The sequence below is a fragment of the Nothoprocta perdicaria genome, unplaced genomic scaffold (genome assembly GCF_003342845.1).
Source record: "Nothoprocta perdicaria isolate Ctin4 unplaced genomic scaffold, notPer1 scaffold_38, whole genome shotgun sequence".
Classification (NCBI taxonomy): domain Eukaryota; kingdom Metazoa; phylum Chordata; class Aves; order Tinamiformes; family Tinamidae; genus Nothoprocta; species Nothoprocta perdicaria.
The window spans coordinates 5,063,382-5,178,134 of NW_020455621.1; the positions used below are offsets into that span (position 1 = coordinate 5,063,382).

The following is a 114,753-nucleotide window of genomic DNA, read 5'->3' on the forward strand; positions in this document are numbered from 1 at the left end:
TCCATGGTCCATTTCCATTGCTCATAATATGTGTAAGTATCTTTAGTTACATTATTTTGATAATGCTGTTATTGTACTGATGTGGCAAAATGCCTGGTCTCCCACCTCTCCTCCCCATATTATATGTAAACTTTACATTAATGTAGCCTGAACGAATGATTTTACATTAGGTTGGTACTTCTGGGAGGGAGTATGACTCAGTCATACTGAAATAGTTGTACTAGGCACAAGGACTGCTTCTAGTCTCTCTTGTCTGGATAGCACTGGCCTGTTTAAGTGCTAAAGCTTCTCTAGTTATTTGTACAGGCGAAGGACTTTGCCTGATCCTAACTGTGCTTTGCCTCAAGGCAGCCACCATCACTGCCTCCTAGTATTCAGAGGTTTAAGGAAAAAGGGTTTTCAGTTAGATTGCCTGTGAAGCTGGATTTTTTCCCCCTTTGATTATCGTTTTTTAAGCACAATTAGATTAAGAGCTACTGAGCTAGCTTTGGTGAGAGTTAGATGGTTGTCATTATGCTGAATAAAGGCTGAAGGTGTGGAATAAGATTGCTGTAGGGATTAACATCCCCTCCTAGGAAGAAGGGGAAAGAAAGGAGAGGAGGGGGAAAAAAAAGTCTCCCTCTTTATCGTTTTGTTTGTTGGCTTTGTTTGAAATATTAGTCACATTTTTAAATATTAATCTACCAATCTTACTGCAAACTTTACATTAGGGTTTTCACTGCATCTCAAAGTCAGGATGTTTTTCATTTCAATATAGGCAGATTTTCCTCTTGTGAATCACCAATGTAAATTTACGAAAAGGCAACTATTGCACTGCTTGATTCTGTGAGCTGCTTTTGTTTTTTCTCTCAACTCTGTTCCCGCAATATTTCAGTTGAGCGAATCAAAGCATAAGCCCCAGGACATGAAAAAGCTTTGTCTTAAAGTTAAATATAGGCTTCTGAGTGGTTCCGTAAAACTGTATAGTACATTTAAATTGTGCTTGGACACCTGCTGAATATTTTACCAGTGTCTGACTGCCTGTCCCCAAATGAGCTGTGGGTTGAAGAATAAGGGAGTATATTGTAACCTTTTGATCAAAAGGTGTTCCAGTAGAGAGAATATAATGATAAAACAGTAAGTAACTGAGTTTGTCCCTTCCTAGGGCAACTGCAATACTAGAAAAGTCATGTCCCGCTAAGATCAAATGAGACTCAGCATCATTAGAATTTTTTTAAAGGCCAGAAGGTTCTGTGCTTGGGAGGTGACTGCTAACTGTTACCTATCTGTTCACAATTCTCTCCCGGTATCTTGTCTTCTTCCATCCGTTTACCCAAGATACTCACTCTTTTCCCTCTCTGCTCCCTTAATCTCACCCTGTGATTTGACAGCAATGCAGCTCCCAGTAAGCAGTTTCAGTCACTCTGTGGAAGGATGGTTTTGGTTGAGCTCAGTGCTGTCCTGTGAGTAACCGCAGCAGCCATAGGCTGCTTCTCCCACCTCCACTACACACTTCATGTCCTCCTTTTTCTCAGGCATTGTCAACACTTGGGTCTTTAATATCTCTGCTCAAACCTCCTCCTTTTCTGATAACCTTTTACTATCTGCTGTTTCTGAAGTTTGCCAAGACTGTCTTCCACCATTCAATTTTCCACTGATCTGTACCTTCCTTATTCTCTACACTTAGTCAATAAGTAGAAGAGAGCAGTGGAATTTGGAGCACCCTCTTTTTCAAATCTACTAAATGAATTAACTTCAGAAACTATATCTTCTTTAATAGAAGAAATGCAAAAAAAAAAAAAAATCAAAAAAAAAAAAAAAAAAAACCCAAAGCATTCTTCATTCTCCTTGTCTCCAATCTAATTTTGTAGCAACTTCATAACTTCATGATTGAGGTCAACAGCATCTGTTCTTACAAAAGCTGCTATGGTCTTTTTTTTTTTCCTTTCTCTCCATGGAAAGCTTCCCATAATCATAGAATCCCTGAGATTGGAAGTGACCTCTAGAGACTGCTCAGTCCAATTCCTTCCTGTCAGCACAGGTTGCTCAGAGCCATGTCCAGCAGGGTCTGCAAGGATGGGCTGTGGCAACTACACAATCTCTGTGGTCTCCCTCAGAGTTTATTTATATATAAATAAAAAAGACCTGCATGGCTGCTAAAGCATTTGGCTTTGAGTTCACCTCTGACTGCCATTATTCATCTGCATGTCCTGATGAGTATTTGATAGAATAATTGTCTGGAGGGAGACTAGCTGCTCAGTTTGACAGTGAACAAACAAACCTGAAATGGTTACAGGGTCTCCCAGTGAGAAGTGTCCCAAGGTGCCTCATTTAAAATCGATGCTGTGGGACGTTGTGCTGAAGGAAATGTGAAGATACTAATGAATTTTCCACTTTCAAATTTGAAAACATATCTGGCCTTCTGTCATCTGTGATATAAATCAAGATCTGATATTTGTCTACAATAAGCCTCTAGATACTGCAGCTGTGCATATTTTTCGTTTTATCTTTTTGATCTGCTCATGATGTGACTTGACAAATTTTCATTGATATTCATATTCTTGATAGACTTGGTCTTATTTGAGTGGAGTGAGCAGGCCTGCTTGATTCTACCAGGAATCCTTCATTGTGTACTACAGACTGAGAAACAATAAATATGTTGAGTAATTTAGAAAACAGAAATTGGGGCAGTATAAGTGAGAAGTCCACTCAAAGTTTGGTATCTGCAGAGTCCTCAAGTTAGCTGTATGTATATGTAAAGATTAAATCACTCTGGAATTTATATTCACTTCAGTAATTGTAGCTTTCGTTATCAAGAGTTACTCCCTTTACTTTGTTTTTATTTCCAAGCAAGTGTTCACACATTTCATCCCTAGAACCTCCCCAAACTCGAGGGCTAATGGGCTTTTGCTTGCTTTTAACTTAGTTTTAAATATAGTAGCATCGAGTAAAGTATGCCACCATCTCAAATGGGTCCTTTTTGCTCTTGCTTTTCACTTGTTCAACAGCGGCCGAGTGCTGCAGTTAGCACAGCTGTGACGTGTCAGTTCTTTTACAGTAGCTTCTTTGAGTATTTTGAATGCTCTGTCTTTAGAAGATCCCGGAACCTACCCACGAGACTCGGGAAACGGTGTTTCCCGCCTTCCCCGTCCCGTCCCGCCGCGCTCGGGCGGTGCCTCGCGGGCCGCGGGCGGCGCCGCCGCCATCGCCGCCCCAGGTCGCCCGGCAACGCGGGGACGCGGCGCGCGCCCCGCCGCAGCCATGGCCTCCAAGGCGAGCAAGAGGAAGGAGCTGCTGAGCCGCAGCAGCTCCGGCTTCCTGGGCGCGCCCAGCAGAGAGTAAGGGCCGCGGCGGGGAGCCGGGCGCGAAGCGCTGCTTCGGCGGGCGGGAGGCACCCGCGCTGCGCCGGCGGCGGGTGGGCTCGCGCACCGGCTGTGCCGGCGGCGCCGGCGCTGCCGCTGCCGCCCGGGCTCGGGCGCGGCCTCTAACGCCCCCGCGCGGCCGTTACGGGGCGGCCGTTACGGGGGCCGCTCTGCGGCAGGGGCCGCTTGCTCAAGCGCCCAGTTAAAAGTGATCACCAGGGGCACGGGTGTCTCTCTTTCACTCTTTCTTTTGTTTCTTTTGTTCGGCTCGCCTTTACGTGGAAGCTAGGCTTCCTTCCTCCCGAGTCTCCTCTGCTCCTCTTCCTCCTGTGGGAGAACTGTCACGAGTGTTGGGGGGCACCGAAACTGCCAGGTCCCCCCACCACAAGAGTTTTGCACAGTGAGATGTGTGTCTTGCACTGTTCCTTGAAATGCAGAGGTGTCCTTGGCCAGAATACTAGGGAGGATAAGACTGGCTGTGCTATAGTCTGCTCAGTTTCTGGACTTGAGGAAACAGACAGGATGACCAGAGAGCTTAGTTCCCTACCCTGAAAACTGAATGCATTGGATTTAATTCCTTGCTTTTTGTTCTGTCTCCCTATAGGAATTGAGGGTTTGTATTTCTAGGATGAGAGGCAACGGGCACAAACTGAAACAGGAAATTCCTTGTAAACATAAGGGAAAAATGAAAGTCCTGAGAGGGTCACAGAGCCCTGCCACACGCTGCCCAGGGAAGTTGTCGAGTCTCCTTCTCTGGAGATCTTCAAAACCCTTCTGGATGTGATCCTAGGCAATGTGTTCCAGGGAAGACTGCTTGAGCAGAAGGGTTGGGCTAGATGATCTCCAGAGGCCCCTTCCAACCTCAGTCCACTCAGCGCTGAGCTCAGCGTGCGTGTGGTAGGTTGCTTTGTGGTGGGGCCGCATCTCTGCAGTATGGTGGCCCCGGGTGTTAGTATGGAACATAAGACTTACGGTCAGGAGCACACAGAAGTAAATTTACTGGTTTGTTTCTTTTTTCTTTTTTCTTTTTTTTTTTTTTTTCCTTCTCTGCCTTAGAAGTTAGAAATTTTTATTTTGAACTTAGAAGTTTTTATTTTGAGCAACGTCCTCATCCTAAGTTATTTAAACCTGCAGTCCTTGCACTGGCAGGATTCAAGATTAAAAAGTCTATAGTGGCACTGACAGACATGCTCATGCCTTTTTCTTCTTCCTGCCATAAATAAGTGTCACTTGTATCATTTAGTTTCAAACTCCTCTTTGATGGTGTTTCATATCCAGTTACCCAGCCTCTGCCACACAATATTTTATTATGTTGCTTTTAGAGATTGGTTGATTTTTATTAACTTCTTTTGGTTATTGTGACCTAGTATTTCTAATTCCTGTCTTCTCCTCTCTGCATCCCTTTTCTCAATAACTTTTTACTCTTCCTTTTAGCCACATACTTCCTTTTAGTCCCCTATTTACCACTTCAAGCAGTATAGTGATTTTTTTTTTTTTTTTTTAGAACTGGATATGAGCTGGTTGTGGATGTTTTTATTTTCTAGCATAATTGGAGGAAAATAGGTAGTTTCTTACTTTCCAGTATATGGAAAACTGAATGCACTGTCATACATTAGATTTTGTCTGCTGTTTGATTTGATCCATTTCAGATTCACATTTCATCCCTTTTCAGACATTCTCATAATGTGAGATTTTTGAGTTACTCCATTATATTGTGATACATTTTTTAAAAAGATTCTAAAATTATCATTTTCTATAATAAAATCATTGATTCCTGTATTATACAACTTATTAATTTGTATAAAATGAGTTATTTGTATCAAAATATCTAAAATAATGTCTTTTGAGTACATTATTGCTGATTTAAGCATTTTTAAGTGAGATCACTGTTGACATATTAGATTATAGAATTATTTTCCCAGCATCAAGTTAAGACACATAAATGTTAATTCCAAGCTGTTTGATGCTGAGTTCTATGGAAACCTCCCTGAAATGCAAGCAGGAGAGATGCTCACGTTGTTTTCGAAGCTTCATAGTGCACCTACAGGCCCTGAGACGTGATGCATCTCTCATGCAGCATTACCAGCTAATTGTAATGGAACTGACGTCTAGCATGTGCCAGTGTTAATTCACTGTTAGCTGGGTGAGAGCACGGGAACTTAAGACTTGTTTCACGAGGTTATTTTACAGACTGAAGGTGTAGTTTGGGGATGGTAGCATAGTAAGTCATGTTACTAGGCCACACAAGAAGCTGCTGCGATAATGCAGAACCTCCACGACACAGAGTGTACAATTTGTGCTAATTTTTGCATAAAGTCCATATCTTCTCTATAAACTGTAGCACATCTCTGGGGCTCACCTGCTCTGCCGCTGTGGTACAGAGGGGCCTTGTCCTAATGTATAAGTCTTAGTGGTAAGTGTCTGAATGGTCCTGTATGTGTGCTTTATTTCCACATGATAGAAATGTGATGTGTTCAGACGTATGAAGGAACTTTTTCTTTAAATCTAATTTGTGGGTCAGTTTTTAGAATATCATTGGTATTAGTACATGTTACCAGGAATCTTAGTAGTGTAAAAGGGGAAATTGGGAATCTGTGACACAAACAATCTAAAATCATAGCAACTCTCATACTAATTCCCTGACAAACTTATGTTGTCTGTAAATATGACTGAGGCCCTTTGAACTTGTGGATGAAAAAGAGACAATGTGGCCCGTGCCTACTTGAACAAGCCACCTGATTAGCCTTCTATTTCCGAGTCAACAGGAAAGATTTACTTTAGCATTTCCCGAGCTGTGAATAATGGACCTAAATCAAAGAAAGGTAATGATAGGTTATCTAAAACTTTAGGTAAATACATTTTTATCTTGAAATGAACATTTTATAGGAAAAGCAGTTCCCTTTTCTTGTGAAACAGCATAGTACTTCAAAATATATGAAAACCAAAGATAAATGCAGCACTTTCCATGTTCCAGTCAAGTTGTTTTGCATGTTCTGTAAGCAGTATGTACTTTCTGAGTTGACAGCTGTTTCTAGTGTTTATTCTCAGTAAGATCTTCATGCTGGTGACAACCTACATGCATCTTGGTGTTGTCTAGTTAGAGATCAGGGTGGAAGTCTGGTTCTCCTGAAATCACCACAAGATGTTGATAATTGGGAGCTGAATACAGTGGAGCTTAAACTTTAAAAGTTCACCCGAGAGTTGCAAGATTTTTGACACCTTTCGATCTGCTTGATAAGTAAGATTGAGTAGAGTAAACCAGAATTCTTGTTTCTCAAATGATTTGAGCCACAAATTCCTATCTCAATATCAAAAAGATATTTTGGCATTATAGTCACTTTGAAAATATCGAAGTGTTAAAATATATTTCTTTAGCTATGCATAAGCCATGAGGCTTTAAACTTGCAAACAAACAGATTCAGGTTTTGAACTATAGTCTGTGAAAATCTGTGCAGAGCTTTCTATTTGTGTCAGGCTCGTGGTCAAAAGTTGGTTATTCCTAGCAGATGGACAGATCCATGCTATTTATTTAGAGGTTAAAAAATAAATCCTTATAGTAAGGAATGTGTCTGTACCAGAAAAGATACTCCATGTTTGCAGATCCGAGAGTGGATGCACAAATACCGTTTGCTTACTAAGCTGTAATTACAGCCCCAAATGCAGAGAATGTTCCATTTTCTGTGGTGGTTTAAGGCTAGATCGATATAATCTTTGCACTCTCTGAGAAAAAAATACTGACCATTGTGATAAAAACAACTTTACTGTGTAGCCTTCTGATCCTGAGTACTGGAGAGATTGCTCAATTTCCTCAATGAATGAAAATCTCATAATAATAGGCTAATATTTCTGGTGAATTTTTGGGTTGAGTATCAAAGGCAGTTTACCATTTCTTCTTCTAGTAGATTATGGAGAGTACAGCAAAAGCTGTGAGATTGGAGTTGTGCACATTGGATATATGGCACTTAATTATTATGTATTTTCCTGACATCCATTTATCCTTATTCTGTTGGTGTCCTTCTTTAACCTATTTGTGAGATAGAGAACTTTATGGCATTCTGGTGTACAAATTTTGTGTAAGGTTACCTGTGAGAGTTTACAGTGTGTTATTGTTGCTGTCGCAGAGAAGGGATTGGATATTTGCAAGCTAAGAAAGCCAAGAAAACCCAACCCAAGAAAATATTGCCTCGTAAGTTTAGTATTTAATAATTGCAAGGTAGATTTTCCCTTAGGATCTCACTTTCATTTTTAAACACAGACTGCAGTTTTGGGGATAAAAATGTCAAAAATATTTTCTCTTTTATCTTTTTTTTCTGTTAGCACATGGTATTTATCATATGTTTGCAATGACTGAATACTGAATAGAGTTATCACCACTATATAAAAAAAAGACAGACTAGTACTTTTTAAGATCATTTATAAGAATCATAACTCTCAAGGTTTCTTATTTACTACAAAGAATTACAGCATTTTGATTTTCTCTCATACGAATACCATTTATGCAGCAATACTTCGAAACCAACATGTACAACCATCTGGAATATATATATTCTGATCACCTTTAAATTACTATGCTAGTTTTATAGTGAGATTAGACTCTCCCACAGCAATCACTTCCAGCAGTCAGCATAGTACAGGTGAGCCATGGAAGATCAGCTGTGATTTTTGGTGGGATTTTGCAGTGTTGGATTGTGATCTCAGAGCCATGAACAAAAGGCAAGGGAATTCCTTCAGACTTGCCAACACAGGCTTTATGGAAGTGTCTCTATAGGATGCTCCGTGTGCCCTCTCTTCATTACTGCCTTCTAATTAGGCAACGATTCCCCCCAAGAGCTGAGGGCTTGCTGCAGAGCAGTTAGGCTGAGCAGCTCAAGGCTACTTCTGTCCTTACAGCTTTTTTTTTTCATTGCACCATTAGAGGATACCAAGAGTCTGATCCTTCCCAGGTTTCGGCAGCTAAAGTGAATCACTGGAATTGATGTCTTTGTCAGCACTGAAAGAGAATTGGGCTAGTAACAGTGGTAATGAGTTAAAATGCTTTTAAAATGAGTTTGATGAAAGTCTATGCCATCAGCCCTAATCCTTTGAATTAAACTTCAGCTGTCGGCATCTGCCAGCACAAAGATAAAACTGAATTAAGATTTGGGTTATTAGGGAATAAAGACTTTGGTTTATTGCTTATTCCCGCCAGGCTGATAGTGAGGAGTTAATGATCAATGCCATGAGGCAAGTGGTCCAAGGATAATTGTGGCACAGGCAGGGGTCATCAGCACACGGGGCAAGATCGGAGTGGTGGCAGAGCTGTTATCGGAGAGAGCAGGAGTGAAGAGCAATATTTACCTCTGATGGACCCTCCAGGACCTGCAGAGGCAACTTAAAGCTTGGACTGTTCAGCAGAAGTGATTCGTGCTCAGCCTTGTGCCTGACTGCAATCAATAGCAGGTTGCTGTTCTGCTGCTGCATATTTGAGGGCTGCATCAAAGCCTGAGATTACCTAGTCTTTGTTATTAAAATTAAAGGTTGGAACAGTAAGAGCAGGAAAAAAAAGAAAAGAGGAGCCCTGCTACTCATTCACCCTTGAGTTCCTGTAGGCCTAGTGTAAAGAATCAGCAAAGCTTAAAATTGTGGTTTTATCTGTTGCTGCTATCTTTTTTCTGAAACAAGAATTCTTAAAGCTTAGGCTGCACTGCTGGTTTAGAGAACACAGACTGGACAGATTCACCTTTTGGGGGATCCTTTGAGGCCAAATAGCTTCGCTGAGCTTTGAGAATGTAAGTAGAATGAGTAAGCCTAGTTTCACACCAGTAGCTGCCTTATGGTTGAACTTGGAGCTGTAATTCACCTTTGCTCTGATCACTGCTCCCATTCTTATGCTTGTTGTCCAAGAGAGTAGCTTTGTGATATGGATAAACCTGAGGAATAGGCATTTTCATATGAGTGTTTCATGAACTATGTTGTTAATTACAGAAACCACTCTTAAGACGAACAGAATTCATTTATATTTTAAATGATTGTCCAAAGCCTTTGGAAAGGATGCATTGACTGCAATATCAATATTCCAAGCCTATTCCTGTTCTCTCAGATAATTCAGAAGCAACATAAGTCTGTAATGTCCCTGGATTCCAGGACTTCTAACTGCAGAACCAGAGGGAGAGAAGTATCTGTAAATTTAAGTTTAGTTATCAGAAACACTGGGTACAAAATACCATCGTGGATTTCCTTAATTTTCCCCAAGTTAACGTTGATGACTATTTAAAACATGTATAGGGAACCATACTGAGATGGGATGAAGTGTCAGCCTGTTGCACGCTGCCTGTACAAGTCAGAAATGCTGCCATGTCAGTTCTGTAGCAACAAATGCCACGCCATGGAGATAAACAGGTAATTATCAGAATGAATCAAATGACCACAAATTAAACTCTCCAATCTCCCCAAAACTCGCTTTCTGCAGAATGCCTAATCCTGCCACACTGCCACTTACGTATCATACCACAAGTATTTGTTTAAACAGTTGCTGTTACAAGCGTCAATGCTATTTTTTTCATTCTCTAAAATATACTTTAAGGAAACATGTATTTTATTCCACACTTGAAGTTAGCGAAGATTAGATCTGTAGTCAGTAACTATATCTCAACTGCTGAGCAGTATCTCACAAAGCCCATGAAAACTTTGATTTCCAATGTGCATCTCAGTCCTGATTAGAAATCACAGCACTATGTCCTAAGAATGTGATGACAGCATTAAAATCTTTCTACAATTTTCTTGTGATTATCGATAAAGTGGATCTTAACAAATCTAGAAGCGTAAGAAGGCTTAATAGAATAAAGCAGTGAAGGCTTAGGGAAAGTAAACGCTAAGCAGACTTGGACAGAAAGAGTTGCAAAAGTGAATCATCTTTGCAACCTGTGTCACAGTTAATGACAGAGATTTCAGAAAGGAAAAAGATAGGTATGTCCAAATGCAAATAAATAATCAGAAAGGCTGAAGGAAAGTTATGGTTATTGTGGAATCCCTGGGGAATTCATCTGTTTCAAATACTCTGCCTCAAAATTACTAGGAGAACAAGTTCAAGATTTGCTCATCTCAATAAAAGTCAAAGGATTTGGGAGGTTTTAGGGAGCTGACTGTGCAAAAATGATAGGCAAAATTTTAGGTAACCTTTGCATTCCTTTTTTTCCCAGGGAATTCAGCAGTTTCTCTAGCAAATCCAAGATGTCTCAAAAGGTGAAGTTCTAGGTTGTACCAAATTTTTGCCTATTGTGTTGGTCTGTCCTTTCTGTCCTTATTTTCCCTCCTGGCACTATATGAGGAACTGTGGAGGACAATATACCTGGCTCTGTGAAGGACAATATACCAGCCCCCGTAGAGAATCTACTCAGGGATGAATTGGTGCCAACTTCATAGTCTTCCTCCCATTTGGCAACTCACTCTGCTTTCTCCTTTGTGATTTAGCATAGGATTGAGAAGAAGTTTGCTTATAAATTGGTGTTTGTTTATAAATTATGTTTGCTGATAAATTGTTGCATAATGAAGTCCTCTGGCTGGCGCATAAAGTACCAAGAACCATTTGTCTTGTCATGTTTCAATTTTCATTGAATTGCATTATTTGATTCTTGTGATAAAGAAAATCAAATCAAATAAAAAAAATCAAATGCAGTGTTTAAATTATGTTATCCTTAATCACTTGTTTATATTTGAAATCTAGTTAATTTACACATTTTTTTAAAAAAAGCATGAAACCTTTTTGAATCGTTCTTGTTGAGAACCAAGATTATTGGGCTCTCACAGCTTAGTGCAGACATTTCAGTTGCTGGTGGGATTGTATCCGTCTCTTCCACACTGCTGTCAATGTTGAGGGTGTTCTGTAACATCCCTGGGTACTGGAATATATATTTTTTATACTAGTATGACTTGCTAGGTAAGTCCTTCCTTGACTTATTGTATAAAAAGAGTGAAATGAAAATAAATAAATATGCAAGTGTGCATTTTTATTATTCTTTATTTTCCCAAAGCAGATGAATTTGCATTAGGAAATGATGCTTCTCAGGTTTAAACCGGACTATTTCATGGAATTTATGTCATTTTTTTTTTTATGTAGCAAAAGATTTATAGGAGTATTAAATACAAACTAAAAATGGAATAACACAGGACTTGAATTTTATTGTTGGAGGTTATTGGTTAAAATTCTTTCCTTCCATCACAGTGTGACTGTGTGTTTTATTTAATACCCTTTAATGATAGACTCTGAATTTTGCATTTATTTTCAGTTGTCTTCTGGAATGGTTTCTGAACTTTATTATTATTATTGAATGAATCTTCCATGCTTCTCCATAAATACTTAAAAGACCAAATGTATCTACTTAGAAAGAGGGGGGGGGGGAAAAGACAAAAAAAAATAGAAGCAGTCCTTGAATATTTATTTAAAATTGCTTCATATTTCATCTGAAATGGCCTAATTGAGGAAAAAGTAAGAATTTATCCTTTTTATTAATCTTAAGTACATATAAGTGGTTTCCAGAAGTTGTCTTTTAATCAACGTTCAAAAAGACAAAGTTTCAAAATGTCTCGGGTAATGAAATCCTTGGTACAGCTCATGTTCAGTCCTTCGTTACTCTTCATACATGCAGTTAACGTGGACACAGCAGATTCTTTGAAATAACTGTCACTGTTGTAGACCTACGTAGTAATCCAAACAAATTCCAATGAACGCTTTTGGATATTCACTTGCTTGTTGAGTGTTGTTGAAAATATTTAAAAACTCTCCAAGAAAATGTTTTAGAAGAAATCTTCAGATTAATGAAAGATCAGTCATTGCAGAGAGGTACAGGAGGTTGATTACACTTGACTGAGTGGACGGAGATGGTGAAGAAAAGGAAAATGTCACTCCAGAGAGTACATCCTTCTACTTTTTTAGAATGGAAGAAGCTCTACTTTATTTACCCTGCAGAAGGCACAGATGGCATTGAATTTTCACAGCTTTCTTACAGTAAGAGTTATTGGTAGTGTGGATGAATGTAGTTATCGACTAAACCGTAAGGAATCTTTTTTTGTCCATCTGTTTGTCCTTAGCAGCGCTAGTTGCACGGTATTAATGAATCTCAGAACCATTTTAATACAAGCAGCCCTTGGAAGGTCGTCTAGTCCAACCATTTTGCCTGAAACAGGATTACATAGATAAATAAGATTACATAGGGCCTTCTAAGTTTGTTCTTTCTCCACAGCCCTTTTCAGAAAACTGTTTCAGTGCTTGCCACCATCACCGTGAGCATTTCTTTTCCTTATGTACAATCTGTCAGTGTTTCCTATATTCCAGTTTGTGTCTGTTGCCACTTGTCCTGCCGCTGTCCACTCCTGGCATTATGTTCCCCATAGTGATAGCTGAAGCCAGCAACCATTTTCTACCTTCACAATTGTTACGACTGGACAAATTCCACTGTCTAAAGCCTCTCCTGATACCTCATGTGCTCCAGCCTCCAGTATCTTCTTCCTCTCCTCTAGTCTTGCTCTGATATTTCTGTGTTGTACCAGGGACCTCCAGACTGGACACGGTGCTCCAAATGTGGTTTTGCAAGTGCTGAATAGAAATAATGATGTGTTTTATGCAGTCACTAAAATCTCAGGGAGAAGCTGAATTTATGGAAGATGAATGTGATCATGCCCTTATATATTGTCATTGGTGCGCTTTTTATACAGAATAAATATCCATATGCAACAATATGAGGTATATGGGCAGGCATTATCAAATATCAAAAATAGGAATCTGTCCTTTGAAATTGCCCTCCTGAAATTGTCAGTTAATGAAGAAACTAATCTTTTCGCTTTAAGAAGGATTGTTATAGCTTTGGGCATGTGGTTGCAAAAATAGCTTTATAATCATAGCCCAATGCCCTGTTATCTTCCAGATCTCAGAGAAATCTTTTTAGGAATTCTGCTGCTGCTCATTAAAAAAATATGGAAAAGGTGTCATATATAAGAAAAGGAAAGAGAGAGTTAAAATATCCTTAGCTTTGTATATAATAAAATAGAAATACTATGTAAATTATATTAAGGTTCCAGTTTCTATCTGATATCACATTTGTGTTGCCATACATATGGATTTTAGGACACTAATGAGTATCCAAGAGGGAATTCTAATCTCAGTCCTTTTTTTCTGGCTAGCTGAAGTTGATATATATTTTTTTTTAATTTTATTTCTTCTGCAGTAAGATTTATTTAAACCCTTTTGCTCAGTTTTGGGTGCCAGGCTGCTTTTCAGATCTGCTCCCAGACTGCATTGTTAAAGGGATGGAGCTGCTGTAGTCCCACCCTAGCTGATACCTTATGATGCTATCAAACGATTCTATAGTCTGGCTTATTCTAGCATTAAAAAGTTGTTGTAGTTATTAACACAAAAATTGTTGTTAAGTTACATTAGAAACATGAATAGTTAATGAACTAGAAGTCTTTCTATTTCCCTTGCCTACCTAGTGTTCATTTTTATTCATGCCTCTGGTTGTCCAGGAGGAATATGTCTTTCCAAACAGGTACAAGCAGTGAGTCAAAGAAAGGAAAAGTTCCCATTTGGCCAGAATGGAATGAAGCAGAAATCAACGCAGAAAAATGGGATGCAGGAAAACCTGGAAAAGATAAAGAAAAATCTCGAAGAAGTCCTATTTTAGTAAGTTGTGTGTGACACAGATTTATTAGTTTTACTTAATTTTGGAGCCTGTCTTTAATATGATAACTTTATAACAACTTCAAAATAATTTGTTGCTGATTAACAATAATTTTCAATTATATTTTCATGTATTTTCATATATATTCACATATTTTCAATAAGTACTACCCCGGGTTAATTAACTAAAAATATTTGTGCGTTGTTTATTAGTTAGTTGCTTCTTAAATAAACACTTCAATATATGTGTGCTATTAAAGCATTAATAGTTAAAAAGATGGAAGGCCCTAACCTATTTCATATCATAAATAAAACTGGGGATGTTGAAACAAAATGTATTGTTGCAGTTCAATTCAGCATTCCTTTCTTTGGGCACTATAATTTCTGTGGACTTAAAGGGCTCAAGGCATCTGTCTTTGCAATTTTATTTATTTATTTATCTATTTATTTTTTTTTTTTTTTTGTAGAAAGCAAGTTGAAGTCTTTTTTTTCCCCACAACTCAGTTTAGGGGCACATGAAATGCAGGCTAAAGTTCTACTGCAGAGAGTGAGTTGAGGGGATACGATTGTTTTGCAAAGCACAATTGTCTAGCAGATGCAGAGGAATTCATAAGTGAGCACATATTTAAATATGTAGATCTTTTTCTTATCTTACAGCTTGTAGTCTGTTTGGGCCAAAGAATTCCTTTGACTGAATTACAGCTTCGTGACTGAATGTTGCATTAGCTTGCTGGAAAAATAATTCCCCCCCCCTCTGATCCATTACTACACTTGGTATCTTTGGCTGTATTCTAAACATTAATAAAATGCTAATTTGTTAGGTCTCCCAGACATTGTCATAACAGATAAAATGTAAAAATATTTAGCGTGAGAACATTATGACTTGTTTATCAGACCATTCAGTTCTTCAGCTACCATGCTATATGACACAATGCTCTCTACATATTTAAAGGAATTGTTAAAAGTATTGATCTTACCAAATGTGACTAGGGATCTAAACAATTTTTTAAATCAATCTTGATCCAAGCAGCAAGCCAGAATTCACTGTTTAATTGAGAGAGTTACAGATTTGTTAGTACATTTTGTGCTATTTTTATTCCTCTTAAGTGAATTATCAGGTGAGCAATGAAGCATTTTAAATCTTGCAGAAGATCCAATAATGTAACTAATTTTAAAAAGTTCATTTTTTGTATATGCATATTTTCTGTAGCCTATCTTTGAGGATCCTGAAGGGAAAATAGAATTGCCTTTATCCTTAAAAGTGAATTCATGGAAACGTCCAAGTGAATTTTTAACAAATAAGGTAAGAAACAAGCAAGGTCAAAATGAAAAGATGCTATTTGCCTAGCTATGTCACAAGTAGGAGAGCCTTATTTCCATAGGCAAATCCATTTGTATGTTTTTAAGTCTACATGCATATGGTAGTATAATCTTTTAGCTCTGTTCAGCTTTTTTTTTTCCAGTTGAATTTAGAAGTCACCTGCACAGAGAGATGTCCTCCTGTTTTCCTTTGTGTTTGTTTTCTCTGTTTTCTTACTAAAATCAGTTTTATGGCAAAACAAATTTACGTGACAGAGCCTGAAACAGATTTGTTTATTCCAATTGAGGCATCCTTTCAGCAGATCTCTAAAGTAAATGTCTGTCCTGAAACTATGAATTGGCTTTACCAAAAGGACAATACTTTTTTACCCCTCGCACTTCGAGGTTTTTTTTTTTTTTTGCATGCATGCAGAACACATCCACATCTTTGACAGTTCTTGTCTGGAACATTTTATATTGGTACATTTCTTAACATTTTATAATTTTACAAAGCTCTATTCAGTTGCTTTGTAACATAAACTACATAGAATATAATCTGCCTGACATATGAAAGCTTGGAGTGCTCTCCATCTTTGCTGCTAATCTGGAGTTTTAAAGCATTTTTGCTTCAGATAAAATGCCAAAGTTTTAAAGCACCTTGACCACCCTTCCAAATTTACCAGTCCTGTCAGTTTTACTTTTGTCAGCCTGTCGGTTTCATTTTTTATTAAATATACGCTAAGCGGCTCCAAGTTTAATTTTTAATGGGGGAAAGAGAATCAGGAGACTATTTGACAAGACTGAAAGATTGGATGTGAAATGCTGCCAAAATATGTAGACTGAATAGAGATGCCAGAAAGATGAGGGCAAAAGATATGGCAGCCCAGAAAGCCATGGAAACATATGTACCTATGTTAAAAACAGATTATAAAATATATCTTTGGCATCTTGTCAAGAAAGCATTTAGTTTCTTTAAGAGTTGGTCAAAACTTTCATGCTTGTTTTTGATGCCAGTGTATTTTGGGATCAAGCAGCTATGGATACTAGAAGTATAAGTTATTATAAAATCATTGTAAATCTCAAATGATGAAAGATTGCTTAATGATACACATTGCTGCCTAATTTACTAGCAACTACAAAAGAAAAAAAGCTATTTACTGTGATAAGCAAAGCATCAAACAGATGATTACCAATAAGATTACAGATGTTTAGTTCAATAAGCTGTAATGCTATGAATTGCTTGCAATTAGAAAATAGCGTCTATTCAGTAATAGCAGTTACGAAAACATTTTAATGAAGTTAAAGGTTTCTTAAAGACATTGTTCATATCTACTAGTACAATCAAACTTGAATTCATATATGACTGTAGCTACTTAAAAATATCCAAAATTCTGTTTTGACACCTGAGAAACATGCTATCTGAGAAACATGGTTTTCTGTTTGGAGAAAAGACATAAAAAACTAAGTTTTATTTGAACGTCCTTGAATGTCCTGTGTTTAATTATACCGAGTTGGTAGTTTTAATAGTGTCAATTAGAAATAAAGAGTTAAGATTTTCTTTTAAAAAAAATGTTTGGATTTCATTATATGGTTTAATTTGACACAGGACATGAACTTTATTTTTTAAACGTGAAAAATGAGAAGAGGAAAAACCTTGCCCCTTATGTTACTCAAGAGTTTGATATTATGTGAAGAGTTCATTTTTTTATGTCTTCAGGGGCATGTCAAGGGCTCCTTTTTTTTTTTTTTTTTTTTTTTGTCTTCAGTCATTCCATTTGTTTCTCTCCTACCCCATCCCACTCTAGATTGGTTGAGAGAGATGGATAATGATTTTGCTGACAGCCAGCATTTAATCCTGAGGTATCTGTCATAATCTTAAGACTGATTTTTTACAGTTTAACAAGTTTTCAATGATGAACAGATTTTTGTCAAAAAATACCCAAAGTTAATCTAGTTTCACTTTTAAGATTTCAAGATTTTGCATCAGAGAAGAGACATTATTTACATAAAATATATATCTTTAAGTTATTTTACAGAATTTTGAGTAGCAGAAGAGATAAAGTATAAGCATAGCGTGTTTGGCTCTTTTTAGGAAATTTGAAGTGTTTACACTAAAGATAGAACATGAAAGGCCAATATTTAAAAAGAAGGGAACACATTAGATATTGTGTCTGTTGAAAATATTCATTAGACATCACAAGATATCTAAGCCCACCTAACAAGTTTCTGCCACGCAAAGGTGTTGAAATTGCTCTGCTCACCATCGTGTGGATTCCAGCCCCACACTCCAGCTCTGACAAGCCAGTTGGCTTGCTAAACTTGCCAGAAAGCTGGCAGCAAAAAAGAAAACGTGAATGAAACTCTTCTGTTTTAGAAATCTGAGACAACTAGATGGGGTCAGCCAGATTCCAGCACTGAATAAGAAAAAGGGTGAGACCACGAATTAAAACCTGGGCCAGCCTGCTCCTTTCAAAAATAGCAAATCATAAATCAGCCAAACTGCCCTGTGATTCCTAACCCTAACTATGTGCCAGTTCTTCTTACACACTGGCTTTAGTTAAATTATTCCGAGAACAACTTTTTAATCATCTAATAAAAATAAAGATTCTTTTGCTTTCGGAATAGTGTTTGAAGGGAATTTATTTAGAAATAACAAAGCAGATAAAAGACTTGCAAAATTACAATCTTTTAATTGACATCTGATATGTCTAACATTTTTATGTAGCTACTGTTAAACATTACTGTTCATTAATTATTTTGTGGATAATGGGCTTTCAACTATTTTTTTTTCTCTCAGGTTCCTACCGTAGTCAAAAATGAAACCACATTTGACCTTTTTTCAGCAAATGAGCATATATTTTGTAGCGAGGTGAGTAAACATGTATAAATGCACTTTTTTATATTTCTTCTTTTTTAAGGGTATTTTTCACTCCAAATTTATGCTATGAATAAACAAGTTGTGTCAAGTTAATTAAATGAAAACAAAAGAATGAGAGGGAAACAGTGATAAAAAAAAAAACACCTAGATTTGTAAAATTCCGTTTGCATTTTTTAGTAATTGTAAAAATAAAAAAGTGATGGTTTTCCAAGTATGATTTCTTAAGAAAATATAGAGGCTGTAGAGACTGTTACTGGAGTGATGTTCTCTAAAGATAATATAAAATAAAAGCAACATTAGAGAGAATTTCTGCTTTTTATTCTAGCTTCCTAAATTCATATTTGTAGTAAGCCTGATTTTTATGAATGTCTTTGCCAACCAAGCAGCCTTTTTCTTCTCCACATATTAGAATGGATGTATCAAAGACACACAATTTGTACAAATTAGAGGGGAAAAAAATGAAGCAGTTAGAACCAAGGCATCTAAGTGAGTGCCTTACTGGGTATATGCTTCTTCATAAATTCAACTTAATTCAGTGCTTCAATGAAAATTTAAAATTAAGAAACTGTATGGGAAGCAGTAACATAAAGGGAATGCTGTAAACTTACCTAAGCACAGAACCACTGCTTGTTTTTAGGGCAAATACCCTGTAATAAAAGTTTATTCTCATTCTTGTTTTTATAAATCACAGTCTAGTAGTGCTATTGAAATCATAGCTTACATTGTAAATCTATATATTAGAAAGACACATACTTGAAAGAGCATTATTTGTTAAAACTATTTTAAATAAAAAAATACTAAATACTAAAAATAGTTTAATATATTTTTACCGAGTTTTGAAGCTGATACTGATTTTTACTGATTTTTAACAGCTGTATCTAGTATAATATAATTTACTTTGAAATGTCCTCATTATTTTTGGTGGATGGACAACCTAATTTGTTCTGTCTAATCTCACTTGGATAGGATTGTGTTGTTACAGAAACTGTGAAAAAGAAAGAAAAAGGTGTACCAGTGAAAAGTAAATGATGAATAAATCTGTAACTGTTTTTATGTAGCTTCTTCGTATTATACTTGGGTCTCTATGCCCATTGATCATTATAGAATAATTTGATATTATTTTTCTAAAAGTTTGAGTAGAAATATCTTTTCATATTTCTGTGGCATTTTTTTTTCAGCTGATGAGGTGGATTATAAGTGAAATTTGTTTAGTTTGGAGGATATGTAATGAAAAGTTTACAACTGGTGAAGCATCCACACTTTTTTGGAAACCATGGGAACATATTTATGCCTTATGTAAAGCTACTAGCGAACACATGCCACTGTACAATAGCTATGGAAAATATATAGTGAAACTTTATTGGATGGTGAGTAGTTGCTTCTAGTATTATAAAACATTATTTCTATGTACAATTTCTACAGCCAACAAGCCTAATTTTTAATGATTAAGATAAGTGTTTATGATAAGAAAACATGTCTGTAGAAATAAGTGTTAATGAACTGTTGCTGAATGAAATACAAATTGCATCAAACAATTTTTAATATTACTCCATAGCACAAAAAAAATTCCAAAAGAAAAATGAAAAATTTTTGATCATTCATTCTGTATTATGAAATAAGTAGCTAAATACAAATGATCTTTCTGCTAAAAACAAGATTAATTTATCTGAGCCACAGTAGAATTGTGATTTTTGTCAGATCCCAGGACTAACCTACTAGAAAGCACCTATGAGAGATGACCCTGGGGGTCCTTGTGGACAACAGGTTGACTGTGAGCCAAAAATGCACCCTTGTGGCAAGGGCCTCTAGTGGAGTGATGGGGTCAGGGCTAGCCTCTCCAGTACGAGACATGGAGCTACTGCAGGGAGTCCAGCAAACGGCTGCTGTGATGGTTAAGGGACTCACGTGTCCTTCATAGGAGAAGATGAGAGAGCTGGGTCTGTTCAGGAGCTGGGCAAGAGGGCACTGAGAAGGAAATCTTATAAATGTCTCTCAATATCTGGAGGGAGGATGCAAAGAACACATTGTAAGGATAGAAAGTAATGTTGAAGAGGCATTTGCAAAAGCAGTATCTAGTTAAGCCTTTTATATTATTATTGTTAGACATTTGACATGACACCTGAAGGAACAGTTTAATGTTAGGAAACATGTGAATGTGTGACAAGCACACAGTAGACCACATGTAAAAGAATAAATATGTCTCAAAATAGTTGCACTCAGATGGCTCTATGAAATCGATCAGTAATGAAATACTAGAGATACTGTTTCTGTGTTTCTCAGATATTACATGAGAACTTCTCTAACATAAATAAATACGGAATTGAATTCTTCAGAAAGAGTATGAGTTCTCCTCATGGAAGTTCTTTTTCCAGCCCACAAATTCAATGTTCTTTTCTTTTTTTTTTTTTTTTTTTTTTTTTTTTTTTTTTTTTGACTCCTGGCATAGGGATGCTGGAGAAAGATCACTGTGGATGACACTATGCCTTTCAATGAAGATGATAATTTGTTACTACCAGCTACAACCTGTGAAACTGAACTTTGGCCAATGCTGCTGTCCAAAGCTATCATTAAGCTTGCAAATACAGAGTATGTTTAGTTGGCTCATTTGCAGTTTGTTTAGTGAAATTGTGTGGAATTTACAAAAAAAAAAAAAAGTGATTTTAATGTGCATGAGAAAAAAATATTTTGCTACAAATACTGTAATGACACATATGCACTTTCCTGGAAGTTGGCACAATAAATTAGTAAATCCTGTTCCTCAGTGATTATTGAAGATACAGTAATTCCTTTTTATATGTTTGTTTGTGTATATCCATACAAATTTTCACAAAGGAACTTGAGTTTCTTCCTTTTCATATCTGCCTCATCTATCTGCAGTTTTTCCAGAAAACTCATGTGTTGATTTTGGCCAAACAAAAATATCCAAGCAGTTTTGGGCATTAAAACTTACTGCAGTTTTAATTGAGAGGCTTAGCCAGTCTGTAAGGAATGGAAATCTTTGTGTGAGCAAATAAAAGAAATATAGACACAGTATCATTATGTCATATTGCAATTCCTCTTTTCAGAATTTTTAATTTTCCTTTTGATTGTTCTGATGCTAAATGTTATAACCTATAGAGGTGGTGCTGTGTTAAGTAATGTCTTGAAAATTATAAGGCTAGTTATATATAAATATATATAATATATAGTACATGTACATACATGTAGCATATAGTATATATGATATATGTAGCATATAATACACATTTAATAAATTAATATAATACAGTATATAAATATATAGTTATATAAATATAAATACAATATATATTATATTATATATTATATATTATATATTATATATTATATAATATATAATATATATTATATATTATATAAATTAATAAATTAATATGATATATTGCATATGTTATATATGAAATATGTAATAAAATATATGAATATATATGAAGTATATGAAATAAGTTAGAAACCACTGAAAAAATGTTTTAATACATCAGATACTAGTTATTGTAGATTTAAAATTTAAAATAAATAGCTAGGAATAGGCTTTACAAGTTGGAAGGGAACATGATATAATGGAGTTCAAGTAAACAGGACTGATGGAGGAAATCTGCAGTGTCCTTCATGTTTGTCCTATTTGGACTCTCGCTTACATCCTAGGTAAAAATATGGAAAGGCTGCAGAGATAGAGTGCTTGATCTCTTTGGCAGAGAGAAGGGGTTCCTGATTGTAAAGACAGGAAGGAACAGCTGAAGAGGATGCAATAGGATGCATTCTGATGGGACTTCTGTCTGTTCCAGCTCACTTCTAAAGGAGAATAGACTTACGATGCAAATAGAATATGTCAGAGACAAGCGAAAGGAAGCCTTCAAGGCTGTTGAGGAAAAATACACTTTGGTGGGAAAAAAAAAAAAGGAAATGGTTTAAAAGTATTTTGTCTAATTTGAAGTTCTGAAGGAGATGCTAATTTTTAATTGAAAGTAATCCTAGCTTCCATTTCTTGTCACATCAAAAAGTAAATTTGTCAGAAGAGCAATCTAAAGGACTTCCACACAAGACAGAGAATCTGCTCGAGCTGTCTCAAGTCTTGAGTCACAGGGGCTTGAGCCATGTCTTGAGTCAGGACTTTTAAGCTAGGTCCTCTTGGGATGAACAGATAGAAAATTCTTCATAACACAGGAGTCGTTTTCTCTTCGAAAGTGTCAGATACAGTACCCTGGAAATGCAACCAACTTTACCATAATAATTTGGGAGTTAGAGGATCTGCTCAGGAGGTTCTAGGTTCATTTCTGTCTTACAGCATGAGAGATTTCCAACCTGTGCAAAAAAAGCCTGCAGTGTGAGAATATAATGTACTTGCTAACATTTATGCTGCAACTACTGACATAGTACATTAAGAACACATTAATGAACCTGTGACCAAGGGCTTGTTCTTTTGCAGTTTGTTTATCTCTGTCTGTACACTGTGACTCTACAGTATTGACTGTAGAGTTGACCATGAGTTGATATATTACCACAGAATGGTTGACGTTGGAAGGGACCTATGGAGATTATTTAGTCCAAATTTTATTATATCTATATCATTTTTAATTATCTATTTTTATTAAATAAATACCATAATTACGTAATTCCATATTTCATCTGCTTTTTTGTTGTAGTGTACGTGAAAGTGGAAAAAGAGAGCTAGAGGAATTTACAGTTTTACATGCACTGACTGGATGGATACCAGAACTTATTCCTATCCAGTAAGTTCTTCTAATAAAAAGTCACTTTTTATTAGAAACTAAATGTCATTTAGTTTTATAAGCTATTAAGGAAAAATAAAGCTGAATCTAAAAATTAATCAGCATGAATTTGGAGAAATGTAAGTCTTTTTGTTCTAGCACTAGAAAAACGTGCCTTCAAGGAATCTAATTTTACTGTGTTTTTCTTTGCAAGTCAGATATTTCTCATGTTAAGCTGATAATTATTGTAATTTATATTTTAATTGATATCAAACCTTGTAGGGAAAACAGGGCTAAGGGTTAAGTTTGTATCACATATGCTATAAGTGGTCTGTCAGGATCAGAAATATTTTAATACCGGAATGTACTATAGAAAGTATACTATATGATGTGATTTTGGAAGTAAATAAATTTGGCTAGTGTGATGTTTTCACTTTTTAAACTGAAGCAGCTGGTATTCTTTTATTTCAAATAAAAATATTTCTAACTTCTAATAATATTTTTACTTATTTTCTATGTTTTTAAGTTCATTTCATGTTTCTGATTTTCCATCATGACATCCTTTATTTAATAAATGATTGGGATCTGTACCTCAAATAGAAGCTTTTTTTATTAATTGTACTTTTTCACCTTCGTTTGAAATGAATAAGTTGTTTAGGTATAGTTGTTTTGATTTAGGTAAATTTGTTTACATGTTATTGTTTAGGTGTAATTGTACTTCAGTATAAAAAAGAATCAGTCATCACCTATTTTGTTCTTCATTTCAGCAGTCTTTTTTTTGTCCCTTTTATAGCAGTTTATTTTTTTTTTTGAGATATCTCTGTCCTGCAATGTGCCTGTAGCCCATGGGTTTAGATATATAAATGACCTGAATTTGGTTCTTTATGCAGTTCATTCTTACAACAACAAAAATATATTCATGAATATGGCATTTATTACAAGTGTATTAACTTTTGTAGAGGGAAAATGTGAATACCACAAAATTATTGTTGTAATAGTATGAAGATAGCTTCTGCTTGCTTTACAACCAATTATGTGCATAAGCATGCAGTTAGATTGCATGAAACTTATTTATGGTCCTGAATTATTCATTCACTTTCAGTTTATTTCTGGAATCACTGATTTTCTGTGAAGAAACAGCATGACATCTACCATCATATCAAAATGCTGTTTTAGGTCATGGAATCAGTGGAAGATTTATGGAACTGCATGTGCTGAAACAAAATAGGAAAACAGAGTCTGAAAGTACCATTGAGAAAAGCTTTTAATATGTAGGATCAAGTTATTAAATGATACAGTTGCAAAGTGGTGTATAAATTTTCTGCAGTCATTGCACAGTACCAATATTGGGCCGTATTTTTTTCTGCTGAAAGGCTTGAGGAAAGAATATTTTTACTAGCTTTCCTAACCAACATCTCTTTCTTTTGAACACCTTTTTTAACACACATGTTACATTCTGCAGGTATTTTTAAGAGCTGGACTGTCAGTGGTGGTGATAATGTTCTCTAAGTGAAGATCCTACATGCTTATCTTATTGCAAATACAAGTATCATTACTGATTACATGCATTTGTTCTTTTAAGGTCTAGTAACATGGATAAAGTTTGGGACTTTTTGAAAGAGATTGTGCCAGAATTCAAGCTGCCAAATGGGGAATCTCCAGAACTTGAAACATCTGAGCCACAAATAAAACCTAAAGAGACCAAAACTTTTGAGTTAAAAAATGAAATTTCACCTGGGAATAAGCAGTCAGAGAAACCTGAGAAAGCAGAGAAGGCTGATAAAACGGGCAAAGGTCTGTGTTATCTTTGTAAACCAAGTATAAGTAAAGTGAGCATCACTGAGAAGAAGTTCTAACTATAGATCTCATTAGAAGCAGTAACAGACTCCCTACTTTTTTGTTCCCAGCATTCCTGACAGAATCCTATTCTATGGCGTTCAGTACTTCCCATGTAAGACTCTATTTTCTGACCCATAAAACATTGCTAACTTTCCTCCTTCAGTTTGATAGTCAGTCCAGAACAATTGAATAACTTCTGAGAAAAAAATGGAAATTACTGATGCATGGGATTAGGGACTTGAAGAAATAATTTGATGTTTCACATACTGCAAACTTTATAGAAGGTAAATGGGAATTGAGCAGTAACTGAGAGGTAGGACTAGAATGTCCCTAACCCTCTCTCACTAAATCTATATTTAAATCTTAAGAAAATCCCACTTTTAAATGAATTACATGACTAACTGGACATTAGCTTCTTACTGGAATAATGATTTTTTAAATAAATTTATCTAAAATGTCAGTATACTATTTATGGACTAGTAGACCCTATGACTGATAGTTTTTATCTGAAAAGCAAAAATATTTCATCATTTTTTTTTAACGAAAAAAGCAGAGCAGAAAGAAATTGGAAAGAAGAGAAGCAGAGATGGAGAAAAAGAAAAACACAAGTCATCACTTCAGTCCTCACGAGTCTCATCAGATGCCCAAAGCTCCCTCCAAACCTTGACTGAGGGTAAGTGCTGTGCCTTCAAAGTTAGAAATATAAGCAAGGAGATGCATATAAAGAAATGGATTTTGTTTTTAATTTATGTTTTTCTAATCTAAATTATAGGAGGTATTAAATACACTTATTTAAATCAATTTCCTGTATCTTCATGCAAATCCTGATTAAAATTTGTCATTTAAATCATTCAAATTATAGCAACCCAATATTGCTGTTTGCTGACAACAAATATTGCAAGAGTTATTCATTTGACTTCCTGTGTTTTAAACTGCTAACGGAGTTAAATTTTCAAATGTACTAATGGAACACAGTTGTTTCAATGGTAGTAGTTGTGGAATACAAAATGAGATATTTCACCTGAATATGAAGGGAGCACGACCAAACACTCCAGTATATTATGAGAAAAAGAAAGAAAGGAGGAGCAGAAGGATTCTAGTTAAGTGGTGAGTTCTAAAAATTTTACTAAATCAGTGAAAGGACATTAAGATTATCAGTGTGGAAACGTGATGTTTTGGTCTTTATTCTGCCATATAAAAATGTTTATTTACCAAAGAATATAATGGTCAGCCAAGAGGTTATGCAGAAGGACAGGGTTTAGGTCTGATGATCTGGTAACTCTTGTCCTGGATCTGTTTCATCAACTGAAGATGAACAGAAAACAGAGAAACAGAAAACCTTTCTGTCTCCCCCCATTTACTCACCTAGAGTAATTATTTCCCAGGAACTTCTGAGCTGCTGCAAAGAGAATACAATTCTAGTGAAGAGGGCGTTAGCTAGGAATTGGGAGCCTCTTCTTCAGACCAGATATTTGTTTTTGGCACACTCTGTGTGCCTTGATGTCATTTTCACAGTTAGGAATAGTAATAACTTCGATGTCACTTTTCAATGTCAGCATAGTGTTTGAAGAATATATTAAAAATTTGTAAGTCATACAAGTAGATCTATAATTTTAACTGTCAGAATAAATTACATGTGTAATACTTATGAAAATATCCATAAGTTCTTTCCAGTTTCCTTTTGCCTGTTCTAAAGAGAGTTATTTACAAATAGAGAGAGGAGTTGAATATTTTGATCTGTTCATTCAAATGCATATTTTCATTCAGCAATATATATGTAAATTCTGATAAGCATACGGGTCATTTTTCTGCACGCGCGCATGCGCGCACACTCACACACTCGCGCACACTCGCACACACTCGCGCACACTCGCACACACACACTCACCCTCACACACACACTCACACTCACACTCACACACAAGTTCTGTTAGCCCAAGGTAATCCGTACCTAGCACCCCTGAGAAGAAGGGTATTATAGGCCACCTGAAAAGTTTGGTAAAGTGTTATAACTCAACATCAGCTCTTGTTTGTCAATAAAAATATTTAAGAGAAGTGTCACGTTAAAATGGGAAAATGTGTTGCAAGTCTTCCTTTTTTTTTTTTTTCCTTTTAAATTTATGTCATAAAGATTTTTTTCAAAACCTATCAGTTCCCATCCTTGGCCTTTCCTTTCAATTGATTGCCTACTGTTATACAGTTTATGCATTTTGCCTATGTAAATTCCACTGGTACTTTCTCAGCTCCTTGGAGACTGAATTGTTTGCTGAGCTTGTGTAGCATTCACTCAATCTGTAAATGAATTTGCAGAACAGTAACTGTGAAACTTAGCTACAAAGATCCAAAAATCTTCAACAACCCCCTGCAGAATTCTTAAGTCCTCACTGATGGATATAAATAATAGGCTTTGCTGAATATGTTTTTTTGCAATATGTCATAACATATTTCACTTAATAATACAATTTTATGAAGGCTATCAGTTTTAACTAGATTCCCTAGGCACTGAGTTCACACTAATCAAGAGTACACTTGGTGATAATTTGCATACACTCTCCTCAGGTTTGATCAAGTAATGTTTTATTTTTAAAAGGCGCTGGCATACAGCATCAAATCTTTTTACTATTCTAATAGTATTATTGAAGAGAATATCATGTGCTTGGTAGGTCTAATAATTTTTTCAGTGCCCTGCAGACATTTTATTTCACAACCCATCTGGGCTGAATATGACAGCTTTAGATTCCACCTGGCGTTTGTTGAAATACTTGTATTTGAGAAATACATCTCACATGAGAATGGTGTGGCTTGTACCGCTCTGTAACATGTTGTACATCATAGCTAGTGCTGTATTTATAGTAGATCAGATGTGTCAGCGGAGAAGTGAGATCAAACCTAAATTATATTTTTGCTTTTGAGTAAGTTGAAACAGATAGTTAATACAAGAGCTTTGATTGACATGGAAATCACAAGCACGGAGCAGGAGATATTAAGGATCTACTGAGAAGTAATTGTAGCTTACAATCAACTTACAGTTGATTAAGAAACAGAATTTTTGGAAAAATGTTTAATATGCAGAGATATAGTAATTCTTGGAGAAAAATATACTGCTTACTTTCTAAATTATGGATTTTTAACATATTTCATAAATTGTATTTTTGAGGCACTTGCCTATTTTTTTCCTTTTCTTTATCTTTCCTATTCCTTTATTTTTTTTTATGCAAGCAACACTGATTCTGTTCCACAACTGCAATGCAGCTACCTATTCTTAGAGCATGTGCAGCTGAATACTCACTAAACATGTGAAATCTAAGAGATAATGATCCTGCATTTGCAGTGCAGCTGAAAGGAGCAACAACAGAACGTTCTGATGAAAGAAGGTGTCACAATCTGTGTCCTGAAATCCTGTCTCACGTGCTTTCTCAGATGGCTGAGTAAAAGTATAGAGAAATAGATAACTTCCTATTTGAGCTGCTTTTTAGGTCAGACCACAGACCTATGTTTCAAATGTGGTATCTATTAAACTTTTAGCTTTCCTGAAGCATGAATGAACTGATCGTCAGCCAAAAAGCCCCCTTTCCCTTTCCCTTTCCCTTTCCCTTTCCCTTTCCCTTTCCCTTTCCCTTTCCCTTTCCCTTTCCCTTTCCCTCAGGGGTTAATGTGAGGTAGGCATGAGTGGATTGAATGGATTGTAAGGACAGCCAAGTGAACATGGTCATGTTGTTCTACCTTACCAGTGACAGAAGCTTGGGAAAACAGGGTCAGCTGAAGGGTGTGGAAGAAAAGCCAGGGGATCACATCCTCACACTTTCTGAAGCAATTTTGTTTTCACTGCTGAGGGGCTTTTAGCTACTACTGGCCGATCAGTATATTTTCACTTCACGCTATATTGATAATGTGTACTGTGTTACTTACTTTGGGACCTAGTATTTTTAATATAAGAAGAAAAATAAAATAGCAATGATCAAAGCTACCTATGACCTCATGTATTTCTAAGCAGTACCTTCTCTTTTTCATCTGTGTTAGAGAAGTAAAATATTTAAGTGTGTCTGATGCTCTAAATAGACAAGGATTAAAACAGTATATATTTTTTTTCCAGCCATGGCTTCTCTTCTATGTACTTTATAATAAGCTCCGGTTCTGAATAAAATGAGCTAGTCAGAGAAAGAGGGGATCTATAAGAAAGCAGAATAATTTAAGATGAGTTACCACAGCATTTATCTAATGTTTGTCCTGTTTTAAGAGATATTAATGTTTTTTCTCTAGATTCCTTAGTGTCAACCCAGCCACAAATGATCGTGTATGCTAGCTGTATACCACTAAATGTGTTTGAAGAGAAGATTTTTACATTAGGCCAGATGGTAAGATACTGTACTCTACAGACCAGAAAATGTTATGTATTTTACTATTAAGAAGTTTATTTTTGTAGCAGTTAAATTGTAAAAAAGTGTAGCACAGTAAAACACTCCCCATGAAATGACTGTCAGTGAAATTTATATTTTAGTTCTTCCAAATACTGATCATACATTTTCCAACTGTAACCCTGATCATCCTTCAGTGTTACTTCCCCTTCCTCTGGAGCCCCCAAGTCTCTGATTAAGGAGAAAACAGATCATCATGAGATATTTGTGAATGGAAAAAAAATAGCTGGACTAATTATTGCAAGTGGTGCTACTTGAAAACATTAATTATAAAGTTTTTTTAGAATACAATTCAGGCCTTCTCTAATATATACTTTCAGATTGATTGCTCTATAAGAAATAGCATGTTTTTGTACATTTATGTCATTAGTATTGCAACTGATGAAAGTAGCTGGAGAATACTGAGCATATATCTATATAAAAAACAATACTTAAAGCACTTAGCCACTCACTCTCCACAGAAAACTATTTATAAATACCAGAGCAAGCTTTCTTGATTAAATTCTTAATTAGATTTGATTTCTGTATATTTTAATCATATGTCACATAATTAGAACATTAAAATTTAATCTACCTTTTCAGGAAACTGATAGGCTTCATTAGAATAAAGAAAGGATACTTCCAAAAATGTTTTGTAGGTCTTACAGTTAACTGCATTTAATTCTTGCACTGTTTTCTTCCTTAAAGTTGTGTATTTTATGTTATTTTAAAGATTAGCTTTATCTTTGTGATTTTATCCTATATGATTTAAGGTCTTAGACAAGGTAGGCATTTTGCTAGTGATGGTCAACGAGAAGCATTTTCCAAGCAGCAACATAAGGTTTATGTGTTTGTAGACATGTAAGTCTTGAGTGTGAATCTCAAACTTGGCCTCAGTCCATTAGTGTATAGAGATTATTGAGAAAGAGGCATGACAGGCTAGATGGGATAAGGCAGATGAATCTGTATGTCTAAAACAGTGTTTTGGTAAAAAAAAAAAAAAAAAAAAAAAAAGGTTATTTAAATGTGTTTAGTCACTACTTCTGTGACCTATCCATAGATATTCCAAGATGAAATGAGTCTTATAAAGCACTTTTGAATCCTAATATGATTAATTTGATCTTCTCCTTTTAAGGCACTCCAATAATTACAACTACAGTCCTACTGCAGAATTTATAGCTGTAGTCTAAGGAAACTTTTCCAGTGAGCAGGAAGGATCAGAGACTTGTTGATAAGCACGTTAAAGAAATAAGCAATGGGTGACTTATTTAACAAGCAACAGGAAATGTATTTTTAAATAAAAACTAAGGATATACAAATCTTGAAAAAGAACATTAACAGTGAAGAAATAAAATAGCTAAGTATCGGACCATATCTTAATGGGAAGAGCACCACTCAGTGTCCACGCTTATAATTGCTTCTAAGCCTACTGTTCAACTAGGCTCTGTTATTACGAGTTTGTAATGCATTTTCTAAACTAGCCATAAAAAGTTTATTTTTAATGACATTGGTTCAAAGTGATACTATGGTATCTTATAGTATCTTACGAAGATTTCACAAGCTAGCAAAAAGACCAGTTGCTGTTAGTATTCTGCCACTTTTTATAAAAGCGTTTACACACCATTATGTAAGGACTGTTCTTCAGGAAAAGTATTTTAAAAATCTATACTTAAAATAATATCACTGTTATTTATTCATTCTGCTTAACTCGTATGCCTGTGTCTAAAACCATATGTCTAAAAGCATCTGGTTATATAAAAAAGTTGAAAGAAGTGACAAATTTATTATGAAAAGTAAAATACGTGTATATACTTGTAGGTATTCCATAATACATTTTCTGCTGAAAATCAGTCTTTGTTAGAATGTTCTTTAATAATATTATTGTCAGGTGAACTGTTCTTTTTTCATGAATAATCCTAAATTATTGGATGCTTCTGCACGCATGCTGTTGGTTTTTACAAGAGGAGTGATGAAAAAGGAGAGCTGTCCTTGGTCAGGTTGTCTTTCTGTATTTCATAGGCTGATTCTTCAGAGAAGCTGAGGCAATATGGACTTTCCCACCTATATAGCCATCCTGTCCTGATTACTAGAACTAGGTCCTGCCCTTTGGTAGCACCACCACAGTCGCCACAGGTTCCTCGCTGGAAACGTTTCCGCCAGAAAAAAGAAACTATCGTGACATCTGAACCACAAGGTTCGTCTGGTCAGACCTCCAGAGCAAATTTTGTAACTGTCAGTTACACCTGAATCATTATAAACATTCCCGTGTTTGTATTTGCAATCATTTTCTTTTAGTGTAGTTTCGGTGGAACTGCCTGGGGGATTGCTTTTCTTCCTTTGGTGGTGGGGTCTATTTTTATACTCTCCCTTGACTTCATTATTTCTTAAATACTTTAAGAAGTGTCTTACCATGTTTCTAAGAAAACTGTCTACTCTGTTTGATAAAATTAGGAGGGGTTATAATGAGAACACTGCCACAGCTTTCTTATGTAGAGTCATTACACTTTTTAAATATTTGAAATAGTGACTAGACGTGCTGCAACTAACAACTTAGTTTTAGGAGTAAACATATGGTTTAGTGTTTATTAATGCTGTATAACAAAGTTGCATTAGTGACATGACGTAAGAAGATGAAGATATGAAAGCTTTTCACATTCAAAATATACTGGAATAAGAAATAGATTAAATTAGACAATGGCATAGTGGTGCTACCATCGTTCTGAGATAATACGTCATCTGAAGCCATGCCAGGTTTTTCTTTTCCAGTCAAGTGTGTGAGAGAATACTTAGAGATTCTCTCCTGAAGTCCTTTAGAATTATTTGGGGTGATATGCCCAATGGAAATTATTTATCAGGGAAAACTATAGTGTTAAGTAGTAGTAAATATTTCATATGAATATATCTTTAATAAGTTATATCTTTTACAGAACCTATAATAAAGAAACCTGAAGAACATGTTGAGATTGCTAGTGCATTTTTGAATTATAAAATCGACATTCTTACAATGCCAACAGATATGTAAGTATTCAATGTAGTTCCAGCATTCCCATCATTCTGTTGATCAGTTATACTGCAACAATACAGTGGCTAATTTTTATCTGTCTCAGAGGGGAAAAATCTGCTTGGTAGATGTATTTTAAAGCACATCAAGATCAAAGCAATCTATTGATTTATTGATAACACATAATTAATAGGCATTCAGAGAACTGTATGATTAAGATCAGCAATAAAACAGCTAAACCGTGATGCTAGACACTTACAGAATGTCAATTAGCACACACAAACTTCAGAACCCCTTCTAACAACTATTTCTGATCACACATAATGCACACACAAGCGCACATACATGCAATGTTATGCATGCTCTGGCTGGCTGGCCACAGGCCAACAAGAGGGTTACCCTGTTTTCTGGGACTGCAGGTTCCTTTACTTGCACAGGCCTCCCATGGGAGTTAGCATGTTCTAAGCTTTATAAGATTCACAGATTCACAGAATATTTAAGGTTGGAAGGGACCTCTACAGATCATCTAGTCCAACCTTCCTGCTCAAGCAGGCACACCTACAGCATGTGGCACAGGGTGGCATCCAGGCGGGTTTTGAAGACCTCCAGAGTAGGAGACTCCACAACCTGCCTGGGCAGCCTGTTCCACTGCTCTGTCACCCTAACAGTAAAGAAGTTGCTCCTCACCTGGAGATGGAACTTCTTGTGTTTCAGCTTGTGGCCAATACCCCTCGTCCTATCGCTGGCCACCAGTGAAAACAGCCTGTCCCTTTCCTCCCTGCTTTCTCCCTTCCTGAACTTATACATATTAATCATATCCCCTCTGAGCCGTCTCTTCTCCAGAGAAAACAGGCCCAGCTCACTCAGCCTCTCTTCGTACGAGAGATGTTCCATTCCCTTAATCATCCTGGTTGCCCTTCTCTGGACCCTCTCGAGAAGCTCCACGTCCCTCCTATACTGGGGAGCCCAGAACTGCACACAGTACTCCAGGTGCGGCCTCACCAGAGCTGAGTAGAGGGGCAGAATCACCTCCCTTGACCTGCTGGCAACACTCCTCCTGATGCAGGCCAGGATGCCATTGGCCTTCTTGGCCACGAGGGCACACTGCTCACTCATGGTTAACTTGGTGTCAACCAGGACTCCCAGGTCCCTCTCCGTGGAGGTGCTTTCCAGCAGGTCGACCCCTAATCTGTACTGATGCCTGGGGTTATTCCTCCCCAGGTGCAGGACCCTGCACTTGTCCTTGTTGAACCTCATGAGGTTCCTCTCTGCCCAACTCTCCAGCCTGTCCAGGTCCCTCTGGATGGCAGCACAGCCCTCCGGAGTGTCGGCCACTCCACCCAGCTTGGTGTCATCCGCAAACTTGCTAAGGGTGCATTCCGTGCCCTCGTCCAGGTCATTGATAAACAAGTTGAACAGCACTGGGCCCAGCACTGACCCCTGGGGGACACCACTGGCCACAGGCCTCCAACTGGACTCGGCCCCATTTATGACCACCCTCTGAGCTCTGCCATCCAGCCAGCCCTCGATCCACCGCACCGTGCACTCGTCTAGTCCACTGTCCCGGAGCTTCCGTATGAGGATGTTATGGGAGACAGTGTCAAAAGCCTTGCTGAAGTCAAGGTAGACAACATCCACGGCTCTCCCCTCGTCCAGCCAGCCTGTCACCCCATCATAGAAGGCTATGAGGTTCGTCAGACATGACTTCCCCTTGGTGAATCCATGCTGACTGCTCCTCAGCAGCTTCTTCTCCTCCATATGCCTGGAGATGCTCCCTAGAATCTACTATTCCACACAACAGTGAGAAAACACCCCAGCAGGGGCAGCGAGCATACCAGAGGGCTGGATCCCTTCTTGTTGCACCCTGTGCTGACAGTCCCCTGGCTGCATGAACAGTTCTGCCAGGCCTAGGCAGGGCTGGCCATGCTGGCGGAGCAACCTTTGGTAGCATCAGATCAGGTGTGTCCCTATTCGTGTTGCATGTTTAATTGTTTATATTTCATTTCAAGCTGAATCCTCTTGTTTCACTAGTGTCTGTGCATTCAACCACAACTGCTTTCCTATACTGCCTGTATTTATTTGCTGATGTTGCTCAGTGAACTGTGAGCATTTCACCTGATTGGTAGTCACAAAAGGCTCAGCCTTTATCTTTTCTACAGAATACTGTCCTGAAAGCATGAAAATTTTGTACCTTTGAATCCTTATTCTTCCCCAAGTAAAACATAGAATTGAGCGTAAAATTGTTGTTTGAAATGATTTATGGAGCAAAACCACTGTAATCTCAATTTAATTTTGCTTTCTAGTTTGCTTTCTACTAGATGTCCAGGCAAAGGGTCAGGTATCTTTAATGAAAATGAAAGTGCAGTTATACCTCAAAGATTTATCACTTTACTCAAAGGTTTTATTTTGTCTTTAAAGCATTTTGCCAGTGTCTCCAAAATAGTGGTCCAGAAGAGTAGAACATTTGAAAATTCTTTTAGCCAGAATAGAAATATTCTTAAATATTTTTCAAGGTTTGCCTTAAGTCTTTCTCAATTATTTGCAAATAAAACTTTGACAGTCTTTTAACTAGATTAAAGGGGGAATCGTTAAGTAGCTAGTTAGTATTTTCCTTGATTTCAGAGTGATTGAATGAAACAGTATGCCATTTATACTGATGATAGTTGTGTTTTCATGGATTTATGAGTAAAACTCTGTCAGCTACCAGTTCATTTTTGTTGTAACAGCATACAGCGCAGCACTTCTAGTCAATATTCAATATTCAGCATAACCTACTGCTCACAGGCAAGAGAAGAAGGATAACCATGGAATGTACCAGGTCCTTTTTTTGTTTGTTTGTTTGTTTTTTTTTCATTTTTCCCCCATATATATGAAACATAAGGGTCTATTGTCAGGTTTCAGCCAGTGATATGATCATTCAGTAGAACCACTAGAATTATTGATCTCCTCTCTGTCATTCTGATTGAACCTCTGGCAGGGGAAGCATGGAAGCATCATGTACTGAATAAGCATTAAAAGCTTCATGTTGTTTTTGAAGGATATTTGTTTTTTTGAACAAGAATCTGTTTGTATATTGCTGTGTATGCATCGGTATATATATGCATCTTTTGAGAAGTACTCTCATAATCTATATAAACTATGTACCTGACAACCACTCCATTCTCATCCTAATTGAAAAGATTTATAATAAACTAGTGAATTTTTTTTAACAGTAGTATTTTTCTATGGAAAAAAAAATAAGAATAGATTATTATGGAATATTCTGGGAATATCATAGCTGTGCTGGTAAAAGTTGCAATTTACAGTTAATAGTACATTAAATTACATTTTTTGTTGTATATTTTGAATGTTTAAATAATACCTGTAAGTTTATTAAAATCAGTGACTAATCATTAAAATGCAGTATTTGAATATTAACATAACTATAATTTCATATTTAATAGATTGCTTCCTTGTTCACTTATCACTTGTCAAGGACCATTTTCTTAATGTACAAGTTTCCATGACAATCAGTTAATTTAGTCTTGCAATTTAATTAACAGATATTAAAAAAAAGTAAGAATTATTATCTTAAAATAATATAGCTGCATAAATAACATAACATTCACAATTGAGACAAACTGTTTTTAGTCTCTTGCTTTTATTCTAATGAAATATTTTGAAACACTCAAAAGAAAGAGTTGTTGCTAGAGATCTTGATCTTTCATTATTTCAGTCTTTAAGAAGAGACTAGATAAAAAAGGCATGCATTTTTCTCTGATCTTTATTGCTCTAATAAAACAATTACACATTTACATCTGTTTGGCATGTGTGCAACATTTTTTGATCTGGTTCTTCTTGTTTGTTTAACAAGTGAACAGTAATTTTTATTTCTGTCAGTTATTTTCACATCTGCCTCCACTGAAATCAGAGAAATAGGTTCCATTTACAGCAGAAGTAGACCTTCCACAAATTGCCTTGGTTTTCCTAGACTTTAGCTGTCTGGTAGCCATGGAGATCAGTTTTGACAGGAAAGACATAACTAATCCAGTGGCAGAAACACTTTTTTTTTCTTTTTTTTTTCCCCACCTTCATTTGCATAGAGTTTTTCGTTTGTTTGTTTTCTTTTCTTTTCTCCCTTAAGGACCATAGAAATATACTTACTTCTGACTGTGTCACCTCGCTTTGCTCTTCAGACTATTTTTTGAAAAAAAAAATGGTAAAAATAGTAGTTATAAAGCCTGTGGTTTGAAAGCAAATGCATGGATTAATGTATTTGAACATTCTTTGGTTTTATTGTTTAGTCACTTTCCAAGGACTACCATGAAAAGAAGTATTCCCTCCGTATGCCTTTTCCCTTCTCTTACTGAAGAAGAAGAAAATGATATTACTGTGGATATGAATCAAAATATGAGACATGTAAAAGCAGAAGATAATAAGGTAATAATTATTCTTGTTAATTACAAAAATCTACTTTTATGTTGCAAAGGATAGTGAAAGACAAAATAGAAAATACTGAGTACTGAAATTTGGATTTTAAAGCATCTTTTTTTGTAAGCTTTTTCTTTCTCTTTTTATATAACACACCTTCACCTATTCCTTCATTTTATAGTTTCATTGAGGCCTGCTGGGTGAGGTATGTGTACTAACATTTCTCATTTTAACATTTTGCTATAATTTATTCCTCAGATTCTTACAATACTGTTACTAATACTATAAAAATTTTTGGTTGGCTTCTTAAATCAATTTGATAGGGAAAACTTTAACAAGATAGTCACGTACCTTTAGGAATAAATGTGTATTTCATGAACTAATTAACTCTATTCCACCTGCAATGAAGGATATACCTATGCACATGACTACCAGAAAAACTTAATCTTTATAAACATATACCATAAAAATCCATCCTCATTTCCTCTTCAGAGTGTATTACAATGCCATTCTAATATTCTAGGTCTGAATTTCAGTTGTTTTATTTTCTATCTATTGTGTGTATGGAAGGTATGCAGGTGTGGGGGTATATTAGTGGGTACTTAAGAATTAAAAATAAAACAATTCTGTAGTGAAGGAGAAGTCTTTGCAATGGTATATATTTTTAGCTATTCTGTGTTTTGTGTACATTTTATCCACAAGTAATAGTTTAATTAATACTTCATGACCTTTTTAAAGTCTTTTTAATAATTGCAAGTCATGGAAATCATTACAAAAGCAGCAGGGTAAAAAGCTGGAAGTAATTTCTTAAAACATATGATAATTATTAGTTGTATGACTTCAGCCTCTCCAGCTGTACAAACATAGATATAGTTAATTACAAAGTGATAGACATCTATGTGCTAAAAGCACAACAGTAGCTTGGAACATCACTTTCATTTTCCCTTCCTGTCCATGCGTGTAAAAACCATTCAGACTGTAGAATGCCGGTCTGTCTGCCCCAGTATTGCGTGTATTTAAGGAGAGTCAAGGGCAAGTATGAAAACACATGACAGACACTGATAAAAATGGAAATATAAGAAGAAAAATGAGTGTACCTCTGCTCAAGAGTAATCTGATTCGATCATGAAGTGTAAGAAGCTATGAACAGCTAATTAGCTTGTGCTTGGATATTTACTTTTGCCGAAGTTTAAACCTCAGCTGAAGTATGTTGGGCCTTTCAATAGCTGAACTGTGTAAACTGAGCTGCAATCAAACTGCAGAAATGAATATCGTTTTTTACTTGCTGAATAATTTATTTACATATGAAAATCTTAATCAACAAAAACAAACTTTTAAAATTATAGAGATAGTTCTAGGAGGGGAGTCCTTGATGGGATGGGAGGGCTTTCTTTCCCTGATTTGAATACTTGAAATAACAGTAAATATCTACACAGTGCATACCTAGTGTTTTGTTTTCTTAAGCAACTAGTGGTTACAGAACCATTGGGAAGAAGAAATGTCTTGATCCTCTGGTTTGAGAAAATGTTGAACAGGAACAAGTCAAGGAAAAGTTAATCTATGTCTATCTTCAGAATTTGCCAAAGGATATTAAATATTTTAGTAGAGTTACCTGATTACTGTCACCAGAAATCATAAGCAGAATGCTCCCGCTTGATTTATCATTGTGACTTCTTCAGCCTCATAGTCTTTGGCCTCATTGCTGCTTTCTAGAGCAGAAGGGTTAAAAATCACTACTCTGTCCCATTGATCTCAACACAGTACACTTTTTCATAAATATTCTTGTTTACCTCTTCTTTTCCTGAGTTTTAGTGATGTCTTTAAGCATGGAAGCTCAGTCATACCTTCTGCTTTACCACTGATGTCAGTCTCAGTATTCTGTTTAGTTTGCTAGCTGTGTTTGTGCCTTTTTTTGTTAATATTCTGTCAAGATTTATATATTCCAGCACTGTTGTGTCATATCAACCTTTCTCTTCTTCTCATAACATATTTCATAAGCCCAGTGAAGAGGTGTTGAGTCAACAGGACTTCTAGATAGAGAATAAAAAAGTCTATTTTCTTGAATGATGGCATGTTCTCAAAACTGATTTTGATTTGCATGTAATGAAGATTCCCCTCTTAATTTTTCAGGAAAAGGGAGTGCACAAGAGATGTGAGAAATCTGATTAGAAGTGAATCCTCAGTTTAGACACCTGTGCTTTAGAGAGCATCTTTCTGAGTAGGCTTGTGGATATCCAATTATTTATACAGATTTGGACAACGCTAAATGAAGACTACTTAATAGAGAAGATGAGCTGATAATCCAGCATTTTTAAATCATTCCTACGTACTGTTTTGGGCACATTAGACCTTTAATTGTTCATATTGTTGAATTGTTGCTTTGTCTCAAAGGTCACTTCCATTACTCTCTCCCACATCGTGCCTAAAACTAGTTCTAATACTGAAATTAGTGAGAACAGTAAACTTATGAATAAGAGAATGTGTCCAAATGAATGTAGATGTGAAGACCTTAGTCGTCTTTTTCTTTTTGGAAGTAGTTTAAAATGCTCTTTTAATCATAAAAATAAGATATTTGGAACTTTGTTGTTTCATTTGCAATTAATTATAGCTGAAGAACTTATTTCTAGAGGAAGAAAATTTCCATAAAAACTGGTGTAAAATGATTGCCATGCACAATTTCTATGATAAATAAAAAGATAGCAGTTTTATAAAAACATTCTATTATTTGTTGGATTTGAACAAAATAAACACATAGCTAATGTTAAGAGGTTGAGCAATACAAATTAATTAGCAAAATGAACAGGATATTTTATAGTAACGTATTAACAATTATAAAGCATAAAAACTGACAAATCAGATTTTAAGTTTATCAGCATATTTTCTTCCCATTCTGCATTCAGATCTCGTAGTGATTTTCTCTTCATCAATTTGATTGACATGCAGAAGGAACGTTATGTAACCGAATTCTCCCTGAGTCCAAATGTGTGCATCCTTTCATGTTTCACAGTTGGATCCCAGTTTTCTTTTATCTCATTCTTTGTCGAATACTGTGGCAGCAGATTTGACCTTTTCAGACAATGTGGGCTTATTAAAGAGGCAGGATGCCTTTAGTTTCCCTTTCTGTGCCAGTGTCTTTGTTACTGTTGCTGAGGCAATAGCAAAATAGAATGGGAGCTTTCTAATATTGCCTGCTGCTCTAAAATCTGTGAGGTTTAGGTAGACAGATACATCCCATACCATTAGAATTGGACAGCTGTTGATTGTGTTATATCTGCACTGCAGAAAACAGCGTAAGGGAGCCTACAGGATTCATTATGCATTTGTGGCTCGATTACAGAAACAGGCTTAAATAACAGTCCTAGGCATTCAGATTTTCCATGTTCTGTTCTTCTTCAGTGGAAATTCTAGCAAAGCAGCTTTTGAGGACTTTCTGTATTCCTCCAGGCCTTCCAGCAGGCAGATATTAATTGCAACACAGTGGCTGTACCGTAAGATACCTCATGTCTGTACTAGAAGCATGGATTGTGTACTGGTATGAACAATGAATCTGCAAGGAAGTGTTAGGCTCGTGGTGCAAACATGACGGTTTCTAAGGTCTATAAAGTAAATCGAACACATATACCTTGGAAATACAATTTCTGAGAAACCTGAGAGATTGTGCAATTGGTGTGTACCTGTCTGGTAAACCCTGAGCATCCTAGAAGAAACCTACATGTGCTGGAACCTCACAGATTGCAGACTCCCATGCAGAAATACAGCATCTCTGTGTGTGGATTCTATTAAGGTTGGAAGGGGAGAGTGCTCAGACCCAAGTGTTGAGTCACGAATGTCACATGAGAAGTCATCTCAGTTTCTGAAGTTTCGTTTTCTGAAGTTGAATGTAGAGAAACTTGGAAACAGAAACTGAAGTATGAGGGCCAATAGTTGCAACATCCTTTTATGGTGCCTTCAGTGCTTTTGCTCTAGAAAGCTAGATATACCTCTAAAAAGAGACATACAAGAACTGAAAATATTTCAATTTCCCAGTTGTTCAACAATGCAAACCCTTTCAAAAAGCTGTATATTTTAAATCATCATAAGCCTATCATCAGGCTTATTATTGTTTGTGAACCTTCTTTAAAATATAGATTTAAAATAGAATTTAGGGTCTTTTTTTGGTGCAAAAATGGTCCTTTCAAAAATCTCTTAATTAAATATAGTAGTGATACAGGTAAATTGTTAGCGTTAAATTATTGATGAAAACACCTCCTGGTTTGGGATAGAGACTCCGGGATCTATAGTTTATTCTAACATCTCTTTGTAATTAGTTCAAAGAAGATCAAATACCTATATTTTTGACAAGTTGGCAAGATTCCGAATTATTCTGGGCCCTTTATGCCATGGACATGCTGTGAAATGCTTGAGAAAGAATTTCAGCAACGAATTAAAGTGCAAGGGTGGGACTATGACATGAGGATCACATTAGAAGTGGAGTTACAGCACATAACAGTGTGCAACCCTTAGGTATCATGGTCATGCTGTAGTCTAGTTTAAACTGTTTAAATTATGCCAATCTACCTCTCAGAACAACTTTCTAGATTGCACTGAGAAAAGCATAAAAGCAGCTTTGCGTCAGTGTAGCCCCTAAGCTTCCCCTTTGAAATGCAGAACAGAAAATCACCATTTATGTTGAGATGTTGTCTAGCTCAGTGGTATCTGCTTCAGCATTATCACCTTTGACATGTGTTTAAAAAAGCGTGTATATGAGGAGTTGAGGTGGGAGAAAGAATGCTTGGTAAAATGACAGCTAGCATGAAAAGAAGCTTGCAAATTAGTTTCAGGAGCTTTCATAGGCTCTGGTATTTTTCTGTGCAAAGTTTAAGCTGGATCGTTTAACATGTTAATAGTGCCATATCCAACTCAGTAATGGCAAGGAAGTATGGAGCTTCCCCCATATTGCCAATCTCCCTCATAAAAAGATAGTGAGCCTCGTGGAGTGTTAAGTCATATTGAAGGTAGGAGGTAAGACAAATAAAGAGCATGTTTTAGAGCTTATTAAATATTTTGGTCTTTCAAAGAAGAGATTGCACCTTTGTTATACATGTGGAAAACTGACTTTCAGAGGTGGTGATCTTATTTCAACTGCAAACTTAAGTGGATATTACAGACTAGTGCAACTCCTCTAGCTTGGAAAGAGGGGTGTTGACCAGCATAAAATTACATTAGCAAAAAGAAAAGACCAGGCAATGTTTTTATTTATGCTGCTGATGAAAAACAAAAGATCCCAGAACAATGAGGTAGGCTGTTTCAATTGACAATTGTATATATGCTTGGAAGCAAAGAAATAGATGCTTGCTTGAAAAGGAGCATGGTTCTTGTTTTGGAGTAGAAAATATTTAAAACTATTTTATTGTCAAAGAGTAGTCATATCAAAGAGCATTTTTTAATAATAGAGGAGTAGGCATTTTTTATCCTCAATTCCAGATCACATGTAATTTCTTAGTTTTTAGAAAAGCAGTCTATCAACTGGTGATAAACGTATAGGTATTACAGTGAATTCTAATATTTCTATGATACATTTTAATATTATTAGCACAAATAAAAATAAATAAAATGTTTATTTTCTTTAAAAAATAATAAAATGTTATCCCCAACACATCATTGTTTTTCACTTATAGGAGACCCCCTTCCAGCAGCATAATGCAGAGAAGCCTGAGAAAGGTAAGAATGTTTTAAGTTTATATTCCAATTTCTGCTGCTTTCATATGTTTTGACATCAATGTTAATCTTCATGTAAAGTAACATCATTAGTTAGTTATGACTATTTATTTTACAATAAAAGCTTTCAAAGAAATATTTTTATATTTAATATTTTAATATTAATTTTAATATGTTCTGTGATGTTATCCAAGTTAAAAAAGACCCAAAATAAAAGGTACTCATTGTATCAAAATTCTACAGGTAATTTAGCTGGAAAGATATTCTCCAGTTTTAGTCTCACAGCTCTGCATCTGTTTTAGCTCAACCTTATATAAATGTAGTAGTTTGCAGTAAGTGACTATAAAACCTGTCACAACTATATTGGGATATTGGGGGATTTTTGTAGCAATCACTGCTATCAATAGATTCTGAAGTTAGTGTATAGTCAGAGTGTTTTTTTCCAAAATGCTTACTGAAAACTACTCAAGAAATACCCATTCAAGGAAAGATTATTAATTAATATTAAATTTTTATTATATTAATATTAATATTAATATTAATATTAATATTAATATTAATATTAATATATTAAATTATTATTTATCCTCAGAGAATTTTCCTGTTCCTAAGAGCAAGCTGAAAAATGTGCAGTGCTTTAGCTGTGCTGGAATAGATTCCTCCTGTTCTTACTTTTCCTTTGTGCCTATCACCTAGTGCATATCATCTGCTGAAAGAACTTTTGCTTTATTATGAATCTACACAGCAGGCAACATGGGAATACATGAGAAAGCTGAATGGTAGATGTAATAATACATTGTATGAGTCCGTTCAACAAAAGATCATTCAGCAAACTGTGTTCTGCCAGGCTCTGGCCTACGGTGCTAATAACTCACTTAAGTACTGTAACTGTTTTCTGTGCTGTGGTCCTCTTTTCACTATCTTCAGGCCATATGAATCCATATTTTCTCACCTCTCTATGGAAAACTCATTTACACCAGCTTTATGTAATGATTCAGTGAGCAGAATCCTGCCTGTGGTACAGGTATGATTACTGCCTTCTAAATAATACAGTTCTTTTTAAAATCTTAATTATAAACTGAAATATATTCAGAAATTCTTGAGAAGAACCATAAGGAAAGAGCTTAGTAATATATCTGGATTTAATGCTTTGCACTATCATGCACTTGTATCTTGTATCTTGTATGAGATACTTCAGATTCCTGTTATTTCAAAACAATTTATTATGAGTCTTTAAAATCCACAGAACATCTCAGAGCATAAATAATAGACCAAAATTGAATGAAAGGAATCTATAGAAAGTGTTTTATTTAAGAGAAAGGGTGTACAAAAGTACTTTTTCTGTTCTTTCTGTTCACTTGAAACAAGTTTGAAAAGTCTCACAAGTATTCTTATTGAGACCAATGGTGTTTTATAAGTAAATTGCTACATCTAAAGACATAATTTCTTGGATATATAATTGATCTTCAGAAACTTTTGTTTGTTAGCTAGCATAAAATCTTTGATGCTAGCTAACAGCATCAGTTTTATGAAAGCTTTTATGAAGCTCTCTGCAGTGTTTAGTTTTAAAATATGTTCATAACATCCCTCTGTATTTGATTAGGATTTGGATTTGTTCAAAGAATAATTGTTTTTCGTATTTACTGACAATTATTTGCTGAAATTCTTTCACTTGTCAGTCTTAAAATACTAATTAATTCTGACTCTTAATCCTGTCTTTTAAGATATTTACTTCGCATTTTATTTATAGATTTCTTCTGTAAATCAAATCTTCATTACATCATCCAGTGTTTGTGGTTTCTCATAGCTGTTAATTGCACTTCTTGTCTATCAGTAAACAAGAGATAACAGCTTGTTACATTATTTCTTTAATCATATTTCTGTGCGGTGCCAGAGAACATCGGAACATTGCACTGTGTTTGGAAATAAGTAGATCAAAAAGGAGAAAGTATGTTTTTTGACGACTTTCCCACAGGATTCTCACCTCTTCAAAGAGAAATGAGAAAAATTTAGCCCTTTTGTTGACACCGTTTTGCCTTTCTTTAGGTGCACTGGAAGAGATACCTTCCCCTTAAATTCAGTATGCATGCATAAACATCTCAGTAGAGATATTTATGTATTAACCTCTGAATAGGACACATCCCACCTTCTGTTTGAAGGCTACAGAGATATGTTGACTGTATAGATTCTGAGCAACATCAACTGACAGTGCCCTTGTTATCATGAATAAAGAATTGCAGCATTGAGCCCCAGGATGATTTGTGACATGGCTCTGCTCTGATGATAGCAGTGTTATATACTCCCTTGGATATGTACATTTGTAAGCCAGGCACTATAGTTACTTTGCTGAAGGCCTAAAATCTGTGTTAACTCTGTTTAAAAAAAAAAGAAAAAAAAAAAGAGTTTATAGCTTGCAAGTAGTTTTTCCGGAGTGTAAGAGAGCAGAAAAGATCTTTGGCGCATTTTCTTACATGATGCTTTTATAAATTCTTGAAAAAATAGTTGCGAAATAATTGCAAAATGATTTAGAGCCATCTACATCCTAAGCGTGACCCAGAAGATCACTGTGTGTTTCACTGATCATGAAATATTAAAAGGAAATTTTAAAATGCATTATTTATTTTTCTAATTAGCTTTCTCTTTTGTTGTACCAATCAGAGAGGATGGCACTTCAGCAAAACTTAAAATAAATTACAAAATAATTGCAAAATGTGTCTGCACAACATATGTATATATTTCTGTATTGATATTTTATTATGAATCTGACAGTGGGTGATCTGATTTTACAAGGAAATTTGTGTAATATTGTTCACATCTGTTTTTCTCTTTTAAGAAGTACTTTGACTTTTGCAAGGAGCTTTACAAGCTGACTGCTCTAGGCAGCAGAGGCAAGGTTACACCTCAGTCTTTATAGGTCTTAGTGTCCTCTGCAGTTCAGTATGGTTGTGATCCTCGGAGGATTATAAAAAATTTAGCATTCTGCTATATCTTCTTTTATCTAAAGAGAAGCTTTGGAAATGGGGTTATGTTTTTCTTTATTTAGGTAATTTCAGCTTTGCAGAATTTATATGTATGTTCACCAAATGTGCTCATATCAGGGAGCAGTTGCAATTAAAATGAATACAGATTTGTTTCAGTCACTTTTTGAGTATAAGAATGATGCTATTTTAATGTGTGTGCATATTGTCAGTGTATCAAATCTTGTCTTCTTGTCTTTGCAGAAGAATTACATGAGAATATGACTTTTGAAGCATCACAAACATCACAAATAGCTGATACTGGTATTAACTGCCAGATGGTGAATAAATCAAAGGCAAAAACTGAGTTAGAAAAGAATTCTGTTTCCAAGGAAACTTGGATTAGCTTTGAAGACTTCTGTATTTGTTTCCAGTAAGAAACAGCAGTTTGGAGTTTTATTCTTTAAAATATAAAGTATAGCAATGGTAAAAGTTGGAAAGTGAGTACATAACATTATCAACAGATATTCACTGCATGGTTATAACTATACTGCCTTTCAAGGTCATCCTATGAACCCCCTTCAGCCCAGGCTTACTGTCTCTATTGACAGTAGCCTGCAGGTGCAGCCCAGAGTGTGTCCTCCAAAGTACACAGAGGGACACAAGCCTCACCTACCAATAGTGCATGCCAGAATGCAGTGTGGATGGAAGATGGTAGGTCATGGAGCATGCCATGATTATAGTGCTCATGTATCCTAGTCAGTCAAAGTCTGGGAGTTTGGGATGTCCAATCAACATAATTAGGAAACAAAGTTTTAAGGTTTTCTGTTGCTCTCAGCACAGTTCATTTTGGTCAAATAGATGTTTTCTTTCCTTCCCTTCAAAGTTACCAGGCATTTATACTTCTGCAAACATTAAAAAAAAAAGATAATACAACTGAACTGATGTCAGCATCTAACTTTGCCTGCAGTGCTTTTATAAAAGACAAAATTAAGCTGTCAATAGAAAGACCTATAAATAAAAACTCAGGCATAGTGTGAGAATATTTGATGAAATTTCAGTTTAAGCTGTGTAACTTCAGTCATGCTATTTGTCTGTGATTTTAATATTTCAGAGTTTGTTTAGTTGGACTTGTACAAATTCTCTCAATTGGTGGGCTGTAGACAGTGGTTTGCATTTGCAAGGGCAACACTCAGAAATATAGTTTTGACTTTCCTACTTTGTAGTAGATATTATGCATGCAAAAGCATGCAATACATAGAGGAGTCTGTTCTAGATCAGTGCAACATTCATTTTCCACATTCATCCATAAATCAGTTTAGCTTTCCCACTCTTGCAGAGCTTGTTCCAGAAAAAAATAACCTTTTTTTTTTTCCCAACAGTTTTAAAATTTCTTATGGAAAAAAATGTAATTGATTTTTCTTTTCTTTTCAACTTTCAGATGTGGACTGGGAGCTAGCAGAATGTTGAGCCTGTTCTGTTGTTTTTTCAAATCACCATCTAGTTATTGTCACCTTGTTTGCCTGTCATTTGCTTTTTGCTGACATCCTTGCTTTTTTTATTTCCCCACTATTTGGGGAGTGTTTAGCTTGTCTTTCAGGCTTAAGGAGCATAAAACAATGTGGATTTTTTAAAGAATCCTGTATTTCTCAAGAAGAGTAATTTTCTCAGAAAAATTGACCATTTTCCTTATTTTATGTTTGTAACAGATTTCTTTGTCTATCTGTTATTTTCTTAAGTGTATTTTTTTTTTCTTTGATGAGACGTTAAATTCAGAGAGAGTATATGAGGGCAAAGGTATACCTTTTGCACCAGCAGCACTACAGAAAAGGCCATAGGTCATACTGCAGCTTGTTAAGAGTTGTCTGACTCATTTTTGGGACCACTATGTCCAGCTAGCTACTGCCTTTAGAAAGAAGAATCCCAAGGAAATTAATTCCCTTCCCTTTAAAAGTCCTGCTCATAGTAAGCCTGATACAGACAGAATATAAATTATGAATTTTTTTTAACTTGTCCGTGTAATTTTAAATGACTGCTGGTCTTTTGAAGACTGTGGCAATATTAAGTGTATCAAGTATTTGTCACATATTTGTGTCCCTAAAGGGGAAAGAGTTGGCTTAATTTTGCACTAAATTGGTGAAGTAGCTCTTGACAAAATCTTCTTGATTGACTTAGGAAGGTTTCATTTTTCAGAAGATTTTAAATGCTGCTCAAAAATCTTGCACTAGTCAGTTTCTTGGAAAGCATTTCTTTTTGTGATGTGTCTGTAACTCAGATACAATGAAAATTAGATGAATATTCCAAATATGTATTAACTTTGAGAAAGAAGGTCTATTTCAGAGTTTTTAAAGTTGATATGTCTGATTTTGTTCTCAGTCAAAGCTGAAGTCATTTATGTTGCCTTTCAGTAAATCAAGGCCCGAAAAAAAACTGTCAGAAATCTTGAGTGCTCTGGCGTGCATTCTGGAGCTATGTAAGAACTGAATTTGAAAAGAAGCATTAATAAGCTTCTTAATAGCTTTAATTAAATTAAAAAGCATTAATAAGCTATATAAAGAGTTCTTCCTTACAGTAATACATTATATTTATTAATGTAACTTTTGGGTAAGCATGGAAATTTAAAAGCTTATTGCCATTTATATATTCAAGTAGGAAAAGTTAATGGCCTGGCCTCCACAGAAACATATAGAAATGTGGTAAAAGTAGAAAATAGTCAGCTGCTTTCACTGGAGATGGATTGTGTTTTATGACACTCCAAATGTTTTAACATTTATGAGAAATATCTTGGAGTCTAATTTATGAAAATTTAATCCATTTGCTAAGTAAAATACAGTATCATATAAAAAATGAAAAACATTTACATGGAATATATCATTAATATAAAGATTATTTTCTTGCCCATATATTTCTTTTATTTTCTTCTTAGGAACCTGCATGTTTTCCACAAACCACATACATATGCTTATAACTATCAGAAGGCAGATTTTAAGGTATATGATTGTATTAAATTATTATGAATTTATTTAATCTTTGCCAAGAAATCTTTATTTTCTAATACATATATACTAAATTTTGTTGATACATAATAGAAATACTATGACTGAAAAAATAGTAATGCAAATGCTGTGTTGATATCCTTAAGATTACAGTAGTCATTACAAAAAAAAAAAAAAAAAAAAAAACTTGCTAACAATTACCCAGAAGAATTTCAATGTTTTTAAGATGAGAATAAATGCAACTGTTATGGATTGGTGTTGCATAGTAATCCAAAAATACACTGAGGATATAAATCATGAAAGTTTGTAGTGAGAGTATGCATTAGAGTGGATAAGATCTCCATGCTCTTTTTATCTTACCTTAAATGTACTGTATAGCAATTTAGGGACTTCTTCAAATTGTATTTATTAATGATTTATTTTCCGAAATCACCTTTCAACTACTCTTTCTTCTCTTTACTTGTCACCTAAAACACAAATCAGGAGTCCAGCTATGTATCGTATCTTTTCATTTTCTCTTTACATGCTATTTTGGTTATATATGTGAAATTCTTATTCTAGAGAATAGAATTACCAGTTAATTACTGTGTAATTACAGTATATTTTTTAACCTGCCATTACTTGGCAATTCATGTTATCAGGAGTTTATTCCAGCTCTACTTTTGTACTCTAGCTGGAGAATAATTGTAGACAAGTGTAAACTTCAGGCATGAATTCTGTATAAAATTTTGTATTGGAAAGGTTAATTATATGGATTATGTTCCATAATTATTGTACACCTGTAATTTCATAGCCCTCTATCATAATCAAATCCCAGGAAATTTTCTCATTCTTTGTGTGATATACCTCCAGAAGCTGTAATGAAGATCAAGACAATGTATGCCTGTATGTAGTGTGTAACACATTAAGAGAATGGAGCTTATTTCCTTAAAGCTTGCTGTAATTAGAAAACTGCAAAGCAAAAACCATTCAATCTGATTAATGCTGTCTGACAAGTAAGACTAAACTGAGGTAATTCTAAAGAAAAGCCCATGAAAGTAAACATATTCTCACCCAAGTGATTTTTTTTCCTTTTATCTCTCAACTGGAAGTTACTGCTCACAGGTGCAGCATGAGAATCTGGGCTCTATATTTTGTATAGATATGTCTATAATATGTATATACTGTCTATAATTTGTAAGCAGTAATGACAATTAATTCACTCCCATGCTATATTCATAGCCACAATATCTGAATTCTAAGTCATACTTTATAAAGGTCTGCTCAGACAATATTCAGTGGAGACGCAAGATGAATGAAATCTGATTTTCTATGCAGTGTGCTGATGATCGAGTCTTCTATTACTTATTTGTGGATAGCCTGAAACCCATTGAAATCCTGATCAGCTTTTCTGCATTAGTACGCTGGGGTGACTTTGGAGGTAAGGCAAACAGAAAAGAGTCTGTGTTAATGCTGGGTTTTCCTACTCTTGAGTATGTCTGTGCTGTTGTGTTGAGCTGTGTATTTTTTGTCAGAGTTTTGTGGTTTGGAATTAAGTAGATGCATTAGTTTTAGGAAATACAATGATGTCAAAGCAGCATTTTCCTGTTACTTTCCATTGATGATGGATATTTTTCCTATACCATTAGGACTTATTATCATTTGCTATACACTTTTCATCTATATCTTTCAGTTAATGGCTTTCATTTGTTTTGTGGTATCTTTTTCTATATAATTTTAATTCTTGCAAATTGCTTTATTCTCTGAATTAACTGAAACTCAGTTATGTTAGCAATGTAAGTAAAGTAGATTTTTGATATGATTTTTATACTGATGCACGCTAAGCTCTTAGATATATTTACATCTAATTTATATCAAGATCCAGCACAGTGGCCAATTTAAATAAAAATTGCTTGTGTTTTGTAGGAATTGTAGAAAGACATTTAGAAAGGCTAACTCCTCTTAATTCGTTTAAGTTAATCTAATGTATAAATGTATGGACATAACTGTAGTGCATCCAGACTAGTAGCTAGAAGACAAAAGAAAGTGTATTAAAAAAAAAAGGAAAAAGAAAAGAAGAAGAAAAGGAAATCAACCTATTAAAATCACTTTAATATAAATATAAAATGGTTTTGGCTAATTGCTTCTTTTGCATGAGATCAGAATGGACTTTCTAAATAGTTCTAGAGCAGCCTTAGTTGATTTGCAAGATGTCTGATTTACACATTGTCCTAACACATTGTTTTAGCCATGATTTTCTAACAGATTGTACGATTAAACTATATTCTCTATCAACTTTTAACTAACTGCTCTTTGCTTTGGGAGCTCAAAGCCAAAATGAAGACTCTGTGGCTGTGAACCAGATTCAAATTCTGCATAAATGTATTTGTTGTAATTTTACTTTGATTCCCTCCTCCCAGATGTTTTTCTTTGCTTCATTTTTAGCATCTACACAAGGAGAAGGCTGTGATATTTCAAAAGGAGTACTAATGGTGGAACATTTCTCTTGGAAACGTGTGGCTCTTGGTCAACTTCTGTTAAAAATGCACACATATGCAACCAAGGCTACTGTGTTAAATCTTCCTGCTGGGTATGTATGACTCTTCATTTCTGTCATAAAATATTATTCCTAAGGCTTGAAAGGATCCTTTCCTTTACACAGCAGCTAAGACTTTGTTTACTAAAACATAATTGCGTTCAATAGCTAAGACATGTGACCATAAAATTGTTGTGGATTTAAAATAATTATCAAAGTCTTAAAAAAGACAATGAATTCCTTAGTTTTACTGAAAGCAGTAAGAGGAGGAATATCACAGAATATTCATCACACCACTTTTCTAAAAGTGTAACTAGAATACAAATTTTTACTTAAAATTCTGAATAGAATTAGAATGTTTTGAAATGTTTCTGAAAGTATTAACAGCAATCCAAAGATTAGTTGAATTGTTAAAGAATGCTGATGCCGCAGGAAATTTCATAGCTCTTCTTTAAATAGATTTTATGAAGCATGAAAGAAAAAAATCTGAGGTAATCTGCCAATAGTCCTGCATAGCTTGCTTCATATTCCAAAATTAAGTTGTGTCAAAACCATATTACTAATGCTTAGTATGATTTATCTTTCCTTCCACATAACTCAAGATAATCAGTTTGGAGTATTGTCTGGTTAATATAACAAATACTAAATTAAATATTATATATAATAAACAAATCATATTAATTTATAAGTATATGCTAATAAATATATTAAATCTAATTACTATTCTATGACTATTACATATTTAATAAATATTATATTGATTTAATATAGTGAATATGAAAACCTTTTGATATTTTGTTAGTTTTTTTAAAAAATGCTTCCAGTGAAGAAAAGAAGATGAAATCGTAATATCTCGCCACAAGCATAATATTATCAAAGAATTCATTGCAGCCTTTTCGTTTTTTGAAATAATAGTAAGCACCAGTTTAATTTCAAAGAGATGAGACAAAATGTATCTAAAAGTAATCAACTTAGCTTTCACCTTTTTTCTTCCAAGATGATCTGTAATTTCTATAATATAAATATATCAATAACAAAATTCATATAATTACAGAACAACAAAAAGAACTTCAGAAAATTAAACAGAGCTATAAAATATTTTAAGTCCATAAAAGCAAACTGAAATGAGGGAGGGTTTCAGATAAATAGGCACAGAAAGAAAATACACGTTTATACTACATCAACAACCTCTGATAGAGATTCCATCTATATGGAGATCAGAATAAAACCAAAAAAGGTATTATTACATTTATAGGCTAGTTTTGTCAGTATATGCATTTTCTCTCTGCAGTTTCCACAAGTAGCCTATCTGTCTTGTGGGGAGATACCACTAGAAATTTTGAGTTGATAAATATTCCATTAATACAAGTCTGAAGTCAGGCAAGTGTCTTTTTGCACTTGCAGATCTCAGAGCTACCAGGGATGCTACTACAGATGATAACCTCTCCTTTGCTCTTCCCTGCTGTAGGGAGAGCCAGCAGGCTTTGAGCAAGCTTTGACTTACAGTGTGTGTGAGAGAGAATTGGGTTTATTGACTGCTCCTCCATTTCATTCCAAATGAAAAATGACTTGCTAAGCCAGGAAGGCTCTTTGTTCCCCCTGTTTGGTAGTTGCCAGAGAACATTTGAGATTTCACTCAGAAAAAGATTGAAAAAGAGCATATGTAGGGGAGAAACTTGCCACACTTCCTTCTTTATTCTCATTTCTGGACCTCTGTTGAACTCTTAAGTTTCTGGCCTGCACAAAGTTCTCCTCCAGCTAAATGCCACTGTGACAATGAAACAAAAATGTGAAGCCCCAGCATTTGATATTAGCAGGATCTTCAAGTATTTCATTGGGACTGCAGGTGTGTTCACTGGAGAGTATGAGACTCCTGTGTTGAATAACCACTTTTAAAAGAATACTTTATTCATAGCTAGAAACTGTTAAAAGGTACGATCAGCTGAACAAGAATAAAATGAGGTCAGTGATTACCCATTAAGCATACTGAATTTCTGTGGTTTTCCAGCTGAGAAAGAACGGTTTGGCCCACAGTTGCTCAATAAATAGTATGGTCATTCTCTAGTATTCTTTTAGCCTCATGTGATTATGTGTTACATTTTTCTGATCCTTGTCTATGCAAATATGGAAATTATGATGTACATTAGGTATGATCAGAACACTTGACTTTTATGCCAAGCTTTCTAGAGTAAATATGTACTTAAGTTTTCAAGCAAGCTACGATGCTTATTTTTAATTTTTGCTTATAAGTAGTCACTGACAAAAGAAACTTTATTTTGTATACATATGAAATAGTCAAAATATTTATATTTCCTTTAGAAAACAAAAACAAACCTAAACAAATTATGTTAAGAAGCAAAAATAAAATAGTGAATTTTCTGATTGCCTCTGTAACCTATATTTGGAGGTCCTTGAGAAGCAAGGAGTTAAAGTAGCAAGATTTGAGAAGCAAGTGAAGCAAGGGAAGGATTATCGTCTGAAAATAATTATTGTATGAAATCTAATGCATGAGATTATTCTTTTGAAAATAAAAGTTTAAGCATCTCTATGATAAAATAAGGACTTATTTTTGGATTTCTTTTTCTTTAATGTAGGCGGCATGTGTTGCTCTTCACTGTAAGTTCTCCCATAGGACATCATCTTCATCTGTGTAGCATGGTGCCATGTGTCTTTGGAGAAGAAGATACTGTGATGTCAAGTCTTGAAAAGGTATATGTATCCAGAACTAGTGAAGGATTGTGCTAAATTTGTGACTACTATCTATTTTTAAAACAATATATTGTCATTATCATAAAATATAATTGCTGTATTTAATAGTATAATATTAATTTTAATATGAAAAAATAATTGAAATGTGAATTTAACAATAGTTTATGTAGCACTGTTATTTAAGGGTCCAATAGTAAGTTAGTATAGTGTCTCATGCGAATTTATGATATTTATTGTAGGAAAGAAGTTTAGCCACTGAAAAAATAATATCTCTGTACCAGCCCCTTCTCTTCAGATGGTAGAAGAAAGACTTCTCCTTGTCCTAAAAATAAGGCAGAATTATATCCAGGGGTCTTCTCTGTATTTTTTTTTTGTTGAGAGAACAGTTTCTCTCAGTCACTTTTGCAAAATGGTATCCACATTCTTGCACATAAATCTTGGTGAAGCTTAACAATGCCTTAGGCATCATGTGTTTGGACATTGTATTCAGCAGGGTACAAATACTGATCTGTGTCCTTTTATAAGACAAGCAAGGCTGTGTATTTCACTAACAAGCACCTTATTTTTCATTAGTTCTAGGACTAGTAATACAGGCAAATTGAAAACTATAACCAGATATATTATGCTGCCTGTTTTAGTGTTTTATTATTTTCATTTTAATAGCTCAAATCAGTGTAAATTGGAATGCCTTTGATACTAGAGATCTAATCAACTTGAGAGTTGATAAAATTAATTGCAATTGTTTTAAGAAAAGTTTGATACTTTAGCATAGTTTTTATATATATATATATATACACTATTAAAATATCAAAATAAAACAATAGAAATCTTGAAACAACTTGGCTAATGATGGTTGCTTTTCTTCTCTCTCCCCAGGAGAGCTACCGGTTTATAGAACAGGCTACAGCTATCCTGAAAGCTATTGGAAACGTGATAAAAACATTCAGCAGTAAGCTTGAACTTCCTAGAGCTCTGAAGGGGTTGGAACTGACACACGGTCCTCCTGGCATCCAGGGTACGAGAACAGTTGAAGAACACATCAAGGTGAACAAACAATTTTAAAAAACCTGTAACTAAAGACTAGTAAAGTTAACATTGTCATTAGCCTTTTCAAAACAGTGACTGCAATTTCAAAAAGAATGTCCTGAGTGCTCCAAATATGGCATTCATTTATTAAGTGAAAGCACAAATGACGGAATTTGCAACTGTGTGCTGTGCTTCTCTTGATATGAACAAATTTGAATATTTGAATATGCTCAGAGTAGCACATTCTAAATTTGAGTGTCTTGTTTTCTTATTTTTCTTGATTTTATTGCTAATTTGGGATATGAAAGACATGACCAGAAATTCAGAAAGAAAAAGACAGCATGGTTCCTTTCTGTGCCCAGTGATAATGGCATTGATATTGTTTATGGTACCAAAGGCAGTATTTCTGCATTGTTTTTTCCTTTTGATGTGCTATATTCTTATTTAGCTCTTATGCATGGTGAATTCAAAGGTCTCCATATACATGATTGAAAAAATATACTTTTTACATAAATCTCTGTAGTGTAGCTCTTCAGTGCTTAAACAGATCACTGCTAAAACAACTGTTACAGAAGATAGGCTTATTTATATGTGTATGCACATTTTGATAGTACTGTTAAAATTTTATTTTTCAATAAGCAATTTATATTTCAGCTTCAGTAACCTTTACCAGAGTAATGACAAGCTCATGCCACTTTGTGTATTTTAAAAAGCTGAATAAAAGGATATTAATATTTTTATAAACACTGATATTAAAAAAATAGCACACACAGGTCACTTCTGCATATGGGCTTGCCAGGAGGCTAAAATTTAGCAAGAAAACAAAACCGAGGAAGTAGTCACATCTGGTTCCATGTGCATCTCAATAGCTCTATTTTTCATGCCAAGTCCAATGTGAAAAGTAATTTGACCTCTCTAAAATGGATAATGACAATGTTAAGTGCATATGCTCATATAAGATATGTAGGTAAAACTTAAGGATTTAAAAAAAAAAAATCAGCAGGAGGGAATATCTATATCCCCCAAGATAACTAGTAACAAGGTAACTACTCCCACAAGAAAACTAGTGCATAGTTTAAGAAAACAAACAATTCAAAAGAGAGGCACTGAATTAGCTAGCAGTTTTTCGAGCATAAAAATGTGGGAGTGATCCATCTGCAATACAAACGATGAAAAATTGATTTGAACATAAGCATGTAAGAAAGTAGATTGTTTCTTTACTAGTACTAAATCTTACAAAACAAAATTCATGATTAATGTTACCATACATAACTTAGGATAAAATATTTCAGTAAGTAAGAACAATCTGAAATAAGAAAAGTGTAAAGAGAAGAAATATCTGATAAATACTTTTTTTCTTAATTTCCTATTACCTTTTTTTTTTTTATTCAAATTGTGGCTCTGAAAAGCAGTCTAACATTTCAAGCTGGTGGAAGAAGAAAACGGAGATTGGATTTCTGCTTAATAAAGAGCATCAGTATGATGAAATTAGAACCATCAGTTTGGTCATATAAATAGCACACCAAATTTTGTCCATCAGTATGTTTGTACTTTTGTTAATGATGTCATCTCTTTATTCAGTAAACATGCCCATTCAGGTGTTGGTCTCTGTTCTAAAACTTAAAACAAAAAGCCAGTCTTCATGGTGATGATAATCATGTGTTCAGTGCTCTGGACTGAGGCCATCAATTCATTTCATTGAAACCACTAGATGATGCCTTAGATGATAAGTTTTTGTTGTAGGATCTGTTCTGTATATAATAACCCAGATATGAACAGGTTTCATTCTTGGCTTGAAGCATTTTAGTCTAACAGTAAGGACTAATTTTTTGATACTATCTTTGCTAGATGAAGTTAGAAATATAGACAGCATTTTTACAGAAAGAAGGAAAAAAATGTTTGAAACATTGATAAAAAGCAATGTAAATCCATTGGACTAGATGACCTCTGAGGTCCCTTCCAACCTTAAGCATTCTGTGATTCTATGAAATCAGCTTTTAAAAATGCATCTTTTGTCTCTCTTTCATTTTAGGTTTTCAATAATGCATTTTGGTGTTTAATCAAACATGTATTAGCCAACAAAGTTCCTTCCAGTTACCGATTTGCTTTCAGATCCTTCACTTTGGATTTTAAAACCATTGAGATTTCTGAGGATGACAGTGTGTCTTCAGGTACTGAACTGATATTGCTAGACATTTTAAATGTATTTGCCTTTTGTTAAGGTAGAGGGAATTAACATTTCAACAATCTTGTGTTTTCTTGCATAGGTATGTGTGGTTCATATCCTATGAGATGTCTAAATTTTCTACTGTTGACAGGAAGTGTTTGAAATTCCTCTATGAGACAGATCTCAAAATATAAATAATTTCTTTCTTTTCTAAGTGTTTATGTTTTATTGACCAAATGCATAGCTCTTTCATTTTAAGAGGCTTATTTTGCAATCTTTATAACTTTTAAAGAATAACTTATTAATAGAAGGTTATTTATTAATAGAGGGTTTATTTATGATTCAAAATAGAAAAAGAATTAATTGGAAATATTTGCAGGAAGATACATTGTCACCATTAGAAGTCCATACTTTCAGGAGGGACTTCATATATCCTTGTGCTATTAGAAATTTATGGCATTAATTCTTTGTTCTTGGTGAAGCAGAATGATATTGAATTCCTTTCACCAGTCAGTTCATGTTTGCAAGTTGTTAAAAACAAACTTGATTAAAATATTCGGAAATATAGTACCTTTATTAACTTTTAGTTACTTTTAGTGCTTTAAATTTTGTTCTATAAGAAATCATATATAGTCTTTATTTGACAATTTGACACTTTCCTGTAGGTTTTCCTGCAAACATCCCTTCTTCAGAAGGTTATTCTTCTGTGAGACAGCAGACTGAATAATTAACCAGAATTACTGAATTACTGTATTTTTCACAGATTTATATCTTATGGCAATGGTGTAGGTTATAGGAGTCAGCATACTGACATTTATTACAGCACTTGAAAAAGTCATCAACACCTTTCACATTTTTCAAGGTTTCTGTATTCCAAAGAAAATCTAGTACTTATCAGCAGTAGAAGAGAATACATTTTTTAATTAGACTTGAATAACCAACACAGATAAATGTATGCAGTTGACATATTGGAACAAGATATTATATATGATAGTTAATCATAAGTTGTGACAGGGTATTTTTAGAATTTGGAGTGGAACAAAAAAAAAAAGAGAAAGAAAAAGTGTGAAGGAGACAAGTTTGATTTTAGTTTGGTTTCTTCCAGTATCTAATTTATCTTTCAAATTCATTTTCCTTTCCTGAGGAAATGTTACTTAACCTGCCCAAATGTAAATACAGTAAGTTCCTACCAAATTGGGAAGTACATTGTTTCATTTTAGTTATATTCACCTTAGTTATGTATTTTGCTCTGCTTAATAAATTTTACATGGGAAAAAACTATTGTTTTTGTTCAGATGTTGTCCCAGAAACTTAAATGGAGACATCTATAATCAAAATAAAATAAAATAAAATAAAATAAAATAAAATAAAATAAAATAAAATAAAATAAAATAAAATAAAATAAAATAAAATAAAATGAAGCTAAGTGGGGGAAAAAATAGGTAGATAAAATGAAAACACAAGTGAAAGATGCATTGTCGGAAGGTGCAGAAGGTCTGATCTTTACTTGGCCCACATTAGCACTGCATTGTCATTTCAGTTGCTCAGATCTTGTGAAGATTTGAGTTAGAATCCGATGGAAAATCACAAGCATCAATGTGAAGTAATGTAAGAGGCAAAAGAAATCTTTTTTCTTGGCTGACTGTGATGCAGGAGGGGAAGAGTAAATCAAATCAAATCTGAACTTTTTTTTTTTTTTTGAAATGCCTCCTCCATTTTACATTAGCTTGTCCGTTTTGCATGTTATTCATTAGTCCAGCAAGGATATTGCAGGCAGAAGTCCTGTGTAGTAAGGTTTCTGAAAGCCAGCTTGAAAATATTCTAGTGACATTGGTTTATCTACTAAATACTGCCCACTCCTCTGGAACAGCCAGCACAGGAGCTGTGAGAAGCAAACAGGAGAGCGCAGCAGGTAAACATGAGAGGAAGATGGGAATTACTTAGGCTGAGTACTACTCCATTGCACAGCTCTTCTGTAGTCGTCTGGAAAGAGAGAGGTAAAGAGCCTCTGCCATTTTGGTGGTCATATGATGCTGAATTTACAGAAGCATGTGATGGTTCCTATGAAAGGAAGCGTCTCACCCTGAGGTTACGCAAGTGAGGCGAGACAGTCTTAATATCTCATTGCTGCCCGCCTCTGCTTACCTTGTGCTGCTTTCACTGGGCCCTGTAATGAGTCAGGTCAGTTTATGATCTCACTGGAGGTCTGTGGACTGATTTCCAAGCCTGGAGCCTCAGTCATTTGACAATCATTTAGGCATAAGTCAAAGGATACATTTCTTTCTCAGGGAGAGTCTCAGCTTTGAAGTTGTAGAGTACTTTGTGTGTACTCTTCTGTAAGAACACCCTTGTCTGAAATTTTGTTTTGCTCTGAAGTCTAACTCTGACTTCAAAAAATTCAAAAATTGACTATAAACTTCTCTGTGTAAGACATAAGAGCCCTGTTCCTTCTCTCTTTTCTGAATAAGCTTCTCTTTCTTCTATTAACTTGATATAAGAGCAGTAATCATATAGTTATGCTGTGAGGCTGGAGAAATGATTCTAGACAATTTCTTGCTGAACTTCTTTTGGATTTGAAATTTAGTTCCAGTAACAGGTGGGGAAAGTTTGTCATTACTGGGAGTATATAAAATGCTTCTCCAGTATATCCAACATAGACCTGTTTAAAGTCCAAATATTTCCTTCTTATTTTTGATTTTGACTTCTGTCATACAAATAAAAATATTTTTGTTCTAATTACAATATATTTAAAAGGTTAGAACAAAATATATTAAATCTTTTGGAATATACAATTTCAGAAAATTCTCACTGCTTTCAGTTGTCAGCATGGAATTAAATTTTTGACAATTTTGAAGAAACTTAGATATTTAAATGTAAAAAGTAATATGCAGTGTCACACATAGAACTGAAGAAACTCTGAAAGCAATTAGTGTGTGAAAGCCTAAGCATTTATGGCACCTGATTTTCAGCTTTTAGAAAATGCCATCCCTTTGAGTTCATTTGTCTTTGAATAACCCTCTCCAGAGTAGAAGACTCAGCTATTATTGTTGGCCACAGCCATAAATATTTACCCTCCTGTCCAAGTGAAGCCACTGTTGAGTTCCACAGCATTAGTGGGGTCACTAACAAGCATTAGGATAAGAAGGTACAAAACAGTGCTTTGCCACTGGATTATTTAATTGTAAAATAAACAAGCGTATAGCTAGAACAAATTCAAATTCATTCTGAAGTGTAGATTATTTTGACACGTAAATGGAAGAGTATAGAGTAGATAGACCTCCTCAGAGATGCAAAGTGATAAGACACAAGCTAGAAAATTACAATTGGATCTTAGGAAAACTGAACATCTGTTCAAGACTCTGAGCAACCTGCTCTAAGTTGTTGCTCTTTTAAACATGTGCGTGGACTGTGTGACTTCCAGTTGTCCAGTTGTTTATAAAAAGTTGTTGTGCTGTGCGTGTTGATGAGCCCTAAACTGCTGTCTATTGAAGTAGTATTATGTAACCTTTCAGAGTCTCTAATTGTTAAAGATTGTCTTGGGTTCGGAAATTAGATAGTAATCAGGAATAAGAGTTAGAAACACAGCAAATTTAAAAACATTCAACAGATGTTAGATTAAAATATGTAATCTCTTGTCTGAAGACAGCAATCTTTCCTTCAGTTTGTCATTGTTTTTAAACTGGATCTCAGCACTCTTCTCATCTTTGTTTTATTGGAGCTTCCTTTTGAAGCACTTTTTCCTTTTTTTCTTCCCTCTCTTACTGCCCTCATTCAATCTCTGTGAAGTTCCAACCTGGCTTTCCAGCTCTGCCTGCTTGTAGTGCTGTAGGCTCAAACACTCCCACAAGATCCTGATGCTAAAGGCTGCCAGGAATGCAAGGGTTACCCTAAAGATCTCCTCAGGAACCCTGTCAGAACCATCCAGTTTCTGTTCCACTTCCAGTCCCATCTGTGAGAGAAGATAAATGCATGGCCTAATTGAGATTCTTACCCATATTCCATGGTTGCTTAGTGAAACCTGAATTCACTTTAAACAATGTCTGTTTTAAAATTGTTAGTTAATAGAATGATCAGTTCAGTAGATGGAAACATTTAAAATCTTGTGAAGCTTTTCTTTTAAGATGTATTCAGAGTCAGATTTTAGTGTGTTGAATTCTTTTTGATCACGTTTGGAAACTTATTTTAAAATTAAATTAGAAGACAATTTACAAAATACTGCAGTAGAAGTAAGGCTTCAATTATTTAGTCTTTGGAATTAGCACAGTGGTTGCATGATAACTTTATGTAATTACACAGTAAATTGTCTTTATTTTTATCATGAATTAATATCTGGTGTTTTTTATACAGGAAAATTGCCAGTGTTGTTTCTGTCATAAGTGGAGCTTTTATGCACAAACTACTCTATTTATGGATTATATTTCTCTCTCTTTTTTCCACCCTTATAGCAAGCAGCTATGTGATTTCCATTGTTGTCTTTCATTGTCATTCTCTTCTTTCAGAGACTTTTGACACATCTTGCCTTAGTAGCTGGCATAACAGAATTCCCACTTCTGAGGAAGAAGCAGCAGCACTCAAACTTCAAGCTAATTGGAGGGGAACCTATGTTAGGAAAGTGATAAAAGGCAGAAAACCAGGTATGTCCTTTAAAATAACTTTTAAAAGAAGTTTTATTTTGCATCCTGTTCAGATATTTCCTTTAAGCATTTTGTTACTAATCAATATCTGGTTAAAATGAACTACAATACAATAAAAGATTATAGTAGAACCTCTGATAAAATGAGAATATTTCTCAGCCTAACTTATTCTGTAGCACATACGACACTAAAAAGTGATTGAGGTAGAGGAAGGACCTACCACATTGATTTTGGTAGATGTTAAAGCAGCATTAATACAGTTTTAGCTTAGAACTGGACTGAATGTTTGCTATTTGGAATGTAAGTAAAAGTTTTAAATACATGTCCTTCTTTTATGTATTTCCCACAAATAGGTTTCTGTGAGTTTTAGCAAACAATATTTTAATGTTGTCACAGTCATTTTTGACAAAACGTTAAGTATAATTTACAGGAAAATATATATGAAGATTTGTGAATCATAAGGAAGAGATTTGGGGGGATTGTCAGTCACATACTGTACACTCAAGATTTTTAGATTTTTTTTTTAGTCTATATAGTAAACTATATTTAACAGTAAATTTAGGCTGCAAGAAATCAAAATGTTATTGGTAAAATTCTTTTTCAAGAGTTTTTTCAATAGTATTTTCAAGAGTTTTATACTGAATTAAAACAATAGTGCTAAAACCACACCACGAGATTTGTGTTGGGTTTTCCATGACTGCGAAATTCAAAATCATATTTGTGCAGTTCAGAAAATATTTGATTAATTATTTATATAGTATGAAATAACAATGAATGTGTAACAAGACTGTTACACAGCAACTCAGAAGAGGCCTCCCAAGGAAGAAGCCTCCGTCCGTGGAGTACACAGCTAGTTATTACTGGCCTCCAACTAGACTTTGTGCCACTGATCACAACCTTAAGAGCTCTGTCATTCTCCGCTCATCTAGCCCATACTTTATCGGTTTGGCTGTGAAAGTGAAATGAGAGATGATGTGGAAAACTTACTGAGTCCAAGCTAGACATCATCCATTGCTCTTGTCCTTCTGTTGGAAGTTCCTTCTGAATTATCATCACTGCAGGATTTTCTTCTATTTTATATTTACCTGCATCAACTGAATGCTTCAAGTTCTCTTTCCTACCTTCATCTTCCCATCAGTAATCCAAGGACTGTCTTTCTCCAAAACCTCTATCCTAGTGTTGCTTAAGTTTTCTGCTCCAAATATCCTGCTCTTCTACTTGTATTTACAAAGCAAGTAGAGTAGGAGAGTTTTAGCTAACTTTCACTAGTGTTATCAATTCCTGCAAATCTCAGAGCCCAGAATCTTCTGTTCTTTAGATTAAGTTTTAAGCACTGAGTATTCCAAAAGTCTTCTTTTGTTATATATAATGTCTTTCCCATCGTTTTCTGATTTGTCTGCACTCCATTACCTTTTATTCTGATCATTTCTTTTCAGCACTTCACTTTTTTATTCAATCATATGGCTTTTCTGCATCTTTTCTTCATTATCTATACTACTTTCTCTTACTTTCTTACTTGTCCTTACAGTATTCTCACTTTTCCCCATCCTTTTTCTCTCCAATTCTGGCATTATACAATCGAAGAGAATTTTGCCAAAGTTTAGTCAGGAAGAGTGAGACATCAGATCTGGTTTGCCTCATCTTCATTTTTATTCTGTGGATAGAAATATGCACTTTGAGAGGACAGCATGTCCTGTCATCTGAGAGGTATCGATCACGGGAAGGATGAATTACCCTTTGCAGCTGCCTGATTCTTTTTATTGTCTGTAAAGATCGCCTAGGCATCCACTTAGACCTTAGCAGTATCTGCAAATAAAAGCTGCTGGAAGACAAACTGACTTTACTGGGAGCAAAAATCACTTCTTATCTCATGCTAAGATAGCGTATGTTACAAAGGCGATCTGTAAAATCAAAGAAGGTATTGATCTCCTCGATTTTGCAATAGCAGAAATGCTGATAAATGCAAAGCAATAATGTAATTTAAGGGAATTTCCTCTATTAAAGATTAGCTTTCAGTTGTGTGAGACTTCTATAAATTTTTGGATAATAAAACACCGATTCTTAAAAAAATTGACTTGTGTGAGCAGGTTTTTTTTTTTTTTCACAAGAACTTTTCAGGCATGGATTTAGAAAGAGCTATATAAATTTTCTAACTTATTATTTCTGTTATTTTCAGGCACTAAAGAAAATGCGAACGTCAAAGAAACCTTGAAAAAATTGTGGGCTCTGATTGAGTTAAATTCTGAACAGTGTGCTATAATGTTGTTGAGGTAATAATTTAACAAATGTCAGTGCAGCATATTGCATAGATTTTGTGAAGCCTTTTGCATAGACTTGACATAAATTGCTGGTTCATGAAGTAAATATTGCAAGAGTATTACTAATTTAAAATTGCAAAATTTGGTTAAACTATAAAGAATGAGATTCAGTGAAGCTAAGCTATGACAGAAGAAGTGACAATAATCTTTAACTATACATTTTGCTATGTGCAAGCTGTTCTCTTGCAGCTTGGACTAGAATTGTGCCTTCTATATTTATTTTTTTCCATATCATATAAACTGTTTCATTAATATGAATCTGATACTGATTCTTTGACTAAGCACCTAAAGCTACTTTAAAGAAGTGTTTGATTCCTGCTGTCTTTTTAGAGAAGCCTTATCAACATTAGGTGACCTACAAAGAGGGCAACTATGCCAGAAATCTTATTTAATTGTAATACAGTTTTTAGCATCAAAGGATTTGTTTGTAACACTTCTTTCAAGAAAAGTAGGTGTATTTCCAGGTGGATCCTTTCCCCGGTAGTTAATTATGGGTTCTGCAAAGTCAGCTACGTTAATTACAGCAGTGTTCCTTTAAATTGTTTGCAAGCATGGCACTGTTTGGAGAGCATGTGTCTTCATGAAGTCTTTCCAATATCCCTCTGCAGGTGTTCACATAATGCAGCCATAGCTCAGTTGTGTCAATGCTGAGAAGCAAGGACTGGCAGTAATTACTAGCTGTCGGTACAATTTTTTGCTCCTTATAAGCAACAATTTGAAGTATTTTTTTTCCTTCAGCTTTTGTTGTTTCTAATCCACATTACTAGAGTCAGTGAAACATTTCCATGCAGACATGAACATCAAGTCCTAGTTCCAAATATTTTTAGAATTAAAAAAAATTAATTTTAGATTTGCATCATTTCTCAAGAAGCAAAGATCAGATTCAGTTTTTAGTCTACTTTCAATCTTTTAGAACTATTAGACTAGTTCCTTAGACATTGTCCTGGGGTACATATTTGAGTGCAAAAATCATGTTATCATGATTTTATTTTATTTTTTTTCTACAGTTGACAGAGGTGTAGGAGTTTTGTGGCAGTTATTAGAGTAGGAGCTTTTCTTCTCTATAAGCTCTGCCATAGAAGGATCCAAAAGCAATATTGTTTTACAATGCAAAGATCTAGTTCAAAATGGACTAAAACTTCTAAGTTTGTGCTGAAGTTGACACCTGTTTCAAATTATGCCCTATTTTCCTAGAAAAAAATCATGATCATTCATTCCTCTTTTAAATTCTTTAAAAATTACAAGTTTGAGATTTTCTAGTACTCTTTCTGCACATCTGTGTAATTTTTATCAATGATAAAAGAATCTTTGCAAAACTTCAAGAATTAAAGTTTCAAACTTTTGCTTTAAATTACTTATGGCAATATGGATCTATTCTGTGGTTTTTACCTTCACTAAATATCAAGATTGGCTATTATCATTAAAAACATGAATGTGGGATTCTTTTCTCTAAGTACTATTTGTAATAACAAAATATGAAATTAGCATTGGCCAGATTTTGTGGATAAAAACTTTTGAATATGCTTATAACATGTTTGTAAAACAAAGAGAAGACAGGCATCACTGTAAATGGATGTTGTCCACCTCACATAAATGGTTCAATACATTGGGTGAGGCAGAGCAATGAAAAGATAGTAAAATCTTGCTTACTGCTGAAAGCAGATAGTTGAAGAATAGTTCAAGACAGAGGTGGTGACAAGATGAAAGATCTCTTCAACTTCAAGTCTGTATTTTCTTGTATAATCTGTGGAGAAAATCACTGGAAGCAGCCAAAGCATGGAGTGAGAACTGCTCTCTTCTTGTTCACCGTCACCTACAACTTAATTCACATAGTGGGGAATATTATATGCTGGTATTCACGTTGCTTTGTCCAAAGGAATCTTTGTGATACTGCAAGTGATTAATAAAACTCTGTGATGTCAGCTAGAGACCAGTAGATTAGCTGAATTTCATAGAATTTAGTAACATCATAGTGTTTATTTACCTTACTAGTAAGTTTTGAAAGTTTCTTCATATGTGAAAAGAAAGCCTTTCAAGGCCTTTAAATCACCCTTTAAGTTATGTGGTTATATTATGCAATCATCTTTTGTTCAAAACAGCCTTAAAGAGGAGAAAAAAAAAGGGTTTTTTTGAATTTCCTAATGGAACTGTAGGTATAAGATGACAGCTTAATGTGAGTTTAATGTGAAAATTGAAGCTATGCTACCTGATTTTAAAAGTTCAAAGAAATATTACAGAAGCCATAATATTTGGAGCTGCTAGAAGCAATTGCACTTATGGATAGACTGTCTGATGCAAATATTCATGTTGATAATTATAGGCCATTAGCTCTTGAACTTGAAAAGCACCTTGCCCGTCCCCTCAGATTTACCATTTCTGAGGTACTGAAATACATTAAATGCAGTTTCGAGGTACTACATTTTCAAAAGCAACTAAATAAATGCTGGTAGCACATTTTGTACCATTATTTTACACTAACACAAAAAGCAGGGTTTTTCATGATTAGCATACAGTAATGTCAAGTTATTTGCTTTCTCTCCATTAGATTTGAATGTTTTATCTTGTTTTCTGCTTTCTAGAGAAATGTTTAAAAGTAACTGTAGTTCAATTGAAAAGTTTCCATGTTATGAAGATGAATGGTCCAAGATCTCATTTACTGACTATGTTGTAACGTATGCTGATCAGCCACCAAATGTTTGGTTTGTGGTTTTTAGGTGAGTTCATGACTTATATAATTCTTATGGAGAAACAGTGTTTTTTGATTCACTCTATAACACTTACCTGTTATAAAAATATGATTTTACTTTCCTGCAATTCTACTAGTTGCTATTATTGTGTGTTCCAGAAATCATTTCATTACTGAATATAAATTTGATACAATTTTAAAGTGAATTTTTTATTTTTTTTTTTAATAGAGAGACATTTTATGTTCCAGAAGACATGCTTATAGTGCCAAAGATGTATACATCTATCCCTACCTGTAGACTCCATGTAATTGATAATGACACACTAGAGGAAATGCCACATGTCTTTTTCAAAGTGGCACCTCGCATTTATCGCAAGAATAAGGTAAGGATAAAGAGTGGTTGTAAAAAATATCATTTTAAAGATAAAAACCTTTTACATTGAAGGAATGGCCTTAATTTGAGGCACCAAAAGTTCCACAGGAACTTAAGGAAATATTTCTTGACAGTGAGGGTGACAAAGCCCTGGAACAGGCTGCCTAGGGAGGTTGTGGAGTCTCCTTCTCTGGAGCTCTTTAAAACCCACTTGGACGCAGCCCTGTGCCATGTGCTCTGAGTGACCCTGCGTGAGCAGGGGGGTTGGACTAGGTGACCTCTGAGGTCCCTTCCAACCTTAAGCATCCTATGATTCTATGATTTTCTTTGATATTTGTGGTTATCTGCAAATGGAAATATATCTTCCAGCTTCTCCGTGCTTTTGTACACAGTGACAATCTGGTGACTGCTGATACAGTCCAACTGGCAGAAATACTTTTAAGAATCAGAAACCCTAGTAAGAATGAGGCACGAATCGCCTGATGTGTTAAGTTTGTCAGTTATGCTTACACAAAACATGCCTCTTCAAATGATACTGATAATAAGGTGATAATGATAGTAATAATGATAGTGATAATAAGGTCCCTTCCAACCTTGAATATTCTGTGATTCTGTAATTGAAGCAAGAATGCCAAATACAGCTTTATATATGCTCCCCCCTCAAACCGAAGCAGCATTAGTATATTAAACTTAATTTACTCCAAGAAATAGTTATACCATTAAACACAAATCTCACAATTTTTTTCTTTTTTATGATTTTTATCATTGTGCATAGTAAACTATGCACCAAGGATTATCTTGAGGCTATGCAAATGGTGAGCAAGGACTGATTAATTTACATATTTTGGAGGCCTTATTCCTACTTATATTTATGGCGTTTACCCGTTTGCCTTTTTTTTTTTTCCTCAAAAACATTCTTGACTTGTGCTACTTCAAACCCTAGATGCTCTCCTACAGGATTAAATTCTGATTGTTTCCAGTCCTGTATTTGTGGAGTTTATTATTCTTGAGCAAATACAGTATATTTCACTCTTGATTTTTATGCTACTTGCAGGACCATTTCCCCAGTTTAAAATTATTTTAATTATCAAATCAACAGCCACCCACTTTATCGTGATCATGTTTCACTCCACTTAGAAGAATGACCAGAGAGACAATGTCAATAGCTTTACTCAAGTCAAGATAGATGTTATCTGCTGTTTCTCCTCCACTCCTGTAGTGTGTTTATCCTATTACAGAGGGAGATATGATGTCTTTGATGTTTGTTCTTTGGAATCCTTTTAGCTGTTACTCACCTTTTAGCTGTATTAAGAGGGGTGAGAATAGTTCATTTTCTTAGCTATTACATAATATTTTCAGCCATTGAGGCTATACAGACTCATAGTTTTCCACATCTTTGTCCATTAAAAAAACAAAAAGCAAAACATTGGCTTTGGCTTTGTGGTCTTCCAGTATCTTAACTGTTCATCATCAGACATAATTAAAAAATTTTGTGATTGCTTTAACCTATTATTTAGTTGTATTCAGCCAGTTCAGAAATTCATCATACCTAATTAAACCCAAACTCTTTAATTTATCCATATAAGCATTTGCTACTCATTTCCCTGTTCTAGACTGCTCTTATCAGTAATATTAATGATACTGTTCTCATATGCACAGCTGACCTTTTAGTGAAGACAGGTTCACGTTTTAATCTTCCCAGTGTCATCTATCAATAGCAAGGAATTGATGTCAGTTATACCCTAACATGGTAGGGTAGCTTTGTTCTATGTGCTTTATTTTTTAACTCTACTTCCAATTTTATACATAATAAGAATTTTTTGCTAGAATAAACTTCAGTTACCTGGTGTTTAAAGTAAATACGGGCTGAAAATATTGCTACTACTGAAGGAATGTGATTTAAGAAACAGGGTTGCAGGCAGATTAGTTTTCACAACAAATTTGTGATCTTCAGTGATGAGGTGAATATTCCACCAAATAGTGAAAAAAGCAAGTGACAGGATAAAAAAAAAAAAAAAAAAAAAAAAAAAAAAAAAAAAAAAAAATCTCAATGGTGAAACATAACTTACTGCCTTTAAGAAAAGTAACAGGTCATGAAGAGCACAATCACAGCTTCAGATACATCCTAGATCCCATTTGGCATCTGTTTTGCTGTGGTCGTCTAGTTCTGCTTTGCACAACAGACTTTCCACTCCCCTGATTCTAGTAATTCTTTCTCAGTGCTCTTATAGCAAGATAGTTTTCTTGAATAAAAATATCCAAGGTTACATGCAGTATTACAAATAATATCTTACCAGGACTTTTGTGCGATACAGTGGTGGTGTTATAGCAAAAGGAGTATTTCCTATACCCTGATCCATCAGTTGTTTTCTAGAATTATAATATTTTCTTAGGAGTACAGTACATAATATGTAATTCTCAATGTTTTTATTGTCAACTAATTAAAACAGAGCATTTTCTACTCCTGGTATTTATTGAAGAACTCCCTACTTAAAGCTGATGCTATTATTCCCTAAGCTTTACACTTTATAATATTAAATATGGTTAGCAAGAGTAAAGACTGATTTTGATTTAAGAGTATTAGAACAGAATGGTATAGTTATGATCTATTTTTCTACTTGTTACTACATTTTTTACTAATGCTACTGCTCTGCTGCTGAGTTTTTGTCAATAAAAGTATAACCTTAAACTGTACAATTTAGTTTGTTTCCCTCCATTTATAAAGGATTTGGTACAGTTTCAGTGGGCCTGCATATATAGCAAAAGTTCTGTTCATGTTTTGACAAGACATTATGTGCTTATTTTGAAATACAGGATACAGTGGTATTTTAATTTTTACCTTTCCTTTTAATAGTATTTTGTTAAGAAGAAAAAGTCAACAGTGTAATACAGTAAGAAATTATACAGCGTGCCTGAATTCCAAGTATCAGTGTTAATACAGATCGAGCTTTTTTTTTTTTTTTTTTTTTTTTGAAAGAGCCTATTGTGTAGGTGTTCTGTTTCAAAACTATGAATCAGCAACTTAACATCAGAGCTAAGAAATATATATCAGCAGGTATTGTTATTCTGCTGCCGCAGCCACTCCTGCAACACATTAAGGTTCTTTTCAAAATGATTCACACTAAGGATAAAACCTGCAGAACAGCAATAAAGCCTGTCTGCTTTCTGCAGCCATTACAGTCCAGACAGAGATTTAGCTACTTGTTTTTCAGTATTTGGATTTTTTTTACATTAAATTTTCTCCTTCGAGGGTCACATTTTCTACTAGTGGATACAGTTTTTAATTTACCTCAAGTCTTCTGAACACATTGTAGAAAGTGTTAAACAGATAAGCATTCCTCAAACTTCAAATCAGTAACAAGTATAAGATAAGTAATCATCATTTACAGTCTATTTAGTATAGAAAATACAACTCTAAGTAGGCAAAGACACTGATCAGTTATTCACCTTGACTACTTGTGAAAGTACCTAAGGAAATTAGCTTACTTTCCAGAAAGGTTATTTACAGTGATATATTAGGGGAAAAAATTGCTTTTACATTTTAGGGATAGTGAATTGAAACATGATACCTAAGGTCACCACATTTCTCCCGGTAGGTTTGTAAGAAAAAGACATAAATCTGACAGGGATTATCTAGGTCTATTTGATTATTTGTCAGTAGTGCCATATGCCATTTGTCAGTATCTGCCCTATGAGCAAAGGCTGAGAGAGCTGGGCCTGTTCAGCCTGGAGAAGAGGAGGCTGAGGGGGGACCTGATCAGCGTGTATAAATACCTCAAGGGAGGCAGTGAGGAGGAGGGGGGCGGCCTCTTTTCAGTGGTGGGCAGGGATAGGACTAGAGGAAATGGCTTCAAACTGAAGCATCGGAAGTTCCACAGGAACTTAAGGAAGCATTTCTTCACTGTGAGGGTGACAAAGCACTGGAACAGGCTGCCCAGAGAGGTTGTGGAATCTCCTTCTTTGGAGATCTTTAAAACCCGCTTGGATGCAGCCCTGTGCCACGTGCTCTAGGTGACCCTGCGTGAGCAGGGGGGTTGGACTGGATGACCTCTGAGGTCCCTTCCAACCTTCGGCATTCTATGATTCTATGATTCTAGTGACTGATGATTACTCAATGATCTTGTCAGCCTCAAAGTTCAGTTACTGTGCTTTTTAATTGTGATCTGCTGAAATGGCCACTCATACAATTTTTTAACATTAATTCTAAATTTTCTGAATATGTTTTGTGAACATGAAGCTTGGAGGATCATTGTAAATCTTTATAAATAGGCACACAAAAGAAGACATTTTTCTCACATATACTCTGTTGCCAGAAAGCACATGAATATGTAGCTAAATCTCAGTTAACAAATGAGCTTGTTAAGAATGGGGAACTTTAAGTGCATACTCAACTACAAATTTAAATTCCCATATTTACCCATATTGTTGCAGTGCCTCCAGTACGGATGGACATTTTTCCATTTCTCTTCTCATCAGTGAATCAAGTTATTTTTCATCTTTATCCTTTTCTAAAATTACGTTCATATATGCAAGTACTGGTAGCTTTTTCTAAGTATCTTCTGCATGAATTACCAAAAATATTAGTCATCTAATCTTAACTCTGATCACTTTTGAAGTTAAAGTTGTCTATAAACTAAAATATTTTACTGTTCCTTTTCCTCGCATTTCAAAATCTTTACACAGTTTTAAATTATGATAAATTAAGCATTTACAACACATCTCTTTGGTAGAGACAAAAACATACAGGTTAGCCTGTCTAAGTAATTCTTTTGCATAGCCATAGGGGATTTTTTTTCCTCTGGTTCATCTTCTAAGAATTCCTTACTCTACAGGAAATGAAATTTCATATAGTCTACTCAACATAGCATTAAAAAAAATAATGCAGCAACTTAGTTCTCGTAAGGCTAATAAATTAATGAAGGAATACTTGATGAAGGAATTCACTGTCTGCACCTTACTACTAGGAACTAAGTCATGCAGGGTGGACTTTCAAAAGTGTTCAGTCTCACTGTTCTCTTAATTCCATTTGAATTTAATGGTCTTATTCTTAAAAGTTGCAGTGGGAATAGATTTAGACAGCAGGGGAGCAGGGTTTTTTTTTAATCTCACTTTAAAAGTTATTTCAGAAGTGAAGAACTGGATGTTGTTCTTTAGAGCAACCTCCCTCTGATTTTCAACAACTCAGCTGAAATGAGCTGAGTTATTTGGCCTAGCTCTGATGAAAACACAGTCCTAATTAGGCAAACATTTCAAGACAGCTGAAAAACATAGACAATTAAGGGGCCAAGATAACATATGAAGGTCTTTCAGAGCAGTTTGGAGAATGCTTATTTTAATCTTTACCATCAGCACCTTTTCCTTTTTTTGATCAAAATCATGATGTTCAGTAGGTGTTATAATCATCTGGAGATTGTGTGCTAAATTGGCTGAAATAATGCCAGAAATTTAAATTCTACTAAATGTGAAAGCACTCTGTTTTGCATTACACTGCATATTATAATAATATTGCTACTTTAAGCAATGTTGAAGTTCAGTTTAAAAATACTACCTTTAATGTCACAGAAGATTTCTATGCTTGTCTTGCTTGATAAAGTTCAGATTTCTGAGCCGTTTCATGCATAATTTATCTTTTGTTTATCTCTTCTCATTTTGTCCAACATCTTGTTTCACTTTTCAGTTTTCATGTTTGACTTTCTTTTTCTGTTTGTCAATAGGCAAATCTTAACTCCAGTCTTACTACTTTCAATTCATTTTATAGAGTATGTTTGCCCTTTGCTTTATTATTTTTCAATTTAAACTTCAATGCCTACACCTGAAAAAGCTGCTCAGATTCAGGGCAACCAGAAAGTGATTGCTTGGATTTTTACTTTCCTTTATTCGGACATAATATGTTGTCTTGTCTTACGACAAGAATTTGATATGATAATTACTTTTATAGAAGACACTCCTAAGGCTGAACTTCTGGAGAATGTCTTTGGGAAGTGTAACACAGCGCTATTTGCTCAACAACAGTAACGTGTAGGTTTGATGTAGCTGGCTCTGAGCTTGGAGTTAAAGTTATTGGCTTATAAAATTCTTTCATATTGAATTTCTTCATTCATTATTTACAACTAGTACTACTACTACTACAACATATACTTTTGGTGTGATATCAAGAAGAGAAAAAAAGGAAATCAGATCAAAAGAAAATGAAAAGACTTTCCAGAATAAAGTACCTCATGATATATCATGATACTATGATATTCTTGCTTATGAAGTACATTTTATTATAGAGAAAATGTCTGCTGCGTGCAGTTGTAGAGTCCGGTTTGAGTAATGTTGTTTTCTAATGAAAATGTCTTGTCTTTTACGTTCAGAAAGGATATACGTTTATGGCTGAAGCACATACTGGTGACTTGCATATGGCATCTGGGAAATGGAGGCTCCGGCTCATTGGATCCCACAGTCCTCTCCCTTTCCTCTCTCGTGAGGCTATAAACAACTTGTATTCTACTAAAGAAATTAAAGAGTATTACATACCCAATGACAAGCATGTAATGTTCAGGTAAATATTGAAAGAAGAATAACTAGATTCAGCTTTTTATAGGGACCACTGCAGCATACTGAGAAGAGCTTGACCTCACTCTTGAAAACTAATCCATACTTTAGTTACTGAAATTCCATAGTACTTTGGGGGAAAAAAAGGTGCAGAGATTTTGCAGGTGTGGAGAAAGTGGCATGCAGTTTAGTGTATTTTTTCCAGCTAGTTACACAAAGCTAGAAATAAAATCAAGAAATACAACACTTACTTTTTTGATTTATCAGACCAATTTCCATCTTGCAGTAGTATCAGGAAAACTTAATTTAATCATGAACTTATACTTTTGCTGTAGCATGTAGGTTATTTTAGGAGAACACGTTTAATGAGAACATGATGATTTAGTGTTCTAAATTCTTATGTAACTGACTAATGTTGACTAAAGCCAGATTATTCTGGCTGAGTAGTCCTTCAGAAGTTACATGAATGCCTATTCAACGTTAAACAACATTGCATGTTTTATAGCTTAAACAAATACAAAATTAATCTCATAGTACTATGCGGGCTGTTAATTTTGTTACAAAATTACTATGCTTAAGTTTTTATAGGAAAGGACTTTGCAATAAGCTAGCACAGCTCCTGCACTTAAAGCGTATCACATGTAAATTTTTAAGGGTACATCTCTAACATTTTGCCATGATTCCTGGCAGAACAGTGTTATGACAACTTACTGTCAGTATTTCAAATCAATGGATTATTCTTGGGGTAAAGTTTATTCAACATACTGAATCAAGGCCAATACAGGAGAAAAAGAGGGAGAGAGAGAGAGAGAGAGAGAGAGAGAGAGAGAGAGAGAGAGAGAGAGAGAGAATTGACATGGCAATAAAACGAGTACATTGAAATTCTGTAAACTATGAGTCTCCCTTGATTGTTTCCCTTTGCCTGTCAAAAGTCTTTTAAGAATTTTATTTAAAAATATAAATATATTTTTGTCTTGAGAGGTCCTGAACTCAGGATGATAGGTTGTTTTTAGCTTGTTTGCTTGCTTTGTTTGTTTGCATGCCTTTGCTAGCTTAGGTTAGTCTAACAATTTTAATTTAAGAAAAAAAAAAACTTCCATACATAGCATTCTCCTAAAACTTCAACTAACATATAAAGCGGCAATACAATTATTCTTTGAATTTCATTCTAAGACTTTAATTCTGCAGTCTTTTAATTCCATTTTAATTCCACAATATTTTAAGATGACCAGAGTAACTACTACTGTTAAATGAGATTGCTCTACCTTTTTAAAACCAAATCTTATTTTTCCTCCTTCACCATGCTACTTCTTAATTCAATCAGTTCCCTGATCTTCTTTCCATATTTTTGAACAAATTCTAGCATTACATGAGGGAGGATGTGCATTTGGACATATGGTAGGAGAACAAAAAGCAAACCAAACACAACAGGACCACACTTTTATTTACAGCAAAGCATGCTTATACTGATCAGGGATTCACAACACTAAACTACAGTAGAGAAAACCTAGCCCATCACACTGCAGGAAAACACTTAGCCACAAATTTTTAAGTGTGCACTTCCAAGTCAGCATATGCTTAGGTGCTGTTTTAAAAAAGAACAATCTGGTGTAATTGTTTTGCTATAATTTTGCTTTCCTCTTTAGGTATTCAGTAAAAGTCACAGCATCACATATTGCTACTGTGCAAGTACAAACTTCTAAATCTGATGTGCTCATTAAACTACAAGTCCTAGATAATGAGGAAGAAATTGTGAGTGCCATTGGAAAGGGACATGTAGTCATCCCTGCTTTTAATTTCTTGAGTAATGAAAGGTATTTGAATTCCTCAGGTAAGAATTGTATTCTGCATTTGATACCTACATTCACTTAAAGGTTATATGTTTTAACAATGGTTTTAGATACAGATTTTTTTTTTCCATAGTCCCTCATTTCCTTGTGGTGAAATCAGCAGTATTCTTGAAAATGTGCTTCTGAAGTTGTTCTTTGTTTTTTTTTTATTTGTTTGCTTTTTTTTTTCTTTGAAGTTCAGATAGGGATTTCATTTTGAAACTGTATTTTTTATAGGCATTCCAGGTTTACTGAAATAGCACAGAAGTTTCTTAGTAAGTCAGCTACTGTACTGTCCCATGGACATCACAGTGCATCAATTTTGTAAGATATTAAAGCCATAAGTCCTTGTATGAAGACCTTTAAGCAATGAGACTTTTATAAAGCAATGTTTCTGCTTGTGTTTGCATTGCTGTTTTGCTAAAGCTCAAAATCACTTCATATTTCATGCATTCATCTCCACCACTGAGTTGTATAGTCTTCTAACATGTTTTTAAATTGATTTGTTTTAAGTATCCAATGCTGTAAAGAGAAAATATCCAATTTTGGCATGCTTATAAAATGACGTGATTTCTGTCTTTACACCTTCTTATCTCCAGAAGGGCAGAAATAAATTCTGCAGAAAATGTGTTCTTAAATTATAGGCTATCAGATGCCAGTGTCCTGCTTTTAATGGAAGAATTGGAGAAGCTTTAAGAACTATGTGACTGACCTACTGTGATGGTTAATTGCTGGTTTTGGTTATTGTTACTAGAATGTGGGAATAGATTAATAACAGCAAACTGGTGGAAACAAAAGCAGGAAGTCTGCTCAGATTAGAGTCAGCATCACAGATTTGAACTAAATTGTCAAGTTTCCCTCAATAAAGAGAAGGAAATTTCAGTAACCCAACATGTTGGTAAAAATCGTAGCCTGAAGACTGAAGTTGAAAGGTATTATCAGATGAAGAGGAAGAGCACTGGGTTCCAGCAGATCCTGGAAGGGAACAACTGAATTAGAATGACTAAGAGGGATATTTTGTATTTGCCGGTGTATCAGGAGGCATAGGTGGGAGGAACTTTTCCAAAACAATCTTCGAGAAGTTTACATAAAATCAGATACAAACATTAGACTTTTCTCTCGTATTTTACCTTCTTAGTCTACTGTGACACAAACAATATGTTGCTATTTTTAAACCATTTAAAAGGGTGCGTTCTGCACCCTTTATGTATAATATTGCTTTGCTTTTGTCTTGGGAATGATGGTTTGTATAATAAAAACATAATTCAATATTATCATAAATGCCATAAATGCCGACACCAAGTTTAGATGGGGATTTATGGACTAGCCAGTGCAACAATGTTAATACTGTCAGTAGCTAGTTAGCTTCTAAAAAGTTTGTTTTAATTAAATAAGCAAATTCAGAAATGATCACCACAGTGCTAAACTTGTAAGTTAACCAAGACACAATTCTCATGTTGGAAGTATATTCAATACCATGCATATTCTACTTCTCCCTGCCATAGGCAGAGTTGACTGGTATGTTGGCAGAAGTATTCTTGAATGGCATGATTGTGCAAGCATCATCAAGAAAACATTATCCCCCTTTCCCATCCACAATTCATTAATTCCTCTGAAGTCGGAGCAGTTTTATAAATGTCTCTTATTTCTCTCCAGCTACATTCAGCCAATTGATTTTTAATATATGTACTTATATTGAAACATAGCGGAGGACTTGGTCCCAAAATATTCACTTGCCTGTAAAGAAAAAACATACTGAAATACTGCAAGTGTGACTTGATGATGATGACAGCAGAAATGGGCAACAACAGTTTCGTAGTAATATCAGCCTGATACAATGCAGTAGTTTGTGTTTGGGCACTTACTTGAATCTAGAATCAAGGCGAGGTGAATCCCCCTGTTGCTTACAGAGCCCTTTCAGTCAGAACTTTGCTTATCAAAACTGTATATATATATATATATATTTACATATATATATTTATATATATATATATATATGTCCACAGTGAGAGTAATTTGATGTTACAGCACCACCTGGTGACAATTGCTAGAACTATTACTGTGCTTGAAACTTTTTCAGTAACTACTCTTTTCAGCAAGGGCAGAATAACAGTCTTGCACAGGATTCCACCTCTTGGAGCTGACCTGTCTTTGTAGCAACCTCATCTTCTGACCACTAGAGAATTCTTAAGTGCTTCCACTCTTCAGATTTAGGACAGAGAAAAGAGAAGGATAGTGAGGTATTCATGAAAACCAATTACAGCCCAATGAAGATAACAGTCCTTAAATCCCTCTTACCATGATGAGTAGAGGTAAGCTCTTCCTGAGAGTAGTTCAGATCTCTACACACCCAGAATCCAGCACTCCTTCAGAGGAGCTTATCTCTCTCTGTTGACTACAAGCGTCTGCCTTTAGTTTGTCTCACTGCTTTAAAGATATTTCTTGTGAGTTCTCTGCAGTATCCCTTGATAATAGTGCTTAAGTAGGTTTTGAGGAATTCCTGCTCAACAGAAACTGCATGCAAATAAGGCTATATGTGGAATTATTCTTTCAAGTGAGATCTGACTTGTTTCTTTTCAGAAGGTTTTCACTTGAGTGCAGAGGAGCATAAAAGATCCTGATCTCTAAATAATCTCACTTTCTTTAGTATCCCAGTGCAATTCTCTTGAATGATAGCCCCATGGTTATGGTTTCCTCTGATGAAGAATTTGATGAGAGAAAGCTAAACAGGCTGTATTTGAGTGAGAATGATTTGGGTGCCAAAGATTTTGAATGTCATGGAGAAAAGCAAGTCATAGTTTGTAATTACGAGTTTGAGACATCTTGGATGAAGCGTTTCTGCAAAGCATCTCAGAGAAATACCTCTGAAGCTCATTTCCCAACTGTTAGGGATTTTCTTAGGAAATAGGGACCACTTCTATAGAGAAGAAAGATACTGCATGCTCAATGATCTCTGTCATTTGACTTCCTTGAGAAACAATGTCTTTGAATCCATTGAAGTTTCCCGCTGCATACTTAATCTTTGGTTTGGCATTGATACACTTGCCCATCTCCCATCAAATTTGCCGAATCTGGCATAATACCTCTCTCAATTCTTCCAGACTTCCCAGGACATCTCCTCAACATACATGAATATGTCTTATACTGAAGTGTTGCAGTGAAACAATATCATCCTTTGCTTCTACAATAAGACTTGTGAAAAGTAAACAGTTCTATCCTCAGTAAAGTCAAAAGTATTATCTCTTTCCCAGTTGATGGCCAAGCTGTTATTACTGTAACTCCAATAAACCTGCTTTTTTGCTCTTATTCAATTTCCAATGTGATTTTCCCTTTTAGAATTCTCTTTCCTTTCCCAGTAGCCATTCATGTAAGATAGATAGATGGGTATTACAGATAATGACACTAGATGCTATAATATCGTATTGGATAATATTAGAAATAGAGTTCTATATTGTTAGGGCTTCCTGAATCTGGTAAACTCATTGAGGTGAGACTACTATAGCTCTAAGTCCCCCAGACCAACCAGCAAGGCTGAGCAGGCCCAATATGTACATACGCAGAGCACATATATGTATACACTTAACATGCATGTACATGCAGATACAGACATGTATACATTTTAAAGGGAACCTTGTAAGCGTAACACAACATAACGAAATTGACTGTAATAATTTTTTTTCTTATAGTTTCTAGTGGCATCTGTTTTGCTCATGCTATAAACTCATAGATTTTATGGAAATGTAACACAGAGTTTTTTTCTTGTAGCAAGCAAAGCCCAGCTTATTCACAGTACTACAAAGAAAGAAGCAGAAACTGGAATATCCAAAAAACGAAGTTATGTTGCGTCTCCCAAGACTACCAAAACTTCTCTAAAGCCAGGACTTGTACAAGAAGGTCCACATATATTAGATGATGAATCTTTTCTGACAAGCTTTGAAAAGAGAAATGGAAGTCCACAGCTAGTAAGGGACTGCATATCACAGGGATTTGGAGGGAAAAGTGATGAGGGAATATTGATAATTTTTTAAACAAATGTGGAATTCTGATAACTCTGAGATAAGAAGAACAAGGAATTCAAAACTAAGATTCTTCCATTTGGAAGCTGCAACAATATAGGGAGAGTAATATGAATATACTTTATGAATATGAATAACACATGGTCCCAGGTACATAATGGTTTTCAATTTGAGGAGTTTTTTCCCTCTTTAAATGTTTTTCATTGCCAATTCTAAATCAAGTCTAGCATAGTTTTAAAGTAAGGGCTAAGAAACATCTGTAATAAACTTGAACTGCTGATACTTCAGTTTTTGATTTTTGATACTTTAGAGTTGATTAATTTAAGAGAATGTCAACTTTAATAGTTTTACTAGACAAGCAAGAATTTTATTTTCCTCAAGAAAAAAAATGATTCTTGACATATAATCTCCATGGGTGTTCCACTGATTCAGAACTGGCTTTAGAGTGAGAAACAATTTTTATGAAGACTTTTGGCATCATTTGCTGTTCCATGTACATAATGTACAAAATAACCTATGAACCCTGCTACCTCCATTGCAAATGCAGTCAGAAATGAGTGCTAGCATTGATGCTCTAAGTGCTGTAGTAGGCCTTAACATGTAAGACAAAACTCTTTGTCTCAGCTCACCACAGGAAAATATTGCATGGATGTTTTTAAAGGAATGCAGCGTCAACAACTCAGATTAGCTTTTGCTTGCTAAACATTTTTTTTAAATTCTATAAGAATTAAAATAAAATACTATGACGTTTAATACTGTGTTGTTAACCTGGTGTGAATACTGCAATGTGAAAGCTTGTAAATTGATTACATTTTTCATTTGCTGAATTCCATAGCTAGCAGTTTCCTTATTTATAGGACTTTTAAATGCTTACTGTAATTGTTATATCACCAGCCTATTAACACGTTATGTTTTGTTTCACAGCTTCACAAGTATATTATACAAGCATTAGTGTTACATAATAGTTGGCCACTGACTGAGAGTGAGTTTCTGTTTGTTCAGGAGTGGAAAGAAATGGAGAAAAATGAAACCAAAGGTATGTCACTATAAGTTTATCAAATGTGTCATGTTATGGTTTTTTTTATGGCCAAAACCATACAATATTTTTTTTCTTTTATTCACTGCTAAAGTGAAATAATTAAGCAACAAAGCTATTTGCTCAGTGGTTCATAGAACTGGAGTTTGATTGCATGATTCTGTAACTTCAGAACTAAGAGAAATCAGTGTGGTCTGCAAAATCTACACAATGTTCTTCAGGCTTAGCGTTAGGAAGACAACTAGCATACATGTGCATGCATGTCTGCTTCTACAGTCAGAAGGACTTGTCAAGTGTAACATAAAGGTACAGTGTTCTGCATCCAAATACAGAGGTTGCTATTGAAGGTAGAGAAGCATAACTGCTGATAACATAAGAAAACACACTAACAAGGGGAACAAAAGTCCAGTTGTTTTGGGATGTGAATATAGTTCTCTGCTGATATGAGAAAAATCCAGGCAGAAAGCAAGACTAGGAAAAGTCCCAAGTATATGTCATGTATTAAAAACAGGAAGATTCAGAGAAACTACATATTTTGTTTCCAGATTATCTTAGAGTTTCTTGACAAGTGTTAGAAAAAAAAAAAAGAAAACCAGAAGTAATTAGGATATTAATAAATATCTTAGAAATTAAATAAATGTCCCAGATTTGCTTCTACTGTAACTAGGAGACTGTCGCAAAAAGATTTAGATCTTAAATATAGATGCATTTACTGGTTACAGAAAATGTTTACAAAAGAGAATTTTTTAAGATTTTTTTTCAGTCTATACATGTCAATATATTAACTTATGAGCATCTCCCATACTTTAAAATGCTCTAAAAACAAAGTGTTATTTATCAGGCATTCTTACAAAATTAAAACTTTCTAAAGTTATAGCCATTGCTTTCAATTTAAGGCAATAATGTTTGTGAAGACCAGTGATTTGCTTTCAAAATTTCATTTTTTTTTAATGTTTCTCTGTTTATCAAGTTTGTTACAGGTATCTCCTTTAAAGATCCTTTTACTTGTGCAGTTATTGTTTGAATATTCTGCTGCAGGGAATTTTTCTAGTATTTTCTAGGAACTTCACACACACACACACCCCCACACACTCCAGAAGTGGAAGAAATTTATTGTACTACTTAGTGTGTTTCTTTCAGAAAAAAAAAACTCTTTTATCTGACCCTTTTTAATCTAGCATTTTGTCAGTCTGAGCAAAATTCACCATGCAGTAACAAAATTATGGGAGATCTCTAGCGGAAGAACCCTTCAACTTGAGCTTTATGTTTTGGTTAGGCCATATAAGAATAAACTTCACAGCTCATGTATGCAGCATGTCTCAACTCAATGTTAGCAATTTTTACTGTTTAATAGTATTTACTATTTAAATTTATTTTACTATTTAAATTTATTTAAATAAATGTAAATAGTACTTACTAGCTAAATACTAGGTTGAAGGGCTAAATTGTGAGCTGAGGTTTCACCTTCAGTTACAGAGTTTGAAAGCACCTTCCTGGTGAGAACTTAGAGTAACACAGAATAATGCTCTCTCATCATGTGATTTGTTACAGCAAAAGCACAAAGTCTCTATTGTTCAACAAATAGATGCCACCTAAGTACTGACTGCGTCGCCATGTGTGTAATTGACCTAAGTGAAAATTTGTTCTTTTGGTTTTCTACTTGCTTGTTGACAAGTATTTCTAAATAAGGATATATTCCATTTACTTTCAAGTCACATTAACCTCCTTCTTAATATATTTAAAAATCTGTCTTATTTTATTATGTTTTTTCAGGATCAACTCTGCTTAGAACTCGTGCATTCAGTTTTAATTTAAATACTACTAGGTTTATTATTTATTAGTTATTGCTGCTGATGGTTTTAGTCTCAATATGTAGATTCAGAACTTAGGCCTCAAAAATGTAGATTGATATCTGGCTTGTTGGTATGGGAACTTGTCATGTTATGTTATGTCATGCCATCTGCTTGTGTGCAAATGGGGCAGGTTGTATCGAGTCATGGATGGCCCATTGTTCTTCTGTTTTATTAAGAGCAGAGTAGAGATGAAGTGTTTGAAGTAATGACAGTAAACAGTAGTTAAGTAAGAGGAGGCTGAGTTGCAAAGGACTAGAGAGGCTAGAAAAAGAGTTTGCATATTCTGTGGAGCAGAAGGCTCTGTAAACTGGGTTTAACTTTTCCTAGGACTGAGTTTAGATATGTCAGCAATTATTTTTGATATATTTTATTTGTTTCCTTGTTTTACAGATGAGGTGGCATTTGAGATCTTTCCATTTCTTTTTCAGCTAGTGGTCCAGAACTTTACAAAAATGCATATTGTTATTTTACTATAGTCCCCACTCAGTTTTCATATTTGAGGAGCAATGGCATGGAACCTTACAGATCTATATACAGACATCTTTTTAAGCACTTGCTTCATCAGCTTTTAATGATTTACATTCTTCACAAGATCTTTGCTTCCTAGGTGCATTTATTCTCACTTTCCTTTTGATTACAGACTTTTCCTAATAGGTTTTTCCTTTTAATGATAGATTAGTTTATACAATACACATTCTGTTACGATATGTTATACTTCTGATTACAAAGTACTAACTTGTACTTAGCATACCAATCTCACTACTGGTGTATAGCCTTTCAAATAACTCCACCATGGTTTGAGGTCAGCTAAACTACAGCTTTCTTTGCAAGTTCTCAGCTGTTATTATTGAAGGCCGTCAGTATTACCAATGTGAGTATTCTCGTGTTCCTGTGAGTGCAAGCTTTCCAGTTCCCTGTTGCCCTTCGCCATTTAAACTGGCTTATTTATCATCAGCCACGCTCAAGCTAGCTGTCAGTGATGAGATGCCCTTTTCTCTTAGGATCCCTTTTAAAAGCTGAGACTTCTATCCTCTCATAATTCCTGCCTTTCAAAGTAAACCACATCCATTTTGCATTTCACATTAACTGGGTCTGGGTCATTAACTAGTTTGCCCAGGTTAAAGGTCACCAACAGAGTTTTAAAACAGCATGAAATGCTAATATTTATTGTATTTATTGCTTAGCATTTATTTTATATAATGCTGCAAACAGTAATATTTATCTGGAATTCTTACTTTAGATAGCAGGAAGACTTGCAGACTGGATATTTGTAACAAAACAGCATTTAATCACTGAATTGTTTTCTAATTGTGAACCAGTAGGAAAGCAATTTGAAAACTAAGCTTTACCATTTTAGGCTGTTTTGTCAGCACCAGTTTTCAAACACATAATTCATATAATAGCAGTGTTGGCACAAAGCCCAAAGGACATCCTCTCACCATGTGATTTTTAAGATGCAGTGAGCCAGGTGGAAAATTCCAGCAAAAAAATCTTTCAGATAAAAATTTCAGAGACTGCTTTTTCACATAAGGCAACAGTGCCACCTGGAGGAAGTTTTATATTAAGGCTAACTAATCACAGCATCTTTTTTCCAGCCATGGTCTTTTATTTTCCTTGTTATCTCTCCCTGTTTCCTCTTACCTTATCTCAGTACAAAACATTTGGCCTTGGGAATAGCCCCAAGGAACTATTCACATCTCCCTGACATTGCATTGGGCTGCATCCAGTGTCACTGCAGACATCTCTGGAGGATGATCCCCAAAGAGGTGGGACTTTCCTGGCTACCAAGGCAGGGAGGACATCTGGGGCAACCTGGGCTGTGCAGCTTACTCTTGGCTGAGAGAGCTGAGCTGAATCCTGTTCCATGCCTCCATACCAGGAATTAAAGCAGAACGGTCATGCAGGGGTGTTTCATAAGCTCACTTGCTATTTAGCAATGTCCCGAAGCAGAGATGCCTACAGCATTAAAATGTTAAGAATCAGAGTTATAAAATCCTTATAAAAGCCAGCAAAAGTCTGTGGTATGCTATGACATGGGAAGTTTTTATCTAATATCATTTCACTAATGAAAATTCTCTTGAGTGTTCATATAAACAATAACTTATCTTTAAAAATTAATAATTCACTGAATAATGCATAAACACAAGCCTGATTTATTGTGCTAATATGCTATGATAATGTCAAACTAAATGAAAAGCCATTTATGTAATGATATTATAATTTCAAGTAATGCTGCCAGTATTTATTTTAAATTTGCGTTTCCTCTGCAGTTATTTCATTAACTTAATATTTTCAGAGACCATATACATTTTTACTTTCATTCTTTGACATATGATTTTTACCATTGAATCAGTTTAAACGCAGTATGTTGGTAGCATTACATGCATGTTGGTACATTATTTAAATATGTTTTTATTCATAATGAACATATAAGGCACAAATGTGATATATGTGTATATTATTTATTACACATATATTTTTATATCAATTGTATAAATTATTATTTTATCCCCTCATGCTATTTAAATAATGTACCAACATGCATGTAATGATATGACCGTGCTACGTTTAAATTGCTTCAATGTGCAGGTTTTATATTTACCGTTTTATATTTTTATATAGCCCCAGGCATGACACTATAGATCTGATCCAAATCTCAGTGGAAAATCTTCAGTGAACTTGGGATCAAATCTTGCACAGAAGTGAAGAGGGAATAAAAGAGCATATCATTAAGTGAAGGTGCATATTAATTATTGTCAGATTCTAAGCCAGTCACTCACTTCCTATTTTTCCAGGAAAAATCACCTTTTTGCTTGTGCTGACTTATAGGTTTTTGACATTTACTTTCATGTTTCAGGCCATATAAAGTTGGTGTGAAACTGTGATTTCAGATTGAGATCTTTAATCTTTCTTGTACAGTTGTGCATCTAGCCCAGGCAGTTTCAAATGCCATGCTTCTTATGAAATTAAAGGTATATGCTATTGCAACCCTCTTTATTTATTCCTCTTTTTAAGCAAGAACATATCATGCATATAATCTTAGCAGCTCCCACCAGTTAAGTCAAGGCAAAATGCAAATTTTAGGAATGTGAGTTCTCAGCATCCTTAGCTTAAACATGTTTCATATACATAACATATACAGGTACTAATTAAATAATTGATCCAAAATCTGTTTTGATTGGTCTGAGACTGATCACTTTGAATTTCTTAAATATGTATCAAATCTCATATATGTTTCTTCACCTTCACTTCCTTTCGTTTATGATGCATCTTCTGCTCTGCACTCTTTCAGACTCACTAAGGTGTGAGACAAGAGAGAACATTGACGTTACCTGCTTTGAGCTTCTCACTTGCCTTGGTGCATAGCAGTGATAGAGATTTATGCAGACTACATAAAAGAGTCGAGATTCACACTATGACTTTGTGCATTGCAGTCTTTTTGGTCTGACCTGTACACAAGGAAACAATGCAGTGATTGATATGAAGAGATCATAGCAATCTCACAGCTAATCCTTGGTACAGTGCTATTTAGGACAAATAAAGATGCCTGAAGCTGACCACCTTGAAAGCCTGGCTTTGAAAGTTTGGTCCCCAACTCCTTTCCTAGTCTAACAATTTTAGTGTGATGCTATTTTGAAGTAACTGTTGTACGAGCAACTATTAACTGATGTTTCTTTTTCTTTCCATGTGCCTGGTTTGCGTTGCTGTTTTACCCTGGATATTGTATGGGAAAATAAACTTATGAATGATGATGATATCTCTAATTCATCATGCATCATAACTACATATGAATAGCACATGGGGAAAAGAATGAGGAGCACAGTATTTCTCTAGTGTTTGATTATTCTGAAGGACAAAAATCCACAAGTACTCCTAAAACCAACAAAAAACAAAAAGATAGAGCAACTGAGAAGACAGAAAAAGAAAAATGGAATAAAGACAAAGGATCACCTGCATCTCAATCTGAATCTCAGGTGAGAACAAATCCAAGAAATGTATATTTTTCTATGCTGTTCTCTGCCACCTTCCTAGTCTTACACCTGAGAAACATTAACTGCACATGTGAAGTATATACCATGCATTTAGAGATGTTACATACTTATTTCTTTGCTTAAATGTGAAGCAAACCATGGTCTGTTCCTTTTTGAGGTCTAGTTTCTATCTATGCAGATCCATGGCTTTGCCTTATGGGTACTCTCATTAGAATCATTTGATGTAAGGTGCTCAGAGGAATACAGAGAGATGAAATTCCTGTCACTTGTTTCTTCAGTGTCTGTTACCATTGTCACTAGCTTGTGGTATACAGTGACAGAAAAAAAAAAGTGGGTACCAACCTTCTTACAAGTTCTTATTCTCTGTGGTAGGATAGTCTGAGTGTTCTATGGTTGACCAGAGGACTACTGTATATGGACTGCAGATGGACTGAAAGAAGGCAAAAAGATACTGAAAATTCATCCTTTAATTTGCTTTTGCTGGTATTGCTTTTGCGTGGAGTTTTGCTGCCTCATGGAAGGTAGTTCAAGGAGGGGGCATCTCCACAAAGCTTTTTAATGAAGAAATCTCTACTAAATTGTTTGAATTGTGATTGTTGACTAAATATGCAAGCCCTCCTTATGAATCACATGTACACCTGATCATACAGAGTTCTGGAAAAGGGCCTTAGCCCTTCTTTCAGAGTAGTCAGGACTGCCGCTGCACTCGAGCCTGTTGGCCATGAAGATATGATACAAGTTCAGATTATGCCAGGTTTCTGCCTTCATCTGCAGTTCTGGGGCATGCCAATCACGCTGGTATCACAGCTCTTGGGAGATCTACTGTCTGCCACTACACAGATGAAAGGTTCAAGATGAGACAATGTTTGAAGATAAATATGAGGGAAAGCATTTAAACAAAATATCTTAGCTTCTAGAGGTGGTGATTTTCCTCCCCTTTGGCAGATATTATGTATCTAGTAATGTATGTCAGTCTCTAATGACATCAGGATGCAAAAACATGACTTTATCCTAAATAGTGATAATAGATTTAGATCAACAAATACATTTGGATTATTCATGTTTACTATACTTCACTTTCAGCAAGCTGCTTCAAGCAGACCATACTGGACTCTGCGCCTAGTTAGTGAACAGAAAGAGGCAGAAGTTCTGGAAGTGAAGAAGGACACTGAGAGAGCAGATGAGATCAAAGCCATGAAACAAGCATGGGAGTCTGCAGAGCCAGGAAGAGCAGTCAAGGTAATCAGAGCTTAATCTTTGAGGCAACTTTGTTATAAATCCAGGAGTTGTTGTGAAGGTAGAGCATTTCCCACAATGTGAATCTGATTTCAGGCAGTTCACCACCACTTTATGGAAGACAAGGAATTTTACACACTTTAAAGAATCAAACGAGCTGATGTGCATGAATTCTGGGCAAGAATCCAGATCACCTACTCTGCACTTTTTTGGATCACCAAGACTTTAGACTCTTCAATAAACAGAAAAGTGTTGCTTCAGACAACCTACTAACTCTGCTAACTAACTACTAACTGCACAAGTGCAAAGCTGCCACTATTGACAGGTTGTCTGTTCAGCTGTCTCCAGCCAGAAATACACTGGCTATAAACATGCCAGTGTATCTCATTATAAACATGCCAGAAAGATTTTTGTGGAAGAACTGATGCTAGGCCATATCATCACTCAAATTGTCCTGTACCTGCTTCTCTGTATGAATTCACTGTTCTGGAGGAGCAATACTAATTCAGATGTGTCCACTGCATCTGGTATTATTTTTGACACCAGGATTGCTTAGGATGGAAAAAATAATTTAAACTATTCCTAGTGAAGCAAAAGGTTAAACTGCTGATTCAAAGCAGGAAAAATATTATATAAAAAAAATCAGTCTTAGAGTATATCTAAAATTCATCCCCTTACACCACCTTCACCAATGCTCATTAGCCCAGCTTAGGAACCTTTTGTCTTTTGTTTATGAACTTTCAGAAATGAACCCAGTCATGAATCTTCCCAATTCCAGATTTTCTTTTTTCTGCTCTGTGTATGTGAACCTCCCAAAATTTTCTGAGAGCACTGTATTCAACTTTGATCTAAGGAGCAATGCCTTTCCCTGCAGCTTTGATTGACTGTGCTGCAACTAAAAATGTAAATGTGATGTCCTTAAGATTATCTGGAAATGACTTTCCTTTGATGTGTAAAGAGTATCTTCAAAATGCTGGTTCTGTCACCCTATTTGCCTTTTTTTACTAAATTCAACTGAATTGCAGTTGAAGTCTTCCATTCTGAATGCCTCTTATGCCTATGGCTTCCTTTTGAACAGTTATCATTAAGAAAATTGCAGCATCCACATGTAATATGCTAACAAATGTCTCACTTGAGGGTCTGTTAAATGTACTAAGTAATTTCCCTTCTCCTTTCTTCTTGATCTCCCTGCCTCAAATATCTGTCCATTTCCTGGGTCATGTGCCCTATAACAGTGGGAATTAGATGCCTTACTTTTAGATGACACTTGATGCCTCTGTTCATTCTGGCAGTCTGAGCCCTTAGGAGAAAGCCTGGAGCTCAGATCAACTTTTAAAGAAGACAGACAGTCTTTGGTGATATGGAGGTACCTGCTTTTGACATTAAAGAGAATTGAAGCCTAAAATGGTACTTTGCATACTTTCCATCTTATTGAGATGTTAACCTCAGAAAGGTTAGCTTAACTATTCTTACAAATATGCTCGTGATGCCCTTGGCGTAAATTACTAGTGATTGTTTCTCATCAATACAACACATTAAAAATAAATTTTAAAAAAGTTCCAAAATAATAAATTGGATATTTAATATTGACAAGTTATTATTTAAAAAAAAAAAATCCTAATCCGGAGATACCTTGAGTATGACTGTAACATGAAACAAGTCCTGTCGTGTTTATCTTTCCTTCCCTCTCCCTGCCCATACTTCACAGTTACTCACTGACAATACACCCTTTTGTCATAGTTCATGTTTTTGTAGATCTTACCAATGAAGTACACTTACCTGCAATAAAAAAGCAGTATCATATCTCAACTTGAATGAAACATGCACTGGATTCAAAGGCCTATTATCTTATTGACCACTTAGTTTCCTACTTTTGAAAAATCTTTGAGATTTAAAGTATTCAGTAAAATTCTTCTGATCTGGACCAAAACTTTGTTCTCTAGGCTTTTCAGGAACGCATACAGTTTATTAATAAGTATGCTGTGAAAAGTTCAGAGGAACCCATAGCTGAGACTGAGATCAAAAGTTTATCACCTAGTCCAGGAGAAAGAGGTAAGGGTATAGCTTTCTGTTAAGCATTTCCTGTTGTTTGTAAGCATCATAATTTAAATATTTAAAAAGAGATTAATCACTTGAAAGATAAAATGTTCACAAATTAAAATGGGTAAGCTATCACAGTTCCAAAGTTCCTACCACTGATTCTCAAATATAGCTTATACATTTCATAGCATGTGTTTTAGCAGAGGTTGAACAGATAGACAGTAGGATTTTAATCATTCTTCATAGCCTGTTCAGAATATTAGAAAAGCCTTTTGCATGAAATACTGGTAGTAAATTGAAAGAATAGCCCTGGTAAAGGTGCATGATTTGTCTCTATGATCTCTGTTCCTGAGATAGGGAGCTGTGAGTCCTGGTGGACAGCAAGCTGATCATTATCCAGCAATATAATGCCCTTGTGGCAAAGACCAACATTATCCTGAGTGTAAGGAGGAGCATTACTAGCAGGTAAAGGCAGGTTATGTTCCCCTCTAGTCAACCCTGCCAAGCTCATGTAAAGTGTTGGGTCCAGTATTCACCTCCTTGATACAAGAGGACATGGAGTTACTACAGGGCTTCTACCAAAGGACTACTAAGATTGTTAAGGAGCATCTTTAATATAGGGAAGGACTGTTATACCTGGGTCTGTTCAGCCTGAAGAAGTGAAGACTGAGGGGGTTCATATCAGTGTGTCTAATATCTGATGAGAGGGCATAAAGAGAATGGGATTTGAAATAGCTGATCTCCAGAGATGCCTTCCAACCTCAGCAGTTCTGTGGTCCTGTCTTTAATTGTTCTGTTTCTTTTGGTGCTTGGATTGTGCCAGGTTATCCTGAAGCAAACTGTAGGCAGTCCTCTAGTACTAGAATTGTAACTTGAAATTAACTTGGAACATTTTTGGAAATTCATTGAAAAACACTCCCTCAATTCCAAGTGTGTTAAGAGAGGTCACTAGTGTAGAAATACTAAAAATTTGTTTAGCATCTGAAAATCAGTATGTGCAAAGGCTTGTTTATATTTATCAAAGTGAAATAAAGTTAGTATTCCCATAAGTAGTCCACACTTAGTAGTCCCATTTAGCATTTAATTAATGTCAGTGGTTTGTTAGCTTGATCTCCCATGACCCTTCATAATCCTCACCAGCAATGCTGCCGGCAGAGTACTGTCTGTGAATGGATCTTCAAATCTGCAATTCCATTTGAATCTAAAATAAAAAGATGTCTTGAAAGTGTTTATAGTTTTGTGACTTAAGACAAAATTCAATTTATTTTTTCTTTCTTGTCACTTATTGATAGTATTTGTCATTGTCTTTTATAGATAAAATTTTAGAGCACAAGTGAACACGAAAGCTCATAGAAACTAACTGCACTTAACTATAGTTTTTCATGTATGTGATGCATTTCCAAGTGTTCCAAAAAAAAAAAAAAAAAAAAAAAAAACAGGCAACCAGAAAGATTAGTTGTAAACCTTGTCACAAACATTCATTAATTAGAGGAATACATTTTTTTTTAATGCTTACATATCACTTTCCTCTTGCTAGAGATAAAATTACAATAATATTTTTAGAGTTTTCATTGATTACTGCAGTAAATAAGGTAATAGAAGTTTTTTCAAGGAAATTAACTGCTATTATCATCATTAAATCTCATAAGATTTCACAGACTCTTTTCAACATATCCAGTCAAACTGAAATAAGGAAGCCTTGAAATATCATAGTACAACTCAATACAGTGGCAAACAATGTCAGATAAGCTATTATACTGTGAGAATGCTACATTAAAGGCTTAACTATTGGATACATAACATTATTATTATCCGTATTGTTAAAAATAAATTCTCCAGGTTGTCAATTTTAGATCATAACATTTCCATTTAGCATTGTTATACTGTAGTAGCTGATCTGACAGTTCTTTTTCATTTAACGATTAACACATATGGGTAATAGAAATAGGAAAAAGCATTCAATGTAATGACTAGCTTTTTATTAAAGACTAAATATTAAAATTTAGAGATGGACCATAGCTACAACATCTATGTCAGGAATTCAGTACCATGTTTTGAGGGAAATTACAATCAAAATTTTGCACTCATCTTTTACAAAGAAGGAATTAATTGTAAACCTGGAATCTGAGTTTATACAAGTTTGGAACCTGTTTCAATCATAGACATTTAGGCTTTTTTAACAACTCATTTTATCTACTCCTACACATTGCACTTTTTTAAATTTAATCTGGTACTTCCCAAACTAGATCTCTGCCCAAAGGTTAATATAATTTTTAAACTGTACCCAAAGAATTTTCATTCAGATTTTAATTGTTTTTTTTCCCTAAATGAACACGATTCTTTACTGGTCAAAAGTAGTTCCCATGTTCTTTAACCATTTTAAATTGGGTATACTTAGTTATATTTTCACTGCTTCAAGAGTAACGTGGATTTAGCTAAGGCACATATATACATTTCCCTCTGACATACTTGTTGCAGCTACTTTAATTCTGTCATGAGTATTGAAAATAAAAAATAAGATGTTTTTTCTAACCTACATATACATATAACCTACCTATATATAAGAATATTCTTTGCTGAGACAAAATAGGAAAAAAACTATATAAAAACACAAAAGGAGAAATTCTCAGTGCAGCTGAATAATGAGTTTAATCTATTTGTTGCAGATTCTCTTACCACTGGAAAAAAAACATCACAACCAATTATAGACTCAACCTTACAAATGCAACAAAAAGAATGGGAGCCTATAGATTATAGTGTCTACATGAGGTAAATTGCAGCAAGTACGATTAAATGCTAGTGAAGCACAGAAATGAAAGACTACTGAAATATTCTGATATATAAGAATTTGTAAAGGCAATATATTGTTTATGCAATTGTAACTCATTCTTACCTGGAGGAATATATGCTATTATACATGTGAATTTAATCTCTTCTTTTACATTTCTTTGATGGAGCTACATTTCCATCACATAGTTATTAAACTTGGCATGGAAATCCTGGTCTGCATTTAATCCATCCTTTATGATGTGCAGACAAAACCACATAGTAAAGAATGCCACATAGTAGAGGCGTAGATGCCACCTGGATGTGGTTATTATATTTTAATTTTTCATATGTGTACCTTCATACATCCCACTAGAATTTGTGTCCTTGAAGACAGGACACATGTCAAAGGAGCTGAATTAATTCTGTGTGTCATGAGAGTAAGACATAAAAATTTGAAGAAAATGCATGTGCTGGCCAGTGTGTTTAAATGCTCATCTTGAAATAAGTGCATATGACATTCATCAGCAGGTAATGCTAGAAACAAATAATGTATTTAACAAAATACAACTGATAATCATATTTAATAATTGAAATATTTATAATAATTATATTTTATTCAAAATAATTATATTTATCCTATATGTTATTGTAAAGTTATGTACATAACACACATCTCCGTGTTTTCTGTACTACAGTTCATGTTTATGCCCATTTGTATTCAGGGGACATTTGTGCAAATCATTGACTCTCCAAAGGCCTTAAAACCAGCTCAGTAATTCTTTGAATTCAATTTTTAAAAAAATGACTTTGTATTGAAGTGAATTACATTAAACAGTAGAAAACAGCATGAAATATATTTCACAGGCTTGAGTCTTGTAAGCATTTCATTTGTCTTCAATTCCTTAAATTTTATAGAAGTCATTTAAGACAAATTATAAAAATATGTTATCCAGTTTGCTGCCAATATGCCAATGTCAAAAAAAAAAAAGGTTTTATTTCAATGTGGAATTACCCTAATATCAAAGAATTCTGAAAATAAGATGCTTCTTGCAAATTAAAAATGAACTTCATTTGATCTTACATACTCAAAGATCAGCATCATTTTAGAAGTATTTTAAAATAGACACTGAAATGTATATTTTCTCACTGTGTTGTATAAGCAGAGGAAAAGTAACTGCTTAGCTGTATTTACGTCGTTGCATTGCAGTATGTAAGGCAAACGTATGTATATAGGAATACCTCCCAAAACGTAATTTGAACTGAGACAAATATCTTTGTGTTTCCTACAGAAAAACATTGTCTGAGGCTATTCTAAGAACTGAGTCTGTCATTCAGCAGCAAGAGATCCATAAAGCAGAAAAAATCAACCATTTTAGAGAACTTCGAGAGCTGGCTTTGGAAGAAAGGAAAAAAGAACTAAATTCTAGAACTTTACTGAAGCAGAATATACTTGAAATGTATGAGAATCTGCAGGTAGGTGTAGCTGTTAATGATATCCAGCGTTAACACAACTGTCTTGTTTTAAAATAGATAACCATTCTCAAGACTTTTGTATTCACTACCAATTACCGTATTGGTAATTAACCAAATTAACTAAATGTAACAGATTGAAATTTCACTTGGGCAAAAGTTAAAACTGAAGCTGCTAGAAAAAATACAGTGCTATACAACATTCTTAATATGATATTCTCAGTACATTTCCTGGTATAGCTCTTTGCAACAGTGCTATTTTAAGAATATCACCATAGCAGCAATGAAAATAATTTGAGCATTTGGTATATATGACCAGACACATATCAGATAAAGTTTGGCTATTTTTCTGTTGTAGAACTGTATATGCTGTTCTGGAAAGTAATAGGGAACATGAGCATTTATGTAGAAGGGTATGTAGGCTCTCTTTATGTAGAGCCCTTCCTAAAATGTCTAGCAGCTCAGAGACACAGCACAGTATCAGTCTTCCTGGAACATTCATAAAGCTAATAAATAAATAGGTAGAACTATTAATCCTTAAAGAAACATGGCCACAAATAGTAAATTTTATAAGATTTGTGCATGATGCATCCTTTACATTAATTTAAGCAATAATATTGGTGAACATATCCTAACAAAATTGGCTTATGCCTTGATAGCCAGCAGAAACAAACATTTTTGTTACACAATGGTGAAATGATAACCTTTAAAATTTGACTGGCCCCTCTCCAGAGCTTCTAAAATTGGATAAGAGACAATAAAAATAAGTTTAAATTAGACCAAGTAATGTATAGCAATCACTTGAAAACAACTTAGCAAGTTCCCAGGCAGATTCATGTATAGTACTTAACTAGAACCCTGCAAGGAGCCAGGGTCTTCTACTAGTGATTTGCTGATTCCCTAATAGTAATACATGTCAGGGTTTTCAGGTATTACTATAGTTTCCGATGCCTAACACAATATATACTAGAAGATCAATTTCTTTTCAGAGGAGGGCCTCAGCTCTTTCTAGAATGCATGACTATTGAAAATGTTTTACAGTAAGAATTTAGAATCAAAGATACTTGTGGATACCTATCCTGTGTTGATCAGCACCTTTACAGTATCTTCATCTGTAGATCACAGAGAACTGCACAAAGATATTCAGGTTTTCCCCATTGTCCAGGGTGGAAAGTAAGGGTAAAGCTTTTAAAAGAGCCCAAGTCCCATTTGGCCTAAGGTTCATTGAAGGTCAGTGTGATTTAGGCTCCTTTATGCCTTTCTCAAAATGGGACTTTGTCATCTTAACTCCTTTAAGACCTAATTTTCAGCTGTACTGAAGTGGCTTAGGAGCCAATGTAAGTTAGTAACTGAATCAGGACTAGATCCAGATGGGTAACAAATCTGCTGCCCTACTCTGCCTCCTACACAATTAGCTTATTATGCCAGTAATTTGAAAAAAAAATTCATGAACTTTCTCTTCTTCCTCATGGTGAAAAGGTAGACTGTAATACATAGCTGTGATACTGTGACAATCAAAAAAAAATGCATGAGCAGGTGAAAAGAAAAGCAGAGAGGCCCTACCAAGTCCCACAACATCATGTAGCAGTGACACAATGTGAAACATAGTGAAAGGATGCAGAAAACATAAAAACTTAAAAAGGATGCAGTTCCCTGTGAGGAAATCAACATCCATGCGTTGGTGGGGATGTTGCTGCTTTTGCTTTTTGATTTCTTTTTTGGCTAGGCATCCTTAGATGAAACGCGAGGCCGAATTCTCACTGTTCGGGACGCCTACAGAAGTCAGCTACTCGAGGCTGAGCTCAGCAAACAAGAAGCACTGGCAGCCGGTGAAGCAGCCCTGCAAGCAGAGCAAGAGAAGAAAAGCCAGGATGCCCAAAAGAAAAAAAAAGGAAAAGGCTTAGGGAAAAAAAAGTGATTTTACTTGAGTTGTTGACTACACTGACTTGTACTTGACTGTTAGGAAAGAAAATTTATATTCAACGATGAAAAAAAATCCTTATATTCTAATTTTTTGGTGTGATAATAAATTTTATCTCTTTCCTTAGTTTTATTGCAAAAATCAAACCAGTATTCTTTCTAACAATGTTTGGTATTTTGCTCTCATAAGAAGTGCTCTCTATTATTAAAGTTTGTATGTTTTACTGGAAATAAAATTTTGAATCAAGAATTCATATCGCATTCCAGTTCTTCTCCCAAATTCTCACTGTCTTTCATTCTGTTTTTGAAATCAAAAGAGAATCAGTCAAGAATGAACCAAAGTTTAAACTGTGAGCTTAACCTAGCAATGAAGATGTTTAACTTGGCAGAATCATGAGCTCCTGAAGTGGATGACAATTTGTGAGTTTATAATAATTAAATACCACACAAACATTCATATTCAGTCATTGGAAGGCTTCCCAAAGCCTCATGTACTAAGAACAATCACATGATATTTGCACACTGTAATACTTTTCCTTTTCACATCTTGCATCATTCTCTTAAAAGTTTTTGAAGCTCACAGTAACCTCTGTCATGGCAAACTGCTACCTTAGTACAACCTTCCAAAGCTTAATGTTCCTTAAAATCATATTTCTGCTTTTCTCCTCTGAGTCATGTTTTGTCCACAGCTATTTTGCTAGAAGGGATTCCAGTAGAGCACTTTGTTGACCCTCAGTTGGGACATGAGATTGTTTCTTGAAGGTAGAACCAGCACATAGATCCTTTCTACAGGAAGGATATTTTTTTCCCTTTAAGCTCTTGCTTCTATCAGTATAGAATCTCCAGTAATGTTTGGTATTACCAAACACAAAGCATCAAACAGACTGACTAGCTGCCACTCTGTAGCCAGAGACAACAGTCAAAACTCTTTTTAGATCAGAGTTGTTCTAAATGGCTCAAAGGATTTTTCAAGTTCAATTTTCAATTTCTAGTCAAAAGCAGAAGCTTGAGAAGTTAGTCTACTTACAAGTTCTACACATATATCTATAGTATGTCCAGGATGTCCAAAAGTATTTGAATGCCTAGGGAGGATGAGAAATTGGGCGAGTTCAGTGCAAGTGCCACTGGCACTGAAATGCTACTTCAGTAGTGCTCAGTGCTAGTCAGTGCAAGTCACAAGAAATGCTATCCTTTCTGTTCTGGCCACTGATACTGGATAGCCATTGCATTTGGAATTACTCCTTCTTCTTCTATAAATGAAATACCAGCTGTTTTGGCTTCCAGTGATTTTGCTTACCTGTTTTATCAGTATTGCTTGACTTGAACTTGACTTACTGCTCAGTCAATTTTGTGATGCCTATTCCTTGTACACCAGCACACCTCTGCACCTGCTGTGATGTTTCTGTCCCTGTTCAACCTCTCTCCTTCCATAAAACATAATCTAAACTAACTAGTTGGAGTTTTCATGTTCACAAAATGAAACCGGAGCCTGACACCAGCAGTGCAAACTGTACTGAAGAATTTTGTGTCAAAGAGAGGGAGCTACGTTTTGCTTTGATCCACACAGGTTAGAAGTAAAAGCCTCTCAGTCTTGTGCTATAATTGTCCAACGTTGTCCTCTATTTTGGAATATGGGCTATACTGCCTCATGATATTCCGTCTTGTTTCCATGGCAATAGCACGTGTTAGTTGTTTTCTTATATGAATCTGTAATGAGATCTGTAGAAGAAGATCAAGCTGAAGTCCTGTTCTTGATGTCACTGCAAGTGCTATAATAACAGTCTGTTGTAGAAATCAAGCCAACTCTGAAAGCCTTCGTAATAGACATATAAATGTCAAAAATTCAGTTAATAATTTGCATTATCACGAACCATTCCTGCATGGAATCATTTATAAACTAAGTTAAACTTTGACACAGTGTACTCAAGTCTACCTTACAAACCTCGTAATGTTATACACAATTCTAAATTTCATGTTTTCCTTGTTTTATAGAATAGTTTGATATAACCTGATGTGTAGTTCATGAATGTCTCTATTGGCAGACTTATTTCAACCATGCAGATATGATGATGGAGTGAATTCATGTCACACCGTTTAACTGGGTATACTTTGGAGTATGTAATGTTTTCAGCCCAGTAGGAGTTTTACAGAATCCCTGTGCATCTTCCAGGAAAGCAAAATATTCACTTACATTATTATGGAGCCTGGGAGACAAAATATCTAGCCTTGAGTGTGTGAAATGATCTGTATTCATTGGACCCAGAAACACAGGATTGGTGAAATTTCCTTGCATCAGTTTTACATCTAATGGATCGATATCACAACTTTTAAGCACTCTGATTTTATGGAACTTGTATTAAAAGAATTTATTGTCTGTAGCCAGTACAAGAAACTACATTCTATTTTTACAGATTGTATGTTTCAGAAATATGCCACATTATATCAAACTCTTACTTTCCCAAGGTTTCTTATAATGAAATGACATTTGGATAGGCACCATTCCTGGTTATATAAGCTACACTTGTGGCTATTAGGACCAGATAGGGTGGCTGTTTAGGACCAGACTGAGTAAGGCCATAAGAAAAAGTTTTCAGTTATGTTCTTTCATAAAGCATTTAGGCAAGGGACTGAAACATGGTCTCAAGCACTTTGCAGAACTGAAAAGATCATGAAAGCTTCTCTGACTGAATACATGTTTGCCTTTTAAGATGACTCTCTTCAGAGCAACACCAGAGAAATGGCTGCAGACAGGCATATTTACCTGGTATCTAATGACTTCAGGTTCGAGAAAAAGAGGGTTTTTTTTTTATGTTGTTGTTGTATGTCTCTTTGTGACATTACTTACAGTCATTACTTAAAATCATCCCTAAGAAAGTTTTATATAGCCTACAAATTTTACTTACAGAAGAGTCCCTATATAAAGACCAGCCTAGATAACAATGTGCTCTCTCCAAATATTGCAGTTTAATTATCTTTTATTTTTAAAAATCTTGGAGATTTATGTACTTCTTCCCTGAAATGGCAGGTCTTACTCTTGGAAAAATAGTATGGCATTTGCCATTTCTGTACACGGGTGAATAGATCAAGCAATCCAATAGTTCAGAAATCCTGGCCTCTGTCAGAAGACTGTGCTCTTCTCATTCACGGAGCTCATGTTGCCAATGTAATGCCAAGACTTTGTGTTTATATCATTCTGCTACACCTGTATTACTCCCCGCTCATAGATCAAATATGTAGCTAGTTCCTATCTCCATGTTTAAAACCCTGTAGGATAGTCTGTAAGTGTTTGGTCAGTGCTGAGAGTTTGCACTAGGAAAACCAGTTTCAGGAATCAGTGAATTGGCAGGGAGAGAGGCACTCATAGGGGTGGCTTTGCCTGCATCTTTGTATAGATAAAACAAAAATAATTTGCGTGCAGTACTGATTCCTGATAGCCATTTCACTTTCAAAGGAGGCACAGCCAGTAATACAAAGTAAAATATCACTGTTCAGCCAAAGCTATGAAAAGTTTTGTGGCAACTGTAAATGTCACGGCAGACTGCACTGTGAATAATCACTTCTTTAATGTTTGCTTGTTCTACATTTTAAGAGAAATGGTAAAATTCAGAAAGCAATATAGGAACTTTGGAAAGAAATGAAGGCTTTGAGACTGCTAATGGAGTTTAATGAGGATTAACTCTAAAAAGTTTATCACTTTCCATAACTATTTGTAGGTGTGTTCTGCTAAGTTTTGTCTGTTCTTACTGCTTGTCCTTTTCCTTTTGACCAGTTATTATGAGCCAGAAAGGATCCTTTCCATTAAAAGACATCTCTAAAGTTAATTTTTAGTGCAGCTAGCTTCATTAATCTTCAAATGACTTGTCCCATCTGCTTTGCTTTAATTTGGCTGGCATTTACACAATGAGTTACAGACCAGAAACCAGAGCAAGCCTATTCCAGGATGCCTTGCTGCTGAGACAAGCAATGTGCTTTGAGATGAGGCTGTTCTGAGCTGCCAGTCTGCTCAGCCCAGCACTGTGCAATTTACTAGCTCTGTGAGGTCTCATTTTAATTCAAGCAGGAGATAGAGCATTTATGCACATGCACAGCATTTCCCCTCCAAAAGGCAAGAAAAGTGTCTACATATTTTGCCTGGCAGAAGACATAAAGGAACAGCTTTGCATAATCACACAGCAGTTTGCAGAATGGAAGAAATCTCTTAGAGCCCTAATGTCCACTCATTCACTTCATGAATCAGTCCTAATAGACTTGAAGCATGTAGTGTTTCAATTACTTGAATGTTCTTGTTATTTTCAGAAAAACAAGGTGTTTTTGTAGGATGCATCTCAGAGGAAGACAAAGGAAAGAAGAAGAAAGTCAAGGAAAAAGAGAAGACAGTCTGCATGGTAGTGAGACTAGCATAACAGAAAGGTGCTTCGAAGATTTCACTAGCTGAAGTAAGAGGAGAGATGTGTGTGTGGCCCAGGTAAGACTCAGGACCTTTGACTTCTGCAGCAGTCAGGATGTGGGCAGTGATTTGCACAGGACAGCGGTTCCAGGATTAGCAGGCAAGAGAGAGCCTGACTCCATATATGAAGCAGCTGGATGTAAAGAAAAGAGGGAGAAAGACAGATAGAGCTGAGGGATGTCAATATTTATCTCGCTAATACGGCAGGTTAGTAAAATCTTGCCAAAAAGGGAGCATTGTTCCATGACTTGGAGTGTGCTGAGTATCCAGCTTCCCTTCCACATGGGCGGAACATTTTATAGGTGACTGCAGAAGCGAAAATAGCAGACACCAGCTGGCAGGGCAGAGAGGCAGAGAAGGCAATCAGCTGTGGCATGACTTGGAGCAACCAGAACTACTTCAGGTATAAAGACAGTGGAAAGTGCCTGAAGAGATTCCGAGGGCAGTAAAAAAATCCAAGCTGCCTTTTTGCTTCTCTGACCATGCCAGACACCACAACTCAGCTCATCCCCTTTATCTTTAAAACAACAAAATTCAGTCTTTTTTCACTACAAAGAAATCTTGAATTGGATCTGAGGGCAGGGCAGTAGAGAACTGTAGATCTAGAAATGCAGTTAAAGGAAAGGTTAAAGCTGCTCCATTCCCAGCCATGGTAGATGAGAAGAAGAAAACTTGTATGTCATAGTAGTTTATATATCTCATAAAAATACATTTTTTAAGGAATTTGGGGAAAAGTCTGTATAAGAGACAAGAATCACAAGTACCTAAAGCAATGCTTATATTTTACATATGCCACAGTAATGAAGGGTTTTGAGGTTCAGCTAATGACATAATTGGACACTGCTTCCTCTCACTTTTTCCTTACTCTGTTTTTTAGGGTTTCACAGAATTTCTCTGTCACTTTCAAAAGCATCTTCCCTTGCTTTTCTGTTGCTCCAATTCCAAGGACAAGTTTCCCAATGGGAAATAGATTACATTCCAGAAAGTAACCCAGGAAATGCATTTCTCATACTTACTAATTTTCACCTGAATTATGAAGAAACAAGAATTTCAAAGATTTCGTTGGCAACTTAGCTTTTTTACTATTTTCTTTTCCCTAGATTCCCTGGATTTCCCTGGATGCAATCTACTGGGTTGCATAGCAGTTGCTATGCTACTCTGAAACATCATTTACCTCTTGTCTGAGAAAGATATTCAAGTCTTTTTAGGTTTCTTTCTTGTTTATGCCCATATCTACTTTCTCCTAAAGATTGATTTAATTCCTACCAAAGCAAAAATTTAAATATCAGGTAATATAATGGAAAGAATCTATTTCCATATCATATAACATAGCAACTGAATGCACAGCAAAGCATGTCAAGATGAGGCGTCATCCTATTCCTAGTCTTCCTACCTTAGCAAAAGCTAAAGATCACTAGTTCTTCCCCCTTGTATCTATTAGCACATGTGCTTAGAATATCATTTCTATAACTTAACACCCAATCAGCACTGGTACAACTCTGATGACAGGCAATATAGAAAGATGGCAAATCAGGTGTGAGATATGTTATAAGGTTAAGTCCCTGCTTTAGGGAATTGAACTGGAGATTTTTTAGAGGCCTTGATGTCACCAGTAGGATGGACTATGTTAAGGTATCATGAATTAACACTGCCGACAATCTAATTAACTACCTTGCTTCCAGAAAATACAAGACCCAAAGTCTCTCCCTCTCTCGCAGCATGGCCCACCAAGGTCCTGGATCTTGTGGGCCCGCACATCCCTTCTTCCAAACGTGGTATTTATAAATAACCCCGGCATAAGGGCTGCCCCACGTTCAGCTTGGCAGTGCTCTGGGCTTCTGCAAGGGCAGACATGAGACACACTCATTCATTTCCCTCCCTTCGCACTTAAGGAGTGGGTATAAACTTAGCACATATATAAAACTCAAAAGCAAAAGTGTACGGCGGAGCATGAAACAGTATGAAGGCAGTACCTCAAGCAGGAAAATACACTGGCAATAGTTGCATCTGTTCACTAGAGGGAGGCATTTCTGTACGCGCCTTGTGCAGAAGCAGGAGAGCTGCCTGCGCTGCCCGTTCCTGCAGGAGCAGCCGCAAGCCACGGGCAGGAGCACTGGCAGCATGAGGGCTGCTTGCGCTGCTCCCCCTTCTACAGACCTGCGTGTCCGCGTTCATCCAGCCACTATCCCGGGAACGGGGAACGGCGGCACGCGGCGGGAGGCTCTTGTTCAGGCCTGAGCCGCAGACGAGCGCTCCTGAACCTGCTCCGAGCAAATTTCAGCCTCAAAAGCGTAGCTGCATTTCCAGCTTATTTCTGGCTGACCTGGGTTTATTGCTGAGACATTGCAGGCAGGGATAGATATCTTTTCAGTCTTTTATTCACCCCACAGCAAAATATGTACTCAGTCTTGAGTAGTACTATAAATAAACAGAGTAAGGAAAAAATAATAACTGAAAGGCACTGGTCTGCAAAATAACAAAAGCTCATGGCTTTCAGCTAGGCCTTGCAAAGCTGTGCCCGGTCTTGCCCTATTCTGCTCATCAAGGAGAACGGATCTGTGTGAATGGAAAGGATTTTGTGCAGCTTTCAATCTCTGTGTCCATTCAAAGGGCATGTGTGTAACTATTCCGCAATAAAGCTCAGTCACAGCTGGGCTAAGCAGTGGCTGAGTCCTCACTGCTACAAACCCCCACGGTTGCAGACACTCTCGGTGTCTACCTTTCATCGCCTCAAGCCCTTGAGTCCTAGAAGATTTTTCTACTTTTTGTTTTCAGTGTTTGTCCTAGGGCCAGAGAACTCCTCCAGCCAGGCTGACACTGGAGCGCGGTATTGATCTCACTGCAGTACAAGAGGAGCAGCTGAAATACTGACAGTGAGTTTCCTTGTCCAGTGCAGTACAGTAAAATGCAAAAAGGACAAGTGTGTGTGCAGGGGGGCTGATGCATTAAATCATTAAAAATACCTGCTGTCCATTGTGCCTCTTGACATTCATTGTGCTGTAGCTGTGGCTTGTTTTACTGACTCATTATAAGGATATAATGCACTGGGGAGTCAGTTACTTGCAAAGGGAACTATCTGCTGTTCCATAAATTGCCCCCGTAATTTTGTAACATATTACAGTTGAAGGCAGGTCATAATGTTCCCAATCAGTTACCAAAAGGTAGGTCTCAAACTAAAAATGGCTTGATTTTGTGAGGACCTGAGGAGCTTGTTTCAAATTGGGGCATGGAAAATCAGGCCAGTTTGAATTAACTGCTAGTGGTGGATTCTAACTCTGAAAACATAGGCTGTTATTTCTGAGTACAACACTCACCTTTTAAACAGATCCAGAGAATGAACAAGCCTAAAAATGTTCCAGACAACTTCAGGTACTCGCTCAGTGACACTGACTGGTGAGTAGCAGGTCCTGAGGTCCCTGTCGTGAACGGAGACTTTGTCATGTCTGTAGGATGTGCATCTGCTTGACCCTGGACAAGTACTTTGGCTGGAACTCCAAATCCATGCTCTGTGCAAAAGGGAAGTGGGACATGGGATAAGCAAGAATCTGTTTTCTGGTCTCTAAGTACTCTTGTTGAAGAGAGAACTTTGGACGGATATTTTTGCCATTTTGTATGGGGAAGAGATGATTGTTTTTTATGGAGAACCTTTGGTTACAGGAGTCTTTAAAGCAAAAGCAGGTTTTTTCTTTTTTACCTGTTGGCTCTAAGCTACCATTTTATGCACTGCATAAGGTTTTGAACTGCTGACTTAGCTTTTCGCTTCATTTATCAATCTAATTCCATATCTTATTTCCTTTCAGTACTTTTTTTTTTTTTAGGTGCAACATTAAGAGCTGCAGCAAATCACTTAAATTTGTTTTAATTTTTGTTTATTGCTATTTTTTCAAATGTCAATATGCACCACAAGTCTTTAAGGCCCATCCCCTTACAAGGCCAAGAAGCCTGCAGACCTCCTGATTGGGAACAGTCTGTGCAGTCTTCTGCCTACAATAAACTTTTTTTCCTGGTATGTGGGCAACAAGACAGAATATCACAGAGATTAAAAAACAGACTGAAGCTCTCATTGTGTTTAAGTTGCAGTATATATTAGGATATGGCATTTGTCTAATGATGAGTCTTAGGGATGGGGTGTTAAAAAAGAATTAGTCTAGGCAATATAGCCACAAGACAGCTATTGATATTAACAGAAGTAGTCTGATAGACTTCGGAAATCTCCAATTATAATCCTTGTTATAATTATCATTATGCTTCTCTGTAGAGCACTACTGAGCCTCCACTTTTGACTCATACCAGATTCCTACTGAAGTCAGCAGGAGCTTTGCTTGAGATTGAGCTCTCATAGGCAGTACTGTTTGTCCAAAAGTAAACAAGCTGTTCCCGTAAATTGGCTCCCTAATATGGTCTGGTTCCCCCTTTGTATGATAATAGCTCTAATTAAATATACAGCATTTTCTTTTTCCTTTGCCACAGTAACAAAGTAAGGATTAGGGGACCAGTATGGAAAATTTTCAAACTCATCCAGCTCAACAGAATCCTAACCAGAATATTCAGATTGGCAGATCCAGGGACTAAGCCAGCTCCCTTGAGTCTCCGTCTGATAATTTATCAAGCGCTCCCTGCTTGCTTGCAAATCTTCTCCTTATTAGTTTTTGGATGGACAAGTAAAATATCTTTTATTGATTTCATTGTCATGATTAAAAGGAAGTAAGTATATTTACTGCAAAGCAAGTAAATACTCAGTTTTATTGTGGATACAGGAAAAATCCATCTTCACCTCCATCCCTACTGCATTATACACTTAGGAAAACTCTGTTTATTGATTGTGGGTAAAGTTGTTAATTGCCTGGTCAAAACTGGAAGCCCGTATACTGGAATGCCTGTTTTTGGACAGCAGTTTTACATTTCTGTAGGAAAGGAGAAAACAGACACCACAAGCCAGGGAAAATCTGAAATGGCAAATTCATGAGACTATCATTATTCATGTTAAGATGCTTGATGTGAAAAGAAGATCTTCGCATTAGGAGGTTTCTGTAAAGGTTAGCTGTCTAACAAATTGCCACCATTATCTCTATAATCACTTGCTAAGCAGTAAAAACCATAAATCTGTTATCTTGCAAGAAGGTCTGTGTAAGTACAGCCCAGTGGGGCTCTGCACCAGCCTAACAGCCAATTCATATTGATCAGAGAACAGGGCTGAGGGCTGCAATCTCTGGCTGTGTCTTATTTCCAGGAAAATTGGAATTTGCAGCCCTTTGTTTCTTCAGTGTTTGCCTGGGTATTGACAAGCACACATATCTAACTTGAGCAGCGAGTCAGAAGTAAATGCCATTTCTCCACAGACTGTTTTCAGAAATACAATTGTCCTTAAATACCATACTCTGCTTGTATTTTTTATATACCTCTTTTGTGGTAGGGGCTATTTTAATCTAAAGCCACACTACCACTTTAATCTCAGGGATTTTTTTACAGACTAGCCTGTCCAAAATCTACAGTAGCAAATACTTGGAGGCAAGCCCTGAAACAAAAGAGAGTATCACTCAAAATGATTTGGACTTGGGCCCTGGACACCTCATGCTTCTGACCACAACTGCCTTCTCTCACTAACCCATAGCCGCAGAGCTCTGCAAAGGAAATCAGCTCACCAGAAATGCACTGCCCCTCTCTTCTACTGGATGGGAAACTTCCTGCAATTTAAAGTTAGTTCATCCTTTTTTTTAAAATCTTATTCCTGCAAAATACAGAGTGAGCTTTTCTAATCCACAACAACCTCTGTTAACCAGGCAGTGGCCGTGCCTGACAGGCATTCAGGGAGCTCCCCACCTCGGCAGGACAATCTCATAACCTCAGATTTCAACCTTCCTGCTACCTGCAGGCAGTGACAGAGGCCGCAGGAGTCGTCACTAGTGGTGACACATGAGTGTCACCTAGTGGTGAGACAAACCCACAGTCACACCCCAAATCTGCCCATGGATTTCAACCTGGGACATGGGGAGCACCTTTTCTTTCTGTTACACTTTTAACAGCCTAATGCAGAAGGTATGTAATACTGCTTATCTTAGGCTTTTTTTTTTTTTTTTTTTTTTTGGGGGGGGGATTTATTTTACTCAGGGTAATGGAAAATAATACGGACCAACAACAATTAAGAGGACACTAATGACTGCCTGAGGTTTTTCTCTTTCCACGAGGTACAGAAGTATCTGTACCTAAGATCTGCCTGACTAAAACAACCATGAACATAACTCACCAAGAGTTAAGTGAAAACTTAACAGGACAAGGGTCTGTTTGAAGTTTTATTTACTTGTGGTAGTGTGTAGTTCTATAGTATGCATTGTGGGAACAGATATTCAAAGTCCTTTTTTTAAAAAGTACATTTTCTCCCAAATTCTTTTGCTTTCTTTCACACACATATCCAGATTGACTGGTGAGGCAGAGTGCAAAAATAGCAATTCTCTGTTAATCATTTACTTCAATTAATACATAAATGTAATCAGAAGACATCTTGACGAAGAAGACACCATCCCACCAAGAACATCACTAGTGGATGAATATACAGGAAAAATCAGTTGACCAGGAAACAAAGAGTCACATATACTGGCTGGTTATATAAAAATCTTCTGATTTCACTTCATGATAGTTCGCCACAGTAATTTCAGTGACTTTTTATTCCTAAGGATGCCTTGATCTTGGGCTTGGATGGCCTTCTTGTGATGGTCTTTTGAGGGAAAAAAAAGAGAGACTCTGAAGGCCTGTAAGTCAGCTGCAATTCGTACTCCCTAGACACCGCACTCCTCCTGAGCTATGGTGCTCTCTCTACATGCTGAGCGAAGAGAATCATTCTGGGTTTGCTCTGTCCTCTAGTGTGTCCTGTATTGTATCAACAGTAGACTTTTGAGCCAGAAGAATCAAACCATGCCCTGGCTACTCACTGCTCCTGAACCCAAAGCTGCTCTGGTCAGAAGACCAATACTAAAAAAATGTGAGGATCCAGTCAAAGGTCTTCTAGGAAAAGAAAATGAAGGTATGCTTCATCTTCCTTCAGTGGTATTTCACCTTTAAATTAGCCATGAAGAGCCTTCTGTTAGGATAGGCCTTAGGTAGTTAAACCATGCATGTTTCTTTATCCTAGGGCAGTGCGTAAGGAAAAAATAAATAAATAAATAAAGATAATAATTCCGCTGCAAAGCATCCAGCTGGCTGCATAACACAGTGCATTGGTCAGGGATCTGATGAACCTGGTAGCTAGGAACTTCTTGGCATATCAAGGGAAGTGTAACATATGGGTCTTTCCCTTGTGTCATTTGTCCTCTTGGAGCAACAACAGAAAGAGTAATCAAAAGCCACCAAGCCTTTCTGTTTGCCAGACAATCTCCCTCTCTCTTCTCCTTGCAAAAGCTGACCCTGCGAGGCTGAGAATCTCTCTCTCATTTTCCAGCCTGCCTGCGTCAGCAGGAATAAAGGGAGCTCAGCTGCCGAGCATCCCAGCCGATAACATCTCGGGAGGAATTAGGCAAGGCATGCTGGTAGGATAGAGAGAGAGTGTTTGAGGGAGAGTAATTGCAGGCACAGTGATGGGAAAGATCAGGGGAAAAAAAAAACATCCTCAGATGGGATATTCTCAGGCTAAAAGGGAATCTATTTTTAGAAAGCTGTGGGACCCAGTAACTCAGTAACAGGTCTCCCATGGCTTTCCCATGGGATTGGCACAAGCCTCAGCAAGCAACTTTCCACCTCGCAATTCACATGGTGCTTTGCTGCAAAGCCCCAGCTAAATAGCTACGCTGAAAGGCTGAGCTGCCCCCTTGTCCACAGGGGAGGGCTGGCCAGAGGCAGGGGAGCCTCGTGGGCTCATGCAGCTCTCATTCATGGGCACTGTGCAGGGCTCCCCTGATCTGAGCAACAGCAGAGAGCTCGGCTTGTCTCAGGTGTTCAGCCACACACCTCGAGGCCGAGACTTGAAGCACTCTTTCCCAATGAGCATACTGCTAATATCCCACCCCTCCTGACAATGTGGCAGACTCATGAAGGTACCGGTGACGTGAGGAACATCAGTCACTCGCTCACTGGAATCCAATTCCTGAGACCTCCCTAGTCAGCAGAGTGAGCAAGCAGAGCACTATATCAAAAGAAAGCATACATTTAATCAATTCCTGGGGTGCTGTAGAGCTCAAATTTAATTTGACTTTTTTTTTTTTTAATCAACTTCAATGTTTTACCCACTGCTAGCATCAGAGCAACATTATTCTCCTTCTCCCCATCAGAAGAAGAGAATTTCTTTTCATTGAAATTCAGTAAAGACCAAGAAAACATTCTGTCAAGGTCAAGGACATTTTGCAAAGTCTTTATCTGTGTGGCCTAAATGGACCTGGCAATAGAACAGATTGTGCTCTGAATTTTGGGGAAAAGATGAAATAACTCACTCACATCAATTAGGCTTTCTCTCAGAGATGAACCAGGCTCGTGGTCTATCTGCAGACGCTGCGCTGACCTGCGGATATGTGGCACGCATCCACCGTCACCATGCCTGCATTGCCCAGTGATGTGCACTACATCCCACTTCTCTTAAACATCAGATGTGACTTCCGTGGGTCAGAGAGCGTGTCTGCTGTTTCAGCATTAGGCTGATCACAGAACTGCAAAGCACCAGTGTCTGTTTGGAAAGCTGTCACTCATGGAAATAGGGAAGGAACAAGTACGGTAATATAGAATGAGATTTTTTGTTGTTGTTTTTAAGAGAGTGGTATGTCATGTCTGCACATCTAGAACTCATTGCTCTAATAATTTAAGATCATGCTTTTCTATTTTGACATACCATTTCCTGGTTATCTCCCCATTTTCTCTAACATTCAGCAATAAATGATTGTTTTAAAAGTCTCAAAATTGCATTTCTTCTTTTTCTGTTGTTGCTGTTTAGTTAACTAGTCACGAACAGAACAAGGATCATTAGGATGATACTAAAACCAAAGATTTTCAGAGCGACTGATGGAGAATTGCCGAGGGAACAGTGCCTGTCCCCTGCACATCAGGCCCTGAAAGGTAAATCTGCAAAGGCGGAACTCTGACTAGCCACATGTTGGCCAGTGGCTACTTTCGAATATTCATCTGCTGGAACAGCTAAACCTCCCTTGAAACAAATTATTTTGCCTGACATCATGCTGCCCAGTCAAATTGCATTTCATATTCTTGCACAGAAATTATTCCACACTGTGTTTTCTCTTTTAAAATGTGCACCAAGTAGGCAGGCATCCTTTGCTAATAAGCCCAAAAGGAAAAGCCTAGCTTAGACAAGTTAAAAAATGACTTCGGGACTGTTCATTTTGGCAGAAAGCGCTTCATGCCCTCTAAGGCAAGATCATAAACTATTGCCTGCCTTCAAGCTCATAAATTATGAAGCACAGCCAGTCTGATTATTCTCCCATTTATAAAGATATTTAAAATAAAATTCATCCTAAGGATTGCACCTTGGCACTCACACTATGGCACTCGCATATGGAATCCTCTATAAACAGTTATGCCCTGCAGAGCCTTTTGCTGTAGCGTGGAGCTGTCTTGGGATTAAGCAGAGCTGGGGAACATAAACATTGGAGGCAGTAGTGAAAAGAAAGTTGTGTTCTTCAGAAAGACAGCACTTGCACTAGTGCCAGCTTCAGGGCCCACGTTTTGCCTCCATCTGTTTGCTGCTTCTTCTGCTACTGGGGCCTGTGGGAATAAGAGATTTTGACCCCGGCACTAGGATCACCGTCTTCCCTGAACGGCAAAAGTCTCTCATATTTATACAGTGATCTGCAAATAATCATGTTAAAATCAGTTTAGTTTTTTGATATACTATGGCTTGTTTGTCCTTTTTACCAATTTTTGTCTAGGAAATTCAAAGGTGGTCTGGCTCCACAGTTGTTCAGTTGAACTTCACTTCATTAAGATATGGTGCAAAATTAATTCTTGTCAGTGAACTCAGCAGTCTGCAGGTTCTCCTGTGGAAGCAGTAACCATCTGCTACAAGTTAGCATAGCCTTTCGTGCTGCAAAAGTGGATTTTATGGCAAGTGGACCCCAAGAATCAGAGAGACAGGCAAGATTTAATGGTGATCTTACTCCTCTTTCCTAAGAAACAGAAAAAAAACTTGCCCAAATATTTCCTTAATTCTCACAGCAAGAGCAAGATCATTCTCATTTTTCCACTAAAACCACAATGACAGCGAGTGTAATTGCAGGAAAGCTAACAGTTTCTAGCAAGTATTCTAAAGCACACTTTGGGTGAATTCCCTCTACCTTCTAAGGCTGGAGTAGTGTTTTCTTTCTTTTCAGTTTGGTAAAGAGTTTTCATGTTCTTCTTTCTGATGGTGGTTTGGAAGAACGCTTCCACAGATTAGAGGCTATGGCATGTTTGTTCGTGTATATGCTCCTGTAGAATTAAGCAGGACCTTGCTCTCCCTACCTACATACTGCAAGTCATATTCTTGTCATTTCTTTAATCAAGCATTTTACTTTGATACCTGTGTTTTAGTTCCTCATTTAATTGGTTCTTCTATGGCCTTCAGAGCCTTCTATGAAACCTTTGCTTTAGTGGAAGAAAGGTGATGGAGACCGCTAAATATCTGGTGAAAGGAGCCCACAGAAACAAGCCTTGCCTTATGCCTGCAGCAAAAACCGAATCTTAGAGTCTTGACATCAGTATATATTTTGAGCTGAAGAAAAATACAGACTGTTCTAGGTTAGCTGCTATGAGTGACTGGATTTGAGAGACGAATTAAATGATGAAAGAGGCAACTGATGAAGGGATAAGAAAATGACTGGGTAGTCAACAGGCTTTTCAGAATGAGTATGAGATGAGACAAGCAGCCGGCTGGTGCAGCGTCCAGAAGCATCGAAGTGATGCTTGTCATAAGGAATATATTGAGCATGGGGCTAGCTGCCAGAGTCCTTCTGTATCATGGGGCCAAGATATTAGACAGAGTCTGAGTAAACAGTGCAGTGGCTCCTCAGCACAGGGAGCAATTTAAGAGGGATTGGATTTCAGGTTTCCCATCCCAGTGGCTAGAATAGCTAAGAACCCTCTTTCTCGGTCTCTCTCACTAATGAAACAAGCCCCTCAAAATCTTCAAAAATCCCAAAGTGCAAATCTATTCCTTTGTATTTCTGTTGCAGCCTTCAGGATCTGACAGGAACCACTGTTTACAAGTCCAACTAGTACGTATTTGTAGACCAGTAAGCTTAGGAATTCTTCATAATACTCATACCTTACCAAAAGCTTTTTTTTTCCACTTCATTTTTCTGGTCAGAGGCCGGCAAAATCAGAGCCCAAGGTCACTGGGAGAAATCTGTATATATTGCTATATATTTCTCTGTGTATGTCCATGCAAAGACACACACACAGAGATGGAATACTCTGCAGTCTAAACAGAGTATTAGACTCTGTTTAGAGTCTAAACTCTAAAGTTTAGAGTCAAAGCTGAGAGGTGGGAATGCTATCCCTCCTGAAAGCATGATCGATCTGGGGAGTTAGAGAAATCAGGGTTAACTAGAAAACCATCTATCCTCCCTGGAATGGAAAGGAGGAAGACCATACACAAAAATAAGTAGGATTATAGAATACTTTTAGTATTAAAATAACCTCAATTCACTGCTTGAGACAGTCTACCTGCCTTTTTCTCATTTAACTTTCAGTAGTCTAAAGCAGAACTGTGACACTATTTTTTTTTTACTCCTGCAAAACCTGCAATAAATCAGACTCAGGCGCTCTGTGAAGTTTGCAAAACCCAAATCCTAGTCAGCTCCAGGCATTTATACATGACGCATATACTCATCAGCGCTCACTGCTGTTATTTCTCTGCCAATCACCTTACCCAATGTGAAGATGTGTCACAACACTGAGCAAACATGGAAGCAGCCACTTTAATCAACCATATTTTCCCCATCTGGTAACTTCCCTTTAACATGGTAGTCCAGCTTTCAGGCAGATTTTATAGAAAGAAAGTTTACAAGCAATAAAAATTAAAAGCCAATATATATGCAACAAACAAATCAACAACACTCCCTCCTCACCGCAGTGTTTGCCCAAGTGGATCTAATTCAAACTGTGACTAAACTGTGGTTGCATTTCCATGAAATATTTTGCCTGAGGATGTGTAGTATGCAAAGAGTGTGTGATTCATCTCAACAAGAGCCAGACCAGGGGTGACAGGAAGAAGTTCGGACCACAAGCACAGAAGAACAGCTTTCATAGAAGAGGAAAGGTGCCTAGACGTCATATGTACGTGCCACAATGCCTGGTGCCCTCAAAGCAAAAAATGGGAACAAGACCCTGTCCTTCTAAGGCACCGCTCTAAGGAGAACTTCAGCGGCTTCCTTCATCTTTACTTTTCCTTTCCCCATAATGAGAAAACAGATCAATATGGTTAAATGCCAAGGTAGATCATGTTTGAAAACTCCTTCTCACTGCCTCAAATCACACCTCATTCTGCAGAGATATTTCAGTGCGCACTTTTTTCCAGGAGAGACAATAAATCTCCATGGGGGGCTAGGGAGCAGGGGTCTTGCTAGTAGAAATCCTCTCAGTCATCTGGTTCATGTGTTATTGATGCAAGTACATCATTTCCACTGACATAGATAAGGAGTATTAATGAATACAGAGCAATGAATATCTCTGCAATAAAACTCTGATATCTTCTGCTTGTCATGACACAAAAAAGCTTGTTTTCATATTATTAAAAAATGGTGTGGTGAAGGCTGGGATCACTTGTATATATTGAAGATATTGAAGGTCCAGTCATTTGTTGCATCTCTTTCAAATATGCCAGGAGAAATATTGGGTGGATGGATAAGCATATATTTTGTTCTGAAGAGCTCCTTCTCTTGCCATCCTCCATGTGGCTAATTAAATTGCTTCTCCTCTAGCTACTCCCTTTCACTCACTCACTTTCAGTTAGATTCTTTGAAAATACCAACTGAAAATAACACACAATAAGAGCATGTATATGAGAATATGAGGATGCACATGAAGTGCTGGGGCTGCTCCGTGCCTCATGCCAGAAGGACCTGTATACTCCCAGCCAGCCCTGGCTGCTAGATGCACAACACCGATTTTAAAAGCACCATGGACAAGCGCTTAGGCAGCATTCCCACAGCTCCAGCTCTGCCCTCCACTGGGGAAGAGGGGCTGCAGTAGGAAGCCTAGAGAATGTGGAAAAATGGCCATGCCCCCTGGAGGACTAGAGGACGGCCGTTAAGAGCGTGCAAGGATGAGACAAGGAAGACCAAGGCGCATTTGGAATTAAATCAGTCAAGATATGTGAAGAACAAGAAGAAAGGCTTCTTGTCTGGGGACAGCGTGGCGTGGCCATGGGAAACCAGCCCCAGTAGCAGGCACCAAGGAGGGCACATGGAGTGAGCTCATGGCACCCTTCTCTTTCCAGATTTCTTCTCGGCRGTCTTCACTCCTTTGCTTTAGTGGCACATTGCCGCGTTTTTTTTTCCGGTGCGGACATCTGTGCCAAGGGTGAGGCCTAGGGCAGAGCAGAGGGGCCAGGGACGGAGCCAGGCCTGGGGCTGGGAAACGGGGGGGGGGGGTGCAGGTGGGAAGGGACCTGCTGAGCAGCACTGGGCGTGCTGCTGCCCAGCCTGGAGCCAGGAGGGTGAGGGGCACTGCCAGGGGGACGCTAACAGGAGCTCGGGGCSGTGTTTTGGCTCGCCCTTTGGAAACAGGACTCGGGCACAGAGCTTGTCACCGACTTCGCACACGAGGCCCCATYGGCTCGGCGAGATGGAGCCTCGTGTGCGCATGSTGTGCCTGCTGGCGGCAGTGAGCCTCGTGCTCTTCTGCCTCCTCTACGTCTCCTTGGCGTGGAATGTCCTCATGGCCTTCTGCATGGCCATGATCTTCCTGCCGGGCATGAAGCTGYGCCGGCCACAGGTTGGTGTGCGGGGTGCACACGTTGCCTCCCGCCTCCACTCTCCCTCCCCATGCAGACAAGCCCAGAGCAGGACATGGGTGCCCCCAGGCTGCTCCCCACTAACCCGGCACTTCCTGGGCTCTGCAGGACTCCCTGGYCGCTGCTGGCGACGTGAGCAGCAGCCTCACCATCGAGGAGCCCCAAGGTGAGCAGCCGTATCCCTGAGCACAGCTGCATGGCAGCAACTGCCTGCCAGYTACTGGACGGGGCTGCACGCAGGGACTGCCCGTGCTCACAGCCTCTCGGCCTTCTTTCCCACAGTCTCCGTGTTCCCCGCACTGCTGCCGGAGGAGCCTGCAGGGTAAGTGGAGTGCTGCCCTGCTGGGGGCTGCCACAGGGCACTGGATGCCTCAGGCAGGAGCACGATGCAGCCAGGCTGAGAGCTGGGCCGGGTCCCCTTGGGCCCACCTGCACCAGGGCTCCRTCCTCACCTCCCTTCTCCCTCCCAGGTGCACAGGCAYGCACAGCGGGGCGACTGGAGAGCCTCATGGCACCTCCTCGCCTGGCSGTCGCTTGCGCTTCGGAGAGGACCACACCGTGTTGCTGGGGGAGGGCGAGGAGCACGAGCTGCTCAACTTCGTCCCCAGGCAGCCCCACGTGGACTGGCCCCCGAACCTCGTGCGCAAATCCATCTTGCGGCGCACCGGGAAGCCCATCCTGATGCCTGCTCGGTCTGCGTCACCGACCGAGTCAAGCAGCAGYGACAGCAGCGACGAGTTCTGGGACGCCTCGGACCGCGAGCCCTGGGAGACCATGGAGCTGTCGGCCCCGGACACTGAGGTGCCCTCCCGTCCTGCAGCTCGCAGCAGGTGGAGAGCAGCGCTGGGCTCCCTGCTCCGTCCTGGCTGCGCCTGTGCGGGCTTCCGAGCGCTAGGCCGGCGCTTCCGGAGATGCGCAACCGCCTTCAGGAGGAGGCAAGCGTGGAGGGGCCGCCGGGCCAGGACAGTCCACAGCGGGGGGCTGTAAAGCTCAGCCTCTGTGCAGAGGCTCTGCTGAGCAGCACCTGCTCGCCCCAGTGCCCCTGTCCCCTGCAAAAAGCACAAAA

At 36.4% G+C, this 114,753-nt stretch overlaps 1 protein-coding gene across 1 annotated transcript; it reads left to right on the forward strand.

Annotated features, from left to right (window-relative positions):
- The first annotated feature begins 3,240 nt into the window (after positions 1-3,240).
- ADGB (androglobin) lies at positions 3,241-99,719 on the forward strand. Its single transcript, XM_026044730.1, has 38 exons — positions 3,241-3,317; positions 13,839-13,995; positions 15,203-15,295; positions 18,089-18,160; positions 19,348-19,536; positions 20,616-20,755; positions 22,831-22,917; positions 24,479-24,690; positions 25,286-25,408; positions 28,996-29,090; positions 31,149-31,323; positions 32,057-32,147; positions 36,320-36,328; positions 36,414-36,549; positions 42,198-42,240; positions 45,459-45,627; positions 48,121-48,184; positions 49,508-49,610; positions 50,615-50,759; positions 53,300-53,414; positions 54,291-54,458; positions 56,473-56,611; positions 61,107-61,241; positions 63,418-63,511; positions 66,139-66,273; positions 66,475-66,628; positions 72,975-73,162; positions 74,802-74,986; positions 78,750-78,946; positions 79,925-80,036; positions 85,742-85,863; positions 86,965-87,120; positions 89,061-89,169; positions 91,824-91,926; positions 93,216-93,399; positions 95,123-95,287; positions 98,025-98,097; positions 99,613-99,719. Exons 1-38 carry the CDS (start codon positions 3,241-3,243, stop codon positions 99,717-99,719), a joined length of 4,821 nt encoding a protein of 1,606 aa, XP_025900515.1.
- The last annotated feature ends 15,034 nt before the right edge of the window (positions 99,720-114,753 follow it).

Excerpts from the sequence above, each read along its gene's own strand:
- ADGB (XM_026044730.1), top strand. The coding sequence starts at position 3,241 with ATGGCCTCCAAGGCGAGCAAGAGGAAGGAGCTGCTGAGCCGCAGCAGC. Across the intron at positions 66,274-66,474 it reads GTTTGGTTTGTGGTTTTTAG|AGAGACATTTTATGTTCCAG; the intron begins GTGAGTTCATGA and ends TTTTTTTAATAG. Across the intron at positions 74,987-78,749 it reads AAGGTATTTGAATTCCTCAG|CAAGCAAAGCCCAGCTTATT; the intron begins GTAAGAATTGTA and ends TTTTTCTTGTAG.